General features: G+C 37.1%; 2 protein-coding genes across 2 annotated transcripts in view; one reads left to right on the forward strand and one right to left on the reverse strand.

Moving 5' to 3' along the window:
• Positions 1 to 4,979: 4,979 nt before the first annotated feature.
• L3MBTL3 (L3MBTL histone methyl-lysine binding protein 3) lies at positions 4,980 to 92,268 on the forward strand. Its single transcript, XM_063097048.1, has 21 exons — positions 4,980 to 5,081; positions 13,246 to 13,357; positions 13,716 to 13,790; positions 15,231 to 15,390; positions 16,458 to 16,590; positions 18,418 to 18,502; positions 20,081 to 20,172; positions 22,088 to 22,192; positions 26,561 to 26,696; positions 28,187 to 28,278; positions 30,699 to 30,850; positions 42,691 to 42,767; positions 47,355 to 47,440; positions 49,236 to 49,346; positions 54,121 to 54,235; positions 55,674 to 55,776; positions 64,460 to 64,609; positions 78,185 to 78,264; positions 86,446 to 86,615; positions 86,836 to 86,898; positions 91,922 to 92,268. Exons 1-21 carry the CDS (start codon positions 4,980 to 4,982, stop codon positions 92,063 to 92,065), a joined length of 2,343 nt encoding a protein of 780 aa, XP_062953118.1. The 3' UTR covers positions 92,066 to 92,268.
• Positions 92,269 to 102,928: 10,660 nt separating this feature from the next.
• SAMD3 (sterile alpha motif domain containing 3) overlaps positions 102,929 to 144,179 on the reverse strand; it is a 56,847-nt gene continuing 15,596 nt past the window's right edge. The window contains exons 4-10 of the mRNA XM_063098063.1: positions 139,055 to 139,240; positions 138,716 to 138,800; positions 132,330 to 132,497; positions 110,014 to 110,214; positions 104,012 to 104,183; positions 103,435 to 103,517; positions 102,929 to 103,213 (exon numbers count right to left, since the gene is read on the reverse strand). Coding sequence (XP_062954133.1) covers positions 102,929 to 103,213; positions 103,435 to 103,517; positions 104,012 to 104,183; positions 110,014 to 110,214; positions 132,330 to 132,497; positions 138,716 to 138,800; positions 139,055 to 139,240 — 1,180 coding nt within the window. The remainder of the gene's footprint in view (positions 103,214 to 103,434; positions 103,518 to 104,011; positions 104,184 to 110,013; positions 110,215 to 132,329; positions 132,498 to 138,715; positions 138,801 to 139,054; positions 139,241 to 144,179) is intronic.

Genomic DNA, 144,179 nt, shown 5'->3' on the forward strand with positions numbered 1-144,179 from the left:
GAAAACAATTTTTACAAATGTTAGCTATGTGCTTACTGACAGAGTACACTATGTAACATTACTGATGTTTTGTATAGCAAAAGCATGTTCTGAGTATTTCCTAAAACGTGATGAATATTTACTGCAGCTTTTGTATAGTGCTAGCTTTTAGATTTCTCCTTCTTTCTATTTCTTCTCCTGGACATGGGCAGGATTTTGCTGCTGTGAATTTTATACATGTTTGGTTTTTAGGTAGGAAAAGACCAAAAGTCAATTTGTGTTATATATGTTTTAATGACATTTTGTTAATAAGATGTATGCTGATGATATTTTATTAAAAGAGTACATGTTGCACTGATATGCATAAATCAAGAACTTTGGCCTTAGTAAACCGGTTTTGCCATGTTCCAAGGGGTACCATATTTGGGGGGAAAGTAGGTTTTGCCAAATTTTGAGAGGGAACAAAATTCTATAAAGGTTAGACAGTGGTTGAGGAAAAGCTTGTGGCTGGAATCAGACTGACCTGGGTTCAAGTGCGGTCTGTGCTACCAACTGTAGTTTTGGGTGAGTTATCAAACCTTTCTGCACCTCACTTTCTTCAGTGTAGACCAGAGGGATGATAGAACAGGTCTTTTTGTAAGAAAGGAAGAAATGAAATAATGTATGTAAATTGTCTGCTACTTGGAATCCTTTTCTGGAAGGTGAGATGGAATTGATACATTAAAAAGTAATGTATTGTGTTTGACACTTAGTATCTGGTGAACAAATGCTGTTGTAATTTTGGAGAATGTAATAACCAGGACAGTCACAGCTGAGAATTTCTACACTATAAAATATTTTTTCTAAGTTTCCTTAAAGTATACTTGCCAAAGAAAATAATGGAAATGGTTATGTAGAGATTTTACTAGAAAGAAAAGTAAAATTTTTCTTTTTGAAGGATTACTCAGCTTTTACCAAGTTTATCCACCAGGGGGAAATTTATTCCATCACTCTACTGTCTATCAGGAAAAAGTTGACACTTATACATCATTTAACAGGAAGTAATTTTCATTTCTGATCTTTATCTATTTAGTGAGGGAAGAATATAGTGAAAGAATTTAAGTGCACACCTTAGTTCATTTCATATTTTCACTATTTTTTACATTAATTCTTCCTAAGGCCTTTACACCCTAGTTCCTGTTTTGAGGATTAAAACTTTAATAATAGTGAAATCTGATACTTCTTCAAATTCAGACTAAAGTTTGAAATGATCAGAAATATAGGTAGACCTAATATATATCTAGTATTTGACATTTTCTCAGTTTAAAGAAAGAAAAGGAAGAAAACATTTGAAGCATCTGGTAAATTCCAACAAAAGACAGCTTTAATTCAAGAAAATAGTTTTTTTCTATTGACTATTTAAAAATGAATGTATAATGTATATGTGAGGAGACTGCACTTAAAACAATCTTGAACAAATTTTCCAAGCACCTACAAAACTGGGATGCCATATAATAAACTTCCATGTACCCTTCAGACATCTTGACAATTACTAACACATTGCCAATCTCATTTCACCACTTCACCCCCTTGATTGATTTACAGCAGATTTCTCACATTATATCATTTCATCTATCCATTTCAGTTTGTATCACCAAAATACAAGGAAGAACTCCCTCTTTAAAAGTATATATCATCATCATCCTTCTAAAACAAACAATAGGTTCTTTAGTATCATCAAATAGCCAGTTGTCATTCATACTTCCCCTCCTGTCTAATAATCTTTTTATTGCTAGCTTAAATCAGGATCTGGACAAAGATCTATGAATTGTGATATTGTGATTGGTTAATGTCTCTTAAATCTCTTTTAATCTAAATTTTAAATTTTCTCTTCCATCTATTTTTTTATTCCCATTTTATTTTTGTGAAAAAAAAAGAGGCTTTTATTCTGTCTAAAAGTGGTTTTCAGACTTTTTGGTCTCAAGTGTTCATTTCACTCTTAAAAATGCGTGAAAGCCCAAAGAGGCATTGTTTGTATGGTTTATATATGTCAATATTTACTATATTAGAAGTAGATAATTTGAACTATTTATTTTAAAACAATGATAATAAGCTCAGTCCATGATAGTATATGTAAGCATAATTTTTATGAGACATGATCATAGTTTTAAAAATTAAAAATAAATTAAGAAGTTGCATTGTTTTACATTTTGCAAATCTAATGTCTGGCTTAATAGAAGATAGCTGGATTTTTATATTTCCTTTTGCATTTCAGTCTGTTGCAGTATATTGTTTTGGTTGAAGTATATGAAGAAAATTTGGCTTACATAGATAGGGAGTTGGAAAAGGGAGGAATATTTTAATAGTCTTTCAATAATAGTGTATACATTGTTTTATACCATGCCAAACTTGACAGGTGGTAGTTTCATAAAGGTTTGTTGTAGTGTGCAATTTGAAACCTTATCAATGAACTTTTCATACTCTGTTACATTAAAACCTGTTGTTCTGTCTTGCACTTTGAATGGGTCCTTTGTCCATGCATAATTTTGTAACATCATGCATTGGTCATTTGGAAAATATTGCTTCACTTTAGTTATGCAGATCTTCCAAATGTTGACATATTCATTATGAAATATTTTTTAAAAATTACATTCACTGTTATCACCACTCATCTATCTCCTTAGAATGGTATTTAGCTGTTACAAACTTGTCAAGCTCATGGTTTTCCAAAATCCTGAGTTTTCCTTGAATGCTCAAGTTTTATTGGTAGAAACAAATACAGTATGTGACAGGCTCACTTCATTTATTTCTGACAAAATAACTGCCAAACATCCAAACCTGAATAAATGTAGCTTGTTAAATAAAAATGACATTCCATGAAAAAAGCAGCTTGTTTAGCTTGCATCTCAAACAGTTCACTAGTGCTTTTCCTTGAGACACCACGGTACTTTGGCATGTCGAAGTACTTCCCATTTTATCACACAGAATATTAAAAAGATGTATAATTCAATATCAATACTTAATAAAATTGATTATTTTCACTTCATCAAGGGTGGTGCTTAGTGAAAGTAGTGTTTGTTTACTGTGAGTGCATGGCGATAAGCAGTACAGAGACCACTACTACGCTGGGTGCTGCTGCTTGAGCAATCTTACCCAGTGTTGCTTTTGTACCATCAGTGCAAATGTCAACACAGAGAAGAAGGCAAATAATGTGTTAGTATTTTTATGAAAATAATTGACTTTTTGGACCTTTTGTAAAGGTCTCAGGGACCCTCACCAAAAAATGCGCATTCTTGGAAATGCTGCTAAAGAGCTTCTGACAGTCAGAATTACATTCCTTATGTCTTCATGGTGTGATTTAACCTGCTCCTTTTTTTGCTGGTGTTTCCTATAAATAAACTGGTAAGATTAGATTTGGTTTTGTTTTTTCCTGGCAAGACTGCTTCATAGAAGGTATTGGATTTGCATTCTTAGTTGCCATTGATGGTTGTTGCCTAGAGCCATTAATTAACTAAGGGTTGCAGATGGTAATATTTTATCATTAGTTTTTCTTCTATTAGCTGGAATTCTTTCTAAAAGGAAACTTCCTCTCACTAACAGTTTGATTATCCTGAGATACAGTTTGCATGGAAAGGGAGGATAAATTCTTGTTTCCTTCTTCAAATAATTATTTGGTTGTCTTGTATTCTCAAAAGGTGATGAATGAGGTGTTCTTGGTTTGTTTGTTTGCTTTGAATATCATTATGAACTCATGGACTTAAACTTATTTGATATGTTTTAATTCACTGCAGCTGGTAAGGATACTACATTGCATTTGGCCAGCAGGATCTTATTCAGGTTGGCTGCCGAGTTCTTTGGATATGACCTCTGTTGTCTGTGATAGCTTCTTGCTTTCTTGTTTGACAAGATGTTCCAGGCTCATCTTGGATTTTTTTTTTTTTTTTTGCCATTGAGTAGACGTCTGCTGCTTCTCTGGGGAGACTTGGGAGAAATGGTATTTTGGCACCACGATCTGAGCACTAGGCTGCTCATTACAAATTGGTGATTGTTTCCAGATTTTTCTGAGTGGGCAAAACCAGGAAATATGCATATTTTCAAAAATAAAATACATCATGAATTCATACTGATACTTTCATTCAAATTTAAGACCCATCCCTCTTTCATTGGTTGTGTGTGATACCAACATACTTATTTGTTTTATCCCACATTACACAGACAACTGTCTTAGAACAACAATATCAGTTCTACCATCAGTGATGTGATTAGGGAAAACAGTTTGTTTTGCAATTTAAAAGAAGGGAAATTAAAAGCATTATTGCAGTTTAGCTACCCAAATTGGTTATCTTAACAGAGCCTTATTATTGGTATTTGCTGTACATTTGGGGACTGTTTTTCTATTTCCCAGATCAATAAATTGGGAGATATTTCAACTGAATCAAATAAACCAATTTACTGAAAGAATCAATCACACCATGCATTTGTTGTATTGACAGAACAAACACTTAATTGATAAATTTAGTGTAGATGACAGTCAGTAATGGATTGAATTTTCCTGTCCTTTTTCATTATCAAAATGACCTCTTTTTAAATAACATTTTATATTAATTTTATCCTTTATCTATACCTACTCTCTTTTTTTATTGTCTTAAAACAAGAAATATTACTTAAAGGACAAAGAATTCTATTCTAATGGCATCATGACTTTTTGTTTCAAGTAAATATGCATGAATCAATGAATTTCTTTGAAAGAATGGCAGAAGTTTACCATGACACTTTTCAATTTAGAAATTTTTATTAATTTTTTTCTCCTATAATTTTCCAGGGATTACCCTGGGAAAAAAATGTTAATGATATATTTCTTGAGGCGGTTGTTTTTATATCTAGGTATATGGGATATTTTGATCAAGTAAATTATGAAATTAAGGGAAACTAATGTAATGTCCACTAAATTAAAAACTGATTTCTGTGTGGAATATTTAATGCTATGCCTTTTTTGCTCCTTCCAGGTTAAAAAATAAATCATGACTGAATCTGCCTCTAGCACAAGTGGTCAAGAGTTTGACGTATTTAGTGTAATGGACTGGAAAGATGGTGTAGGTACATTACCAGGAAGTGACTTAAAGGTAAACTATCTTTATTACATACAATATGTGTATGTGTGCATCTACGTGTGTGTTTATTTTAAAATTGAATATATTTGTGCAATAAGAATTAAAAACATTAAGCATGGTGCTGTAGGTTTTATATAGTGCTTAGACCTCTGCAGTAAACTTGCCAAACAATTTGAAATGGTGGTGGATTGGCAGAAACCTTGTCACTTGGGTTAGGAGACTAAGGAATATTTCTGCAGTATTTGCTTATTTTGTAGAAATTGATTTATAGCTTCAAGGAGGATTGTCTCAGTTTTGACTCTATCATGATGGCCAATAAGGCAGAAATAGTAGACTTAGAAGATCCTAGTGTCTTAGATTTTGTAGTAATGGACATTGTAACAAACTTTGAGTGAATAACTACATTCAACATTCCTTGTGTCCTAGTATTCTCATTTTAAAACTGGATAATGTTAAAATATTGGATAAACAGGACTATTTACCTCCATTAAATTATTTATACTGTAAATATGGATTTTTGTGTAATTGCTTGTTCAAAAGTAGGTTCTTTCTGTAAATCAGGCTGCTTTTGTATAAATGATGATGGTCTGTAGAGAACAACGCTCCCATCTGCTCCTTTTATATGTGCTCATCCTTTTCCTTTTCCCAGCCCCCCTAAACCCTTTCTGGGACCACCTCTGCTGCCCCATGAAACATGGTTATGCAAGCTCCCATCTAGGAAGTCAACTGCCTTCACCTCTCATTTTTAGTTTGCTTTTGCTCTGATCCTATCTCTGGGACCTTGAACCTATCTATGGCACTTTAGACTTTGTTTGTACGTGGTCATTCAGGTGTTTGAACTTCTCATCTCCCTAACAGGCTGTCCCTTGGATTGCCTCTCAAATGCTTGGTGCTCTGGGCTGTCTTGAATAGAAATTCTTGCTTCTAGTGTAGGCTTTTTGGAATTGAACCCTATGTAGTGGCTGCTTGACAAGTATCCTAGCCAGGCCTGCTCTCACTCATCCTCAGTGGTGAGATTTGGACAATCTGCCTGTCCTTGGAAAAATGCTTAGATTTTATTTGGGTTAGGTTTAATTAAGTACAATGTCCCAACATCTCTGAGTTTGGCATAACAAAAATACTGCAGTGAGGTTTAGTAAAATCTGGAGAGGAGATTGGGTTTTTAGTTTTAGTTCTGTATGACCTTGAACAAGTCAGCTAATCTCACTGGGTCAAGTTTCCTCTGCAGTAATACACGGAATTAAATGAATGCTAAAGATTTTACTGGCTTGGGCCGGCCCGTGGCTCACTCGGGAGAGTGCGGTGCTGATAACACCAAGGCCACGGGTTCGGATCCTTTAAAAAAAAAAAAAAGATTTTACTGGCTGTAACATTCTCCAGATGTTCATCTGGATAAGATATGATGGACATATTTGTAGAGAGCTGAAAATTTTTGAGAAAGAAAAACTTTCTTAGACTCTGATAATGTCAACTACATATTAGCTATCTGAGCTTTGTCAAATTGTTTAAATTTTCAAAGTTTTGGAATCTTTTTCTGTAAAAGTGGGGATATTAGAATGTTCTAAGAGGTTATGAGGATTGAAAAAAACTATGTATATATAAAACACTTAACAAATTATATCTTTTCTGGCTTTGCAAAATATTATGTAACTTTTTTGTGTGTTACTCCCTTATTTTTCTTGTACATTTTTATCCATTTTCAATGGCTTTTTTTTGTTAATGTCAAGTGAATAAAGGAATTTGTAACTTTTGTTCAATTAGCTTTTGACAAAGTTTTCATCTTTCAGAAATCTGGATTGCTTTAAGGTTTTCTAAGTAATGAATTTTAGAAATTAACGTATTACTTTTATTAAGATAATCAGGTAATTAAGCCATTTAAGTGGGTATTATAATCTGGGTTACTTAACATGACTTTTAGACTCATCTAATTACCTATGTAATTGTTACATATCCAGTTCTCTTCATGTGCTCTAGACAGTTTGATACCTCAGTTTGTTTTTTTTTTTTTTTTTTTTTTTTTGGCAGCTGACTGGTAAAGGGGATACTTCTTTTTAAACAATAATTTAAAAAATGTTTTTTACTTTATAACCGTTTTTATCGAAGGAGGGTTAGAGACTAGCCAGTTGATTACGTTGTTAATTCACTTGCTCCTTATTTAAAACCCAAGTTGCTTAGCAGATCTAGTTGAGAAATTGATTTTTCACAAAATTAGGATATTTGAAAGAACTTTGAATAAATCATGAAATTTACTCTCTCAATCATGCTTTGCCTATTTTACACTACCAAGGCTTCTGTTTTTTTAATGGATATAGGCATGTGGATTTCCTAATAGTGTGGTAGCCTAAGACAGCTAGCTGAAGTTAATTTAGCTAATAGTCTGCTAATACCTAGAAGTCAATTTCTTATTATGGGAACAGGTTTTTATATACCTCAATTTTTGCTGTTTTGAAAGAACTTTTCTCTGTTAAAGCCTCATAATTGCTCTCCAATCAAATTATGCACTTTTCTGCTTAAAATCCTTTAGTGGTTGCCTGTGTCTGTCATGGCAAAGTTCAAGCCCCTTAAGTTTACCATAAGAGTGTTTTATTTGTGATCTGCCTCCTACTGTTTTCTCCGACCACTTATCTTTTTACTCCTCAGTGCCACTCTGAGGCCCAAATCTCTACCCACTTTTCTTTTTTTTTTTTTTTTTAATTTTATTTTGTCGATATACATTGTGGCTGATTATTGCTCCCCATCACCAAAACCTCCCTCCCTTCTCCCTCCCCCCCTCCCCCCCAACAATGTCCTTTCTGTTTGCTTGTTGTATCAACTTCAAATAATTGTGGTTGTTATATCTTCTTCCCCCCCCCCGGTTTTTTTTTGTGTGTGTGTGTGTGTGAATTTATATATTAATTTTTAGCTCCCACCAATAAGTGAGAACATGTGGTATTTCTCTTTCTGTGCCTGACTTGTTTCACTTAATATAATTCTCTCAAGGTCCATCCATGTTGTTGCAAATGGCAGTATTTCATTCGTTTTTATAGCTGAGTAGTATTCCATTGTGTAGATGTACCACATTTTCCGTATCCACTCATCTGATGATGGGCATTTGGGCTGGTTCCAACTCTTGGCTATTGTAAAGAGTGCTGCGATAAACATTGGGAAACAGGTATACCTTCGACTTGATGATTTCCATTCCTCTGGGTATATTCCCAACAGTGGGATAGCTGGGTCGTATGGTAGATCTATCTGCAATTGTTTGAGGAACCTCCATACCATTTTCCATAGAGGCTGCACCATTTTGCAGTCCCACCAACAATGTATGAGAGTTCCTTTTTCTCCGCAGCCTCGCCAGCATTTATCGTTCACAGTCTTTTGGATTTTAGCCATCCTAACTGGAGTTAGATGGTATCTCAATGTGGTTTTGATTTGCATTTCCCGGATGCAGAGTGATGTTGAGCATTTTTTCATATGTCTGTTAGCCATTTGGATATCTTCTTTAGAGAAATGCCTATTTAGCTCTTTTGCCCATTTTTTAATTGGGTTGCTTGTTTTCTTCTTGTACAGTTGTTTGAGTTCCTTATATATTCTGGATATTAATCCTTTGTCAGATATATATTTTGCAAATATTTTCTCCCATTCTGTTGGTTGTCTTTTAACTCTGTTAATTGTTTCTTTTGCTGTGCAGAAGCTTTTTAGTTTGATATAATCCCATTTGTTTATTTTTCCTTTGGTTGCCCGTGCTTTTGGGGTCTCTACCCACTTTTCTACCCAGCCCAAATCACTAGTTGAAGACATCATACTTCTTTATTTTTACTGTGCCCTATTGCTGGAATCCTCTTCTCCTTTCCACAGAGCACAAACATCATCTTTGGCTGCAGTAGTGGAAGAACAGAGAACTTATTCTCCAGTGAGCACTTACCTGCTTCTTTTTATTTAGAATACTGCTGGCATTCTTGGAAATACTGTAGTCATTAACAAGATAGTTTTGCCTAAGCAAGCTTTGGGAACTTTACCATTGCCTCGTTTTTTCTTGTAAAATGCAAATCAGTATTTGTAGATAAATGTCTCAGGGCTGGCCTTAAGAACAGGCAGGTGACTGAGTGGTAGTGGAAAGATTCGTGGTGTAGGGCTCCCTGTGCTGAAGCAGAGTCTCTACCTGAACTTGTAATGATGTCTGAAATTTATGCCCAGAGAATTATTCCTCTGGGTCACAAGGATTTAGTCTTTCAGAATCCCTTAGTAAAATGCAGATACACTCCCAAGAATGATTGCATTATCTAGTAAAAATAATTGCCACTTAGCTGAGAGCAAGACCCTGCAGCAGTGAGGCAGAAACCCAATAGTAAAATTCATTGCACTCTTAATGTACAGTGTTGCCTTTTCTTGATTAGTGTCCAGAACAGTTTAGTTACCAAACATCTTTGTGCTTAAGACACAATGGTAAGTCGGATTGAAATTTCAGCACTGAAAGTAATAACTTCAGCAGTGTCTTTTAATGATCTATTAAAAACAAGCAAAAATGAGCAAAAGATCCTTTGCCTCAACACATAATAATAAAGAGGAGAATTGAATCAATTAAAGGTAGTCCAAGCCAAGCCAAACAAACAAAACCTTTGCAGATCCTTATATATTTCAGATGTAATTGTTTTCTGATTGACGTGGATGTATCCACGCACAGAAAAAGTTACAGTGTCTGCTGATACATTGGGTTTGCATTAATAAGTCTCTTTTGTAAAATTTATAATTTTGATATTCCTGGTTGTAGAATAGAGCCACTTGACACATTTTATACTGCTTTTGGCTCTAGATGTTAAAAGAACTAATAATTTAAAAATGAATAATAAAGTGGTGAAGTTTTCATCATTCCGAAGTCATTCATAAAAACATTACTAATTTCAGAACCTGAGTGTTTTATCAGGGAGAAAATGTTAGAAGTGTATCAGTCTTTCTGGAATTCTATCTGTGCGACTTTAGTAATGTTAGCAGCACCTAACAACCCAAGTTGTTTAACATATTCTGCAATAATAATATCATGGAAGACACAGTAAATCCATATTGAGAAGCCAGAAAAAATTTTGATCCCTATATCTTTTTGCGTAGGATAGGATACTTTAAAAATGTTTGAGGATTTTAATTTTTGAGAAAAGTATCTTTGGTTAGAGCAGATGTTCTTTACTTTTCAGGGGTATAGTATACTTTTTAGAATATATGAAACCTATGAATCCTATCACCAGAAAAATATATATGAGTGTAGTGCATATACCATAATTTTACACATACTTATATATCATGGGATTTATCAACCCTCAAAGTCCATCTGAGTATCTCTGGTTTGGTAGAGTTAACTGTGTCTCTAAGTGACATTGCATCTCTACTTTGTACTTAGGCCAGAGGTCAGTTACTGGCAATTAATATCAGGAGGAGGAAAATATGACTGAGATTAAAGGTTGTATTGTGGGAATATTACCTTTTAACTTTTAAAAGTATTTGAACCTAAAGCTTCCAGGTTTTACAGTTCTAAATTTGTACTAGAAGGTTCCAGTCAGTGGTATTCTCTTTCTCAGTATTTGAATGCAGGGTGGTTTGCAGTTTACCAGTAAATTTGGAAACTTAAGCCACAGGAAACTTGCTGTTTAATGAAAATGTTTGATGCTATTTCTCATGTTTTGTATTTGTCAGGTAAGTATAAGTTAACATTAGTAACATCTAATAAAAGTAAAATTACTTACCTGAAGTGCATTATTGAGTTTGTGCCTATTTTTTAAATTTTAATTGAGAATTGATTTTCTGTCACATTCTTTAATATCATTAATTAATAATTGTCATGATAGCTTGTTTTTTCTACTCTTGCCCAGTAGATGGTACTGTCAGCCTTATTTTGAAACATTCTGTTTCCTGAGTTGATCATTAAAAATAATAGGTTTTTTAGTTTGAATTCTTTTTCTGAAAAGTAAAGTTATTTTTAGCTCTTTTCTGTTTGAGTAGAGGGAAAAAAAACACAAACTCTTGTTTTTCCTGTACTCTTACCCAGCAACAAAACAGAAGACTGACTTCTGTGACCAAATGAGTGGGGTTTTTCACTGCACATCAAGCAAGCAAGCAGTTCTGCAGCAGACACCAGCAGATTGTCTTCTAATTCAGTTCAAGTCTGACACTGTCTAACTGGAGGGTAGGGTCATATTCTACAGTGAGGCTCAATCCCACAAGGCTGCTCCCTACTTCAGATGGCAGATGCAGGCTACAGGGTTTTTACCTGTGTTTCTGTCTGACTACCTATAAATCAGGGTTCCCAAAGCCCCCTCTTTGGGTTTGATTAATTTGCTGACTGGCTCACAGAACTCAGGGAAACACTTATGCTTATTAGTTAATATAAAGGATATTACAAAGGATACAAATGAAGAGATACACAGAGCGAGGTATAGGGGAAGGGGCATGGAGCTTCCACAGCCTGGCACACGACCCTCCAGGAACCTCCACGTGTTCAGCTGTCTGGAAGCTTTGTGAGCCCTGTGCTCTTAGGTTTTTATAGAGGCTTCATTACATAGACATGACTGAAACATGGACAACTGTGTAGAAATGTGGAGGATCTAACACTAACAGACTGGGTGGGGAAACCCAGCAAGGCCTGTTTGTTCAGATTCTTCTTGGCCCCTCTGTGCAGCATTCCTTCCTCCCAGGTATGGGGTAGGATCCCTTCTCGAATGGGGGCCTTATGACCCATAATCAGATAACATAGGTCAAAGGATTTCTTTATGGACAGCTCCAAGACAGAAAGGTGGGGCAAGGTTAGAACAAGCCAAGAACCATGGATGAAAGTCAAAATATACACATCATAATGTCTAATTAACTTTTACTACCTCTTAGCCTGACTTTTGAGATGTTACAGTAAGTATACCACACACACATTACCTGGGAGTTTGTATCTGGAATGTGTAGTAGGGAGAAACATTCTTATGTTCCTTAACTATTTCAACTCATTTAGTCTAGATAGCATTAAATAATTGTGGACTATGTATGTAGAAAATTGCTTAAGGTAATGTTTTCACCTGGTGGAGAGAATAATGATTGGTACTTTTTGCTTAAGATTTCACTGACTTATAGTCGGAATGTAATTTGGTGAAATGAATAGTTCTATTGGTGTTTTGACCAAGTAGATTTTTTAGATTGGAGGGCCTTGCTTAATTAAGTACTACATATTTTCATCCTCATATATATTTCAGTGAAAGATCTAAAAAGTTTTATTATCCTTTTGAATTTTGAGCTCTCCAGCTCATTATCACCTGTCAAAATGAGTGGATCTCCAGTATCATTTGTTTTATGGAAAAACAGAAGGAACAAGGAAAATTTTTTGAAATTCATAAATGTGAGAGTAAACCTAGCTGTTTCAGAAAGAACAGGGCCCCCTCACACAAGTAATGGTTAAGCCATCAGCATACACACAGTATAACCAGGCTGCTCCAGAACCATATTCTGTTTGAAGCTTGCCATGAGGTGAGGGGAAATTTTCAATATTTGGAATGGGATTGTTCATGCAATCTAAATGTCCTTACGTTTTTAGTGATAAAATGGGCTTTTAGCTAATAGACTTATTCAGCTCTCTCAGATAGGACTAGAGATGTAGATAGTGGGGAGTTCTGCAGAGTAGTGAAAGGAGGAGGAGTGTGTGCTGGGGGTCACATGGCTCATGCTTCCGTCTTCCACATTCCCATCTTTTGATATAGGAAGGATGTATGGGGCATTATTTCTTGGATAGGGATATTTCTTCTCTCTGAAGTAGGTGAGCTTTGGTAAGACAAGTTGATACCTGGAAAATGAGTAATTTTCCTTTTACTGACTTTGATTGTTAAATAAGTAATATTATGAAATAAAAAAGTCAGGAAAGAAATTAAGTGTCTTTGAAATGACAATACAAGGGAAATACAAGTGAGCTGGTGACTCTGTAGATAGACAGTGCAAGGTTGTTTATGTCCTTCAGTGGTACTTTGTTGTTTTCGATTCTCCTTCCTCAGATTTCAAAATTAGTAAAATAAAAAGGACTTAACGTTGGTAGAAGGCCTATCATGAAGTAATTGTTTAAATTAACTTTTAACACATAGTTAATTTGCTTAAAGACTGTATGTGTCAGTCATTAAATAATTACCATCCTGAGCACTTTTATAAGTTTTGCCTCTTTTTGCTGTGTTATTGCTAGTTTCGGGTAAATGAGTTTGGAGCTCTGGAAGTTATTACAGATGAGAGTGAGATGGAAAATGTTAAAAAAGCAACTGCTACCACCACTTGGATGGTGCCAACTGCTCAAGAAGGTAAGAAACAGTCTTCTGCATTTTCTCCCCCCCCCCCTTTTTTTTGAAAGATTTGAAATAATATCTAAGGTTTTATAATAGGCTGGAACTATGAAAGTCCTGGGTGATTTTTCTTAGGTGTAAATTTCTATAACAAAAGTGATAGGAACCAGTGTTTATATTTTAAAATAACTATAAATTTTCTTCTTTTCTAATGCCAGATCTGTAATAGCGCAAGGTTAGTTGGAAATTATCAAATAAATCCATGTTGTAGCCTACATAGGCAATTTAGCCAAAAGCCTGCCACTTTTTTTCTCATCTACTCCAATGGTTGTAACTAACACCTATATGCTGATGACTCCTAAATCTATATCTCCAGCCCCGACCTCTCCCCCGAGCTCCAGGCCCGTATTTCCACCTGCCTACTGGACATCTCCACCCGGATGTCCCACAGGTACCTCAAACTCCACATGTCTGAAATGCAATTCATTTTCTATTTCTCTCTACCCTCCCCCACAACCTGCTCTTTCTTCCGTAACCCATATTTCAGTTGTCCGTAGCACCATTCACCCAGTGGACAAGCAAGTAATATAGGAGTCATCCTAAATTTGTTCTTTCCATCCCCATATCCTGTTACTTAATCCTCTTGATTTTTATTTCCTAAATATGTCTCAGATCTGGCCTTTTCTGCCTATTATCACTGCCACTGCCTTAATTTAGGCACTTATCCAGGCCCTTATCCACTGTCACCTAAGCTATTGCAGAAATCACTCTGCTTCTGATTTCCCCCCTTTCCAATTTATCCTGCACTGAAGTCAGAGGAACCTATGTAGATTGCTTATCTGTCAGTTCACTGATTTCTCATTGCTTCCTTAGCAAAGCATACAAAGACCTGGGTGACCTACACCCACCTGTTTGCTTTGTCTCCTCACTCTGTTTCCTGCTGTGTGTGTTGTGTTCCAGCAGTGCAGCAGCACAGAGTTGCATGTAATTCTCCCACTATTTCATGTGGCTTCGTGCTTCCTTGCCTTTTCTCATGCTGTTTTTTTCTGGCTTGAATGCCATTTCTTTCTTTGTCCAGTTGGTAAATTCCTCTTTGGCCTTCAAAACCCTGTTGAGGCTTTATATCACAGAATCCTTCCCAGACCTCACCCCAGGCTGAATGAGTCACTTCTTCTATACTACTTCTGGAACTTGTTCCTGCTTCTGTTATTGCATGTATCACATTTTACTGTAAATGTTGGTTTTCTTTCCTTTCTTCTCTTCTGGACTGTGAGCTGTCTTGGGCAAGGTCTGTACTGTCATTAGCAGTGTCTAGTGTAAATTGGTGCCTAATAAAAGTTTGCTGAATGAATGATTATCCTAACGATTCAGGCAAAAGGAAATGTGAGTTCCTAAATGATTTGGATAATTATAATTCAGGCGATCTGCTACATTGAAAATAAAATAGAGATTTTGATTTAGTCAATTAAATAAAACAGAATCATTCATCTTAAAGTTATAAACATGAAATAACATAGATGTCCCTTTTAAAGTTTTTTTTAAAGATACACCTATAGAATAGGATTCTATAGAGCAACAGTTAATGTCTTCTGGATTTAGTGACTAATGAAATTTTCTTTATTTGACTTTGAACTCTATAGAAGAAGCCTTGCACAAGCTTTTGTTTATCCTTTCTGCGGAATTTTTTTTGTTATATAAAGGATCTGAGTGATTTTCTGCAAAGCCCATCCTCCTTTCCTTTGCAAACTCCATAGTTTGATCATTCATTCATTCAACAAACATTATTCTTTTATTGTGTTACTAACAAAATTATTAGAAGAATAAGCCTAAATGTATTTTGGAATGTCTTCTGTCATGGTTTTAATATTTTTTCCTTCTCTTCATCTTCTAGTCTTTTCAGAGAAGTCTGGGATGCCTTTCAGGTTGAAGGATCCAGTGCAAGTAGAAGGGCTTCAATTCTGTGAGAACTGTTGTCAGTATGGCAACGTAGATGAGTGTCTTTCTGGAGGAAACTATTGCAGCCAGAATTGTGCTCGGCATACCAAAGACAAGTAGGTTTTTGCCCTGTTCCATCTATAGAATGGGTTTTAGAGTCCAAGGTCTAAAACCTGGGACTGGTAATACAGAGGTTTTGTGTTCTCTGATATCTGTCACCCTTCTGTGTCTTTTTTCCAGAGAACTTTCCTTTAGATACACATGGACCCTGACCCCTTTATTGGACCTAGTGACTTCTGGTCTGAGTCATACTGCTAATGTTCTGCCTGTGTTACAACCTGTCTCTGTCTTCAGCCTTATGTCTACATTAATTAGCAATTTTGTTTCTATTTTGGGAGTTCTTAGGTAACACAGCTAAAACTCCTCACATATGGAATAAAATTCCCACTGACTGGTAATCACCTGAATGAAAATGGCTATAGTGGATAGTGTAGTGAGTCACGTTACTGGTGATCTCAGGGCACAGACTGAGGATTAAAGACCGGGACAGCAGCTGTGACTGGCAGTGGAGTATGACCTTCCCTTTGGGGACTGTCTGACAAAGTTCAGCTTATCACCAAGAACGTGTATTTCTTGGATATAATTGTATACCACAAATAAAGTGACTTGATATTTATGTTTTGGTGGACCAAGTTTCTCACAAATTTTAACCAGCACAGGCTTGACAGTTGTCTGTTTTTGTTGGCCAACTGATGTTTTATAAAGTTACACTTGGCCTTTTTCAGTTGGATTTGTCATTCTTAATCACTAAATCCTTGCTTTAGAATTGCCCTGAAGACAAATATCTCGAAATAATAGATTCTTTTATTAGTATGGATAACAGATGTGGAAGAAAAATAATTATAAACTTATTAGAACATATTACACATGTATTCCTGGTCCCCTTTTGAAATTGACATGTAAGGTAATTTTCACTTTCTACCTTGACAGATGTCACACATAATAGTGGTTTTAAGTATTCCTTATATATGATATTCTAATGCCTGTGAATTTCTCGTGGTGGTTAAATATTTTTTCTTTGGAGGGTGACTTTTCTAAAAATAATTTTTGCATTGATGATCAACATGTAGGTGTTTCATAGGTCTTGTTTCCTGTCACTATTTTGGGTTTATAAATACAACAGAGATCAAAAGGAAGAAAGGGACATAGGAGAAGACAACGAGGAGGAAGATCCTAAGTGTAGTCGGAAGAAAAAACCAAAATTATCTCTGAAAGCTGACCCCAAGGAGGATGGAGAAGAGAGAGATGATGAAATGGTTAGTATCTCTTATGTGACCTCCAAGGAGTACAGGGATGAGTCTTAAGTGGGTAGCATCATGGTGACAAACACTGCTCTGGAACCAGAAACTTAAGTTCAAATGCTGCTTCCAGGACTATCTGTGTTACTGTCGTCAAGTTACCTAGCCACTCTGTGCCTTGTGTCTTCTTCTCCAAATGGGAATAGTAAATAGTAGTACCATACCTCAGTGAAGAAGTGGAATGTCCTGGAATTTATTGCTGGGGTGAGAGGCAACAGGAAACCCTTCAGTTTTGTTGATTAATCTTAAGTTCCTCTTAACAGCAAAATGCCAATCCCATTTTGGTAAATTGCAGACAGATCTGAGTTTTATGAGATCTCATAAAACTTACATGAGTAGGTAGAAAATGGCACATAAATATCAGGTATATTTGGGGAAAATAGCATGCAAAATATGCTATTTAAAAGACAAATATCTTATGTATGTATTAATGGTTCTATATGAAGAGAACTGTGAGGTCTTGAAGCATTTCCCTTAAGATTAATATTGAGCAACTGTTATTTGCTAGTCACTATTCTAGGAGCTGGGAATACAGGGATGAATAAGACAGAGAGGACAGGATCTCTTCTCAGAGACACTGAATTCTTGTTAAGGGGACATATAATAAACACACAAAATGAGCAGGAGAAATATCAACAAAATGAGCAGGAGAAATATCAACTAGTGGTGAGTGCTATGTTGAGAATTAAAATAGGGCATTAGGACTGGCTGACTACTTTAAGTTCTGTTGTCAGGGAGGCCTCCCAAAGAAGGTAACCTGAACTGTGTGATCTGAGTAATGAGTAGCAGCCTGCTGTATGGTTAAGAATGAGAGCCCTCTGGGCAGCAGAACTTGCAGGGGAAAGTCCCGAAGGTAGAGCATGGGTAGCAGGTTCTGTTTGAGGAAATAGAAAAGGCAATAGAAGTGTGCATCGTGAGTTAGGGGAGAGTAGCTTAAGATACAGCTGAAGAGGAATGTGTAGGCCAGTCATCTAGGGCTTTCTGGTAAACCAGATATAATGGGTTTTTACTGTATTCTGAGTGTAATGGGAATCCATTGGAAAATTGAAGTCTGGGAAATGCTTCGATATGATTTGTGTTTTAAAATGACTGCTGTAACTTCGATATATGTGAGCAAGAGTGGAATCAGGGAAATCAGTCAGGAGTTTATTGCAGTAGAAGTCAATGGATTTGGGATCGATGTTAGAAGTAGGGTTGTTAGGATGTGTGAGGGAAAGAGGGGAATCAGCAGTAACTCTTAGATTTTTGGCCTCAACAACTGACTGGACAACAGGTCACTTACTGAGAATGGTGAGGCGAGAGTGAAGTAGAAAGTTGAGTCCTTTGGCCATCGTGAGTTTGAGATGCTTATTAGACATTCAAGTGAAGATCCCAACTTGGCAGTAGGAGTCGAGAGAGCTAGAGATACAGACTGGGAGTATTTGGCATATAGATGACCTTTAAAACCCAGGGAAAGTGACTAGATAGAGAAGAGAAGACTGCAGTGGAGGAGTGAGGAAAACCAGAACCAAGTGCTCGTGGAGCTGAGAGAAGGTGCTGAAGGAGGAGGGAGCAGTATCTGTTCTCTTCCAGAGTGTCATTCTTGGAAATGGTTTTATTTTGTAATGACCTCAGGCCAAAAGCAACACAGTGCTCAAACGAACCATATTCTTTCCTCCCTTAAAAGTTATGAAGTGAAATTGAAGAAAAAAACAACCACAGGAATTGCTTCTGACAGCTTTCTAACTTTTCATTGGTGCCAATTTTATGAACTTTTAAAGTAATCATTTCCCCTTCTTCTTGTAGGAGAACAAACAAGATGGAAGAATCCTGAGGGGTTCACAGAGGACCCGAAGGAAAAGACGAGGGGACTCAGCTGTACTTAAGCAGGGTGAGCTGACAGAAGCAAAGTTCTGCTTGTAACTGTATGAAATTGAGAAGATTTCACAAACAGGTAGAAATTGTAGTCATAATTGTAATGCACACTGTGGCAGTTAAAGTATTGCTTTGGGTTTTTCTTTGATCCAATTTTCTCAATAAAAATTAGGGTCTTGAGGAGGTAGATAAGCAGAAAAACTTGGAAATTAGTAACTTTCCAGTAATTTCAGGGGTAAGCATGAGAACATTTTCCTTGATTTATTATTTATTTTTCTATCAGATAGGTGGTTCTTGCTTCTGCATCTTTACTGAAACTCTGTTCTTGTTCATTTCCCAAGATTTTAGGTTTTTAATGTTCTCGCTGAAAAGTGCAGCTTCCTAACGTAGTACCTTTTTTTTCTTTCATTGTTCCTTGGGCAGCATTTTATTGTCATAAAGTATACAGCCCTTAGACCCTTCTCTTTAATATTTGTCTGGATGAACTTGTCCCCTTATTTGGCACGGACCTTGGGTCATCTCCATAGAGGCCTCAGCGTTCTCCACTAAGTTTTATCCCTTTGGCCTTTCACATCTACCTGGCCAGTCCCTCATTTTAGGTCACTCTGCCTTGCATGGCCCAGCTCCCAGCCTACACAGTCATATTGTCCCTACAAATGAGCACCACGGCCCCAGTGCTGCTCCCCAGTGCCTGGATGCATTTCTCACATGTTTTTCTGTGAATTCCTCAAAAGAGTTGGAAACATTTCCACGTGCCTCAAGCGCAGAGCTAACTTTTATGTCTTTCAGAGATGACCTTCTATTTTACATCACTGAGATTAAAGGGAGTAACATTCCTCAGTTACTCTTCACTATGTCTCAAAATGTCTTATTTCTTCCGTGTTTCTTTCCCTTCCCCTTCATTTCTACTCTGTATGAAATTCCAGGCCTCTGTATCTTTCAGTCACTTTTTATTTTCCTTAAGTATTCAGATTTTTATTTCTCTTTAGGGGCTCTACCTCTGCCTGTTCCAGTCTCGTCTTCAAAATACCTTTCTCCCAGCTTTGCTTCCCATTAAGCTATGATGCTCTTTCCTTCATTTCCAGTATTTGTCAAAGTCATTCAAATAAAATTGACATTAACTGCCTCCATATTTTGTTCACATATATTTTTTGTACTTAAAGCTCTGACTCTCAGTACAATGATTTCTTTTTCTCCCTCTGCAAGATTAACAGCCATTCCCTAACTACACAATGCATTGTCCTTTTCTCAGTCCTCAACTTTTTGAACTCTTAGGAAAAATTTTTTGAGCATCCTGCTTCCAGAAGCTCTCACCTTCTGTTAGCTTCTATGGTACTGTGCTGTCTTGGTTTCCTGCTGTGTCTTCATTATATCTTCTGCTTCTTTCTTCTACCCTCATAACTGGGATATATACCACAATTCACTCATTAGCTCTCATTTCTTTAGAATAGAAGCCAGGAAAAAGAGACTGAGAAATACCAGCCATGGAGAAGAGCCAGGCACAGTAGTGGTCAGAGAAGTGACAGTTCACCAAAGGTACCATTGATTTCTTAGATTTGGAAACTCTGTCATTTTAGTCTCATTTGCTTTTCAGGCTTGCCCCCTAAAGGAAAGAAAGCTTGGTGCTGGGCATCCTATCTGGAGGAGGAGAAAGCTGTGGCAGTGCCCGCAAAGCTGTTCAAGGAGGTATGGGCCCTTCTAGAAACACTGTTTATAAGGGCAGAAGAGCTGGAATAGTGATCTGAGTTAGGATTGTTGTTTCCACTGTCTGTTCAGGAACTGAAACTTGGGATTATTTCTCAGACCTACTGCTTTTCATGTGTGTGTTTATGTGCAGGGGCACCTCTCAGGGCAGTGATATCAGTGTGTGCACACTCGTGGGCACACACAATCTTTTCTCTCAACCTCTGCTGGTTTTTCACTCATGAATTTTTGCAGGGATACTGATACTACTACTGAAAAACTAGAAGGTGAAGAAAAACTGGCATGAAATTTCATATTAACACCATGGCTTTGGGAGAATGAAAATGCTTACTGAGATTTACAGACGATCACAACAAAACATCTAAAAATGTGTTACCATATTAGCTATAATAAAAAAGATTTTATCATACATGATTTAAAATCAGTTAAAAATATAGATATCAGATGTAGTTCTAAGTAGGAGAGGCTGCCTCTGGACTAAAACATGGGATGGTGCCCTTATACGTAAAGGGACAGATAGTGTATATTTTAGGCTCTGCAAGACATCTGATATCTCTTGCAACAGCTCAGCTGGTAGCATGAAGCAGCTATAGACAATATGAAAACGAATGGGCATGGCTATATTCCAATAAAACTTTATTTGCAAAAAACAGTAATGGGCTAGATTCGACCCACAGACTAATTTGCCAACCCTTGGCTTAAATTATTTAAGTATATTTAATTATGTATGTAATAAATCTGCCATAGATATCTTTTTATATGTGTATGAACATAGAGAGTTTTAAAAAAGTGATGAATACTAAATGTTAGCATGATTACATCTACTTAAGAATATTTAGTTTAAACATAATAGTAATTATATATGAGCTTGTTTTGCGCAATTATTTTCTGTTACGTTGTTCCTTTATGATACAGTTTCTTCACATTTAAAAAAAAAGTTTAAATACAGCAAATTACGTGAATTATTGATACATTCACATGATTCAAAATGTAAAAGTACCAAAAAAATAGAAAGTATGTCCCTCATGGCCCTGTTCCCCTAAGCACCACATTTGCCTCTCCTGAAGTGACCACTGTTACCAGTTTTTATATTCCTTCCTGGAAAATTATATGTACATATGAACAATGTACTCATATACACACAAGTCCTCCCCTCCTTGTCTTAAACCAAGTTGCAATATATGCCACATACTTTTTGGACTTTGGTTTTTTGTTTAACTTGACACTTTTGAGATTATCCCATCTTAGTTCATTAATCCTTTCATCATTCGTTTATACTCATGCATACTATTTCATCTTATGTCTATTGCATAATAATTTAAGTTGCTCCCTGTTGATTGACACACATATAGTCATATATATTTTTAAATCTTTTGCTGTATGCTTTAATGAATAACTTTATACACCTGTCCTATTGCACATGTGTGAATATCTGTTGGGCAGTTTTCTAGGATTGGAATTGCTGAGTCAAAGAGAATGTTCATTTTTTTAAATAGATATTATAAAATTAGCAATTTTCATTCCTACTAGTGACGTATGCATGTATCTGATTTCTTCAAGTTTTACTAACACAAGTTTTATCAAACTATTTGATCTTTACCAACCTGATAGGTGAAATATATCAGTGTAATTTTAGTTTGTATGACTTTTATGGGTGAGGTTGAGCATCTTTTCAAATATATAAAAGAAAAAGATTATAAAACATTAAATTTTCTTTCCTGTGAGCTGTTTGTATCCTTTGTCCATTTTTTCATTGCTTTATTCATTGATATTTTTCATTTGGAGTTTTAGGAGTTATGTATTTTGTTAATAGTCTATTTTAAAAATGGTAATTATTCACATTTTTAACTAGGCCTTTGGGATAAGATACTAAACCTGCTGTCATTTTGCTTTTTAGTATCAGTCCTTTCCATATAACAAAAATGGATTCAAAGTTGGAATGAAATTAGAAGGTGTGGACCCAGAACATCAGTCTGTGTACTGTGTCCTCACTGTGGCTGAGGTAAGCTTGGCCTCATCTTTATTTTTTAAATAAAAAGATAATTATGGGGTTTTAATAATGAGAAAAACTGCCATTGGTTACGTGCTTGCTTACTGCTAGGCACGGTGCTTAGTGTTTTGTGTATGTTATCTCATCTAATGTTTATAGGAATTCTGTGCAGGCCATGTTTTTTTCATCCCTGTCAATAGATGAGGGAACTGAGGCTCAGAGAGGTGATGTGATATATACAAGGCCACACAGCTTCAAGTGGTAGAACCAGGATTTGAACCCAGGGCTGTCTGACTCCATAGGCTTTGCCATACTGTGTTCCTTATCATAAGGGACAGACCAACAGATATTTATATATTTTCAGTATTTTGAGGTATCTCTGAAATTTTTCAGGAAAAAATGACCAAATCAATTATATATACCTCAGTCCAGTATATTACTGAGAAAACTTTCTTTTTTAAATTTTTTCTCCTGTGCCAGCCTCCTCGCTCCCTCCCCTGAACCGGGGGTATGTATCTTTTAAAAATTTCCCTCCCCCAAGTTAGATGGTCTTGTGTGCTAGTTTTAGATATTATGGTATTCTTTTAGTGGCTTAGTGAATTTGTAAGAGGCTTGACTTCTGCAGAACACAGTAACATGTGATAGCAAGATGATGACAATCACAGTAAATAATAAAATACTCTTACGTAGAGCCATGGTGCTAATCGACGTGCTTTCCCTCTCAGCTCATATTAGTTCTCAAAACAATCTTTTGAGATAGAGCTCATTCTCCCCACTTTTCAGATGAGAAAATTCAGGTATGGAGAGCTAAAGTAACTTGCAGCTTATGGTAATGTAACATGTAGTGAAAGGAAGCAGCTAGGATTCTTTACTCTTTATATCAGAAAACTGGTGCGGAACTTTTATTCAGGTTTTTTTTTTTTAATGTTTTTTACTTAAAATTTTTTTTTATTGAAACACAATTGATTATACATATTTGTGGGGTACAGAGTTGAATATTAATACCTCTTTTCAGGTTTTTATGTAGAGTATGGGAATCCTGACACTCTTACATTTAATCAGACATTGTATGTTTCTCCCTCCTGGACTCTGGAGTCTTTGCGAGACTGCTTTGAGATGGAAGGAGAGAGTCAGAGTTCCTAGGCGGATAATTGTACTTTGTCTTTTGGAGTGGATAAGATTGCCCAGGGAGAAGACAAGGCATGGGTTGCTAACCCTGAAGAATACCAGCGTATGAGGACTGGCTCAAAAGAAAGAGCTAAGGAAACTGAAAAGGAGTGACTAGAGACAGAGAAGGAAATCAGGACAGTGGGGACTGCCGTAGAAACCAGGGAAAGTGGATAGTTTAAGGAGGGATGGAGCGGCTATATCAAATGTTCTCAAGTAAGATGAGTTCATTGTGTCCTGGACCAGGGCAATTTAAGTAGAGCATTTGGGGACAGAATTGAATTTTATGAAAGCATTGTGAGGAAGTAGATTTAGTAAATACAGACTGCTCTAAGAAGTTTAGCTGTAAAAGAGAAAAGGACTTTTTATGGTATGTGTGTTTTTCAACTCTTGGTTTTTGAAGGAGATTTATTTTACTTTGAGTAGTTTCTTTATTATGAAAGTGATATTTCTTCTGCAAATAGAGATAGTTTGACTTTCTCCTTTCTGATTTGCATGCCCTTTATTGCTTTCTCTTGCCTTATTGCATAGGCTATAACTTCTAGTACTATGTTGAATAAAAGTAGGGAAAGTGGGCACTCTTGTCTTGTTCCAGATCTTAGAGGAAAAGCCTCCAATTTTTGTCCATTTAGTATGGTATTAGCTGTGGGTTTGTCATATGTGGCCTTTACTGTGTTGAGGTACGTACCTTCTATACCTAACATGTTGAGTGTTTTCATTATGAAGCAGTGTTGTGTTTGATCAAATGTTTTTTTTGCGTCTATTGAAATGACCGTGTTTTCTTTCCTTTATTCTGTTGATGTGATGTATCACTCTTATTGATTTGTGTATGTTGAACCATCCTTGTATCCCTGGGATGAATCCCACTTGATCATGTTATATGATCTTTTTAATATGTTACTGGATTCTGTTTGCTAGTATTTTGTCAAGGATCTTTGTCTTTGTTCGTTAGGGATATTGGTCTGTAATTTTCTTTTTTTGGTTTGTCTTTTTCTGGTTTAGATATGGGGTTAATATTGGTCTGGTGGAATGAGTTTGGAAGTGTTTCCTTCTCTTCAATTTTTGTTTTTTTGATGACATGATCCTATATGTAGAAAACCCCAGACTCCACCCCCCCAAAATTACTAGAATTGATAAATGCATTCAGTAAAGTGGCAGGATATAAAATTAACACACAGAAATCAAGAGCCTTTCTAAATGCCAACAAAGAAATAGCCAAAGAAGAAATCAAGAGAGTAATGCTGTTCACAGTAGCTCCAAAAAAATGAGATACCTAGTAGTAAATTTAGGAGGTGAAAGACTTCTACCATGAAAACTATAAAACACTGGTGAAAAAAATTAAGAGGACGCAAATAAGTGGAAAGATAACCCATCTTCTTGAGTTAGAACGATTAGCATCATCAAAATGTCCATATTACCCAAAGTAGTATACACATGCAATGCAATCCCTGTCAAAATACCAATGACATTCTTCACAGAAATAGTAAAAAAATCTTAAAATTTGTATAGAACCACAAAAGACCTGTATAGCTAAAGCAGTCTTGAACAAAAAGAGCGAAGTTGGTGGCATCAGACTTCCTGACTTCAAAATATACTGTAAAGCTATAGTAATGAAAATAATATGGTACTGGTATGAAAACAGACAAATTGACCAAAGGAATAGAATAGAGAGCCCTGAAATAAACCCATGCACTTAGAGCCAACTGATTTTTGACAAAGGTGCCAAAAATATACATTGGGGAAAGGATGGCCTCTTCAACAATTGGTTCTGGGAAAAGTGGATATCCACATGCAGAAGATTGAAAGTAGACCCTTTTTCCCTCACCATACACAAAAATCAACCCAAAGTGGATTAAAGATCTAAATTTAAGACTCCAAACTATAGAACTACTAGGAGAAAATATAGGGGAGATGCTACATGAAATGGGAGTGGGCATCATTTTTTGAGTTAAACTACAAAGGCACAGGTGACTAAAGCAAAAATAAATAAATAGGACTACCGCAGACTAAAAAGTTTCTGCACAGCAAAGGGACACTGTCAACAAAGTGAAGAGACAGCCTATAGAATGGGAGAACGTATTTGCCAATTACACATCAGACAACTCAACTCAATAGCAGAAAAACAAATAACCCAATTAAAATATGGGCAAAAGACCTGAACAGACATTTCTCAAAAGAAGATATGCAAATGGCCAAAAAGCACATGAAAAAATGCTCAAAATCACTAATCATCAGAGAAATGCAAGTTAAAACCGCAGTGAGATATCACCTCATTCTAGTTAAAATGGCTGTTATGAACAAGAAAGAAAATAACAAATGCTGATAAGATGGGGAGGAAAAGGAACTTGCCTACATTGCTGGTGTGAGTGTAAATTGCACAGCCACTGGGGAAAACAGTATGGAGGTTCTTCTTCAGAGAAAACTAAAAGTAGATCCACCCTAAGACCCAGGTATCTCACTACTGGGTATATATATACCCAAAGGAAATGAGATAAGTATGTCAAAAAGATACCTGCACTCCCACTGAGCGGCTGAACCTTCTCTCTAAGAGCCCAGGGCAGAGCATGACTCAGCTCAGATCCCATAAACCCATTTGACCTTTTAACTCAGAATGTCCCCAAGTAGGACCTTGTAGGCAGGTGTGCAGCCACACCATGTGTTCCATAGAATGAGTTCTTACTAGCATTCCAGGGAGTCTGTCTCTTCTAAGTATGAACTGGGAGAGGCCTTTCTTTCTTTCTGCTAACCCAGCTACTGGTATAGAAAGAAGCATCTGTTGACTTCTCTCTGTGTCTGCACCATCTGTGGTCTTCAGCATTCAGCATAGGGCAGAGCACCTACCCTGGGGCCACACTGGAGCTGGGTGCGGTGTTCTGGTGTGGCTGCATCTCTGTTGGCTCACCTTGGTGACACATGCTGGTACAATAATAGGGAATGGAGAGAGGACCTGTATTTGTGGGAAAATCACTCTTCAATGTGTATCTGTTTGCTCCTAATGTTATGGCTGTTGCCGTAACAGTTCATCTCAGCTTTTTCCAGTATAATAGCCTTTGCCTTTAGATTTTTAAATTTTGCTTAGTGGTTGTTGTTGCTGTTAATGAGAGTGGTTTGATTAACATAGGCTATATTGTACCTGATGTCTATATTAGTTTATTTTTTTGTATATGAATATTCTGTTTTTTTTAACTACTCAACCTGCTTCACCTATTTCAGGTTTGTGGATACCGGATAAAACTTCACTTTGATGGATATTCTGATTGTTATGACTTCTGGGTAAATGCAGATGCTCTGGATATTCACCCAGTTGGCTGGTGTGAGAAAACCGGTCATAAACTCCATCCTCCAAAAGGTATTGTCACTTTTTGTTTTGTATTTTAAATTTAGTCAAAAGTAATTTTTTTACATGCTAATTTGGAATTTTTAAGAATTCAGGCTCTATGATAATTCAGATGGGCCCAAATTCAAACTGTTTCTTCATGACAAAAAATAAATTTATTAAAGTGAAAGAAATGAGTAGAATCCAACCTAAGAGAATAAACTGTGTCCATGTGCTTATTTGCATATAAATAACATTTGCATGTTACTTAACTTTGACTACAAACAACTTTTTCCTACAAATTTCTACTTTATGCACACACATCCTTAAAAAAGCTGATTTGAAAAATTAGTTTTAACTAGTTTATACAACTAATTTTTTTTATTGATATTTCATATATAGAAAATCCTGAGAAATTATGCATTGAGCTTATAGACCTTAATATTTAGTAGATTGGAAGAGAAGATGTAACACTAAAAATTGTCTTAGGTGGGAATTGAACTAATAGCAATTACTTTTCTTATGATCGCGTGCCTGTTTCATGTTTACCTAAAGGTCCAAGAATAGCAGATATCATCTTTTTCAGTTCATCTCTAATGTGTTTTATATTTTATTTCCTTCTTTTTCAACTGTTATATTCATTATTATTTTCTTGATGCCAAAAATTCAGGTTACTAGTTTGGTATTTTGGGCCTATCTCAGGGCAATTGTTTCTTTACCAAGGGCTGTTCACCTCTTGGTTTTAAGTGAAAATCAGTGACAGTTGACATGTTCAAATAGCTGAAGAAATAAACAAAAACTCATAGACAAGATGAGGGCAGAAAAGGAAATCTGTGAGTCTTTTTATAAATTGACTTCTTATATATGGTAAATTATTAGCTATTCTTTTCATGCTGCCTTCTGGACTTTAATGAAAGTAAAAGAGCACATTAGCAGATAAAATAAAATGCTAAATTTTCTTTTTTAAGGTAACGAAATTGTGAAAATTAAGGCAAGAACATTTCCCTTATTGTAATTTGCCAACATCCTTATTTCATAAACCTTGACTTGTCATTCTTGTGGTGATAAGCCAAAAAGATATTGCCTGTTTTGTTACTATTTTTCCAACTTCCCACTTGTTCCTATAAGTTAGTCTCCCAAAATAGAACAGGTGAAGGAAAAATAAAGAAGTTGACTACTCCAGTTCACTAGTCTATACTGCTGAGGAATTCTACCTAAATACTGATAGATATAGCCTGGTAATAAAAAGTACACCTGACTATAATAGGAATTTCCTTCCTTACTCCTTTTTTTATATCTATTACCATTCCATTAGAATTGAAAACATAATAAAATTTGTTGAAAATAAACACCACCTGTGTCTAAAAATCCATAGTCATGAATTATGCGTTAAATTTTGATATAAAAAAAAGTTTGATAGTTTGATTTTGGCATGTTAGAGTTATACATAAAAGTGGGACTGGAAAACTAAGTGTATAATATTTTGATATTTTATTAATTCTGTTCATATGTGCTCACTCTAGGATATAAAGAAGAAGAATTTAATTGGCAGAACTATCTTAAGACATGCAAAGCCCAAGCTGCTCCTAAGTCATTATTTGAAAATCAGAATATAGTAAGTACATCCAAAATACTTTTTCTTTCAAAGTAAGTGATTTTTGAGTGTCTCATAGGAAAAATTAAAAGTGATAACAAGGAACTGTAATAAATTTGATTGCCTTGGTAAACAGAGTACTCTTAATTAAACTTTAAATTTAGCTTAAAATCTTCATGGATAACTATTTCATAGCCATATTATGGTTGTCTTTTTTTTTAATGGTAGAAGGCAATATAGTACAAAATCCAGGTGTTATTTACAGTGAAGGTGCATAAAAAATAAAATTGACTGAGATATTTTATTATTGTCATCACTTATTTAGGAGTGCTGTTCAAATGCATTCACATAGTGAGATGAATGTAGCCCTGTTTCAATTGACATGCAGGAAGTCACTAGAGACCGTGACTACCTTCATCCAGTGATTCTTTGTATTATAGCAGAAGCAAAGTCCAGATACATGTGTATTGTCTACTTCTTGACCTGTATTCCCACATGTTCCTCTGTTGGCATCTTTGAGGGGGTCCAGTACATTACACTCTTCCTTTCCCAAGTTCTGGTCTAATAGGAGCAAGTAGGTGGAAAACCAAACTGTATGTTTATAACTGATAAGGGCTAAGTCAAAGGTCATACATGAACTATATCTGCTGATAAACGAGCTTCTAGTTTCTGAGCCCTAGAATTAAAGAGATGTATCAGTCCTTCCTGCCCCATCTCCCAAGCTCAGGGAGCAATGGACCCTCCAGGATCAGAGTGGAAACTATGCACCCTGCAGCCCAGCTTCCTCTCAAGGGTATAACCAGTTCCTCCTTTCCAGATTCACCAGTCATGTCACAGTGAGTGAGAGGGTGGAGGGAGGCAGTAATGTTTCACTAACAGGGTTCACTCCAAATGGAAGGTAAATATCAGGAGTGGGGAAAAACCTCACCCACTCTGAAAACCCTTCTCATGGGAAATGATATTATCCAGTTAGTTTGAGGGCATCAGTCTACTGGCTGAAACATTCCCTGATTAAATTGAACATAAACCAGGCTGAATTAGAAAACTGAAGAAGAGAGAGAGTTTAGGTAACTAATAGACATAATGAGCAAAGTTATTGTTTTAAAATACTTAATTTAGAGGATAGCATAATTGCAGAAATGTAAATACTGCATTGTTAGTAGGTATTCTTTGTCAAGTCTTACCCCCGGGAGGAAGGTCAGTTAGGTGGAAAACTCGGCAGCCTGCTGTCTCTTTTCAGTTTCCTAATCCCTGTCTGTTTCTCTGACGATGACTTCAGTCAGGGATTTGATTAATTGCCCTGAACTGTCTTCTTAAATTTTGTGTGTTGCAAATATACAACTTAATCTTGGGATAGGTATTTGGTATCTAAGAGGCAAATAATTTTTCTATTTTCAGATTTCTCTATCTCAGAATACTCTGAACTGTGATGAATAATTTCAGAATTTAAATGTAAGATTTCTGTGGAGCATTAGTGCCTGCTACTTCAATTCAGACAGGATTTACTCTAACATTTTCAGATATATAGCTGTCTACATTTTTGCAATGATAGCTGTATAATTACATTAAAGTAAGAGATAATGTCTATTTAGCTTAAAGTAGTTAGAATAATATCTGTATACTTCAGTCTGAACAGAAGAGTTTTTTTTAGAGGGGCAGAAATGTGTTATGATTGGCGTAATTGATTTGCAAGTACACTGCTCTGAGATAAGGATATTTTTCCTCACAAAAGATTGTAAGAGATGTTTATAGATTACTGTACCTCAAGCCTCAACTCTTATTGAATATTTATTGCTTTCCTCCTGTGTCCGACGGGGCTGATAATCTGTGGATTTCCTTAAATTACCAACTATTTTGAATGGCTGTATGTATTAACAGCCAGTTTTTTGCTGCTGTTGTGAATAAAAAGTTATCAGTAGTGTTAAGTAACAGTTGTAATAATTTGCAGCCTTTATATATGAAGATGACCTACTTTCAGTAGAGTACTCTTTTGAGAGATCTTTTCAGCAGCAGGAGTGAATTTGTACTGACTCATGCACATTTTTAACTTGATTAAGTGCATATTTTGCATGAAATAATTTTCATTGTGAAGTGTGTAATCAAGGAAAAGGACAAAATGTGCAGTACATGGTGAATAAAATTTGCTTAACCAGTGTAGTCTTCTAATGTACAATAACACATGTTAAAATTATTTAAAACATTGTGAGGTTGTGGATGTTTTATTTTTGAGGCACAGGTAGCTAATTGGTGTGGCAGTAGGGCATTTTTTTTCTTGCTGCTTGTTGGAAAGCAACCCTTGCTGTGAAACTGGCACTTGATTTTTAAATTACATGAATACAGTGATGGATGTGGGGCCTTCGAGCAGGAGGTGCAGGAAGTATGCAGGTCTTGCTGTTGTTAAGTGTGTGCTTATCTCTAATTAAATCTGTACGTTTCCATAGACAGTGATCCCATCAGGCTTTCGAGTTGGTATGAAGCTTGAGGCTGTAGACAAAAAGAATCCTGCATTCATCTGTGTTGCTACGGTAACAGATATGGTGGACAATCGTTTCCTGGTACATTTTGACAACTGGGATGAGAGCTATGACTATTGGTGAGGCATTTTCCATTGGTGTGTGCTTTTTAAAATTTAATGTTTATCCAAGTAAAACAGGTACATGGTTTAAAAACAATAATAATGCAAAGCTTATAACAAAAAATAACAGTGCTCTGCCTTCTCCTTTCCTATTTCAGATTTTTAACTTTTTACCTATGCCATCTGGCCTATGTTTCTAAATAACATCCTTTAATTCTACTCCATGATATATATTTTAGTTGACTTCCTATCATGGAAGTACTGTTTACACACCCCACATTCCCAACATATGCTCGTACATTTTTTAATCTCTCTTTCATATTTTCATGCCTAGTAGCTAATCTAACCATTTGTAATAGCTGAATACAAATATATTAATAGAGGAATATTATTTTAAATTCTTGCGGTTTTTAGATATACTGCATAAAGTAGTAAGAGTAATGTATTATTAAATTATATAATTATAAAATAATTATAATAAAACCAACATATTTTGATTAAGCAGTTGAACTAAAGATTTTTCATACCTAATTCATTTTCCTTCATCACTACAATTTGGTTGCCTTGTGAAAGGCATTTCTGAAAAGTTTAGTTCCTTCTAGAGAACATTTGAAATGAGAACATTTTAGAGAAGTGACATATCTTTATAAAATATGGCTAGTGTTATAGTATCAGGTGATATTAATTTATATACATATTGCTAAATTTCAGGGAAACTTGTTTCTTGACCTTACAAAATGCATATATTTATTCAGTGGACCCATCAATAATTTCCATTACTCTTCAAATTGGATTCTTACAGACTCGTGAGTTTTATATGCATTGTGTTAAAAAGGAAAAACATTGAAATGCATTTGCTATTCAGATTTTAGAAATGCTCTCTACTATATGTTACATATGCTTTTTACAGAATTTTTTAAAAATGAAAACAAGTACTTCTGTGATTATATTACACAAGAGTCAAGTACTTTTGAATATTTTGGTTTGTTTTCCTCAGCTTTTTATTGGAAAGCATAATTTTTCCTCAGGGGATGTCTTCATATTCAGTTTGTAATACAGATTTTTATTGAAATATAGACAATGTCAAGCAAATACAAAAGTAGAATAATACAGTGACTCTCCTGCAGCCTTTACTCAGCACCAACAATTATCAGCTTGTACCCAGTACTGTTTCTTCTATTTCTCCTCAAATAATTCCAGCTCTAGGATTGTTTTGAAGCCAATTCCAGATATTGTAGTGTTTCATTTGTGAATATTTTGGTATGTATCTTCTAAAGATAGGGATTCTTTATTTGTGTATATATATATATATATATATATATATAATTTTACTAACATATTTAAACATCTCTCCCAATTGTCTTAGTGGGCTTTTTTTTTTTTTTAAGTTGCATGGTTTTAGGTGTAAAAAGTTACACACTTTGTGATTGCTTTGATGTTCATCTTGATTGCTTTTAATTTACAGATCCCTATTCCTCGCTATCTTTTTCTTCTCCTTTTACTGAAGACAGCAGGTTATCTGTCCTGTCGAGTCTCCCAGTGTGGATTTGCTGATTGAATCCTTGTCATATATACCATGTTCTTCTGTTCCTCATATTTCCTATAAAGTTGTTTTTAAAGTTCTGATTCATGTGGGGAAAATGGTTTTTTAAAGCCGTTGCCTGGTTTAAGCAAAATGGGTGGGTGTTAATTTTTTTGGTTTCATAAGTATGACAGCTTTTAAAGGTATAAGTTGCTTATTTGACATAAGATGTATTGCCTTTGAAAACATTCTTCTGGAAAAAAGTAATGGGGATGTATTAGTCCATTTTTCTATTGCTGTAGCAGAATACCTGAGACTGGGTAATTTATAAAGAAAATGGGTTCATCTGGCTCACAGTTCTGGGACAGCTGCAATCGGTGTGGGCCTCAGGCTGCTTCTATTCATGGCAGAGAGCAGCAGGCCAGCTGGTGGGTGCAGGATCACATGGTGAGAGGAAGCAAAAGAGAAAGGGGAGGTGCCAGGATCCTTTTAACCACCTTCTCTTGTGGGAACTCACTCACTACCCAGCCCCCACAGGGCATTGATCTATGTATGAAAGGTCTGCCCTCATGACCCAAACACCTCCCAACACTTCCATTGTGGAGATCAGATTTCAACATGAGCTTTGGGGGACAACATATCCAAACTATATCATGGGAAAAATTTGTCACATTTCATTTTTCTTTGATGCTGAATGCCTAGCTAGGGAACAACAGGAAGGATCCTGAATTCTTTTTTAGAAAGAACAAAGGAAATAATTGAACTCTTTTAACTCTGATTTTATACTTTTATGAGCACAAACTATTTTGGGGATGGAATGTACTTTAAGGATTATCGTACTTATGTTGACATGAAATCATATTTTGTTAACTGTCAGAAAACGATAACAGTGTGTTCTCTTCTTCGACATACAATTAAGGCACATTACAGATTGCTTAAGTGCCCTGGAATTTTTCTAGTTTTACTATATATTTTATTCTTTGATCTCTGAATTTTGGAATGGTTTTTATCTGCATCAATTACTTAGGTATGCAATGAGGTTACAGATTGGATTGCATTTCCCTATTTAAAATAATTTGGAAATGAGATTTTTTTTTTTTCTTTGAATTTGATAGTGATTCTAAATCTCTTTTCACATAACTGGAAATTTGAAAACATATTTGTGTATGTCTGTATACATTTGTGATACTACATGTTTAGTTGCACTAAAACATTTCTTCTTTCCAAAGAGGAACATGGTAAAAATTTATGTGGGATTGAAAAAGTTTTTTATTCAAAGGAAATGGTATATGTTAGAATAAAAATTGCTTTACCACTGGGTTTCCTCTGTATTTTTGTTACTGATAGTTGGTAGCTATTTAATTCTGTCCCCTTGACAGTCATTAGACTTAGGAATAAATACAGAATATTGCACAAGAAAGGACTTCTAAGATACAGGAAAGAAAGCAAAGGTCTTTTTTCCTCATCTTCCCATTGCCTGAGGGTTGGGTTCTGGGACAGAACACATAATGACCGCAGTCACCTCCTCTTCTCCCTTAGGCACTGGGAAGAAATCTCCCTTTTAAGAAATGTTATTTTCATGTGACCTTGTCTTTTGGGATCCAGGAAGGCATGACAACAAGATTTAGCCCATTGTATAATAGAAAGGCCTAAATGAATGAGGTTGCAGCTTCAGCCATCATTGATTCCATTTCAGTGGGGTATCCCAATGATTCAGGGCAAAAACCAGCAACAAACGGATCTGTGACAAAAAGAAGCGTTACATTAGTGAGTTAGAACAAACATGGGCCTGGGTTCTTTTCCTGACTCTCTCTAAATGTACTGCATATTTTTTTTAGAGGTGGGATCTCTTTTACACTTACAAATGGAGAGTAATAATAATTTTATGTCTCTTCCTAAAATGCTGTTGAAAAATTTGTGACATTTTGTTAGTTTTTTAGAGCAGTGTCAAAGTTAACAGGTTTGTCATCAGTTGGCTAAATTTGGGAAGCAGTGGTTGATGGTGCTGATGGGAGGGTACAGAGACAAAGGGGACGTGGGTACTTCTGAACTTCAGCATCAGGGGCTTATGGTCTGAGGAAGGAGAGAAACACAAACACCATTGTCTTGGCTGCAGTAGTAGTGGTTAGTGCTTAATTATTAGAACCAGCAACTTGGCATCTATGGAGGGAGGGACTGACTCAAATTCACTGGAGGATGCTTAGGGAAGGCTTCCTGCAGGGCAGGGGATTTAAGTGGACTGTGAAAGACCATAGGAATTGGTAATTAGGTGTCTTGTTGGAATATTCTTGGCAAAGGAAAGGACTTTCTTGTGTTTTGGTCTAGGGGTAGAATGTGTTTAGGGAACGGCAGCCAGTTTATTCAGTAAATTACTTAACTTTCTAAGCTTTAGTTGCCCCCTTTGCAAAAGGGATTAATAATAATACCCATCTCATCAGGTATCATGAGGATCAAAATAAGAGTTTTAAGAGCAGGAACCAATTTGTAAAAAGGTTGAAGATCCGTAAGGGATATCAAGCAGAGAAGTTAGATGATGGTGAAGACAAAGGAGGATTATTGCTTGAAGGGGAGTCAACTTCTAAGGAGAGTTCCCTGCACAGTGAGCATTTTGAGTTTGGGTTTTAGGTGAAGGAAAGGAAGCCACTGTGGAGAGAGAGAGTGGAGATCTCTGAGACTGGGTTATTGGTGACACTAGGTTTCGTGCAAGGTGCTCATCTTGGGAAGGAATGAGCTTTTTTCTCTCTTAGCCTGGAGAAAAAAAAGAAAGAAAAGGAAAATTTAACACAAGGTCGATGAGATGACATCACTTTTATCTTTTCTAAGTAGTCACTGTGTTAGTGAAAGATTTTAAGCTTGAAGCACATTAATAATATTTAAAATAGCTACTGTGGGGAATGGGATCGGACGTAAATTAGGGATGACTCAGCCTGAATAGGTTTGGTAACTACTAGTAAAATGCAGAGTGATGGAGGCTCTGAAGAGTTAGCACGTGGTGGGAAGCAGGAGAGGAGGGTTCTGGTTAATAAATGGGCAGAGTCATCATGCTCTGGGTTTAGGGAGTGCGAGAGGCCAAGTGTCCTGTATTTCTTCAAAGCATATAAACCATTATTGCTTGAAATGAAGAGACTTTGATGTTTTCCTTAAGTAAGTGTCTAGAAATGTTCTTGTTTGACTCTCTGCCTAGATCTGCAGAGCACGGCATATGTGCATTAGTTTTGTTTAGCTTTCTGCTGTGTGTAATAAAACCAGGATCTCTTTCTTTTCTACCCAAGGGCTCAGGGAAATTGCTTAACCTCTTTGTATTTCCATAAAATGAGGATCTTCATGTCTGCTCACTTTATCCTTATATCATATACATGGATTTTTTCATGAGTTATTTTTTTGGTTTTTGACCCTTTCAAGATCTACCAGTCTAGATCTGATTGGATCTTAGCAGCCTTCATGAGTAATTTCTACATACATGTGAAGTAGACTTTTAAAAAAATTTTTGAAATGGACTTCTTTCGTAATATACATCAAAACATAAAGGAAGAAATAGAGAGATACAGCGATCAATAATTTGCTAAACTTTTCGCTATTAGTTTTTCTTCATTGTGTTTCTTTTTGGTTACATTTCTGCTTTTGAACACTAGATGGGACTAGGAGATGACTTGTTTTACAATAGTAACAGAAAGAATTTCACAGTCTTCCAACTTTTGAATGAAGTGTTGTTTGCTTATAAGAGAGCTTCAATAAAATAGATAAAAATAGGGGTATTTTTGTCTTCTCTATTGAGATGGCTTTCCTATTTATTTTAAATGATGACTTTCCTCAGTATTTAGGTATTATTAAAATCTTATATAAGATTCAGGTAATACAAGAATGAGCGGCCATAATATGCCACAGAATTTTTCTTAATTGCAATAAAGTCAAAAGAGTTAGTAATGTTTAGTGTTCTTACTTTAAAATAATTACCATGAGTCTGGTAGATAATTATAAAAAATACTCTATAATTGTATTAGATTGGGAAGAGAAAAAATTAGACAAATATCATATATTTGTTATTTTTTCTTTTTTAATGAAGCCATATATGAATTAACACTCTCCCCTAAAATAAAGGTAATGCATCATTAATAATGATCCATAACTGAAATGATTCTTTAGGGGAAGATTAGGATAGCTGGAAAGAGAGCTCCATAGTCTTGCTTATACAGTTTATGACAGTGTGCATCTTAAGGGATTGTGTATCTTTTATGGAAATGTATATATTTGTGTCTTTTATGAAAACATGTATTGTAAGAAATGTAGTGATTGCCATATGAATTTGGCATTGACCTAGCAGTGCTTGTTTTTCTAAAATAATGACACATACACACATAACCCTAATATATAAAGAAAAATAATAATTTGGGGGAGAAGAGGATATGCGATAACACATGAAGAAAGGAAGAAACTTTAAAGTTAAAGTTATTTTCTACTGAAGTAGAAAATAAGTAATTATTTTATTAATAAATAGTTAAATAAATATTTATTAATAAATAAGTGAATATTTATTAATAAATATTTTCTACTGAAGTAAGTTATGAGAAAAATTAGCATTTAACTGTGTATTACTGTTCAGGGATGTGGCTTTAGAAAGGCTGGTTTGGAAAATGGTGAATGTATGCTAATTTCATTCACTTAAAGCATTTCTTAGAAAGTTCTTTGTTTTTCACTGCTCATAAAACTTTTTATTCATTAGCAACTCCAACCAGTGTTGCCTTCCTGGCCTCCTTCCTTCTAGTTTCCCGTACATAGGGCTATGTTCAGATTTCCTGATCTCAGGGTCGACTCAACAGGCCTGGTTTATAGAGCAACACTGGACTCCTTGGCATCCTTCACAGCACCATTTCCCAAACTGCTCTACACAACAGTGGTGTTTCACGTGATGTTAATGTTAACACCAAAGAGTATTTTATGATTAATTTTCTTTAGCAAATAGTAGGTGAAACAATTCAAGACTGGTTTGTTTATAGTGTAACTTCACATTGTTTAATATGCTCATGTTGTGTCTGTAAATTTCTAAGAAGGAGATGTGGTATACTGTCTTTTCCTGGGATGTTTTGACTATAGGGCCCTGATTTTTATTTTATTTTTTTTTAACTTCAGAATACCTATTATTTTTGAGAACAAAGATGGAGAAATGTTCTAACAACTTTTTTCCCGTAAGGTTTTAATTGTGATGTGTCTCTATGTGTCCATATATTCTGTAATACTATTTTAACTACTCTCTTGTAAGTATAGCCTCCAATTCTTTATATTGTATTTACTGACACAATCCCAACTGTGGTTGAATCCAGCTTTCTGCCTACTCTGTGCCTGATCCTGAGCAGTTGAATATAGCTGGAGGGAGACGCACAGCATGCCGGCCAGTCTGGCTTCACATTCATGACCGCTAACCTCAAGTGGGCCCTTAGTCCTTCCTCATTCTTATCTGTTCTTTCCAACACTCTTCTTTGTTCACTCAGACTTCTCACACTCTCTTTCCTATCTTCACGCTCAGTTGTTGACTGTGCTTCCTTTTTCATTGGAAAAAAACCAGAAAGGACTTCCCCATGCTCACACCTCTTGCGTCTACCCACTTTCTTGAACTCCACCCATAGCTTGCACCTTCTTCTCTGTGACTGTGGGTGACATGCTGGCTCCTGCCCAAGGGGCCCTGCTCTCATGTACAAGATTCTGTGCCCTCTCACCGATTGATTCAGTTCTCTTTTCTGCATCCATAGACCACCCTCTCTATTGAATTATTCTTACCAGTGCACACACAGGAGAAGGGATTTTTGTTTGTTTTAATACCTGTTGTATTACTAGCACCTAGAACAGTGCCCTGATCGTGGTAGTTGCTCCATATATATTTCTTGAATAAATAAGGTATTTTATTTTTAAATACTGATGAAAGTCATTACTTCTGAAGTAATTTTAAACTTAAAAGAAGTAGTAAATAGTACAGAATTTATTCCTTAGGTTTATTCTCTTCTTCTGAAAGTTCAACACATTGTTGTGTTGTAAAGAGAGAGAATAAACCTAAGGTTACTAGAGATGGGGAGGAGGGTGGGTGGAGGTTTGGGGAGGGATAGGTTGGGTAAAGGGCATAAAGAAAAATCATGATTTGTAATAATGAATATGCTAATAATAATACAAAAATAGTACAGAGATTTTCTATATATGCCTCACCCAGCTACCCCTAATTTCCTAACAAAAAATAAAATAAAACTTCTCTTTTGCTCATTGTCTCATTCCTCTGTGTCCTTCTGTAACAAAACTTCTTAAACATGTTTTCTGTATAGCTGTCTCCATCTCCTTTCCTTCTATTCTCTCTTAAACCTGCTCTGTTCAGGCTTTTGCCCTTCTCTATCCCCAGCTACTCCAAAACAGCTCTTGTCAAGATGACCTTTAGATTGATAAATCCAAAGATCAATTCGTGTTTCTTCTCCTCTTTAATCTACCTGCAGCACTTGCCCCAGATGATTTCTTCCTTCTGTCTTTCACCTACCTTACTAGACAGTACCATTTGCCTCCTACCTTCTGTTCTCTTTCTGTACTTGCTCTCTGGATGGTCTCATCTCTGTTCCTAGTGTTAAATATCATCTCAAATGCTCACGACTCCCAAATCAGTATTGTTAGCCTTGATCATCTTCTTGAACTCCAGATGTTTACACTTATTATCTATCTGATATCTTTAGCTGCTTATCAAACATGTCTTTACCACTCGGAATGGCAGACTGTGCTTGTAGTCTTCCCCATTTCAGAAAATGGCAGCTACATTTTTTAATTGTCCATGTCCCTGACCTTGTAATGTCTTCACTTGTTCATTCTACTCACACCCAATATCAAATCTACCAGCAAATCCTTTTGGTTCTACCTTTAAAGTATATATCAAAAACATGAGCACTTCTTATCGTCGCTACCTGCACTCTGGTCCAGGCCCCCATCATCGACTCTTGCAGCAGCCTCTAATAGCATCTTCTCTTCTCCCCACGTGGATTGCCTGCATAGCAGAGTAATTAATACTTTAGAACATAAATCAGACTGTGCTACTCTGCCTAAAACCTCCTAAAACCTCTAAAGCGATGTTCTAGTTCACTCTGAGTAAATCCCAAGACCTTTGTATGACTTATAGGCCCTTCCTTTGTGATGTTTCCAGCTGACCTCTGCTTCCCTTTGTCTGTTCCTTCCTGTTCCTGACAAAGTCCTCCTAGGCTCCCACCTCGTAACATTTGTACTTGCTGTCCCCTCCGCCTGGAGTGGTTTCCCTTCATGTGTTTGAGCGGTCGGTCCTCTCCCTCTTCAGTTCCTCAGATCTTGGCTCAGATGTTGCTGTATGTGAGGGGCGTCCTTCCTAAGCTGTATGAAACAGTGCTTTGCATGCTTGTGCTCCACACCATTACCTCATGTGTCGGCATAATATTGTGCCACCAGAGTATACATTTCATTTGTTTATTTTTTTCCTGTCTCTTCCCGCTACACTGTAAGTGCCATGAAAGCAGGAACATTGTATATGCTTTATTTGCTGTTATCTCTGCAAGATCTGTCCCAGTGCCTGGGACATAACAAGCACTTCATTTTTTTCTTTTTTTGAGTCCACATAAACAGCACTGGTGTCTTAGTCAGCTCGGGCTGCTGTAATAAAATACAGTAGACTGATGGCTTAAACAACAGACATTCATTTCTCACAGTTCTGCGGGTTGGGAAGTTTAAGACCAAAGTGCCAGCAGATTCAGTTCCCAGTGAGGACCTTCTTCCTTCTTGCTGAGTCCTCACGTGGTGGAGAGAGCGAGTGAGCTCTTGTCTCTCTTTCTCTTCTATTTTTTTTTTAATAGATACATTTTATTTTTATTTATTTATTTATTTTTAGATACAAAAATGAATATTGAGAATAAGTACAGAAATTGCATAAATTAAAAACTTTTATGGTTTTTAAATTTTATTTATTTTTATTTATTGAATCAAAATTGATTATACATATTTTGGGGGTTCAACATTGAGATATGTGAATCAAATCAATATTAGTAGCATATATATTGTTACAAATTGTAATTATTCTTTATGCCCCTTGTCCAATCTCTCCCCATCTCCCTCTCCCTCCCCCCTCCTCCAATTACCCTAAGTTTCTTCTCTCCTTCTGAAAGAATAATGGTTACTCTGTTATCTTGTTGCCTAGATGATCTGTCCAGTCCTGAGAGGTGTGATCAGGTCCCCCAATACTATCGTAGAGCAGATGCTTCTCTGTCACTCTGAAATGGACTTTGTGGAGAGAGACCTCCTCTTCTTTTCTTTATCTCTGCTGGTGACTCTACGTGTATCAATGCACTCCAGTGGTTAGTGGACCATCTGCGTGGTGGTTATGACTTCTAGCTGCCTCTGTGGAAGCCGTGGTTATTGTGGTGGCTGGGATGGGCCACCCACATGGAGGCAATATTTTTGGCATCCTCCTTGGCACTGGTGGTGTGCCTGGTTGTGGAGTGTGTCTGGTCCCCATCTCCATTCCTCAGGTCCCCAGGCGGGCCCCGAGGTGCTGGCGTGGTATGTCTGGTTGTGGGAGGGGGGTCTGGTCCCCTTCTCCATGCCTTGGGTCCCCAGGTGGTCCCTGAGGCACAGGTGTGGTGTGCCTGGTTGTGGGGTGGCGGGGTCCAGTCCCCTTCTCCATGCCTTAGGTCCCTGGGTGGGCCCCAAGGCGCTGGTGTGGTGTGCCTGGTTGTGGGGGGGGGGGGTCCGGTCCCTGGCTCCAATCCCCCAGTTGCCAGGCAGGCTCCAAGGTGCTGGTTGTGTGCCTGGGCTGGAACTAATTTTGGCCTGTGCTTACTTCTAAAATGGGGGAACTTCCTGTGGGAACCAGTACTTGAGCTCTGTGGTTGAACTAAATTGCTGCTTTGTTGCTGTTTCCCTAGGGAAGGCTTTTTGTGCAGCTCAGGGTTCAGTGGTTGACCTTATAGGTACTTCCGGCCCTCCAGAGACCTGGTGGATCTGGCTTGTGTAGAAACTCTGATCTAGGCCTAAGTTTTTTTTATCAAACTGCACCCCATGCAATTCTATATTCCTAACCAGCCTCCTGTGAGTGGTCCTGCGCTGATTTGGGGGTGGATTTGCTGTCCTTGCTGTGTCCCAGTGTTCTCCTGGTGGGCCCATCTCCCCCACTGCCTGTGCTCCAAACACTTCCCATGGGACGGACCATGTGCTGGTACCTTGCGATGAGTCTCTGGCCTCTGAGTGGCTCCTTTTTCCTTTTGTGTCTCCTCATTCCTGTGTGGGTCCACGGGAACCCTATTAGTGGTCTTGTTGGCCTGGGGGCCACCAAGGCCCTCTTCTCCCCTGCTGCCGCCAAGCAACTTCATCCAAAAGTCACAGCTGTGGCTTTCGCCAGCTCCTGCTCCATGCGCTCAGCAGATCCACCCTTGAAACGGCCAGGGCTTGAAATGGTCCAAGTGTTTTTTTCTTTCTCTCACCATGGCTTCCCCTGCCTTTGTGCACTCCGTAGATCTCTACTGCTCTTCCCCTGAGCTCTAGCAGACCCAGCTTGGCTGTTGTTGCTTTTTACTAGTTGTAAATTGGTTGATTTGTGGGTGAGAGTGACGTTAGGAATCGTCTTTCGCCATCTTGACCAGAACTCTAGCACTCCATATTTTAATGAATGAGTGAGCAAATGAATGGGTTTATACGTGATACATGTTGAAATGAGGAATACACAGAACAAGTGTGGTTGGGAGCAAGGAATCAGGTGTACAAATACACATGCTGATAAAGAGGCTTTGGAAAATATATGCTTGGCTGTAGTAAAGGTGACAGAGAGGAGAAGAAACAGGTGACAAAAAGGAAAAAGTACCTTGTCTTAATATCTGGTCTCTGCCATTCTAACGGACAATAGAAATAGCATGCTGGCTCTTTTGAGTGTGATTGGGCTTCCTGCCTATGCACATTTGTCCTTAAGAGATGCTGAAATAAGTTTAGCTTGCCTGTGTGTATGCAGTCTAAGTTTATTTTTCCAAATGATTTTTATGAATGGAAATTCTGAATTTTAATGACGTTCTCTTTGTACTTTTTCTATATTTGAAGTTACAGAATGTAACAAAATTTGTGGTGGAATAAAACAGCATGATGTCAAATCCTTGTATTATCTAACAAAAACTACTTGGTATTGATATATTGGAAGAGTAAAAGATCCTTCGGTTTAGTCATTTCTTTCAAATTAGATAGATTGTAATAAATAAAACTCGGTGTAAGATGTTCACAATATCTAATTAACCTTCTCTTTTAACTTTTACTAGTATTTGTGAATTTATCCTGATAATTACAGTTTTTTTAAAATTTGTATAACCTACAGGTGTGAAGCATCTAGTCCACACATTCATCCGGTTGGTTGGTGTAAAGAACATAGAAGAACTCTTATTACTCCACCAGGTTTGTGTTTATTATATGTCTAATATTGTTCATGTACTTCAGGAGTCAGAAAACTTTCTGTAAAGGGCCAGATAGTAGATTTTTAAGCTTTACAGGCAGTGCAGCCTCTGTCACAACTATTCAACTGAGTTGTAGTGCAAAAGCAGCCACAGATAATATGTAAACAAATGAGCATGGTTGTGATGCAGTAACACCTTATTTACAAAAACAGGCAGCTGACCTGCAGGCGTTCATGTACTGACCCTGAAGTACTTTCAAGTATATTAAGCAGTGGCTTAGTCTATAAAAAAGTCTCAAATTTTGTCTTTTCTGGAAAAATAAGATGTTCTGTTTTAAAAGATCCTTCATTTCTCAACTTGAAATTCATTTCCAGACTTTATGTTAGCATGCAGTTAAATATATTTTCTAACCATACAAGTGAATTATCTAAGGCTTGGATGAGTGCAGAAAAATGGATATGGGGGACAGCATTTGCAGATGGAGCATGGACCACATATGTCAGGATCAGTTCTGGCAGAACACGACATTCACCGTTCACATTTAAGTGAGAAGTTGAGGCTTTAGTTTAGAACTCACACATTTGCTTTTCCTTTTTCTATTGTGATTCCTTGTTCCAAAATAGGTTTTGTATCTTTGTACTAGTGATACCTCTTTGTTCTCTGAAGTTCTTAGGTACTTTAGCTGTCTGCCTCTGGCCGTAGAGGCCTTCCCAGCTTACTCACTTTCTCCGACAGGGACTAGTGTAACTGCTGGTAAATAGTGTCCTTGTTTTATGTTATTTTGAGTTTATTTTCATGTACTGGAGAACAGATTCTATGGTTTCATCATAATCAAGACAGTGTATTTTTGAGTGTATCACTAATTAAGATGCCATGGCCACTACTGATATGAAAGGCAGAGTGGCAGCTAATTTAAAGTGTCCCTGGGCAGCAGGTGGTTGCTGTGCATGTCAGTGACAAAGACCACCTTTATCACAGGGAAAGGACAGTCCTTGGTTTACGAGGAGCTGTTTCATGGATGTAGCCTGCAGTGTGTGGGCAGCAATGACTTAGCTTAGAGCTTCAAACAGTTGTCTTATTTCATTTTAACCACTGGTTTCATATTAGGCTTGTCCCCATTCCTTGAGACAGTGTCTCAAAATGTCTGAACATTATTCACTTAGGAGACCAGCCATTCCTGTGACGGTCAAGCCATGTGCCTTTCACATCCTGAGTTTTCTTATATGTTAAAGGGAGGAAAGCCTCTGCTCTGACTCACTTATGGTGCTGTTCTGAAGATGAAAGAGCATTGACACACATCATAAAGTATTGAAGCAAGCAAGGTAGTAGTGATTTCATGGCCCAAATGTGGTGTATCTGGGAGATTTCTTGTGTTCAGCCCTCCTTTGTCCCATGGCTTACAAAATATAAGTGGCTGGTGACTATGTAATTGCCTTTGCCACTGTCACCATCTAAACTGCTGTGAGAATTCTTTTAGGTTTCCTAATTTGATACCAATCATTTTTTTCCCACACCATCATTTTTGGTCATAATCAGAGATCTGGTAAATAGCAATGAACCAGTGAACAAACAAGAAGTTCCTGGTTATATATACCCTGGGAAGGGGTGGTGTAAGGCATTATTGCTGACTTGTTATGTGTGGCAGATGACCAAGGCATCTGTCTTCTTTCATCGACTTTTATAACTTAGTAGAAAAGAAAAAATACAGCTTTTTGACAAGTTAAAAAAAAAATACAAACACATTTCGTACATTAAGAAAAACCATAGACATGCATGCATACACACATCAGTTTTATTTAGTATAATGTTTTGATTTAACTTACTTAAAGTGCTCAAGATGTTTCTTAAAAACATGTTGTAAAAGGTATACCCAGAAGTATGTTTGTGTATATGCTTTTTAAATGTTTTATTTTGAAACAGTTTCAAATGTACAGAAAACTTAGAAGAATAGGACAGAACTCATCTATACGCTTGACCCAGAGACCAATTCACATTTGTCCTTTGTACATTGATGTTATTGATAGCAAAGGGATCAGGTATTGGCTTGTTGTGGGATCTCTCTAGTCTCCTTCAGTTAGGCTTTCTTTGACTTTTATGTCCTTAAAGTGTTTGAAGGTTACAGATTAGTCATTTTGTAGAATGTTACTTAATTTGAGTACGATTGGTATTTCCTCCTGATCAGATGCATATTATGCATTTTTGGCAGAAATATCACAGAAACAATGCTCTGTTCTCGTTGCATCCTCTCAGGTGGTGCATGATACCAATCTGTCTCTTTACAGGCTCATTTTTTTACCATTAATTGATCAAGATAGTGTTTACCAGGTTTCTCCATTAATGAAGTTATTTTTTCTCTGTAATTAATAAGTGTTTTTCAGAGAGATCCTTTTTTTTTTTTTTTTAAGTACTCAACATGGCATTTTATTTCTCTGTGGAACTTAGAATCCCAGAATAATAAAGACTTCATGGACTGAACTTAAACTGGTTTATTGGCTACATCACAGACTGTCTTCTTTATTGATCTTATCTAAAAAAATATTGAGATATTCTATAGAATTTCAGTGCAATTCTAATTGGAATGCCGAAGTCTTTCCCAATAGTTCGATCCTTAACTCTTTTTTAAACTTATCAATAGCTGACTCCTGATGTGTTGTGAAAGAGAAAGTAATAGATGTAAAATTCTAAAGGGAGTGACTCTGAGCATTGCTGAGAAATTGGCATCTAGAAGTTATATATGAAGCTGCTTATCCATTGATGGCGAGAAGGGCCTCTGACGAGGCTGACTGCTCATGTGCTATGTGCATAGCTGTGTCTAACCTGAAAGTGAAAGTGTAGAATAAAGACAACTTGTGACGATACTATAATTCCATGCTGAAGAAGCATTGGAATGGCATTTCTTGATAGTGAATCTTGACCAAAAAAAAAAAAAAAAAAAGACTAGTAAGGTTATGTTATACCCCTCAATGAATGGTGTCCACTTGTTTTCACAGTGCCAGTTTACCTATATCCTCAAATAGACTGTGAGCTCCTTAGGAGAAGAAACCATATTTGTTGCGTCATTTTCATAAGTGTCTAGCACAGTGTAGTACATTACATGGAAAGAACTTAATAAATTTTCTAGTAAAGTTAAAACCTGGAGTTTGAAGGGAAATATCTCCTATCTCCAGTGTCCTTAATTAGTATTAGCATCTGTTGATGTTTCTAGTATGAATTAATTTTTATTCTAACAGTTGCTAACTAATCATTTTTCTTATTCCATCATTCCTTGTATGTAATTAGTTGATATTCTCCTGCAAAGAATAGCTTTCTCATCCTTACATTTATTCATTCACCTAGTGTATTTATATCAGTATAGACCCATAAATAACTATTTTTATCAGTGAATTATAATCCATTAGTAGTGTTATTTTCATGTCCAGATTTTCTTAGATTTTAGCTAGTGGGAGCCCCTGTAAGTGGATTTCTACATCTTTTTTACATATTCTTAGCATTTTTTGAGAACTTCTTACTTTCTGGCACCGCTAGGCTTATCTTGTACTTTCGCAGGCTCAACCCTACAGTCCGCCATTTCTCCAAGGATCCATGGCTCCTTTAATAGACAGTGATATATAGAAAGTTAGGTCTGGACACTAGGTGTGCTTATTGCTACTGGGATGTTGCTGCTTCCAGGCCTCTCCATGGACATAGTTAGGAAATATATGTATGTGGATGCATGTGAAAATTTATATTTGTGTCTATTTCTGTATTTATTTATATATATTGAAAACCATGAATTATACCATTAGCTCCAATTCAAATCCAACACCCTGGGCTTTGTTCTGGTTTTCCTCTTTGCATATTTATAGCTCTCTTCTCAGTCAGTGAGAAACCTGCCTTCCACAGTCTTCAATATATTTACTTATTTTCTCAGTTCACTTTATATAGCTGGGCCACCGTTAATTCCTGCTTGTGCCTATTTAGTTGGTTTTGGGCTCTGGAGGACACGAAAGGGGGCAGAAGGGAGGAAAGGATAGCTATTTTTTACATGTTCTTTTATTAGTGTTCCATGATTTGTGTGTTTGTTTGAGCTAATGAAATGAAGATATATCTGTAATATTTCACCTATTAGTATATATGTCTGCTGCATTCTTTTTAATAAATGTTTTCTATTGAATATGTTCTTTACATTTTTTGAACATTTCTGTATTGAAGCTTATTTAACTTGTTTTTACATTTTCATATTTACATACAATTTTGCATTGTCTCTGTACACATAATGTATTTTCCTAGATTAGTAGAAAAAAATTGATAGATTAAAAGGTATTTGCAGTATGTGTGTCTTGAGTGTAAGACTGTCCTTACATATATATAAATTATATACATGTATAAAATTTTCATTTTAAAATAGAGAAATCATGATCAAAATAAAAACAATTTCATTATTACAAATAGTTCTGAATGTGTGACTAATTTAAAGTTACATGTATAGGAACATAATTTCCTATATTATAGTGATAATAATGACTCATAATTTTTGTAGGACAGCTTGTTATTCTTACTGTCATTTTGGTTAAACATCACAAGATTTGCATTTTTCTTTCTTCCTTAGGTTATCCAAATGTGAAACATTTTTCTTGGGATAAATACTTAGAAGAAACCAATTCTTTGCCTGCTCCTGCAAGAGCTTTCAAAGTGGTAAGATAATACATTTTACACTATTTGAATGAGAAGAAAACAGAAGGCCAAATATGATACTGTATTTTTGAATTTTATAATTTTGAAAGTCAGAATTATTACTGCGACTTTTGTTGTTGGCATCTAAAAAGTACTTTCATTTTGGACTTTATAGTTTTACTTGAGACTGTATGGGGAAAGTTGTCAAAATCTTACAGAAAACTTCTGTTTTTCTAAATAGATATTCTGAAAGACCAAAACAGAACAGGAAAGTGTTTTCTAATGAAAATTATACTTGATAATTCTTTTAGATCTTTTTATCACAAAAACAGATGCTGTTTTTGATTTTATAGCTACAAATCAGAATGTTTAATTACCAAACTGCATGACCATCTGCTTTTATTATAGTATCTTTCTAACCTATGGTCATTGACTCTTGTGTATAACTTACTAAGGTTCAAAGTAAACCTCATTTCTGTGCAAGGGAAGAATAAGAAACAAAACATATTATAATTTATATTTTCCCATGAATTTAAAGGAAAAGAAAGACATATTAAATACTTTTTAAATGGAAGCATGATTAGCCTATCATAAATATTTTTCTTTATATAATCCTTTTATGTATAAATTGCCAAGATTTTTAATGATAGAATTAATTAGTAGGTATGGGCTCAAATAAAGAAGAAAAGAACATGAAAAATTTTTAAGAGCAAAACCATATTACATGAAGAGAAGCTATATCAAAGAATGTGTACAATTCCATCTGATAGTAATTTTTTTTACAGATGATAGTAATCCATCTGATAGGATTTTTTAAATTTATTATTTTTTTTTTTTGGCATCTGGCTGGTATGGGGATCTGAACCCTTGACCTTGGCATTATAAATTCAGGATTTAAAAAAGGATAATTTTTAGAGTAATGACATATTTATGAATTTTTATCTGTCTTCTCTAACTTTAACTTAATCTAACACAAAGCAGAGCTTTGCTTTAAACTGGATAAAATTACATTAGGATCAGTCTACAAATCTAGTGTCATATCAGTGAAAAAACTAAGATTTCTATAGTTTGGCCTTTTAGGTGCCTTGCAATGATTGTTCTGTATTCTTTACATAACTTTCGCACTTAATTTTCAAAGCAACACTTTTATTACATCCACTTTATAGGAGGGGACCCAAAGCTCAGAAAATTTAAGTAATTTATCTTAACACCATACCAAACCATTACCTTCCCTTCCTCTTCTGTAAGTTTTTCAGAGGTTTATGGGTTTCTGCCAAGTATTAAAGTGTAGGCAGCTGTAAGTCCCCCTTTCTCATTCTTGGTCCTATACGAGTGGTCCCATCTGGTATGTTTTGACTGCTAGTTTCTTTTTTAAAGATATCTTCTGCTTTTTGTCTTCATAACCACTTCTAATCTTGGTATCTTGTCTCAGCCACTTTAATATTCCTTTCTCTTTTTAAAAATAAATTTTCTGCCTATTGATTTTTGCTAAGATACCTCTAACTAATGAGAACAATTTCTTGCCTTCTCTATGGCTGATCAAATAACTACAATGTTTTGAATTTCATCTTGAGATCTTTGCTTTAGCCTTTCTTATTTGCTCTGAAGCTAGGTACTCAGGCTGTTTCTCTTGCTTGCGTGTAATTGTGGGGGTTGTATTTTTGTTAGGGAGGGTGAGGTCCAGAGACACTTTGGGAACTTGAGAGTTTGAAAGCCAAGTTCTTTAAATAGGTCATCTATTTCTTATTCTTTTTTGTAAATTGAGTCACCTTCTCTTCCTCTAAATCTCACTGTATAAAATTTCCTGTTACGGCAGAAACCTCCACATGGATTCCAGAAAAAAATGAAGCTCGAAGTCGTAGACAAAAGAAGCCCCATGTTTATCAGAGTAGCAACTGTTGCAGACACAGATGATCACCGAATAAAAGTAAGAGTTCTCAGTTGTGGTTTGGTTTTGTTATTGTTGTTGTTTTGTGTCTTGGGTGCAAACTTTGGTAGATATTTAACTTGTGAAGTCCTGTAATTCAATCAGTAAAAATCCTAGGAATATGCAAAGTGAGGGGCTGTGCATCTTTGTAAGTCAGCATTCATCCCAGCTTTTCCTTTAAGCCACAGAAGATGTTTTCTCTTTAATGATGAGTGACTTTTAATATTCTGAGTGTTTATTTGGAGAAAGAAAGTAGATACAACACACTAGGGTAATATTCTATTCAGAAGAGAACATAATACTTCATTCTCTGATAGTATGCTTGTTTTTAAAAAAGTAAAGGTTAGTGTTTTTTTTGTGTGGGGTGTGTTAAATGTAGTCTTTTCAGAAGAATATGGTGTCTTTTAACATAAGACATGTAAAGATGAATAATTTTATAAATAAAATCAGGTTTGAATTCGAGTAAGATTAGTAAAAGTCAAATATCTCAGATGGTAGGTCAGCGTTTAAGAAGATAGGTTCAGTTTGTTATGTTCAAGCGTGACAAAGTGGGGTATGGTGGGAACTCCAGCTGAGGAGCCAGAAAGCCTTGCCTGGGTTTCTGGCTTCAGCATTAACTTCACTCTCAAACCAAAGCAATACCTGTTCTACTTACTCTGTAGGATTGTTTAGAGTTTCTATTAGGAATAATAATAGCTATAATAACAGCAAGAGATTAGATATATATGACAGTTTACAGGGTGACCGTGTTCTCACGTTATTTGACATTTGTGGTATTTGCACTATGGAAGTATGTTATTACCATGATTTTATTGAAGAGGCAGAGACTCAGAAAGATTAAATGGATTACTTCGTTAATTACTGGCAGTGGCAAAACTAAGTCTAAGTCCTAAGCTGTAGGAAGGAGTCTAAATGTGTACTCTTTAAAAAAAAAAATCACATTCTAAGCTATCTCTAATGAGATAATACATAAAAAAAAATTATAAAATAACACGAAAAACTGTACAAATGGGGGATTTCTACTGCATGGAAATTTTAACATTTTATTCACTATTATTAAGATTAAATAATCATATACTGTTTTAGAAAATTTTATAAATAATACAAGGCCTCTTAACTTTTCTTAAAATGCATTCTATCCTTAATTGTACTTGGTAGTAATGTAGATCATAAAGTAATCAAAGTATTTTAGAAATAGAAGTATTTTTTAAAATAATCTAGGCTAGAAATCAAAGAAATGTAGAATTAAGCACAATATGATTTTTATAAATCAAATTACTTCAGAATTGAAAAAAAATACCTGTTTTGGTTTGGGTGTATGAAAAGTTTATTCTCACATGTAGCTGGTAGGAATGTGAAATCTTAGGATATTGTTTATGCTTTAATTCAAGAGTGTTAGTCATTTACGTTAAGAGAATAAACAAAAGAAATTATGCAAAGGTGAAAACTCCATGGAAAATACCAGCAGTGCTGTGTATAGTATTTCACATTAGGAATAACCACAGTAGCAGAGGGTCAAATTAATTACTGTGTATCTACATGGTGTTAAAATTAAATATTTTAGGAGACTATTTCCAAGGGGCAAGCGAATAATTCAGGTTTAATATTATGTAAGGTATTTGCTATTGTTTTTTTAAAACAACAGATGTGTAAGCAGTTCTAGAAAGAAACATACCAAAGTAATGACAGTGTGTCTCTCAGGGTGCTGGGACTACAAATGATTAGGATTTTCTTTTTTAATTGTTTGCTTTCAGGAATGCATATTACTTTCATAATTAAAAAAACTTAGATTACTCTGCTTTTACGTGCGAGAAAATTTTGGCTCAGAGGTCTAATACTCTAAAGCAGGTGGTTCACTTAGTTAATGGGAAAAGTTTAGACTTGAATCCAGCTCTTTCCTTCAAGCTGAATTCTCTTTCTAGTACAATATCCTAGTCAATCATTAACACCCCAAAAAGAGCTGACTATGAGATGTACATTTGACAGTCTTCTTTTCATAATTACTGGAATGAATTTCACAGCCAAAGGTGAACCACTGATCAAATATCTGTGTGGATATGAAGTCCTCAAAAGGTCAGTAAATAGGTGACCATGACCCAGTGTCAGAATTTATCGAGGCTTCTGAGAATATTAAAACCTTCCTCCAACAGTAAGAATTTTTCTGATAATATGGGAAGTGATGTAGCAAGAAAGCTCATTTTTCTTTTTCAGGAAGGAAGAAGAGGAAGAGGAAAATATAGATTAAGTTATTAGTGTAGCTTAATATTTTAAGTTTCTCAGGGATAAAATCAACTCTTAAGTTAAATAAAATTAACTTTTTAAGTTACATAATATGTAACATTTTACACCATGAACTATTATGGTAAAAAATTTTAAAAACTTTTGTGTATTTTATCAGATGCCATTCAAGAAAAATGACCAGAATATTTTTGCTCTCATCTTTTATGTATTTGGTGACAGTTAGAACATAATAGAGTCTTGCCTCCTCCCGCCCCACTCCCCAGAGGCAAGAACTTTTGGCTCTTTTGGTTATTGCTATGACATTTTATCTCAGATTTTCTGAAATATGACTTATAGTCTGCTCTTTCTCAATTCATCAATTTTAGATATGGTTTATTTTCTTCTTGTTATGATAGTTCACGATTTAGATCTTGCCATTCTTCCCTTTCTGTTATCCTTTTAGAAGTCATTTCATGCTGGTTGTGTGTTTTTACTTTTTTCACTCTTCCATGTTTTCATTATGAATATCTTGTTCACTGGTGACCAAAGTAGTCCTTTTCTTAAGACTTTTTGTTTTTCATGGAGTCAGTAATTTCTTTGCAGTTTGTTTTTTAATTTTCTATTTTCTTATTAGATTTTTATAAATGCTTCAATAAAAATCTGATGAGTCATTAAGTCAAAAGCTCAAGTGTATCTTTTAACATTCTGTCTTTTTTCCCTTGAACTCTTTTTCCCATAGCTCAACAGTCACCTATTCAGGCTGGGTGAATATACTCTAAACCTGGTACCGAGCTTTTATCCTGAGACTTCTCTTGGCTGACAGACTACGTTGTATTTCTTTTTACTGGATCATGTACTTTGTTTTTCTTAGTATATTCGCTTATCTTGCTAAAACACATTTTTTCATATCTCTTATAGGGTTTTGATTCTAGGATTAATTGATTTTTAAGAAAGTGAATTCATTGCAAAGGACATTGTTTTGAGCCCATATATTTGTACCTTTAATAACTGCATATTATTCCATCATATAAATATATAATAATTTATTTAACCAGTCTCCTGGTGGTGGATACTTGTTAACTTCTAGCTGTTTTCTACTACAGACAATGAGTTAATGAGATTAAGTCAAAGATAATGTATTTTAAGTGTTGATTGTTAGTGCCAAATAGCTTGCCAGAAATCTCTCAACAGTTAACACTCCTATCGATAATCTATGAGAATGCCCGTTTATTCTCACACTTACCAGCTGTATGAATCACCAAAATGTGCACTTTTTTGGCAGACTGATAGGAGGAGAATTACATCTCGTGATTTTAATGTAGTTTTTAGTTATAAGTGTAATTTATAGTCTCTTTATATATTTGACCATTTATATTTATTTTCTCGATAATAAACCATTTGTATCTATTTTTCATTTTTCTATCAGGTTTTTCATCTTTCTTATATTGATACATGATGTTTTTATAAATTAAGGTAGAGTGCCTTTGCCACATGTGTAGCAGATGTGTTTTTCAGGTTTCTTGTGGCTTTTCCATCTTGCTTGTGGTAATATTTGTCACTCTGAAGTTTTAAGTTTTTATGCAATCAATTTGATCAGTCTTTTCTTTTATGGCTTTTGAGTTTGATGTCTTATCTACAAAGGCTGTTCCACCTATAATACAAATAAGTTCACTCATGCATTCTTCTGGAATGTTTATTGTTCAGTTTTTAATGGTTGAATTTTTTTATTCATCTGGCATCTATTGTTGTGAGGAATGGAGAGATTCATAGACTTTAAAAAAGAAATCTAACTGGCAAACTTGATTTAAAAGTAAAATATGTAAAGCATTTCAGTATATCCCTTTTATCTTAAAAGATAAAAGGTATGTAATACCTAAAAGATATGTAGTTGATTGGTAGAGACTTTTCCTGAAAGATCAACTGTCCTTTCACGTGGTGACCAATAAACATGATAGCACTGACCACTTATAACACAGCTTTGAGAGATATTGTACTTACTTAAAAGAAAAACTGATATTTAAAAATGCATTTGGAGTTGAAGATTATTTTGTAAATTGGATGTGTTTCTCGTAGGGCACACAAATTTTTTTTTAAAGGTCTTTTTCAGCGTAATTTTAGGAGACTTGACATTTACATGAAAGGTCCTTCTCTTCTGCCTCTTCTCTACCTCCCTTCCCTGATTTTCTTAATTATTTCAGTGATATTTGTTGGCCATTTGATGTAGATCATATGAAGATGTTATAAGACAGTCCCTGTATTCAAGTTACTCATAGTGATGAAAGATATACATAATATGTCTGTAGAACTATTGCCCAAAGAGTGCCTTTGGCAAGGCATTTGTTGATGGTTAGATAATATGTTGAAGGTAGTTCAAAACTGCCTTTCATCTCGTACTGCAAGTGAAGTATTTTAAATAATTGAAATGATTTATTGGGTATTAAATTCACTATAAAAGTCAGAACAGAATGAAAATGTTTATGCTGTGGGCAGAACTTTTATTATAGGAATTTTTGTAACTGTTAATTTGTACTGTCAATTTCCTTTCATTATCCAGGTTCACTTTGATGGCTGGAATAGTTGCTATGATTACTGGGTAGATGCAGATTCTCCTGATATTCACCCCATGGGCTGGTGTTCCAAAACCGGACATCCTCTTCAGCCTCCTTTGAGTAAGAGACACAGGATAAATTGATACATTTCCATTTTCTTATGTAGTGTGCTTAATATTTTTTTATCTCCTTCCCTTCTCTTTCTCCTTTTCTCTGTACTGTATTTTTCTTCTCTATGCAATCCTTTTCCTCTTACTACATTTTTAATTATTATAGACAGAAATATAAAAGAAAAAAATTTAATGCCCCCAAAGTAAAGTATAGATATTCTTTTCCTTTTATTTAGAAGTAAACATCACCTTTTAAAATTAGTTCTGAATTTTAAGAAGACAATTTGTCAGACTATCAGAATTTAATATATCGTTATCAGTATCCTAGTAGTGATGTTATACTATAGCTTCGCAAAATGTTACCATTGGGAGAAACTGGACAAAGTGTAAAAGAGATCTCCCTCTGTATTATTACTTAAAACTGCAATGTGAATCTATAATTATCTCAATAAAAATTTCATTTAAACTTAATTTTTAACAACGGTGCATGGAGAACTTAACATACCATGACCTGCATCAATTTTGGAGGAAAATATACACATTGTAGGAAAAAAATATGTAGGAAATACAATACAGTAAATTATTGTCAGATTTTTTAAAAAATTAGTGTGCTTTCCCTATCCGGTAACTTGACTTCTGATGCTGCATACAAAGGCACAAAATACATGTAGGTGATATTGATTGCAACATGTCTAAAATAACAAAACTCGGAAACAAATACTGGTTAAATAGGTTACAATGTACTATACTATAGATATGAGTACTCAGGAACAGTCATAAAGAATATTAATATCGTGACGGAAAGATTTGTAAGACAAGAAGTTAAAAACCAAAGAATATTTCAGACAGTACACATCTATGTTGTACCTTTTATGTGGCAAAATAAAACAAAACCAAACACTTGATAGATGTGTATTTACAAATGTAGCTGAGTGCTTAGAACAATATCCAGGAAAGTGCACGGTTAACTTCAACACTCGGGGTGAGGGAGGGTCTGGAATGCAGAAGAAGAGCATGGAGGGGTCTAGAACTGTTACTCTGTGTTCTGTCAAAGTGTTTGAACTTTTCATGGTATCTGAGTATTCATGTTAATTATTTACTTGGTAAAACTTGTTTATAATCTTCTCATTACCTGTAATTAGGTATCCCTGGAATTTGTGACATTTTGAAAGAGGGTTAGATCAAAGTTTATCATTTCACTATTGAAGAAAGATTAATAAATAGTATGAACAAAGTCATAGGGAAAAACCTTTAAAAGTAGAGGCTTTTAAGATATTTTTGACTTTTATCAGTCTACTTTTTCTGATTATGTGTCAGTTCAAAATTGGATTTTTAGAGATTTTTTTTCTTTCCTATTCTGATCCCAGACATTTGACTCCTACAGCTGTTTGTTTAACTTTTAACCCCTTCTTTCTTTCTTTCTTTCTTTTTTTTTTGCTTTTACATAGGCCCCTTAGAATTAATGGAAGTTTCAGAACACAGTGGATGCTCAACCCCAGGCTGTAAAGGGATTGGCCATTTTAAGAGAGCGAGGCACTTGGGCCCTCACAGGTATGTGGTAGCTGCCACTCGTGAGGATTTCTTACATGGTCACGTAGAGGTATCTGCCCTATATATGTATAAGATAATGATTTCCATGTATACTGAATATATGTGAACTAATTTTAAATTCAGGTCCATATGAAATGTGGTTGCCATGGCAATCATGTAAAAAATGAAGAGTTTATCTATAGTTAAATCTTCCTGGGAGAAAATGAATTCATGATTTAAAATAGATTTATTGTAGCTATTTGGCTTTTCCTGGCAACTTGCCTAGTTTTACATATACTTAGCTTCTGAAATAGTTATCTTGAGTTGACCATTAATAATGAGAAGAGAGAAAAGGCCCTGTTGAAATAATTTGATAGATTATTATATGATGGGGCGACTTGACAATTTGAACAATGAGAGATGAGATTATTGTAGATTAGCAGCAAAGATCACAAAAAGCACAATACAAATAGTCAAGTGTGAGAATACATTGGTCAGAAGAGAGTTTTTCAATATTTTTCTCTTACCCCTAAGGAACTTATAGAAGAAACCAATTTATACATTTAAAATATGATGTATTGTTTAGGTGACTTGGGGGTCTTTTAGATATTTAAAAATATTACTGGAATAATAAGAAATTCCTGTGATTTAACTGGGACTTTTAAGGGACAAAAGCATCACCTCTTTAGGTATATTTTAAAATAGTTTACTAATATAATGTTCGAACTGCATGTTAATTGGATTGCTCACTAAGAAAAATGATTCTTTGTTTATATCCAGTTTGTACAGTTTATGAATCTAGGTCTTTAAGAATTTTGAAGATTGTGTTACCTGTTTCTCTAAGAGTTAATAGAAATTGCAAAGTTGGTGTAATTATTTTTATCTGGATAATTTCTTATGTCTTTCATCTCTGCAACCTGAAATCACTCTTATCTTCCTTTTGCAGCACCCCTCCCTAGTTTTCTATGAGGTTCCATATGTTCCAGAGTAAAAAGTCTGAACATAGACAGGCTGATGATTCCATTTGCAAATGTCCATTTAAAAATCCTTTTTGTTGCCTGTATGATTAATTTAAACTGAGTTTAAAATACTACATCTTAGAAGTTATTAAATATTGCCTAGGGAAGTCAGCTGGATTATTTTTCAGACATCATGTAACTAAATGCCAGAAATAGTTTACGCACATGCTAAAGTTTCCATTATCCATTAAGAAATTCTTTTATTCAGTCAATATTTTTGAGCAGCAGTTCTTTCAGTAAGAACAACTAACATTTATTGAGCATTTATTTGCTCTGTTAGATATTGCTCTAATTGCTTTGCAAATATTGGATAATCTTCAAAACAACCCTATAATGTATAAACTTATTTCCCCCCAATTTTTTGATGAGGCCACTGTAGCACTGGAGAGGTTTAATAGCTTGCCTTACTCAACAGCTGGTGAGGAGGGAGCCCAGGACAGCTGGGGTCTGTGCTCTTGACCACTCCCTCTAACAGTCTTGCAAGGCACCACTTCCTGAATCAGTCACAGACCCAGCCTTCAAAGGACTCATGAACTAATGGAACTATAAAAGCTATACATAATTTAATTAAAAATATGAGATACAAGATAATAACTAATATTGACTCTTTGGCACATGAACCTTTCTACTCTACAATCCCAAGATCTTCACTGAACTAAAGGCAAATTGCTCAATTGTGAAGGAACAGAACAGACAATTTTTTAAATGGGCCAATACTGACAGCATGTTGTTGGAGTGTAGTTGAAGATTTAAAAGGTTTTGTGGTCTTCAGGGAGGAAAACCCACTTTACAGCAATGTCCACAGTCTCTTTAGGACTGCTTTAGGGTCTGAGTGGAGAGCTTTGCCTTCGTAGCAAGGTCTGTGGTGACAGACCTGTCACCTCCATTCATCAGACCTCCTTTCTCCTAGTGTGCAGGTGACCTCTGTGGGCCCCTCAGCTGGACCACTCCCATTTCATCGAGTTTCAATGGTTATCTCTGGGGCATTTCTTCATAGATACGGTGTTGTGCTTGTTGAGGGAGAAATTATGGGGATTCATGGAAGATTTTATGGAGAAATGTAAAGAAACTCAGTGTAATTGGAACCATAATACAGAATTACTCATTTTCTTGGAAGGAGAGGCAGAACTACACCTTGTGGCTTAAAAGACAAGTATCAGTAAAGAAGCTGTGTTCATTTCCTGGCCTTATATAGGGCATAACTAGCAGATTATGAGCCTTGGGCAGAGTTGTTGGTTGGCTCTGGGTGGAGGGATACGATTCACAGAACTAGTGGGAGATTCCAGCTTCTGCTCAAGTGCTGTCTTCCCTTTTCCTCCGCCTCTGAACTGTGTTTTCTTAGACTCCCTGTCTATACTGTCCTATTTACAATACGCAAAGCTGTTTTTCTGGCAGGATATTAATCCTTAACAGGCACAGCCTGTTTTCCATTTCATCAGTAGACTTGTGGAATAGCCTGCTGCATCATGGATATTCTATGAAAGGCTCATTTCACTGGCACTTATTTTTGTCCTTGCTAAGAATGCTGTGTTTAGAAAAACATAATGAGAGAATTCTCTTTGGACTAATTTACTGAGAAGCCACATAAATCAAAACATGCATTCTTTGCTTAGATAATGAAAGTTGCTCTTTTAGCAAGAATAATCCATTTTATGAATATATAAGCAAAAGACTGTTTTGACTAGCATTTTTTGTTACCTTCTCTGAAGATTACAATAGTTGAATTTGACCTAAGTGTTAAAACAGAACATGTGTCTCAACAATGAAGTTTGAGAATGTGCCATTATTATTTTTAATGTTGAAATATAAATGATCAGAGAAGGAGTTGGACGTAGATATGGTCTTCTCATCTCTAGGGATATTCAGAAGCCAGATTGCTTAATTCTCACTCTCTAACAAGGGAGCATTAATATTGGCTATGTCACAGTGTTGCACTTTGTGAGTTCATTCATTTGGTCTCCTGAGAGATCAAAGAAGGGAGGAGATTAAAGGAAAACTAAAGTTAGATAAAAGTAGATATTCTACATGTCTAATGCCTTCAGAAGTAAATATTTTATATGTAAGATTTGATCGTGGAGAAATTAAACAAAAAAAGAAAAAACAGTATTTCTGACAACCTATAGAGGTTATTTATGAAGACTATGGATTGTTTTAAAAAATTGTAACTCTGGATGCACACCTGCAAGCTGTAACCGTCATATTAATTCAGCATCCATCCATCCATCCATTGAACAAACCCTTGTTGAGTACCTGCTTTATGCCACATATGGGGTTAGGTGAAGGGCTGTGCAGATGAAATGGCTCCTACTTCTAAGGAGACCAGTCTGGTGGAAACGGATTCTCAGAAAAGCACAAATGGAGTAATGCTCAGAGAGAAGCATCAGCTTTTTCAGAGGGAAACAGAGTCTTTCCTGGGAAAAGCAGCCTTCTTAGAGGGAGCCAGTGGGGCAAGGATTTGTAAGTTTAGCTGTTGTGGAATAATTTGCTAATAGAACAAGCTGCACCCTAATAAAGTCCATACAGGAGAGAACAGTGTAATCCTCTGTGAATCTCTCCCCTGCTCTCTGAGGAATTGCACAATGGTAAAGAGTTGTATGCATATATATGCAAAACAGTAAAGAGTTGTATGCATATATATGCATGCGTATACCCATGAGAGTACACACACGTGTGTGATGAGCCACACTTTACTAAGGGTTTGTCACTAGAAACTTAGTACATGAAAAACTGGAAATGGTTATAAGCCTGATGAGAACTCACTCCTTCCAGACGTTTAATCAGCATTGGTGAGTTTATAAGTTCATATGCAGTTTTAAAAGTTATAAGTTTGTATTTATATGTAACAGAAGAAATATTGAACAGAATATGCAACATCACCAATATGATCATATCATATATGTCTTTGCTCTTTTAAGTGGCAGACACAAGAGTGATCCCAACTCCTTGAAAGCATGATTACCTATGAATTTCACCATAGTTCTTATTTTAAGGTGTAATGGGTGAGATGCTTTTTTTTTATGGAAGTGGATATGATAGTGAAACACTTGGCCTCTGTTTGTAGATTGGCTTGCCTTTAAAGTTATCAGATAAGAATTATTTTACAAATCTCTATGACATTGAGCCAATACTTAGCCTTTCTATGCCAATGTTCTCATTTGTAAAATAGCACCTGCTTCATGGGAGTGGTGTGATAAATAAAGGAGTTAATTTATATGAAGTTCTTGGAACGGTGCCTGTCACATAGTAAGCATGAAGTACATATTAGCTCTATGAGGTAGACAGGGCAGGCAGCAGCACCTGCCTGGGAGAGGGTGCTCTCCGATTGATTTCATTGTCATGGATTAGGAATAAGGAAATCCTTCAGTACTGCAATCTACTGTTTACCCATATAGTGCAGCATTTAAGAGACAGCCAGGGTTCACAATCTGAGTCTACTGAGAATTTACTGAGCAACAACAACCACGTTCCCTTTTTTCAGCCTCAATTTCTACGTCTGTAGAAGAGTGTTATAAGAGGAACTACTTCTCAGGGTTGTGAGAATTAAATGAGGTCACGTAAGTAAAGCATGTAGCCTGGGCAAAGCACTCAACCCTTGGTCATTTTTGTTATCATCCTCATTCTACAAATGAAAAGACAGAGTCCCAGACATGCTACTCCTCATTGAGTGGAGGATAGAACAGCAGAGCAAGTTTAAACAAAGACCCCCTAACTCCCATGAGAGCGTGGCCTCGCACTTGAGCACACCTTGCGTTTTGTGGCATCCCCTCTCTCATCACCTCCCACTGCAGGAACCAGCTGGCTGTCCTCTTTATCCCAGAGTAGGTGTAAGAATGGGAGGTGTGGGACCCCTTTTGACGTTTCTCAGGGTTCAAAAGAAGAGAAGGGGTTAGCAGCTCACCATGGGGTTCTCCTGGTAGATCGTCTTTACTTACTCATTAGGAAGTGGCTGCTTTGGGGACTGTGATTATCTTTCCTCCTTTAGGTTGAGAGTTTGAAATGTTTCTCTGGCCCTGGCAGTTTCTTTCCTAAGAAAAAAGAGATATTTAGACAGTAAGTCTCATTGTGGCCAGCAGCCTTGCCTGTCTCTGAGCTTTCCAAGTTAACATATGGTAATCTAGAGAGACATTCTTCCTTCATTTTATTCAACAAGTGGGGGGAAGGTGCTGCCCTCCTAGAATACAAATTGTCTGAAGTGTAGTTGTACCTCTAGTGTCTAGTTGGGGACCCTGCCCATTGAGAGTCCTGCAAGTCTTCCCAGTGTTGAGGTGGATGAGATTAGGAACAGGACCTGTCCACTTTCGTCGTAATCAATAAAATTCCAGGGTACATGTACATACAGTTATTCAGTTATTGTAAAGCCAGGTGTTTAATGATGAGTAAAACATAACAATGGTTGTGATGTTCTAGGAATACCCTTTGTCAAAAGAAACCCAGAAATTGTCTTTGGATTTTTTTTTTTTTTTTTTTTTTGCTGTCACAAAATTCAAGTAGATAAATTTGCAATAAAAATACACAATGTGAGGAACAAAGGGTAGAGTGGAGTCTAAGATGAGTAAGAGCTGAGGCCAGGTTAATATATTTCCTTTGTCAAAAATAGAATCAGGAGCAGCAGGAGGAGCTAGGTGTGTTTTTTAGTTTTGGGGGTGAGGGGTAATATTCATTAACAATGATAAATTTGGTTTTAAACATGCTTATGAGGTGACCCTAGGACATCTGAGTAGAAACACTTAGCAGACTTTTGTTTTTCACCTGAGATCAAGGTCAGTGTCAGGCAGGGTCCCACATCCCTTACTGGAATGGGGCCTCTTTCTTTCTCAGGCCTTTGTCAGAAGACCCAGCATGCCAAGTGACATGCTGCTGCCTGTGCTTTCTGTCTTGAGGGTGATGTGAAGGCGGTTCCTCCATGGGACTGAGGAACAGGTCAGGCCTGTAGGTGGCCAAGGGCCTGAGAGCAGCACACGGGCTGCCTCCCCGCAGCCTCTCCTGAGCGGCTGTTCCTGGGGGGTGCTCATGGCACCCTGTGCCCTGCCCAGGCCTGATTCCCCAGCCTTCCTGTTGAGCTGTCAGCTGCCCCTTCAGTAAGTTCGTTTCTGCTCAAGTTAGGCAGAATTGGTTTTGGCCCCTTGTCTCCATGAACTCTGCTTAGTACCAGTATCCCATAAAGGATCCCGTGAAGCATTCAAAGGACTGGTGTTCAAAAGAGACATCTTGGTTAGAGATGGATTTTCCTTCACATTGTTACTGTATGAATAAAAAGAGATCACATAGGATGCCTGTTCTCAGTGTGATGAATAAAATAGGGGCTCATTTTGCTACTTCATCGCTATGGGACCCTGGACAAGCAACAGCTCTACTTGTATGTCTAATAAGCATTCCACAAATCCTGATATTGCCCCAAATCTGCTTCTCCCTTGTCATTCTTGTCTCAAAAAAAAAAAAAAAAAAGAAAAAAAAGAAAACATGGCATCTGTGTAACCACTCAGTTCTTCAAGCTGAAAACCCAACAGCCATTCCTCAACCCTTCCTTTATATCATCCCCCATCTCCCATTGTCCACAGGATCTCCTTGGATCACAGAAGGGGAGTGTCCTCTTTACTTACCCTTACAACCACACACGTCCAAGTCACCATTATATCTTTACTCTTAAATAACTTTTCTTTATCCGATTCTTTCCCCTCAAAATTTTCTCTCCACAGAGCATCCCTAGTGATCTTTTTAAATGATAAATCAAACCCTATCATTCCCTTATTTGAAGATCCTCCAGGGGTTTCAAATCCAGCCTAAACAAAAAATACACACTCCTGAGGTGGCCTCCCGGGCCACACCTGCTTTTCCTACTGCAGCCCGCTCTTCTGGCCCTCGCCCTCCAGCAGCCTCGCCTGCCTGTCCCTCAGACGTGCGGGCTGCATTGTTTGTGCTGCTCCTCCCGTTTCCTAGAATGCTCTTCCTCTAAGAGTTGACTGAGCGGTCTCCTTCCTGACCTCAGCTCACCTCAACTGCTCCTTGTCAAGGAGGCCCACCCTTACCTGCCCATCATAGCACCCTCAGACCCTCTCTTATGTCCCACTGTCTTATTTTCTTCATGGCGTTTATTTCCATGGGACGTTATCTAACTTTTTGTTTGTGAAATTGTGTGTTGCCAACTCTGTGTCCCTGGTCTTTTATTTTCTCCTTGTATTTCCAATGCCTCAAAAGGTAATTAGCACATAATAGATACTCAATAGATACTTTTTAAAAAATGAATGAAATAAAAGCAGAAGTTACTTAACCATCTTAAGCCTTAGTTTTTCATGTGAAACTCCTTCCTCATAGGGTGCTGGGAACATTAAGTAAAATATTATATGTAGAGTACTTTGCACAGTGCTTGATATATAGTAAGTTCTTCCTAAGTGTTACTGGTTATTGTTTTTGTTATTGTTGGGTTAATATTATGTTAATTTATTTTAACACATGATCAGGTGTTATTTACTTTCTTCTCTTGCTTACATACCAGTGTAGAGTAGCATGAAGTTAAAGAAAATAAGGGTTGTATTTTTGCTTATGAGATATCTGTGATAAATTTTATAAGCCGCCATTAGAATCACCTGGGGGCATGTTCAAACTGTTCCCTCCTCCCAATAGGGTGTATCAGATTCTGTTGGTGGAGGGTAGGTATGCACTATTTAAAATTTTTCCCTATGTGATTATCAACATTCTCACTGTCACCTAAACTGAAGAAAAAAATATGAGACACAAATATAATTTACCTAAGGCACAAACCATTTCTAGATTTAAGAAGGCTTCCTAAAAACAGAGGGGAAAGCTAGGCAGTTATTTGGAGAGGCCAGTGAATATTGGGGGCCTAAGATGCAGAGGTTGCCCAGTTGTTCTGGAGACTGAACGCTGAGGCCCAGGAACAGGAGTGTAGAAACTAGTGCTGAGTTAACAATTGGTGACCTCGATTTTCTTTGCTTGAATAACCAGAATGATCCCCAAATGAGACCTGAGACACTAACAAGTAGGTCCAGGTGGAAGGGAAATGACCTAGATAGGTCACTGTCCAAGTTGGCCTCTGGTCCTTTATTATATTAGGGACAGGGTTAGCTGCAGATCGATAGGTGTATTTCCTAGGACATCAGGTGTAGGTCCAGACTTGGAGACAGGATTATTCTGGGGAGAACAAACTTCCTTCCTTTGGAGGGCAATACCTGTTACAAAGGAAATTAAATAGCATGTGACTGCCCTGGGCCTGGAGGATCCCTTTAGGAAGCAGATCTGCTCCATTCATCAATCAGTCTCTCTCTCCCACCTCTATCATCACCCTTCCTATGATGTCTTAAGCATTTCTTTCTTTGGGCCGATTGATCCCAGAGATATGCACTGGCCCTGCCCTTGGACAATACAGAGGGAATCTTTCAGTGACCATTGCTCAGTTCCAAAGATTGCAGCAGATTGCTTCTTAAAATTTAATGCAAACACATGTATTCCTTTCAGAATATACTTAAATTATGTTTTAAAGGTAAAATATTTCATATTTCACGGTATATGTTTAATCATACACATACAGATATAGTATTTCAATATATATTTATATAACATATTCATTTAAATTTCAGAATTTTATATTGTGTAGGCTGGTATTTTAATTGGAAGGAGTAAGTCTGTTATAATGGAAATATTCTGTTCTTTTTCTTTTAATCTATTAGTGCTGCCAACTGTCCCTATGCAGAAATCAATTTAAATAAAGACCGCATTTTCCCAGATCGCTTAAGTGGTGAGATGCCTCCAGCCAGTCCATCATTTCCAAGAAATAAAAGGACAGACACAAATGAAAGCTCTTCATCTCCTGAAATCAGGTAATTAAAGTGAAAATATTAGCATTGTTTAGAAGAACTCTCATTGAAAGAGGTTTTTTATCTTAGATATTTTGTGTTCTGTGGCAATGTTTTCTTGTAGGTTGTTGAAAATGCACCAGATTTAATGTGAACTGATGGTAGGGATCAGTACTTGGACTTTAAAAAAAAAATAGAGGGTTTATAAAAGCATGTTCAAATCAGGCAGGATTTCCTTTTACTTGTTCATCTTTTATATGAACTTGTGTGATATTAGAGGTTTGGAAATTCCAGTCATTTTACTGAATACCAGTTCATGTTTCTGCATGAACTGACCAATACTTATATGGAGCCAACCTTTATTTTTTATTTATTTTATTTATTTATTTATTTATTTTATTTTATTTTGTCGGAGCCAACCTTTATAAAAAAGCTGGTGAGCCAGCCTGTGGCTCACTCAGGAGAGTGTGGTGCTGATACACCAAGGCCATGGGTTTGGATCCCTATATAGGGATGGTCAGTTGGCTTACTTGGGAGAGCGTGGTGCTGACAACACCAAGTCAAGGGTTAAGATCCCCTTACCGGTCATCTTTTAAAAAAAAAAGAAAGGTGGCATACTCCTTGTGAAGAATGGGTATTATTTCTTTTTTGTGTTCATTATATGCCAAGTACTTGCATATACATTATTTCATTATTAATATGTCAATCACATTATAAACACATTTAGTTTTGATTTCAAGTGTAGAGTTGAGTTGGAATGATGTAACTGCAGTGGATTATTAAGTAAAGAACTGAGTTTGTTTGATATATCTTTAAGTAAGTATTCCATTCCCTTTTATTAGCTAAGGATACTATGAAAAGAAAGAGCAGGTCAGTAGAAAGATGCTCCTTAATGCTTAGTTTTGAGTGCTTTCTTTTATGAAATACTTTGAAACCTAAGGCAGCATAGTTCTTTATTTAATATTTTATAATTGCCATTATTCTGGATGAACCAGGTGGACATTTGAGTTAATAAATATGATTCTAAATAAATTTACACAATGTTATTGGAGTAATGGCATTTAAAAGTGTCATTATCCTTACAGAAAAGCAGTTTTGCCCTACATATGGGATAGGGGGAAACTACAGCTTCAATTATTAACAGTGATGATTTTTTTAAATCTTTAAAACCATGACTAATATAACATAAATTCATTTACCAAATCCCAGCACCCTAAAATGAAGGTCAGTTGAAAAATTTAAGACAAATAAAAGCTACCAGTTCACACAGTAATAATTACATATACAGTCTTTATTGACTCAGAAGGTGGTAAGGATAACTATAGTGTAGATTTCAAAAGTCGAGATATTGTTTAAAATACCAACAGAATGCTCAGAAGGGCTGGCAGTTGCCTCTCGTAGACTTCTCAGTAACTCTCTGGGCACCTGGGATGGATACCTAGAGCCAGAGTCTCCTTACAACAGAAAGGTGGCCGGTTTGGATGACTTCTTGGGCTCCTTTTTAACTCTAAATCCATATGAGTCACTTTTATAGTGGGTCTAACCAGTGTTCTGTCCTGGATCCTCATATCATCATCCATGATTAAGGAGACGATCTCAGACATTTTAAGTTTTCTATAATGACCCTTTGTACATGTTTCATACCTAAATATTTTTTAAATTACATATATTTTCATATACTATCTTTTGAGTTAATTCTGATTTGCCCTTACTTTTACTTTTTTTCACTTTTTTTCACTTTTTTGTAGGTTTTCTGCTAAAATGAGTGGGCTTGAAAGTACCCATCCTTTCTCTAGGCTTTCAGCCAAAGCCTTTACTCACTGAGACCCCGGATTGACTATCAATTAGGATTGTTAACTACAGTGTCTGCAATAAAATGAAATGGGTGCTCCTCCCACATATCACTATATGTATGCAAAACAGTACTGTAGTTTGTTAGTTGAGCCTCCCCTGCTACCTGTTCTCCTTTTTCTTACCCTGGGAGTCTAGCAGGAAATGAAAAAGTTTGAAGTAGCCCATGAGCTAGTGATCTGCTGAAATGTCTCCACTCAGAAGGTGTTGGTGGTGGGAGATTTGGTTACTATTGAGGTATAGAACTCAGGGTCTTAGAACTCTTCTCCCATTTCCTCCCCATTCTGGAAGTGCCCCATCTTCTATCCTGACTCCCATTTTCCCAAGAGGTCAAAGAGGCTTTCTACCTTCTCACTGATCTCTTCTTATAAACCTTAGCTTCGAGCATAACCCAAGGCTGGAAATGATGTCTTTAAGGGGTAAACAGATCTTCCTCTGCTCTTTTCCTAGTGGTTTTCCTTTTTTTTTTTTTTTTTTTTTTTTTCAGGAAAACACTGAGCATGATACATAACTAGCAATATTATGTTTTGAATTGTATGTATGTGTGTGTTTTAATAATTTCAAAGTGTCTAATTTGATTATCATGAAAATAGTCAGAGATGTCACTTTCTAACTTGTGAGGAGAATACTGACAGCAGCAGCAGCTACCTGCCTCTGGCCTGAGATCAGCCAGGAGTGACCAGCCAGGAGTAGTGGTAGAACTCAAGTTGTAATAGTTGAAATAGGTAGGAAGTAGTTAATAGGCACAAAATACAAAAGAGCTTCAACTTAGACTTTCAAGCTATTTACAGACTTCTGCATTCCTTCTTATTTCTTTCTACATAACCAAGAAGCAATAATTCATCTCCACCTGGGGTAAATCAACAGTATACCAAAGGTTGAAGCATAAAAAGATTATAAGAATTCTGAGCTTTCTGCTTAATTTAAAAGAATTTAATCTTTTAAAACCTGGAGGTTTTATTCATTAAAACTTTTATAATTCCTGGCAGAAAAAGTAAAACTAAACAATATAAATTATTACCGATATATTCAAAAAACATTTAATAAGCATTTTCTGAGGTGCTCTACTAGCTATTATATGAGCATGGATATTGTTTCTTCTAGATATTTTTCTCAAATGTTATTTTCCTGAGTAAATGCTGTCATCGATATAAACCTTTGTCTGTTTAGTACTGTCCTAGTTATAGTTTAAGATACATAAACCAAGAATGCTAAAACTTTGTATGCAGAAAGTTGATGCAGCTAAGTTTTCTTAGGTTTTTTTCCTCCATCCAACTTTAACACTTTGCTTTATGCAATCCTTCTCCAAGCATGGCCATCTAATTTCTTAATGTAGCTCTTAAGATTAGTTATTTCTCTGCTGTTGCCCAAAGGAGCTAATGAATAAGTAGGTTAGGCTCAGCACTGCAAGAGCACACTTTAGTGTTTTCTTTTCCTCCATGAAGGAGCAGCACAATGTCGCGATTAGGACCATGGGACTCTTCTTGGATTCAAATCTTGGCCTCTCTACTTGCTATGTATGTGACCTTGGATGAATTATTCGGTAGCTCTTTGCTTTGAATCTCATAGTTTATGAAGATTGTATGAGATGAAAAGTGTATTCTTAGAGTAGTGACTAATAAGTAATAAACCTTCAATAAATGTTAGTTTTTATTAATACTGTTGAAATAGGAATACTCATAGGTTACTTATTTGTTTCATAAATTTTTATTCCCTAGAAGCAGAAGACTAGCTGGCCCATTTCTTTGATTTTCCTGGGTTCAAGTCTGAATAGATTGTCTAAACAAGATGATTTTTATAACATAAAATTACTTGGTGTTCTTTTCCCATAATCATTGCTCACCTGGATGTAATTTGTTACCTAGGTTTTAATGCATTTTCTTTGCATCATTCTTAATAGTTTACTGAGATTTGTTTGCCAGACTTTACTGGGTTTTTAAAAAATGTACTTGGGCACACAAGAGACAGTTTTCACCTCCTGTAGCAAATCCTGAGATAAGGATTTGTTAGCATGTGATTTGCTTGGGAGGTGAGGAAAACATCCATAGGGGAGGGTGGAAGTGAAACAGGGAAGGGAAGGCAGCTGGAAAAAGCTTATTTGTCACACTGGTTTCCACCAAGGACAGCGGGAACACTAACCTGCTGGGCAGACACTGGGAGTCTGTGTAAACTACTCATCTCAGAGTTAGCCTGTCGGGTCCGCCGCCGGCCGACCCGAACAGCCCTAGCCTCGTTTCTTTCGGTGGGCGAGCGCGAATGGGCCCAGGATACCTCTTTCCCTCCTTTGGAAGGAGACGGGGGAAGAGAGCCGTGAAGAGAGGTGAGCACACCGCCAGCCCCAAACCAGCCTGGTTAAAGGACACTCAGACGTGGTGGGGGTTCTGTCAAGCAGTTCCGTTTATCAGCACACAAGCACTTGCTTTTTTTTTTTTTTTTTTTGTCTTTTTGTGACCAGTAAGGGGATCACAACCCTTGGCTTGGTGTCACCCACACCGCGCTCAGCCAGTGAGCTCACCAGCCATTTCTATACAGGATCCGCGCTCCCAAGTGCTGCACTCTCCCGAGTGCGCCACGGGGCTGGCCCCAAGCACTTGCTTTTAAAGGCAAATCGGGAAGGCAGGTTTTTTACATCCTCCAATCAGCTTAAGGGTCCTGTCTCAATGCCTATCTATTGCAATCACGCAGTGTTCACGAGTGCAGCCAATTAAGGGATAAGGCAAGGTTCCCACAAACACTCCCACCCTACTTCCTCCTGGTGCTGTCTTAGGCTGCCACGTTAATCCACTTGTAATGTCACTTAAGGTGGTGTTAGTTTTTAAAGCCCGACATTAACCCACTGTAGGGATCACAGGGCTGAGGGAGCTGAACTCCTTAAACGCTGATTCCCTTCAAGCACGCAGTGAAGCTGTCACGTTAACTCCTCAGCACATCTGCCCTGCTGCACAGCAGGCAAAGCAGCCAGAGCCCAGGGAGGTCCTGCTGGAAGAACTGCTGGTGAGACAGGTAGACATCACATCAGCGTGTGCTGAAGTGGTGGTGGGTGGCCAGCAGACATGCGTGGGTGCTGACAGCGGCTGCTTCACTATCCCATTACCCATTCCAAATGCCAGACAGTCCCGAGAATGAGTGATGTGCTGGCTTTGCTTTTGATCCAGGAGCTGATATTATAGGACTAAAATAAATTAGCAATGCGAGGAACATGTTTGTCCTTTTCATACCATAACATGTTTTTTAAGGGCTGCCTCCTTTGGATAGGCCCAAGGGCGACTAATGTTCTATAGCAATAGTTCCCAAACTTGGCTTTGTATCACATCCCCTAGGTCCTCTTTAAAATTCAGACTTGAGGTCCTGTCTGAGCCCACCAGAATCTTCCAGGCTAGAGCCTTAGAGTCAGCATTTAAAAAATTCATTTGAGAGTATATTTCCTTTTTTTTTTACTTTTATTTTGTCGATATACATTGTGGTTGATTATTGTTGTCCCTTACCAAAACCTCCCTCCCTCCGCCCTCTCCCCCCCCCCAACAATGTCCTTTCTGTTTGCTTGTCGTATCAACTTCAAGTAATTGTGGTTGTTATATCTTCTTCCCCCCACCCCCCCTGGTTTTTTTTTTTGTGAGTGTGTGTGTGTGAATTTATATATTAATTTTTAGCTCCCACCAATAAGTGAGAACATGTGGTATTTCTCTTTCTGTGCCTGACTCGTTTCACTTAATATAATTCTCTCAAGGTCCATCCATGTTGTTGCAAATGGCAGTATTTCATTCGTTTTTATAGCTGAGTAGTATTCCATTGTGTAGATGTACCACATTTTCCGTATCCACTCATCCGATGATGGGCATTCCAACTCTTGGCTATTGTAAAGAGTGCTGCGATGAACATTGGGGAACAGGTATACCTTCGACTTGATGATTTCCATTCCTCTGGGTGTATTCCCAGCAGTGGGATATCTGGGTCGTATGGTAGATCTATCTGCAGTTGTTTGAGGAACCTCCATACCATTTTCCATAGAGGCTGCACCATTTTGCAGTCCCACCAACAATGTATGAGAGTTCCTTTTTCTCCGCAACCTCACCAGCATTTATCGTTCAGAGTCTTTAGGATTTTAGCCATCCTAACTGGGGTTAGATGGTATCTCAATGTGGTTTTGATTTGCATTTCCCGGATGCTGAGTGCTGTTGAGCATTTTTTCATATGTCTGTTGGCCATTTGTATATCTTCCTTAGAGAAATGCCTACTTAGCTCTTTTGCCCATTTTTTAATTGGGTTGCTTGTTTTCTTCTTGTAAAGTTGTTTGAGTTCCTTATATATTCTGGATATTAAACCTTTGTCAGATGTATATTTTGCAAATATTTTCTCCCACTGGAAAGAACTATCCAGACATTTATATGGAATAATAAAAGACCACGCGTAGCCAAAGCAATGCTGAGCAAAAAAAATAAAGCTGGAGGCATAACACTACCCGACTTTAAGCTATACTACAAAGCTATAATAACCAAAACAGTATAGTACTGGCATAAAAACAGACACACTGATCAATGGAATAGAATAGAGAATCGAGAAATCAGCCCACACACTTACTGCCATCTGATCTTTGACAAAGGCACCAAGCCTATTGACTGGGGAAGGGACTGCCTCTTCAGCAAATGGTGCTGGGATAACTGGATATCCATATGCAGAAGAATGAAACTAGACCCCTACCTCTCACCATATACTAAAATCAACTCAAAATGGATTAAGGATTTAAATATACACCCTGAAACAATAAAACTTCTTAAAGAAAACATAGGAGAAACACTTCAGGAAATAGGACTGGACACAGACTTCATGAATACGACCCCAAAAGCACAGGCAACCAAAGGAAAAATAAACAAATGGGATTATATCAAACTAAAAAGCTTCTGCACAGCAAAAGAAATAATTAACAGAGTTAAAAGATATTTCCTTGTTTAAACCTTCTAATGACTTCCCATTACTATTAGAATTAAGACCCTAATTCTTAACATGGCCTACAGTGTCCTGTGTCATCTGGCCCCTGCCTGAGTTTTCATGTTTATCTCTGCCAGGCTCTTTCTTTTCAACTTAATGCTTCAGCCACCGTAGTCTTCAAACATCTAATCCTCCAGACTGTGGATGGGAGCCAAGTTCCTTAGTATATGCTTTCACGTCACACGCTTGATGTTTTTGTATAAATACTTCTTCATAGTCTGTGTACTTTGCTTAATAATGAGCTCTATAAAGGTAAGAGGCTGTGTCCTGTCTTATTCTCTGAGTTACACTCAGCACTGAGCATACCACCTTGCTTGTGGTAAAGGATGCAGGGATGACCTTGAATCAGCTGTCAGTTGTCAGAGGAGACATACTAGTCATACAGCCTATGAGGCAGTAGCTGTCTAACCTTCTTTTTTGTCAGTTAAAACTGCTACATTTTCAACTCAGATTGCCACCCTGGATATCTGAGTGATTATTAATTGGTGAAATAAGTTCCCCACATACATACCTGCACTCTTTTATTACTTCAGGTTGTGTTTCCTAAACTGTTTCACTTCCTGGCCTACGTGGGAAACGATACCACAGAAGTGACAACATTTACATGGCACATCAAGGGAATGGATGAGGCTGCCTCCTGGTGACCAGAGATGGGCACGGAGGGCGGTGGGGATCCATATCCCAGAGCACATGTACCCTAGGATTCAGGGCATGCTTGCTGGAGAGCTCTGCCCTACACCAAGGTGGCCCCACCTTGAATCCTTTTGCAGGTGTGCTGAACGCTTGCATCTGTTTTCCTGCACAGACTTGTTAAGCGGGTATGAGGAATTCCCAGTGGCTGTCTAGGTAGAAATATGAGTTATCTGTTCATTCAGTGGCAGCATGAGGAGTGTCCGTGTTTGCTTAGTGCTTTCTTCTCTGGATGGCAGCAGCTCCCCTCTGTCCTCACAGCTCCTGGCAGCAAGATGGCGAGGCAGGGGCTCTCCCAGGGAGTGGAGTGGGTTTTTCTGGGTACTGGTAATTTTAAGTGTCTGTATGTCTACATCTGAGTAAAAGGGTATGTGTATTTCTCTATATGTCTTAATAAAACTGTCGCAAGCTTGGATTTGCATCAGAATTATCTAGATGCCTCTTTAAAATGTGGCTTTGAGGCACCACTTCCACAGATACTGATTCCAGAAGTGGAAGGTGTATCAAGGAATCTTCATTTTTAACAAGTACTCCTAGGGGACAGATGCATATGATCTGTAAACCAGACTTTGGGAATCACTAGTGAATGTAGACATCCTGCTCTGGAGTAATAATTCACCATGTGTTATCGGTGGGGAGACATCAGACATCCATCCCACATAGTCTTATTCTCATGAAATCTTCCCTGCAGCTGCTTGTAATTGTGTTCTTAGGTGCTATCTCTATTAAAAATCACTTAATGTTTTAAGCTCCCATGTTGCTTAAATCTGCTTTGACACAACCACAGAAACACAATAAAGCATCTTTAAAATGCCTGCCAAATGCTTGTATTACCTTGCAAGGCAAATGCCCACTGCTAAACTAATCTAATGAAAAAATTCAGTCTGTTCAGTTCATTATAGGCCATTAAAATGACTTCTCCAGTTGTAAGACCAGTGTTTCCGCTATGAGAGTTACATAGAGCAGTTTCAGGAATTGCAGCCATCGATCTGATTTATGTTTTTAGCATGGATCCAATTTTGCCAGACACACCAAATGCCAGTTTGTACCCTATTAAACAGATGGGAAAACAAGCTAACATAAAATGTGAAACTATACGCATATATAAATCTATTTACTTTGCAAAATGATCACATCAAGTAGAATAAAGTTAAATTAGAGCCAAAAGTTCTAAAAGATTACAGAAGTTAATCAGTAATCTTCAGAAATTTGGTTTTGCCTCCTAAGGTTTTCTGGACCTCAGGGCTTGGTGTTGAAGACTGGAGAAAGTCATTTCAATGACTAGGCCTTCCCCAGCTGTTGTAAAGCTTCTTCTCCCTTCTTGTTGGTGGGCTTCTAGGTATGAATTAGGAGCTATGGAAGCTTTCAAATATTCCAGCTCTTGGGAATCTTAGTCAAATCTGTGGGTTCGGATGTGTGAACCAGAGAAGAGCTCAATTTTAGTTAAAACACTCACAGTTCTGATGCCAACTGCTTTGACACCTGGGCAACCATTCAAAGTGTAAGGAAAAGATGACTATGTTACTGTTTTTTTCCTGTGATGTTGTTGGGATGATATCGTAACAGGATCTTATTTTATCTCCTTAAGTATCACCAATTCCTGACTCAGGAGGCTCTTTAGGTAGAGTAGAAAGGCGGTGACATCTGTTCTCTTTTCTACAATAACAGCAACAAAAGTAATGCAGGATACATCATCTTTATTTCCCAAATCTCACCTTATTGGTTAGGGCTTTTTATTTCTTGAGAGGATTGATTAATTAATTGCTGAATGAATTTTTCTGGAGGGTTTTTCCTTGGTCTCTTGATCATATCCACTGTATTAACTCATTGTATTCCTTTTATTATATTCTTTTATTAGCATAGGTTCCTTATGCCAAATTATAGTTTAATAGGCTTATTAGTCAAAATGTTTTTAGTCATTAGAAAAATAGTAAACCATGTTTACTTCTCTTGGGCCATATTTATGAAAACACAATTAAGTAAAACTATTGCTACTGTATCATCTCAAAAGGAATTTAATTTTTAAAACTCTTTATTCAAATGTTAACCATAGACATTAAAGTTTTAGTCCCGCTGGCTTTATTTGCCATCTTTTCTGAATCCCTTTGAAGGTGGTGACCTTTTTGTCTTGAAGCTGTTCAAGTACATCCTCCTCTACATTTGCAGGAGGCATTTTGGAGGCAGTTCAAATATTCTTTTAAAGTTCCTATAAAGTGTAACCCCTGAGATTCTCGTTCTCTGATCTTTTACCTGTGAGTGACAACCCAGAAATTTTTTAAAAAAAGAAGAAATGCTGGAGGCATGCAAAGAGACATTCTGTTGACACTCAAAACAGAGAAACCTATGCTTTTTTACAGCTTTCCCTAGCATTCACTGTGTCATCACTTGTTACTTGGGGATACAGGTCTTTTTCAGCCCTGATGAGGACCCTGTGAGACTAGAATAAGCTATTTTGGGAAGAGAATGGTGGGGTTATTTTAAGCCAAGCCATACTAAAGAATGGACATTTTGCACTTGAGCTATGGTGAGATAACCATGTACCTGATGTTGGGCTGACCATAGCTTTTAAGTCCCAGCCTCCCAACCTGTATGGCGCATATTTCTACCCACATTTCGTATCCTACTGCCTCATTTCATACTAGATGTAGAGAGGTGGCTGAAATCAATAAATCTCTCAATTGAGGCAAAATAATTTATTGTTTTGTATTTTTTTCAATATTGTTTTTAATAGACTGGTGCTGGTCGAAACATAATTTGTTAGGGATTATTTTTAAATGAAAGGTAAACAAGCTTGAAGAAATACAGCCATATGCATTCAAATGCTATCCTGTTACTATGCATTTACTCTTCTAATGTTTATTTCACTAATATTTACCACAAAGCATAATTAGAGTAATACAGTAAGACATTTAAAACATGGCACATAATTATAGAGAAAAAGAGAATGTTGACTCATGAAGAATATGTTTTTCCATGTGAGTGGATGCACTGTCTTAATTAAAAGTCAAAAGAGTGTTCTTAGTACGATATCGCTATGATTGTATTTCAGTTCAAGCTAAAGAAATGTTGAAATGATTCTTGAAAATTCTAAAATCCCTGGAGAAATTGCTGTATTCCATGCACTTTTCTGCATGCTTTAACCTATATTAGCTCATTTAATCCTCATAATGCCTTATGTGGCGTACATGCTATTATTATATCCCACTCTACCAGCGTAGAGGTTCCAGACCACACAGCTGGTCAGTAGAAGACCTGGGTTATAACCCAGGCAGTCTGGCTGCAGTCTGTGCTTGGACCTATTGCTCTAAAAGCTGTTCTAATACTTGAAGAAAACAACTTACTTAAAGTAAACAGATATCAATAGATAATTTTGTCCTAAAATATAAGTAATTTGTAAATAGCAATAGCTACCATGTCTCAGGCTCTGCCTCTGTGCTAAGCACTAAAGTACATTGTTCTTTTCAGTTCTCAGTATGCCATGTGAAGTAAAGTATTTATTAAGCTTGTTTTACAGATAATGCAGTTGAGAATTAGGAAAGTTAAGCAACTTGCTGATGTTCATGTAAAACTATTAAGCAGTAGAGCTGAAATTTGAACCAGGTCTGTTCACTTCCAAAGACCCTACGTGTACCTACTCTTCCTGGGCTGCTTCCTCCGCGTTAGGATTTGCATACCCTTGCCTAAACAGCTCGTTCCCTCTTCCTAAATGAAATAAATGTTGATCAAGGAGAGCAGATCAAGAAGTTTTTATGTTGAGCAACATTGTAATAAAATATTTCTGATTATCGTTTTAAAAGATCTGTCAAGAAATATATCTTGTACTGTGTCCCCTCTGAGTGAATAGTAATATTAGCCCAGAGTTGTGACATTCTGATATAATCATATTTTTTCTGTAATTAAAAGTCTGTGTAGCTAGAATAACATTTTGCTTAGGAAGTTGAAATTCTAGTCCAGGATTTCAATTTTTCATAGGGAAATAAATCCATCACGGTATATATTCGACAAGAATTAATGTAATGAAATTCCTAACCATATAGGAGAAAGAAATAATGGTTGCCCAATTGGGAAAACAATTTTTATTTTAGGTAAAATGCAAAATAAATAAGAATATAGAGTCAGATTCTAAATTTCTGGCCTTATCAATGAAAGACAATTTGGAAATAAGATTATGGTACAAGAAGGCCTGTTCCCTTTAACTTCATATCACAAGGGTACATACTTTATTTTGGAAAAACACAAGTGTAAAAATCAAAGAATAATTGAATCTAATTTTGGATTTTGGTGTCAGGAAGACCAGGTGCTATACTTTCCCTGTGAACTTGGACTTAACTTCTTTACATTTCAGTGGATATAATAATAGCACCTTCCTCAGCTTCCTCTAAGAAGTATTATGAAATATCGGACATGTCAACAACTCAGCCAGTGCTCGGTTCATACTATGTTAAAGATGTTAACTTTACTTATTAATACTAATGACTTCCACATGTCTGGATGTGCTCGATTAGGATTCTTCTCGCTTCAGTGGTTCTATTCACCCATCTATTCATAACGCCTGTTGTAATAAATTGTGCAGACTGATCCCCTCTCCCACCTCCCACTCTCTAGCTAAAGGAAACAGCACATAGAACCACAAGAGGCTTAGCCACTTTCAATTTTGAGGAATTTTCAGATTCAATACATTAATCTGAAATAAAACATTCAATAAACATTTCTTGTGGAGTCCTTCATTTGAATTGTGTTTAGTAAAGATAAATATCCATGTTTATATACTCCCAGGTTTATGTGGATCCAATTTAATGAAATGTCATGAGTTAAAATTGAGAAAGTGAAAACTGAACGTGCTTCTATAATGAAGCAACATAAATAATATGAGAGCACATAGCTTTCATTTTGCTTCTCTTTTGGGATGGATTATGGCAGATCTGGGCATGAACAAACTTTGGGGTCAAAGTTTTTATTTTTCTATATCTGTTCCCTCCTAGAAAGTGGTGGTCGTCTTACATTTGACTCTGGGAAATGCCAGTTTTATAGGCACCCACAAACAACTTTTTTCATTGGCCATAATACTTGGTTAGAATTGGTGGATTCAAAAAATATTATTTTCAATTTAATATAAAACAAGTTTGGAAGTTTCTGTAAGTAAATTTTGGTATAGTAAGCTGATTTTAACATGTTGTAATTACCAAGTATAACTTCAGCATTGTTATTACAGAGAAGACAAAATTTTTTATCAACACCTCAACTAATGTCCTTTCTCCAATTATCAGTGATATTCTTGTATTTGTTTTTACTATACCTCCCTGCCCCCACTTTATAAGTAGCCATTTAATTGGTTTATCTTGAAAAAAAAAATTTTATTGCATAATAACCATGATTTCTTCCCCATTTTCCAATGAGCAAGTATTCTTCAGCAGTTGTGACAAGTTGCTTTTAGTATGAACTAAGCCAAGGAGCTCAAGTTCAAATGAAATTTCACCTTTGCTGTTGAAAATTATCTTTCTAAATATAGTGACTATTAACTTATTGCATTCTTACTATATTGGTATCATTTAGTTATACAATTATAATTTCAGATGGAGAACTTTTATATTTTGTTGGGATACTTTGTTTCAAATGTATATTCCTTGTTCTTAAAACTTAACAAAAGTATGGTCTGAGTCTTTAAGAAACTCAGGTATACTGGTAAAGGTAACAACACTTGTGAAACAATAGAACATCATAAATACAGAGTATTATAAGGTACTGCAGTGTGTAGGCCAGATATATCCTAGACAGTCAGAGAATATTGCAAAGTGGAGTTTATTTTGAACCCTGAAAATGGAATACATTGGGTTGAAAAAAAAAATTTAGCAGCATTTTGTAGCTTTTGGCATACAAGACCTCTACATGTTTTTTTAGATTAATTTTTTTAATTGAAATATAGTTGCTTGTACATATTTGTGGGGTACAGAATCGAATATCAATACCTGTGTGCAATATGTGATACTCAAATCAGGATAATTAGTATGCAGTTCTGAACCATTTTTCTAAATGCTTCTCTTACAAAATATTGAAACACCTATTTTTCTTCAGAGACCAGCATGCCGATGATGTCAAAGAAGACTTCGAAGAGAGAACAGAAAGTGAAATGAGGACATCACATGAAGCCAGAGGTAACGATAATTGTCTTATATTATTGGTGGATATTACTATTAATATTCAGCAATCAAAAATCTAACTCAATATAGCAGTCATTTTTATGTTAAAGATAAACTTCATTTGGTTGGCTTTTTCCACATCTAAAGCAATAAAAGTTTATTCAGTATAAGTATAATATGTAGTTCATAATAATACAGGTTCATCTGTAGCCTGTATTGATAATCTCTTTGACATGTCAGTACAGTGTTGTACATAAAGTTTGGTAAAACATTCTCTTTTGTCCTTGTCATACATTTTCTTTAGTATTATTGGTGTCATTTGCTTCATATGTTTAAAACTCAGTTCAAAAATGTGTTTTGAAATCCAAATAGAATATATTCTTAATCTAATACCACGAAATGAAAAGAAAATGACTTGAACAAATGTTTTAAATTGTATTGGAAAAAATAATTTGTCTTATATCTTTGTTAAAAGATATAGTGATGGTTTAATTAGGAAGTGATGTCGTAATGACTGTTAGTCATAATAATAGATTGTATTTATAATTCACATAAAACCATATAATTATTATTTATTTTTATAAGAAAATGCCAGTGTCCAATTATGATTTTAATGATTGTCTCTGGAGTGTTTGCTTTTCTTGTGCATTTTTTAAATTTAGATTATCATCTAAGATTTGAGAATGACACCTAATGACTGTTTTCCTTCAGTGACCTATTCCATACATGATGCTTTGATTTCCATATCTGATTTTCATAAAGCAGTAGTTTATGATTAATTTAAAACTTATATTCAGCGCTGTCTTCAACATGTTTTATGGTGTTCAGTATAGCACCATCTACAAATCCTACAAATGGCCAGGGTATGAATCTCTGCTGTGCCACCTACTGGCTATGTGATGATGGGCATGTCATTGAACAACTCTGTGTTCTGTTTATTTATCCTGAAGGATGATGATAGTCCAAATCCCTCATAAGGTTGTAATGAGGATTAAGTGCAATAACATTTGTAACTTGCTTAGAGGAGTGCTATGTATTTTAATCAAATACTTGCACGTAGTAAGTGCCTTGCAGGTATTTGATTAAAATGTTTCTAATCATTTAAAAAGGAAGAAAAAATATTTAATAAGAAGGTGTTGTTATCAGGTTGCATTGAGTTCTTCGACAAAGACTTCAGCCTTTCTTTGTGAGTGGTGGTTTATGGGAGAGGTTAAGAGCATGGCCTTCATTCAAGTCTCTTCCACCACTTACTAGCTGTCGGCTGGCTCTGGGCAAAGTATGTAATCTGTCTGTGCCTCAGTTTCCTCTTGTGTCAAATTGATGTATATAATAGTACCCACATCATTGGATTATCCTGAGGATTAAATGCATCAGTAGCTGAAGTATTCGCTACTAAGAGAAATAGTAGTTGTATGAGAGGTATTGAAAAAGTTAATGGAAAGATTCATGTTATCTTTTAATTCTATTTTTCCATGAACTTTTTAGAGATCCTCATAAGTGTCTACTGTATGGAACTATCTGATTATTGAAAGTTCACATAGATTTGTAAAATCTTCTCTCTGAACATTTTGAGGGAGCAATAATTTGATAACATTTTCAGTATCTTTATTTGCTGAGCCGAGTTTGATAATTTTTTTTTGAAAATTATCTACTTAATGGAGATTTTCAAATTTACTAACATATGGTATACATGGCATTTTCTCTCTTTTTTTGGTAATTTTGTGTTCTAATTTTGTGTACTTTTTTCTGTTTTTCTTGATTTGAATTGCCTGTGGGTTTTTTTGTTTGTCTGTTTTTTTCAAAGAAACATTTCTAGGATTTATGTATAATTCTTAATTTTGTGGTGTTCCGAATAATTTATTTTTATTTATTTATTTTTTTACCTGTGAAATCTATTTTTCAATGTGCATATTTTACTTATTGTCTTTTCATTAGTGAAAAGGAGCCTCATAAAGTAAGTTGTTTTGAGAATTGGCCTATAATTTTCTCCGTTACTTTCTCATCTAGTTTTAGCCTCCTAAAATGAGTTTGATAACTTTCTTTCTTTTCACATTTTTGAAACATTTTGAATAAAACTTTTATAAAATTAATTTTGTCTGGAGCGAAACCATGTTATGAATGTCAGCTTTCATTTAGCATCTTTCTTCACCTTAGATTTCTTTTATCTTTTTGAAAAGTTTTTTCCAAAGCTATTTTGTAGGGAAGATGTTTGGATTTTACTTTCTCAACTTAATATGTAGTAGTTTATTGGTTACCTTCACCTGAACCTCAGGGACCTTCAATCCCAATTCAAGTCTTATGGTATCTGAGGACTCGCATCCCTTGGTGACACTGGGGATGTCTCAGATTCCAGTCAGTGGGTGTCCTCCTGCCTCCCAGTTCTTAATAGAGCTATGACTCATTGTCTTTGATTGGGCCCCCTGGAAACAGATGCTGAGAGTGTTGTGTGCAGGAGGTTTGTTGGTGAATATTCTTGGGAATATCATCAATGAAAAAGTGAGAGAAGCAGAATTGGGAAGAATGAGAAGTTGAGCTCTGATGTAGTTACAGTGGAGGCCTTAGCCAATCCAGCAGGTTGCTTCCAAGTTATCCCAAATCCAGGCAAGGGAATCAGGCCTCTCCATCTCTGAATTGACCAGTCCTAAGATGTTGGCTGGGAGGGGAACACATCCTTGGGCAAGGAAGCTCCCTTTGGCTTAGGGTGGTTTCTGCAGAGGGAAGCAGCTGAGCCGTCAGCATTCAGCAGGCAAGAAAAAGAATGCCTCAGTTTGAAAGGTGATTTGAATGGCTTCCCACAGTATCCACTATACCCAGCCTGTTGTTGGGTCTGTTTTTCCATTAAGAAAAATAAAACAAAACATTAAAGAACCAAGAAAACCCCCAAAATATCCTTTTATACATGTGAGATTAGATCAGCCCAACTCAGTCCAGTCTTTTGGTTTTGAAAAATGAACCTGGCTCTTAAATTCAGGCTTCCTTCATGATTTTTGCCTAGGAAGTCATGAGCCTTCTTAATGGTTTAGATTGAGATCTTACTTAGATCTAAAAAGCTTCCTTTAGTTATAGTTTTGATTATTACTTCTCTCTAATTTTCTCTTTCTTAACTGGTATTATCTATTATTCTTGGGTTAGAGCTAAGGGACCATATTCAGAATATTTAACAGCTAGTTTGGCAGCCAACGTTACACAGGGCAGTTGAAACAGACAGTGGTCTTAGTGCTGGCGCAGTATCCTGGAGGCTGCCTGCTGTACCAGGAGTTATCCTTAGGTGCTGGATATTGGGGAAGTCCTACAAGGGCCCAGCTGCATGGTGGCAAGGTGACTATTACCAACCAGTATGGAAGAAATTTAATATTTTAACAGCTTATGCATTTTGTTATGGTCTAGACATGTTTTTCAAGTTGAAATTGCTCACTCAACCTCTTACTCTGTCAAGTCTACAACAGCAGTGTTTTTTGTTTTCCTGTAATTTCCTACATGAGCTTGTTCTCTTTGCATGACCTCTTTTTGTAGAAGATATGCCCCCTTGTGCCTTACTAAAATCATAAAACTCTTTGTGTCAGTAAATCGATACTCCTCTTCTGATATTTCGTAGAACTTTTTATCAGAGGCACCATGATGATTGTTTTCTCTTTTACCATTTTTGAGTCCAGAGAAGTTTCTCCAGGTCCTTTGTGAAGAACACTTACTGCTTTACACTCCTATTTGGGTCCCGGCTGAATTCCTCTTTCAAATCTAAGGCCAGGTAGATGTATTTCATTCCAGGCCCACTCTCTTGAGCCTAGTAGGTGCTCACCAGTGTTCATTGACAATTCCATTCCCCCGGGGGGTGGGGGGAGGTTCTCTTCTAAATCTAGCCTGGCCGGTGGGCGGGGGAGGGGGGAGGGGAGATAAAGAGGATGGGGGGAGAGCCCCTTGCAGTGCGGACAGTATCTATAATAGGAGACACCAAGAAGAAGCCACCCTAAATTTCTTTACCATGCCAACAGGATTTAAGACTCAGTAGGTCCATGAGGACTATTTTGTTTGCAGTCTTGGAGCAAATTGATTAAAAAAAAAAAAAAAAAAACTTCTCCCAAAAAGGAGGTCCCCTTCGTTTCTTCAGTTAATTCAGTTTAATTGAGTATAGTATGTGTAATTATGAGCTTTTTCGAATGCTTGCCATTCTACTGAATTTGACCTTTGGGGACTTTTACTGAATATAATCTGTTGCTTTCTTTTTTTCTTCTTCTTCTTTTTTTTTTTTTTTTTGCTTCTGTCTCCTCGACCTGAGAGGATAAGTAGCTTATTCCCACCATTGTGAAAGACCCATTAATGAAGGATTCTATAAATGGCCTTCAAATTTAAATTCTTGTATTCCTGGGAAACGTACGGTTTTGTTTTCACCTGCAAGCATCCTTTCTCATGGGTAGTTCATGTATAGAAAGAGTTGAATTTGATTTTGTGATGTGCCAGATTTTCACTGAAAAATCAGGCTTGTTCTTTACCTTGAAGATCCCCTGTCTTACATGCCTGAATTAAGTAGCTTGAAAATTAATTTTATCTCTATTTCTTGAGAATATCAGAGCAGGGGACATTTATAATTATACATGCCTAGAAGCCTTTTCAGTGAAAGAATTTTAGTGTCTCCCTTTCTTTTGTTGAGAATGCTCTTTCTTCCCTGTTTCTCCATCCCTCGTTTCCTCTGATTACACCAGAAATAAGTATCCCTAATGCTCATACAACATGAAAGTCATTCAAACAATTTCTAGACAAAGTGAAAAGTTTCCAATTGGTAATGTATTACCTTTGCAAGGATTAGTGAGATCTAGACCTGGAAATCCCCCCAGTCAGTCCTCTGTCCAGTAGTGCAGAATTGAATAGAACCAAACAGCTGTGAAAGCACCCAACCTGAAACCACGAAACCAAACAGGGCAGGTGAGAAAAGAGTTTGACCAGTTACTTTTGGTAAATTTTCATTTCAGGGAATCAAAAAATATAGAAAACTCCTTAAAAGTATTATTTTTTCTGCAGGTAGATTGTTTGAGAGGAGGTGGTAAGAAAGAGGTCCCTAGTAAAGTGATGACAGAAATGTCCTCCAGAACAAAAGGCTGTGTTTTCCAAATCATATTGTGCACATTCAAACTTACTCTTCTCTGCTCTTGCTGCTGAGCCAGCTCCTAGAGCCAAAGTCTATTTGCTTTTATCAGTATAAAAACTTGGAGTCACTCTTCCATGCAATCAGAGATTCAAATACAAATTTACTCCAATGAAGTTGCTTTCTTTATCCCTTTTGGATTGACATCAGAGGAGATGGCATGTTCTGTGGCTGATAACACCAGTTTTCCCATTTGTCAGAAAATAACACTGGGCCTCAGGGCATCAGCCAGCACAGATCAAGGATCAGCTAAAGGAAGGAGAATCTTAAAGTGAAAGATGCGAAGTTGGTATCGGGATGGAGTGGTATGTGTGTCTAGGCCTACTTATAGTACTAGCTTCAAAGACATACAAAAGCTGCTGCAAATATATAAGAGCTTTAGGATTTTTAGTCACTTCTTTAGAATGGCTCAGTTATTTTTCTAAGGAATAACATAGGAGCATTAGAAATGAACTGTGAGTAATACAACGTTTAGCAGGAAATAGAAATGAAAATAGAATGTAGCTACAATGATGGAATGAACAGTGCCAAGTGTTAATAGAGCATAAATAGCTAGAGGATAAAGAGTGTGGTTTTGGAAAAGATTTATTATGTGCCAAGCAATCAGAATACAAGTTCTAAAGTAAGTCCTTTTGTTTTACTTTAGTGTGGAATTGGAAATCTTACCATTTCATATAAACCTATCTGGTAAAATATGTACAAATGTTGTTTTTCAAATAATTGCTAAATTCTTGGGAATATCTGAGATTAAAAGAATGTTTTTAATTTACTCCATAAGAGATTAGATATTATGAAGATGTCAGCTTCTCACCATAATTTATCTATAGTCAGTGAAAACCTAATCTAAATCTTAGCATTTTTTAAATAAGCTGATTCTAAAATTTATGTGGAAATGCAAAAGCAATCTTGAAGAAGACCTTCATCATAGACATCAATACACTTATAAAGTGATAGTAATTAAAACTGTGGATTGGAGTACAAAGATCAGTGGGGCAATGTAGAGGATGTGGAAACACACATTTATATTTATGGTAAAACTGGCACTTGGTGGGGAAAGGATGGTCTTTTCTATAAATCGTGTTTGGGCAATTAGAACTCCATGTAGAAAAAAAACACAAATATTGATCCTTACCTCATACAAACACAAAAAATGAATTTCAGGTAGATTATAGATGTAAACATGAAAGGAAAACAGAGGAGACTATCTTCATGATCTTGGGATAAGCAAAGATTTCTTCAGTAGACATAAAGCATTAGCATAAAATAAAAAATCAATAAATTAAACATTATTACAATTACTTCTGTTTTTCAAAAGACCCTAGTAGGAGAGTAAAAAGGAAGACACAGTGTGGGAGGAGATATTTGTAATAACACGTTTCCAACAAAGGACTCCTGCCAGAAGTATATGTAGATAACATCTATAAATCGGTAAGAAAAAGGCAAGACAATCCAGTAGAAAAATGGACATAAAACATGAATAAGCACCTCACAAAAAAGCTTTCTCTATGGACAATAAATAGGAAAAGGTTATCAACTTTATTAGTCATTAAATGCGATTATAACCACAATGTGATACCACTGTGCACCCAACATAATGGTTACAATGAAAAATACAGACAACACCAAGCATTGGTGAGGATGCGCAGCAAGTGGAGCTCTCAGATGCTGTTGGTGGGTGTATACTGTACAACTGTTTTGGAAAACTGGCAGAATTTGCTGAAGTTTAATGTACACAAATGCTGTGACCTCAAAGTTTCACTCTTTTGTATGTGTGGAACTGAAATGCATATATACTTGTACACTCAAAGAAAGATATGTATAAGAATGTTCATAATAGCACTGTTAGTCATAGCCAAAAATTGAAAACACCTGCCCATCAGCTCCAAATTGATTATAGAGTATTCATAACCATGAAAAACCAAACAGCAAAGAGAAAGTGAACTGCAACTACAGCAGCAATGTGGATGAACCTCACAAACACGCTGTTGAGAGAAATAAGCCAGACACCAGAGTTTCTACTTAAATACAATTCAAAAACAGGGTAAATAAATCAGTGCTGTTAGTAGTCAGGGAAGTGGCGTCTTTGATGAGTAGAGTGCAGTCGGAAGGGAGTGCTGGCCATGTTCTGTTTTGTGATCCAGGTGTTGGTAATGTGAAAAGTGCCCCTTTCTGGAAATCTTATTCTTCAAGAAAAAAAGCTTACTTTAAAATATTTTTAGAGATACCAAAGCCTAAACCAAGTAGCTATTCGGCAAGGATTTGTGATGAAATTGAAATATCACTGTAGCTGAGCTGGTGCGATGGGAGAGTAAATGTGAGGGAGGTGCTCTGAGTAAGTAGTTTCCAGAAAAGGTTTCTGTTCTAAAGGATCATAAGGAGGTAATTATTGACAAACTGTACTGTAAGTCAAGAGCCCGAAGGATAAAATCATTTGCTAGGGAATGGCCACTTTAGCAATAAACTGAGTTTGGATTCAGAAGATCTAGTGCATAAATAGAATATTCTGTAGTTTGAATTGTGATCTGCACAAATAAAGAATAACAAAAGCATTTGCCTTTCTGCTGTTTTATTTTTATTGAAATAATTTTATATCCCTCCTTTAAAAAATTAAGTTATCTATTTAAAAAGTCAGTATAATTAGTAACTAAAAATTGAAAGAGCAAACCAAACCTGAGACAAAAGGAGAGAACAGGTACAGTAACTATATGGTAAACACAGTTGCTGGACTTGAGCATCCGATTTGGCTGTTACCTTTACAACATCCAAAGCAGAAAGGGGAACAAATAAAATTTCCTAAGATGAGAGCTATTTTCCTTGCCACTAAAATTCACATTTCTTATCTAAAGCATAATAGAGGCAACACTGAACAGCATAATGAAGTATATTTTTAATAACAGGTGCAGTAGCAAACATGCAAGTTGAATTTACAGATTGTTTCTTATAGGAGCCAATGCTTTAACTACCTCCACCCTCCAATCTCATTATCTGGGGGAGACGCATGGCATTTGGGGCTTTTTTGCCACTTTTCGGAGTAATTTTCCATTTGTTTCAATTGACAGGTGCCCGGGAAGAACCAGCTGTACAGCAGGCACAACGTCGGTCGGCTGTTTTTCTGTCCTTTAAGTCCCCAATTCCATGTCTGCCCTTGCGCTGGGAGCAGCAAAGCAAACTTCTTCCAACTGTTGCTGGAATCCCTGCCAGTAAAGTTTCCAAATGGAGCACAGATGAGGTATATTTTATTTTCTTTGTCTGTCAGGCACTGGATACAGAAGTACTGGCAAAGGAGTGGTAGACTTATTGAGTGTATGTAGGGTTTAGTCTTTTTTTTCTGATAGAAAATAAATTTTTCTGAGCAAAACACCTAAAACAAATAGATTGAATGTTTTGAACCTGTAGCATTTAGATTCTGACTTTATTTTAAACTGGGAATTTTGATGTTATTTTGACAGGTATCAGAATTCATACAGAGCTTACCTGGGTGTGAAGAACATGGAAAAGTATTTAAAGATGAAGTAAGTGTTCCACTAAATTGCAGTCTGTTACTTAATGGGATCAAACCACTGAAATGCATTGAATGGTGAAATGTGTTGAATTGGCAGAGTCAGGAAGAGATGGGTTATGTTGAAATTGCAAATTGATATATAATTTGCCTAACAAGCAGTATTAATCAGGTGTATAAAAATGTCATTGTATGAGATGAGATGCAAAGGAATGTTTGTAAGTACTGTTTTCTGATGTTCCTCAGTAGTAATGCTTGACTCGTTATTTAAAAAATCCACCAAACATAATGGCATGCATTTATATAGTTTATAGCACAGAAGGAAAATAAAGAAAGGAATAAGCAACATTTTATTTTTTAACAAAGTAAATTAGTTTGCATTATTTTATTTTCAAACATGATTCTAACACCACCAAGATTAACTCCATTGGATGCTTATAGGAAATAATATTATCATTTTTGCTAAAGACAGTCCCTATATTTTATACAATTCTCAGTAATGTTTATCATAACAAATATTTATCACAGTCTGTTTTTGGAAGATTATTTTACTAGTTGTTTTCAACTGCCTGTCCAAAACATCAATAATAAGGCATGATTAATAATGATATCACTGACATTGAGCATTATAATAAAAAGGAATTGAGTTTCTAACTACACTAGAAGTAATGTTATTAGAGGACAGCAGGAGACCCTTTTCACTAGAGACCTTTAAAAATAAGTCACTTGCCTGTCATCTCCTCCTAGCAGAGCAGTCAATTATCACTCTGATTTTGTCTCTGTACAATGCTGCCAGAAGGCAGAAAGTATACTAAGTAATCTCAGAAGGCTTTCTCCACCATCAGCTGCCTACGGTTACATGCATATGTACCTTGTTTGCCCCTATGTGTAAACCTCAAATGTTAAGAATACCACACTGTCAATTTAATTGCAGGAGGTAAGGACAGCGAAGAATCCAGCTAATGGTCGTCAGTCTCATTACACTATTAGATATAATTTGTGCTTTAGATGGATGCCTGTTAAAATGCACCCTTTCTCTAATATGTTTTCTTATTACAGAAATATTTTATTTTCTTCCTAGCTGATCTTTAATATTCAGTTATTCAGATTTTGAGGTTCTTTCCCTAACTCTGAAGTGTCTTTGTGGATTACTTTTAATTAATTTTCTATTCCTGTACAGACTTAGATTCACACACAGAGCTGTTGCTCTTTCTTTCTTTGAAAGATTCATGTAGTCATTACCTTTGAAAATGTTACAACATTTTTGAAAATAAATTTATAGTACATCGTACATCTATTTTACAAATTTTATAAATTCTATTTTTGATTCTCTTGATATCTAGATAATCCATATTGGTTTGCTCTGTTATTCAGTGTAAGAAGATTCAAGTTCAAATTCAAAATGAAACAGTATTTCTCTGAATAATTTTTTTCTTCATGGCATGTTGTCATTGGAGATGCTCTTTAGGGACCAAGTATCCTGAAAACCAGATTCTTCTTTGGAGGAGCGGGACAGTTAACATTCTCTGTCCATGTGTGTTATTTATTCATGTATTCATTCACTCCTTTATTCATTCATCTTGTGAACATTTGTTAAGTTTCTACTCTTTATAAGACTGGTGAGAAGAATGATTCAAAAATAGTGAAACACAGTCCTTACTCTTAAGTGTCTCACAGGGTCGTCAAGTATTGGTTTTGAGCTCCTAGAAGTAAACCATAATACAAGTCTAACTAAAGTCTTGTAGTCATTTCTAACAGGAAAAGTACAAGGTGTTAAGGATAGGCTGTTATTGAAACCATCCTTGACTTCTCTCTTACGCAGTCCACATCTAATCTGTTGAAAATCCTATAGGGTGTGTTTGAAAAACATACAAAGATTCTGACTCTCCCTACCTCTATCACTACCACCCTGGTCTGAGCCACCATCATCTCTCACGTGGACTAATGCAATCACCTCCTAACTGGTGTCCCTGCTTCTGTTTTTGCTCCTCCGCAATCTATTCCCAGCACATCCAGGGTGCTCCTGCTTAACATAAGTCAGATCACACCACTCCTCTGTTCACTTGATTCTAGTAGCTTTATCTCTCAATCAGAGTAAAAGCCAAAGTCCTTACAAGGTCCCACAGTCTGACACCTTGTTACCCATCTCGCCTCCTGGATTCTTTGTTTATGCTGTCCCTTGCTGACACTGTTCCACATGCTGGCCTCCTTGCTATTTTCAGATTGTCCAGGTGTGATCTGGCTTTTTCCTCTGCCTGGAATGCTCTTCCTCTGACGTTCATCTGGCGCTCTCCCTCTGCCATCTTTTCAATTAGTCCTGCACTGACATCCACTTGAAATTGCTGCTGCTGCCAGACATGCATCCCTGCCCCTACGGCCCACTCATCTCTTCAACCAGCTCTTTTTTCATAACACTAATCACCTTCTAACTTATGAATTACTTTGTTTATTTATTATGTTTACTGCTTATAGTCTGTCTCCCACTACTAGAATATAAGCTCCACAAAGATTTTTTGTTTGCTTGCTTGCTTGTTTTTGTTTTATCTGTTTTATTCTGTTCTGTATGCCCAGGCCCAAGAATAATGTTTGCAATATAATAGATGTTTAGTGTGTTTTTGTTGAGTAAATATACTGGTACCTTTACAGTCTGAGAAAGATTCATTCAGACCAAGAGTGTGTCACTACAATTTGTAGAGTTAGAGCTCTAGAAAGAAGCAAGAGTGTACAGAGGAAAGAGCAGTGAAATGGAAGGCAGGAGCTCCTGGGTTCCAAATCCCTAGTGTTGGGCCATTAGCAAAACACTTATTCTCTGGAGTTAGACCAGTGTATGTGCATTTCAAAAGCAAACAAAGTAAGCCTAGAAATACATTGCAGTGATCACTGTTGTTCTTAGAATGTACTTCCTTAAATTAAGTTTACTTCCTTCCAATCAAGGCTTATCTTTATGACCACACATCAGAGCAACCTGTGTGTAATATCTGACCTTGGCACTAGCCTCAAGATTTTTTTCTTTCTAATGTAACCTTATAAATTATAATCTACCAAAATTTACCCTCCTCATCCCACTCTTAACTTCAGATTGTAGCCTGTCAGTTCCCTGGATGTTCCTTTTCATGAGTCATTTATCATGTTACACTCTTACATAATCTCAGGAGCCCCATGGCTCTGCTGCAAGCCTTTAGGAGGGTCAAAGGTTATAATAAACCAATCTTTGTAGTGAGCTCTTTGGGAAACCCGTATGTTGGTTGACATTTTCATAAATGACTTAAAAGACTTCTATTGGACTATCCATTCTATTAAGGTCTGCTTTGATTGAGTTAAGTGTTAGTAGATCTGCCTTTCTTCCTGGACTTGCTTTGTAACAGGGCTGGCATAGCACAAGCAAATGACACCAGAGCAGTCGTTTCCAAATAACAGTAGAGCATTTCTCATACCTCCCACTTAACTGTGCCACAACTTGAAGATTAACATCTTTCCTCATAGTTTCACATCAGGATGTTTTCTTACTGAAATTAGCGAACTTTTTCCTACACAATTGTTACTCAGAGTTGTGTAAGATGACTCTAGTTCTTACTAATGAAGTATATAGGCAATTTAGATTTACAGGTTTTCTGTGTTTAGAGGAGAGAAGAAAATCTTAAGAAACAGCTACTTAATTATATCAGCCTTTATTTAGTGAACTCTTTGCAGAATTTAGAGCGGTATTAGTTTGCTGGGTCTCCCATAACAAAGTACCACAAGTTAGTGGCTTAAGTGGCAGAAATTTACTGTTTCACAGTTCTGGAGTCTGAAGTCTGAAGAAGGCTGGAAGTCAAGGTGTCGGCAGGGTTGCTTCCTCCCGAGGGCTGTGAGGAAAGAACCTGTTCCAGGCCTATCTCCTTGACCTGTGCATGGAGTTCTCTCTTTGTCTTCACATCGTCTTCCCTCTGTGTGTGCCTGTCTCTGTGTCCAAATTCCCCCTTGTTATGAGGATACCAGTCATTGGATTAGGGGTTCACCCTATTCCAGAATGACCTCATCTTAACTAATCACATCTGCATCAACTCTATTTCCAAATAAGGTCACATTCTGACATTCTAAGGTACTGGGGGTTAAGTCGTCAACATACGAATTTGGGGGGAGGGCACACAGTTCATCCTGTGACATTGCTGTCAAGGTTTCTAATGTATTCTGAGGCAGAGAACAAAAGTGCGTTTTAGTTTTTGTTGCAGAGTGGGAGAACTGAAAGAAAAGTGAGTTAATTTTTTTTTTTATGGTAGTGGAACTACCTGAGAGTTGAAAGTCATACAGAGACTTTGTTCCTTGGCTCTGCCCACAAAACTGGACGTTATCTTCGTAGTGTTGTATCTTTGAACCTCAAAGTACTCCACTCTCTAGAAGCATAGGCTTTTTGTCTTAAAACAGGCTCAGTGAGAGGAAGGGTCTTTCTCATGGTTTCCCAAGTAGTAGAAACAGCTGCCTAGAACAATGCTCAACCCGTCTCATGTTCTTTTAATTACACTGTTAATTGCCCTTGTTAGTAACTGCTTTTGTTCTGTATGTTAAGACTAATTATCTTTCTGATTTTTTTCCTTCATGGTGGAAGGCTAATTTAAAAAAAAAAAATTGTTAGCATGTATCTAATATGTTTGCCTGACCTCTTTTGTTTATGTCCATAAACATTTATATACCTATTATCTTCTGTCATTTAAAAACCTACCATGTTATAAACTGGATTTGGGGCACCCCAGATTTTTCCATATTCCTTTTGACTCAGTACCTACTTCAGAGTGATTACAGGAAGTTATGGGCACGTTCCATTTTCCTTGTGGGCTGAATTTTTGGATGAAGGTTTTACTTTGCCTCCCAGTACACATTTGGTGTGTTGTTGTAGAAGGGAAAGGTCCGTGTATCAGGAAATATTGTTACACACGTGAACTGCTATGTGTGCCTTTTTAGTGTTGCTGGTTAGGAGACAGATGATAATTTAACCTTGAATATTCCCCACAACATTACATCTGATTAATCTACATTCTTTTGTTTTCTCACAATTTTAGCAAATTGATGGAGAAGCTTTTCTACTTATGACCCAAACGGACATTGTTAAAATTATGAGCATTAAGCTGGGCCCTGCTCTCAAAATTTTCAATTCTATTCTGATGTTCAAAGCTGCAGAGAAGAATTCTCACAATGAACTTTGAATGTGATGAATTCTGAATACCATCAGCTTTCTGTTTTAAAGCTCATGTTTTACTCAAAGCACAAGGACGGGTATAACTCCTATGCCAGAAGTCTCCAAAACTCAAAAGAGCAACACTATCGGATTATTTATATTCGTCAAGAGACAATATATATGAATTCTTATGAAAGTGCTTGAGCTTTTAACCAGGTACTGTCTAACAACAGTCATCTTTTGGTTCTGTTCACTGAGCTAAATTTATCTTTGTAAATCTTTTTGAGGCGGGGGGTGGGGGGAAACGGGGACTTCATTAATTATTTATGGATAAGGGGGGGCAGAGTAAGAACTTTTGGCATTTTGTAAACATTGTTGAATTCTCTTTCATGTATACTGTTTCTTTTTCAATACTTTCAGAAACCTTTTTATATAATCAAATTTCAACTTAAACCAAATTAGTCAAAACCTGGCTAAATTTAGCCAGTGACTGTTATCTGTATTGTTAATTTTGTGCCATATTTTGAATTGCAACATTATGCCAAGTATAACTTTGCAAGTCATGATATTGCCTAACTGCTTGTCATAATTTGTTGAGGCTGAATAGTTGTAAAAATTACTTTCTTTTGGATCAGTGTTTTTACTTTTGCACGTATTATGAAATGTTAAACAAATTACTTTTCACCAGCATCTTTATTATAATTACCAAAAACATGTATATAAAAGAATGGAATTGAAAAATAAAATATATAAACATAAATAAATTAGGTACTGTGTTGTGGCATTGATCTCATACATCGTGGTGCCGTATCAGAGGAATATGCAGTTACATTTGGGGGGATGTTTGTAAGGATCTTGGGCTATTTATGAGACTATCTTGAGCTTTTCTCTAATTGCCATTGAAGAAGCTGTGGTGTTCTACAGAGACCAAGGGCTCACTGTCAAGAGAAACACTAATCCATAAACAGCTCCATCTCAGGTCTTCTTCATGGTTGGCTGAAGGAGAGATTATATAGATTTTACTGAAAAGGCAAGGTGTGAAGGAGCAGCACCAGTCAATGCATAATTCTAAGTGCTCACACATTAGGGAAGTGATTTCCCAAAGCAATTATTCAAGAACCTCCATTTTTGAAAGGATTCCTTTTTCTGTTGAACACTTTGCCTCAATAAATAAGCATAGAGATGCACTTTAAATGACAACCCTTGATTATCTATAAACTAATAGCTGGTAGTGTTTCTTTTGCAAGAATGCATTTCTAAGGCAAAACGTAAAATATTTTGTCAGTCTTTTGATGTAATTTCTAATTCCAGGACTGGACATATATTCAAGGATTATTTTTAAAATAGAAAGTAAGTTTGGGTGGTTTCAAGATGGCGGCGGCTGCGGCGGCTGGCGCGGAGTAGCTGAGGTGGAAAAGGCGGCCACTGGGACTCAGGCAGCCGGGAAACTTGTGGACCTTCCTCTGGCCATCTCTTAAGGGAGGACTGCTGCTGCTGGCCGGTCGTGGGGGCTCAACGCCACATTGCCCCCGGCAGGAGAGGCTGCCTCATTTACAGGCAACAGCTTTGAAGTGTGGAGCAGGAAAAGAACTGATTCTTAGCTGCAAAAGTGAGTCTTGAAACAGGGAACACGGCGCCAGGGCTGCTGTGGATGCAGCCAGGATCCCGGAGGCTGGGGCCGCACTGAAGGCGGCCAGCTGCCCTATTCAGGATTCGAGGTTTCAGACCGGCATTAAAGAAGATTCCTGGGAGCGCCCGAGCGGTGCCGCGACTGAACAGCCCGAGGCGGCAGCGCCGAGAACACAGAAGGCAACAAACCAGAGACAGAGCGGGCGCCCGACCTGGCACAGCACTGTGAGTGATCCCTGGCACAGCTCTGTTCGGGGGGTGGTTGCCCACGCGGCTCCCCGACTGCACCACCAGGCCACTGACTGCCCCGGTGCTGCCTCCATTTTCCCAGGTGCGGGCAGCTCCGCCCTGCTCGGCCATCACTGAGCCCATTTGCTTGGCCTGGCGTGGGGCTTTCCGGACCCTGCGAGCCGGCTTCCTCTCCCACTCCCTCCACGGTTCTCTGGCAGGGCTGGGGGTGTGGGGCGTCCCGACCAGTTTTGGGAGGGCTAGGAAGTACGGGCGGGCCGACTGTCACTCCACCACACCCTGGACTCCGGCCCCGGTAAACTTCCTGTTACTGGGAGGCAGATACCATCTCTGCGACCACCAGTTTGGAAAAAAGCCTAACGAATTTCTGGTTGGGAATAGTGTGGTAGGAGAGTTCCCAGGTCCGCTTGAACCTGCCGGAGAGCAGGCTGCAGGCGGGCACTAGACTCGGTTTATACCGGGGGGATACAAAGGTGAACAAGACCCGAGAAAGATCTACACAGTGTTACAAAGGCACCCAGAGAGACCGGTCGTCTGTGCCTAGCAGAAACCTGGTAGACTTCCTGGGCGAGGCGGTGCTGAGCAGGGTCTTGAAGGCCCAGCTGATAGACGAGGGGTGCAGAAGACACGCCCCAACCCAGCACAGTGTGCACAGAGGGGGGAGACGTGCGGCCAGGGAGGCGGAGACTCGACAGAAACCACACACCCGGTGGGGTCGCCACTGCACGATCTAACAGCCTGGGCCAGAGCACACGGAACGGGGAGAAGTCCTGTACAGAAAGTGAAAGCTCAACAGAGATCACACACCCTGTGGTACGTGATCCACCAGCCCAGCAGAGTACAAGCTGACCAGAAAGGTGGATCCCCGGAGAAGCCCAAGACCCGAGGCAACCACACACACAAGACACTAGAGGCCAACTGAGCAGTCACGGCGGGAGCCATACCAAATTGGCAACAACAGCAACATCCTAGTTAGTCATTAGTCTTAAACCGGTGGACTGTGAAACCCCCTGCCACAATGAGTAAACACCAAAAAAAAGACACCAGAAATACAAAAAATCAAGAAAGTACACCACCAAAAGTTAATAAATCTCATACTCTAGATCCTATAGAACAAGAAGCCCTTGAAATAACTGACAAGGAATTTCGAGTGATAATTCTAAAGAAACTGAATGAGATACAAGAAAACTCAGCTAGACATCATGATGAAATGAGGAAAAGTATACAGGATCTGAAAGAGGAAATATACAAGGAAATCAATGTCCTGAAAAAAAATGTAGCAGAACTTGCTGAACTGAAGAAGTTATTCAGCGAAATAAAAAACACAACGGAGAGTTTAACCAGCAGGCTTGTCGAAGTTGAAGAGAGAACCTCTGAACTTGAAGATGGGCTGTTTGAAATAACACAAGCAGACAAAAAGAAAGAAAAAAGAATCAAGAACATGGAAGAAAATCTGAGAGAGATATCAGACAACCTCAAGCGCTCAAATATCCGAGTCATGGGTATTCCAGAAGGGGAGGAAAATGGAGATTCCATTGAAAACATATTCAACAAAATAGTGGCAGAAAACTTCCCAGGTATAGGAAAAATCACAGATCTTCAGATCCAGGAAGCTCAACGATCTCCAAACGTATTCAACCCAAAAAGGCCTTCTCCAAGACATGTCATAGTCAAATTGGCAAAACTCAGAGACAAAGAGAGAATCTTAAAAGCTGCAAGAGAGAAGCGTCAAATCACCTATAAGAGAGCCCCAATCAGGTTAACATCAGACTTTTCATCACAAACCCTAAAAGCTAGAAAGGAATGGGATGATATTTTCAAAATACTAAAAGACAAAGATTGCCAACCAAGAATACTCTACCCTGCAAGGCTATCCTTCCGAAATGAGGGGCAAATAGTATATTTCTCAGACAAACAAAAACTGCGGGAGTTCACTACCACAAGACCACCCTTACAAGAAATCCTCAAGGGAGTACTGGGTTTGGTTCCTGAAAAATAACTACCACTGCCATAAAAACCTAAGAAAAATCTAAACCCGCTAGTACAATAAAAATGGCATTCATGAAGAGAAAACAAGCTAACAAAAACACTATCTACAACCTAAGGAACCAACAAACAAAGAAACCAAACAGTAAATCAGAAAGCAAGGAACAAAAGACACCTAAGACAACCAAACAACCAATAAAATGCTAAGAATAAATCAACACCTTTCAATAACAACTCTTAATGTTAAAGGCTTAAATTCCCCAATTAAAAGACACAGACTGGCTGACTGGATCAAAAAGCAGGACCCAACTATATGCTGCCTACAAGAGACCCACCTCACCCATAAAGATTCACACAGACTAAGAGTGAAAGGATGGAAAAAGATTTACCATGCAAACAGAAAAGAAAAACGAGCTGGAGTGGCTATTCTTATATCTGACAAAATAGACTTTAAACTAAAAACCATAAAAAGAGACAATGAGGGACACTACTTAATGATAAAAGGACTGATCCATCAAGAAGACATAACAATCATAAATATGTACGCACCCAATGTTGGAGCAGCCAGATTTATAAAACAAACTCTATTAGACCTAAAGAAGGAAATAGACACTAATACCATAATAGCAGGGGACCTGAACACTCCACTGTCAATATTAGACAGATCATCTAGGCAAAGAATCAGTAGAGAAACACAAGATCTAAACAAGACTCTAGACCAATTGGAATTGGCAGATATCTACAGAACATTCCACCCAACAACCTCAGAATATTCATTCTTCTCATCAGCACATGGATCATTCTCCAAGATAGATCACATATTAGGTCACAAATCAAGTCTCAATAAATTCAAAAAAATTGGAATTATCCCATGTATCTTCTCAGACCACAATGGATTAAAACTAGAAATTAATAACAAGCGAAACTCTGGAAACTATACAAACACATGGAAATTAAACAGCATTCTACTTAATGACATATGGGTCCAAGAAGAAATCAAGCAGGAAATCAAAAAGTTTATTGAAACTAATGAAAACAATGATACATCATACCAAAACCTGTGGGATACTGCAAAAGCAGTATTGAGGGGAAAATTTATTGCATTAAATGCTCACTTCAGAAGAATGGAAAGATGGCAAGTGAACAACCTAACACTTCACCTTAAATAACTAGAAAAACAAGAACAATCCAATCCTAAAGTTAGCAGACGGAGAGAAATCATTAAGATCAGAGCAGAACTGAATGAAATTGAAAACCAAAAAACAATTCAAAAGATCAACGAATCAAAAAGTTGGTTTTTTGAAAAGATAAATAAAATTGACAAACCATTAGCATGGCTAACAAAAAAAAGAAGAGAGAAGACTCAAATAACAAAAATTAGAAATGAAAAAGGCGATATTACAACTGATTCATCTGAAATACAAGGAATCATTCGAGACTACTATAAACAACTATACGCCAACAAATTTGAAAATCTGGAGGAAATGGATAAATTTCTGGACACACACAAGCTCCCAAAATTGAACCGTGAAGACGTAGAAAATTTGAACAGACCAATAACAATAAAGGAGATTGAAGCTGTTATCAGAAGGCTCCCAACAAAGAAAAGCCCAGGACCAGATGGATACACAGCAGAATTTTACCAAACATTCAAAGAGGAATTGACACCGATTCTTTACAAACTATTCCAAAAGATTGAAACGGACGCAAATCTCCCAAACTCATTCTATGAAGCAAACATCATCCTGATACCAAAACCAGGTAAAGATATAACCAAAAAAGAAAACTACAGGCCGATATCCTTGATGAATATAGATGCAAAAATCCTCACTAAAATACTAGCAAACAGAATACAGCAACACATACGAAAAATTATTCATCACGATCAAGTGGGATTCATCCCAGGGATGCAAGGTTGGTTCAACATACGCAAATCAATAAATGTGATACACCATATTAATAAACTCAAACACAAGGACCATATGATCATCTCTATAGATGCTGAAAAAGCATTTGATAAAGTTCAGCACTCATTCATGACAAAGACCCTCTATAAGTTAGGTATAGAGGGAAAGTATCTCAACATAATTAAAGCCATATATGACAGACCCACTGCCAATATCATCCTGAATGGGGAAAAGCTGAAAGCTTTTCCTTTAAGAACAGGCACTAGACAAGGATGCCCTCTCTCACCACTCCTATTCAACATAGTGTTGGAAGTACTAGCCAGAGCAATCAGAGAAGAGAAGGAAATAAAGGGCATCCAGATTGGAAAAGATGAAGTCAAACTGTCCCTGTTTGCAGATGACATGATCCTATATATCGAACAGCCTAAAACCTCTACAAAAAAACTCTTGGAATTGATAAATGATTTCAGCACAGTAGCAGGATACAAAATCAACACACAAAAATCAGTAGCATTTCTTTTCTCCAATAGTGAACATGCAGAAAGAGAAGTCAAGAAAGCCTGCCCATTTACAATAGCCACCAAAAAAATAAAATACTTAGGAATTGAGTTAACCAAGGAGGTGAAAAATCTCTATAATGAGAACTACAAACCACTGCTGAGAGAAATTAGAGAGGATACAAGAAGATGGAAAGATATTCCATGCTCTTGGATTGGAAGAATCAACATAGTGAAAATGTCCATACTACCCAAAGTGATATACAAATTCAATGCAATCCCCATCAAAATTCCAAAGACATTTTTCTCAGAAATGGAAAGAACTATTCAGACATTTATATGGAACAATAAAAGACCACGAATAGCCAAAGCAATGCTCAGCAAAAAAAATAAAGCTGGAGGCATAACACTACCTGACTTTAAGCTATACTACAAAGCTATAATAACCAAAACAGTATGGTACTGGCATAAAAACAGACACACTGACCAATGGAATAGAATAGAGAATCCAGAAATCAACCCACACACTTACTACCATCTGATCTTTGACAAAGGCACCAAGCCTATTCACTGGGGAAGGGACTGCCTCTTCAGCAAGTGGTGCTGGGATAACTGGATATCGATATGCAGGAGAATGAAACTAGATCCATACCTCTCACCGTATACTAAAATCAACTCAAAATGGATTAAGGATTTAAATATACACCCTGAGACAATAAAACTTCTTAAAGAAAACATAGGGGAAACACTTCAGGAAATAGGACTGGGCACAGACTTCATGAATACGACCCCAAAAGCACGGGCAACCAAAGGAAAAATAAACAAATGGGATTATATCAAACTAAAAAGCTTCTGCACAGCAAAAGAAACAATTAAAAGAGTTAAAAGACAACCAACAGAGTGGGAGAAAATATTTGCAAAATATACATCTGACAAAGGATTAATATCCAGAATATATAAGGAACTCAAACAACTTTACAAGAAGAAAACAAGCAACCCAATTAAAAAATGGGCAAAAGAGCTAAGTAGGCATTTCTCTAAGGAAGATATCCAAATGGCCAGCAGACATATGAAAAAATGCTCAACATCACTCAGCATCCGGGAAATGCAAATCAAAACCACATTGAGATACCATCTAACCCCAGTTAGGATGGCTAAAATCCAAAAGACTATGAACGATAAATGTTGGCGAGGCTGCGGAGAAAAAGGAACTCTCATACATTGTTGGTGGGACTGCAAAATGGTGCAGCCTCTATGGAAAATGGTATGGAGGTTCCTTAAACAATTGCAGATAGATCTACCATACGACCCAGCCATCCCACTGTTGGGAATATACCCAGAGGAATGGAAATCATCAAGTCGAAGGTATACCTGTTCCCCAATGTTTATCGCAGCACTCTTTACAATAGCCAAGAGTTGGAACCAGCCCAAATGCCCATCATCAGATGAGTGGATACGGAAAATGTGGTACATCTACACAATGGAATACTACTCAGCTATAAAAACGAATGAAATACTGCCATTTGCAACAACATGGATGGACCTCGAGAGAATTATATTAAGTGAAACAAGTCAGGCACAGAAAGAGAAATACCACATGTTCTCACTTATTGGTGGGAGCTAAAAATTAATATATAAATTCACACACACACATACACACATACACACACAAACCGGGGGGGGGGGGGAAGAAGATATAACAACCACAATTATTTGAAGTTGATACAACAAACAAACAGAAAGGACATGGTTGGGGGGGAGGGGGGGAGGGAGAAGGGAGGGAGGTTTTGGTGATGGGGAGCATTAATCAGCTACAATGTATATTGACAAAATAAAATTAAAAAATAAAAAATAAAAAATAAAAAATTTAAAAATAAAATAAAATAAAATAAAATAAAAAAAAAAAGAAAACTAAAATTAAAAAAATTCATCCACAATGTCATCACAGCAATAAAATAACCTGTTTTCATAAAAAAAAAAAAAAAAAAAAAAAAAAAAAAGAAAGTAAGTTTGTAGCATGCTGTCTGAATTCTGGGGAAAGTTCCACCTCTTTCCTTAGTTGCTCTAATTATTTCTGATGTAGAACTTCCTTTGATGTCCCCTGTTGGAGGTCTATTAGCAGTCCTTTGCATTTGTCATAATTCAAGGTAAAACAGGGTCAGTGACATCTGCAGTGTCCCCTTCATTCCTTTGCATGAATCTGCTTAAATAAGATTTTGTTGGCTTTTTTTTCTTTTTTATGTTTTGTTCATAATTTGTACATTCAAGTTGCACTTGTTATATCTGGTTTGAATGCAATAAAATTTTAATTGCAGAAACCTTTTTACACATGTATGATTTTTAAGAAAGCTTGTCAACTAGGAGAGTGAAATAAGAACAGGAACAACATCAAGCACATGGCATTAGGTGGCTATATAATGAATCTGTAGGATTCAGAATTATGTGTCACCCTATGTCCCAAGAGGATGTGGCAAGCAACAAAAACATTCAAAAATTATATTATGTCAAGTAGGATTCATCCCCATTAGGAATATATTGTTTTAAAGCATATATTGTAACTAAAGAGACTTTTAAATCTACTCATTATACACAGCATGTTGTTATAGTTAGAGGCAAGGTATTAAGCATCCTTAGGGTGGCACAGGATTTGGTGCCAAGAAGGAGAAAACTGTTTCACCATTCCATGCCTGGAATATAGTGTAAGTTTGTCAGAGGAAATAGGGAGTAATGATGGCAGGGACATGATGAAATGGGAGAAGCAGGCTTGGAGAAGACAAGAGGGAAGAATGGGAAATGATGCACTTTGATAGGACCTTCCCATCTAAAGGCATTTTTAAAAAATTAAAATTACTGTGCAAGCTAAATGAAACTGTCTGCAGGTTGATATTTTTCCCCAGACCCACTGTGCAACGTGTAGACACAGTGGACCCAGCCCCTAGAGAAAATAGGGTATGTTATTCAAGCAATATTTACCAAGTGGCAGGACCATGCTGAGCACTGGACCTAGATAGATACGTCATTAAAAAACACAACAAAACGGATGTGAATCTGCCCTCCAGGTCAGTTCATGTCTTTGTCATGTTTGGAGCCAAACTTCATTGCAATTTCCCCACAGCTCCACCCCATCACCCTAAGAGAGGCTGTCACTCAACTACAACCGTAGAGATTGTGCACCTTAGGAGTACGGAAAGGAGCCCTAAAGGACTTGGTAAATTCATTTCAGAGAAGGGGACTAAGATAGATGGTGGATCTAAGAAAAAGGAGGGGTAGAGGTAATTTGGGGAAATAAAGGAAAGTTTGTAAGGAACTAAATGTACATTCTAATGACAGGGAAGAAATGGAGACTATAACATAGTGATGAATTTATGCAAATTGTTATTTACTCTGCCTGTCCATTCTGGTGTATGTAGTTAGCGAATAGTCATTGTAGAAGTGGACAGCCAATCTTTTCATTTCTTTTTATCCTACTGACTTCAGCATTTTAATGAAAGTCCTTAAAGAGAGAAAGGTATCTAGCAGGCTCTTGTTTATTTCAATGGTAGAATAAATATTTTGCAGTATTTCCAAAGATATGTATTGTAAAGATATTTCTTCAGTAATTTATATAAACCTCTTTCTTCTTAAACTTTTTAAAATTTCATTTGATGAAGTAACCCAAGAAATGCTTATCCTGTTGTGATGGAGGTATTAATACACCTAAATTTCTTTTTTGTCCCCAAAATGACCTGTTCGTCTTTCAAAATGAGTAAATAACGTGGCTATTTTGATAACATCAATGGACACATTAAAACCATAGTTTTAAAGTTTTTCCTTGTGAATTAGTTGGAAAAGAGTGAGATTGCACTGAGCCCTTTCAACCCAAAAAGTACTTGTGCAGCCATTGTTAGGAACAGAACAGACAGAATGAGAACATGGGCCTTGGGGGAGAAGCCAGTTGGACATGTAGGATGAGTCTCTGTGTCTCAAGGGAGGGGAGCAAGAGAAGAACATAGGCCACAGATCTCACAACCTGTGCCAGCAAGATCAGCCAGCAACGAGGAGACCTCAGGAATGCAGCAGCCCGCATTCTCAACAAGTGATTGAAAAAAACCAAAGCACCTGCAGCCAGGCAGGTCCCTCGGGAGAAAGAGGAACTGGGTAGTATGTGCCTCTTCTTGAAATGTTCAAGTTAGAAATATTTCCAAGCAATGTTCAGAGCAAAGAGGCAACCCAAAGGCCACAAATGTGCAGCCCCTGGACATTAAATCTTTCAAAAGATTACGTGATTTTGCACTGCATTACGTGCAAAAGCTCATACCCTAATCTGAAGGCTTTGAGTAAATCGGAAGTATAGGGTCTTTTAAAAACTAAGGCACCCTTGAAAGTACAGCTTTGATCTTGGGATTTCTAAGAACTCAAATCAAAATAAGTAAAGAGCTCTTTAATTAAGTAGTATTTTATTACAGAATTCCCCAAAGAACTTAAGCATCTAAGTGTAAAGATAGAAGGCATTGAAATTCATTAGCATTTTTGATACAAGATGATTTCTAATACTTATCTCTACTACAACCCTAAATCAAAACAATTTTTTATAAAGTTTCAGCTGTCCCAGTGCTAAATCCTGATGCAATACTTGGCATGCTATTAAGAGACCGGGTGTTGAAATTCTAATTCCTTTTCCTTTTCTTTCAAAGAAGGAAAACAGGGACTGTGCATATCAAAAATCAGCATCTCTAGGAAGTTGAGAGTTTGGGACAATCTTCTTGGACACTCGATCCCAAATACATGAAAGGCGGCTACTAGAGCAGCCAAGGCTGTAACACAGTCGTCCACCTTTGTGAGCCTCTCTTTTTCTAAATATAAAGAAAATTCGCAGACATCAATGTTGAAAGGGTTTTTAACTTGTAACACTGGCGTGAACACTTGCACCTGAAAAAAAGAATGGAGTCATACTCCATGATCTAAAGTAGCTAAATAATAACACACACCTGAACTTAACCATAATACTACAATACAAGAGCTTGTGGCAGTTTAGTGTGTTTGTAAATATGACAAAACATACTTCAAAATAGACCACCATCGTGCTTTTCAATAAATTATCATATGAAGATGTAAAATGTCAAATCAATGGCCATTAACAAACTGCATACCTTCTCATTCATAACGACAAAAAGGCTGGGATCGTCCCCAAAAACATCAGGGAGGAGTAAACATGTGGCTGTCATCTTCATATCTGTCAAAGCAAACATGTTTACAAAAATAAGCTTTTAGCAATTATTTTAAGCACAGCTAGTATTAAACTATCTGGATTTTTTTGTTGTTATATTCTACAGAGAATAAACTAACCTTAGATCAGTATTTCACAATCTTGTTTAACCAACATCCCCTTCTAATAAAACATTCAAAATCCCATTTCTGCCTTCCAGATCACTGCCAGAAGACAAGAGTTCTGTACTCTCCTGATCAGCCAGGATCATTTTATCATGCTTTCCCTTGTGATTTGTATTATAAAATTAACAGGCTACTAGTTCCCCTAATATAATTTTATAATATTGCGTGTACTTTTTAAATCTATATCTCTATTCTAACCCCATTTGAGAAATCTTTTCTTTCTCATTAGATGTTTCACTGAATTTTACTTATATTACCAAAATAGAGCTTTTCTAAATATCCTGAATTATACAAATAAACTGAGACCAGATCACTCCACCCTCCAGGCTTACTAACATTTCAACATGTCTTCATCTGTATACTGTTTCATTTTTTCTTGCAATGCAATATTGATTGGATTGCCCACCACTGAAAAAGAAGTCAGTATATTTTCTGAATAGGATTCCAAAATATATCTTGTTTTCTTATAAATGTCTGTTCTTGTAAGAAGTTGGAATTCTCTGAACATCTGATAAAAGAAAACAGTAGATACATCAGATCACAAGAAAAGCTAATATAGAATGTAAGGAAGTAAATAATTCTTTAGAATTATATTAAGCTTTCAATGTTAGTTTAAAATGCATATTAGATAGTTTAGAAGCTTTTGTAGAGAAGTAAAGACGTAGATGGGGGAGAAGACAAGATAAATAGTGGATGTGGCAAAATTCTGAACCCACAGAATTAAAACTTTGGATGCGGACTCAACTACACGAAGATTCCCAAATACAGGGGCGTTTCAAAAAGTTCATGGACTCACTTATAATATGTGGGAGCTAATAAAAATAAATATACAAACAAGCAGGGGCAGGGAGGATGACACAACAAGCACAACAATTCCTTGAACTTGTTAAGACAAGTGAACAGATATGAAGTTGATGGGGAGGGGGAAAGGAAGGGGGAAAAGGAGGGATTTGTAAAGGGACATGAAAATCAACTACATTGTATATCAATAAAATAAAAGTAAAAAATGGTTAAACTTGTAAAATTTATGTATATTTCAGTATAATTAAAAAAGATTTAAAATTTTTTCTAAAAAATAAATAAATAAAATTTGTTAACTGACAGGAAAAAAAAAGTTTGTGGAAAAATAAAAGATAATACCAGTCTTCACGTGAACTTTTTGAAGTACCCTCATATATTGTATGCATGTGTTGGCTGTTCGGGTTACCCAGCTAAGACTCTAGGATCTTAGATTTCTTAGGAAAACAACAGTTATGTTTTGGCAGTGTCAAACAAGATGCAAAAGAAGAAAATGATTAGATTTTAGGAAACAAGCCTTGAAAAATACCTAACTATAGTATCCTAGAGGAAGAGGGGAGTGCTTTAGAGACTCTCTAAGAACAGACAGAGGTAAACAGTAAAAAACAGCCTTAAGTGCAAGAGATTTGACTACAGGATCTATCTTCAAGTTCACAAAGCAAAACCAGTTTACTTTTATGGAAGCCCCTTTACTCAAAAACCACCTTTTCTACCACTGCCTGAATTCTACCCCTTAGAGATTTCCACCACCACTGCCCCCTCCCCCCACTTTTTTTGACAGAGTGGCATTATCAGATTACTACTAGAATGAGTTAATTTAATTATTGGTTTCCCTGAAACTGTAGAGAACAGTTACATACTACCCACTGGGCCTCATTCTTCCTTGAGTAATACTGATTAGATCATAAGTTACCCAAAGATTTGGTACAAAAGTTATGTTGTCAGAAAGCTGGAATGCACCTTCTCATAAAGACGTGATGGCTGTGTTATCTGTCGACCACTAATCTGCATTAATACCCTTCAAAAATGGCTCTCTCAGCAGGGAGACATGAAGTGCAGATGCTGAATATGAAAACTCATCTTCCTGGGCCCATAGCCTGGGAATTTTTTTTTTTTAACTTTTTATTTTGAAATAATTTCAAGTTTACATTAAAGTTTCAGAAACAGTAAACAGAGCTAAAAAACCAACTTTCGCCAGTTTCTGATTCACTTGGAAGTAAACTGTAGACATAATGTCCCATTGCCCCTTAATTCTTCATTGTGTATTTCCTAAGTACAAGGACACTCAAAATCAGGAAAATCTAATCCATAGTCCCCAAATTTGCCAGTTGTTCCAATCCTGTGCTTTATAGGTACAGAATTTAATCCAGGGTCACATGTGAGATCGAGATGCCATGTATCTTTAGTCTCCATCCTGGAATGGTTTCTTAGTGTCCTTGACATTTTTGAAAGGTAGACGTCAATTACGTTGTAGAACCTCCCTCAATCTAGTTTTGTAGGATGTTTCTTCATGACTTATGCATGTTTGTTTTGTTTTTTGGGGTTTTTTTTTTTTTTTTTTTTTTTTTGCAAAATGCTGGCACTTTCCACTGCATCAGAAGCACAAATCAGTAATTGATCCTAATATTGGTGATATTAACTTTTCTCACTTGTTTAAGATGGAATCTGCCAGGTTTCTCTGCCGTAAGTTTAATTAATATATGTTGTAAGTATTTTATGGGGAGATACCTTGAGTTTATGTAAATATGTTGTTGCTCATGTGACATTCATTCACCAGATTTAGCATCCATTGATGATTCTTGCCTGAATCAAGTATTACCATGATGGTTGCCAAACAGCAATTTTTTTTAGTTCCATTCTTTCCAGATTTATTAGTCGGCTTTCTACTTCAGGATAGAGTTTTCTCTTCTTCCACATTTATTTATTCATTTATTTATATCACTACAGACTAATAAATTCCCATTTTACTCAAATGGTTACAAATCTGATCCTTTCATTATTTATATTAATCTCAAATTATCCTGATTTGGCCAGTGGGAGCCACTTCAAGCTGACTCATGTGCCCTCCTGACCTATCTTATTAGTCTGTGAGCACTTTTTAAATTTCTGACATTACAAAATATTTCAGGCTCATCTTGACTTTTTTTTTTTTTTTTTTTTTTGCTACAGCCCTATAGTCAGCCATTTCTCCAAGAGCCCTGGAGAATGGCATTTAGAAACTAAGATTTCAGTCCTAGGTGTGCTCCTTGCTACAGAGATGTTACTGCTGTGGGCTTTCTCATAGAACAAAGCTAGGAAATATATATATGAATATTCATAAGCCCACACATACATGCATCAACCTATAAACATCTATAACTTTGTATATCTCTATGTAAACATTAAAAACCATGAGTTCACATTGATACTTTCAATTTCAACCCAATACCTCATGATTTGATTCTGTTGATCTATCTTCAAGTTCACAGACCCTTTCTTTGGATTTTCCAATATGCTGTTAAGTCTATCCAGTGACATTTTCATTTCAGATAAATGTTTTTTCAGTTCTGAATTTCAATTTGATTCTTTTTTAAAAAATACTCCATTTGTCTGCTGAGATTCATGGTGATACGTGAAATTCATGGTCTTACCATGTTCCCCACAATCCTGAAGCAGCTGGCTTAATAGAACAAAGGAATGGCCTTTTGAAGACTCAGTCACTGCACCAGCCAGGTGGTAATACCTTACAGGGTTGTATAAGCTCTGAATCAGCATCCAGTATGTGGTGCTGTTTCCTCCATAGCCAGGATTCACGGGTCCAGGGATCAAGTGGTGGAAGCCAGAGTGACACCACTCACTGTTACCCCTAGGGATGCACTAGTAGGGAGACTAGATTAAGTTGTGTTCCCAAGAGTGTTAAATTTTTTTCTGGCAGGCAATTAAATTGCTGGTCAATCCACTGGTCCTGACAGACTTGATTTTATCATTAGTTTAGGCAGCTCTGTTTTGGTTTTTGTCCTTAGTCTTACGGGATGGTGCTGGCTCTGGCTTAGGGCATGGTTCTCACTCATGAGGCATGGACTTTCTGGAGTCTCAGATGGATGACCAAGCTGCTCAGCAAGGTCTCTCTCTACTCTGGGCCAGAGTTCTTATTATCAACCCTGTGTGACATACCAGCTCTCAGTCCTGTGGCAGCCTCTCTCTTTAAGGCATTATGGAGATTCATGTCATGCAGCCAAGCTCTCTGCCGAGGACCTCAGGGAATCCCTATGTAGACTTAAGCCCACCTGCCCTTTCCTCCAGTACCCTGTCCTGCAAATACCATCTGCTTCATCATTCGCAAACTCCAGTCTCTGTTCACTTCAATGAGACTACCATATTCTGCTTGGCTTCCACCTTTCTAGAGAGTAACCCTGGAGCAGAAAGCTGAGGCTCATCTGATGTGTTTTCTTTTACCAAGGATCATAGTCCTGCCAATGTCTATTATCTAATGCCTGAAAGCAGTTGCCTCACATATATATATATATATATATATATATTCCCCCCCCCAGCTTTATCCACGTTAATGGTGGGAAGATTAGTCAAGTTCCAGTTATTCCATTATGGCCCAAAACAAAACTCAACTTTTTATTTTCGTTTTTTTTTTTTTGAGACTTTATTAGGTGGTGATTGTTAGGTACTTCACTTAAGTTTTAAAAGATGATTGTTGGCATACTTTCTCAGGAAGATGAACTCAAGAAGTGTTAACGGGTAGGACCACTTCCCACACCAGGTGCTTCTCTTCCAACACACCTGTATCCACAAGCTGCCTAAACTCCAAGTGTTTTCACCATGGCAATAGTAATAAGTGCTGGGGGTGGTTCGGGGTAGGGGCAAATGTCCTGCTGTAGGGATTGTTAACTGGGTAAGTGTTAGTGAGGTCAAACATGCTTTCACTTTAGGAAGCACAACAAGAGTTTTATAAATTGTAAATCTTAGCTGCTCAGGGCTGACTTAGGGAGATACTTCATGGAGAACCCCAAGATGTTTTATCTTTTTGTTTAAAACAAGAAGTACAAAACTAAAACAATAAGTATATAACTCTATTCAGTAAGTAAAATCATCAACAAAAAAACATACTCCAATCCATATTTTGGATATAAAGGGTGAAATACCTGATAGAACCGGGAGGGGGCGAGATACAGATGCCACAGTGAGAGACAAAGGCTCGGAGATGACAGCCTTTGGTCTGAAATCTCTGTTCTTCACTCAGGCCATGATGGACCTCAGATTTACCGTCATCCTCAGTTCTTTGAAATGCCACTTGACCATAGGTCATTTGTTTTAATCACTAAACCTAAGGCTGCGACATCAGTGACCACAGCAGCTTTACCCACCATCCACTAATTCATTTAGCATTCAAAAAATCAATACTGCATTTCTGTGCCACACATTTCTATGGGACTTTGGGAGCTACTGATATTTAAAACATGCTCCTTACATTTAAAGAGTTTACAGATTATCCACGTGACAAGTTTTTGCTTTAAAACTATATTTTGTAGGTATGTCAATCTGGCATTAACTTTTTTCTTTTTTAAATTTATTTTTATTTATTTATTTTTTTAACTTCTCAATATATGTTGTAGTTGATTTTTGTGTCCCTTTACCTGTTCCTCTTTTCCCCCTACAACTCTCCCCGCCACCACATTATAGCTGTTCACTTGTCTTAACAAGTTCAAGGAATTGTGGCATTAACTTTTTTAATAGCCACAGGCTACTGGCTATTACTATTCCTAGCAACCAAAAGATTAATAGAAACAAGGACAAACCAAGGTAAGGCTGCTAAAAGGATTAGATAAATTAACCCATGTAAAGTACTGAGAACATGCTTGTCACATAGTAAGCACTCATGTTTACTACGGACATTATTATTAAAATACTACACGCAAATTCTCACTTCACTTTTTTTGGAAGAAGAAAAATTTGTAAGGTGTTCCATTTTCAGTTTGGTTGATTGCATCCACAGAATTCTTCCATGAAATATGTTCTTGGCTAAAAACTTTGATGCATCTTTCATTATATACCACATCTAAAATTACACTAAAATTGTGATAAGACATTTAACTGGCCACCTTAAGTAAACTAAATGGAAGTGTATTGATTTACCAATTACACTTCATATATTTTAAGATGACTTTATGAAATTATTTGAGATCATAAAGGAAATAGAGTTTGAATAACGTTGCACACTAGCAGCTCCTTCATAAACTATCTTGTCTAAAAGCATGCAAAGGGAAAATATTCCACACTGTCAAAATACACCTCAGTAGTGGTTCCCCACCCTCCTCAATATGTGCAATGTCACGGAACTCTTTAATTCTGAAGGCAACCAGTGCCTGTTATCCAAATATGCTTCCTGAAATTCTTACCAAATGGTCCTAGTTGTAGGCCCTTGGGCCTCACACCCTACTGAGATTGTCACCCACTGTCTTCCTACCTTGTGCCTTTACCACTCAAGAGGAAAGAGCAAAAAATCAATTTGGACACAATAATCAGAGAGTATTACAAGTGAACAAAGATACCTGATAAGGGCACATCAAGAAAGGAAACATTTTAAGAATGTCCTTCAGAGGTGTTCTGCTGCCAATCATCTTTCTTCTTATTTCCAAAGTCTGGCTCATCCTCCTGTCAATTTCATTCCAGTCCTTTTCTGTTTTCACATATTCTTGCTGGAGCCAGTTAATATGGTCATCTACCTCAGAATATAAACAAACAGCTTCTTCCTGCAAAATATTTTCAAAATAGCGATGAATTCCAGGTTTCAAGTGGCATTTTACTACTTCATGAAAACTTGAATTACAGACTGTTATTACACACTCTCAATAATACACTCCTAAGGTGAGCTTTGCCCTGTGTAATTATACCTGGCCTTGAACATGGTTAACAAATAGTCTTTAATGAAAACAAATTATATAGTTAATTACTTACCATGGAATTATAATCTGTTCTCTTGACAGATCTAAAAAAGTTACTTTAATTCCTACATTATCCTTTTATATAGAAACCTAGACTATCCAGAAGGTTCACACTTTCCAGGAATGTTGTTTATTTCTATGCATTTAAATTTTAGAAGACAAAATGTTAAGAAGAGATAAAAAAAACTTTTAAATTAAGGTTTTGTTTTCTTTTTAAATGCCTTTTTATAGCTGCAGTACCATGCCATCTAATCCAAATATAAAATAACGGTGGGTATTTTGTGATGCCAAATCATCAAACTGTCAATTTTATTCACTATACATTTGGGTACATTGGGTGGGGAGGGGGTGGCTATGAAATACCTCACATACCATTGTTGAAAATCTAAGACAATCAACTCTGAAGAAACAAGAAAAAAATATCTTTCTAGAAAAATTGAGGACACTTGGCTAAATTGCACTTGAATGAAAGTTGACCAACTGTCTAGATGACCAGACTGTGAACAGATGTTACTTTTAAAAGATGAAAATGATAAGCCTAAAATGCTCTTACATCAAGGCTTTTACAAGCACATTAGGAAAGCTTCACGTAGACCCATTTTCTGTGAACACAGGATGACTAGCAAGACATAGATCAAGTGAACAAACTCCTAAGAAAAGTATAATTTATCGAAACAGATTAGAAAGAAATTCTTATAATCTTACATAAGTTTAAGAGATAAAAGTCTTTCCACAAATAAAATATCAAGACCTGAGGGTTGTATAGACAAATGCTACCTAACTTTCAAAACAGAAAGTGTCCCAAATTTATGCAAATTTTTACAGGGAATTTTTTTTAAAAAGAAAAAGGAATACTCTCCAACCCATTCTGCGAAGCCTCTATGACACTGATCCCCTAACCTGGAAGAACAGCATAAGAGAGGAAGAGTGCAGGTCACTCTCCCTCATTGCAACGTTGCAAATATTAGAAACAAGGAAAAACTAATGGGTTTACCCCAGAAATGCAATTGTGGTTTGACATTAGTAAGGGAACTATAGTACACTAAAGGGAAATATGATTGATTTACCCATCACAGTTCACATTCTATCATACTGAAATCTCAATTTGGGGGCCACTGTTATGGAAAGATTTGGGGCAGAAAAGAAGTAGGTATTGAGAAATGTGGTGTACTATACTAACAGTTTTATGATTTACTTGGATCATCTAAATATGTGTAAATATTGTATACTGCATTAACCAATTAAAGATGAAAAAACATGATTATTTCAAATAATGCAGAAAAAGCATTTTACAAAATTCAACATCCCTCTATGACAAAAGAAAAAAAAAAAACTTTTGTCAAAATAAGAATACAAATTTTGAAAACCTATAAAGTTATTTACCAAAAACCTAGAGTTAACAAAATTTTTAACAGTGAAATTTTTTAAAAAAATTCTTTTATAAATCCGAATCAAGACAAAGATGCCATACTACACTCTTATTTAGCCTTGTACTGGAGATCCTAGCCAGAGTAGTATGATAAGAAAGAGAAAATAAAGTTAAATATTGGAAAGAAATAAACAAAGTTGTCATGATTCATAGATGATATGATTGTTTAAGAGAAAATGCAAAATGATGCAGACAGAATTTATTATAATTGAGAGAATTTTTCAGAGCAACTAAACACAAAATATACAAAATTATACTAACAAACAGAAAATTAATTTTTTTTACAATTGCAAAAATCCTATCAGGTAATTAGGAATAAAACTAACAAAAGATGTGTAAGATGTTCATGGAAAAAATTATAAAATTATTGGAAAATATTAATAAGACTTAAATAAATGGATAGGTCAACCATGTTCACAGTTAGAAAGGTTCAATATCATGAAAAAGTCACATTTTTCTCCAAATGGAGCTATAGATTCAACAATACTTTTATCAAAATCCAAAATCTGTCAGAAACCAAAAATGTTTTTTATTCAGAAGTTAACTGATTATAAAATGTATATGAAAAATTAAAAAGATCAAGAATAATTAAGGCACTCCTAAGCAATAATAATATGGGGGTGATGGGAAAGTATGGAGCCATTTTACAGCTATGTAAGTATGGAAAGTTGATATTTATACAAGGATAGATAACTTTACTAGTAGAACACAGCAGAGTTTCTAAACACAGAGCCATGGAAACAACAGATAGAAATCACAAATACGTGAACAAGAGAAGGATTATTTTATAAAAGGTGCTGAAATTGTTTCCTATTTTTTCATAAGGGAAAAAAATTCCACATGGTTTAGAAACTTAAATGTTAGAGGCAAAATTTTAAAAAATTAAAAAAAAAATTTTAGAATATTTCTTATCACTTCAAGGTAGGAAAGGATTATCTAAATGCACTAATCATAAGAGAAAAGATGGATAAATCTAACTACATTGAAATTACAAATATGTCTTTGTCAGAAGTTACCTGAAAAGAAAAAGGCAAGGCACAAACTGGGAGAAGATGTTTACAATAGATATAATTGGTAATGGAGAAGCATACAAAATATACAAAGATTCTTACAAATAAATAAGAAAATGGCAACTTCATAGAAAAATAGGCAAAAGTCATGAACAGTCATTTTACAGAGGAGGAAACATAAATATTTCATAAAAGTGAAAAGATGATCAACCTCATAAATAATTACAATGAACATTAAATCCAAACAAGATACCATTTTATTCCCAGTAGATTAGGGTGGGGAGAAATACGATAATAGCAAGTGCTGCTCAGGGAGCTTAACTGACTACAGTCATCTAGGAAAACAATTTGGCACTGACTTATAGAGCTGAATATTTGCATACCCCACAAGTCAGCAATTCCACTCCTAAGTGTAAATCCTTGAAAAAACCTTGTACATATGCACCAAGACATGTATGAGAATGATCACAGCAGCATGGTTCATAACAGCCAAAACTGGAAATAAAGCAAATGTCTGTTAACAGGACAATAGCCCAATAAACTGTGGTTCTCTGTCACAACAGATTATTAAGCCAACGAGAAAGTGAATAAACTGTACAACTGAATTTAACAGTCTGGATGAATCCCAGAGACATTACATTGAGTGAAAAAAAGATAAGTCATCAAAGATGACCTATAGTTTTCATATCATTTTCAACCTCGAAAACAATTAAAAATAAAGTGTATTCTTGGAAATCTATGCATAGATGACAAAATCATTTATTTAAATAACAGGGGAATGATAAGAATAAAATTCATAGTAGTGGTAATTTCTAGAGGCCAGTGATGTTGAAAATGTGGGCAATGGGAAAGAGGAGGAAAACACAGGCACACACAATGGTACAGGCACTGGTCCCATTCTAAAGCTGAATGGGGGGCTCCCAGTTTCACTTTGTCTCATAAATTACATATATGCTATATATGTATATATATGCATGTATATACTTTCACTGTCTCGAATGTATAGAATGACAATTTTCTTAACTTTAAAAAAAGTGAATATTTTTAAAGTAAAGGAAAAAGTGATTTAACTATGTCAACAGCTTTTCCACTGCCGAAATAATAGTGGAAGTTCTATAATTGCTGACATCGACAATTAGGGGCTGCTATACATATGATGTACTGCTTCCCCCCAAACCCCCACCCAATCGTGAAAGTAAAGTTTCTAGGGGGCTTCTACCTGATCAGACTGATGGCACTAACACAATATTGTTAGGTTGTATTCTAGACTGAGGTGACCTTCATTACTGGAAAGCTGCATCAGAATTTAAAGTTCTCACCCTTTTAATGATTTATATTGTGTGAGATTTATATATTGTTAGATATACTTATATTGTTAGAGCTTGGAAGGAACTTAGACATTGTCTGGTCCATGCCTCTCACTTTACTGATGAGCAGATTAGAACCCTCAAAGGGGAAGTGACTTTCCCGAGCACAAAGATGGCCAGGTGTGAGGGATTCCTGTTAGTGGAGCCCCCACTTCTCTAAGGAAGTGGATGCCTTGTTCTGACCGTCTGATTTCATTGGCAGTGCACATTGAAATGAAGGAACTAGTGGATGAGAAATTTGTGAATCCTACAGCATAGCAGCTGCTGCAGAGTCAGCTGCTCAGTGTCTGTCTCAGTAGGCAAAGACAGTGCATGGACTTGCTGAAGAAGGAATTAAAGGAAGAAGGCATGAAGCAGGGAAGAGGTCACTCCTGGCCAAGGAACGCCAATGAAGGACACACTGAAGAGTAGTGTCAGAGCCACCTGTGAACATTGTGACTTCAAAAGAATCATCATAAATTAACCAGAACATTAACTTGAGTTGGATCCAACCAAACTGGATTAAGAATTTACACTACGCCTCCTTTACCACAGCAGTTCTGGCAACATAGAGTGGTTTCTCTACTCCAACACCAGCGAGACCTATAGCTCCTAGAGAGTTGGGAGGAATAGGAGAGCTCAGCTCTAGCCAACTTTTAGTCTAAGCTGACAGCTGGAACAGAAATAAGGAGGAGATTTCCAAGTTAGATGTTAACAGAAGATTAAGACTGCTTTTGAAGTAGTAAGACACACATGGTTAAAAATGTAGTTATAATTTTTTTCCCTCCTAGACATGAATAAATGCTCACTATGACTTTTATTAAGCATAATTTTGTTCTACATCCTAAAATCTAAGTACATTTGCAAAGAAAGTATCTTGCTATGAAAATTTAATAATTCTTATAAAAATCTACTTTAAATCTACTTTAACCTATAATTAAAGGTTCTGGCACAAAAGACTCCATATAGCTAAAGTAAACTTGAACACAAAGAACAAAGTTGGAGGCATAATACTCCCTGACTTCAAAATATACTATACAAAGTTTTAGTGGCCAAAACAGCATGGTACTGGCATAAAAACAAAATAGAGAGCCCCCAAATAAAAATACACATTTACAGCTAACTGATTTTCAGCAAAGGTGCCAAAAATACACAATGAGGAATGAACTGCCTCTTCAACAAATGGTGCTGGGAAGATTGAAACTAGACCCCTATTTCTCACCATATGCAAAAATCAACCCAAACGGGTCAAAAACCTAAGACCCAAAGCTATGAAACTACTAGAAGAAAACATAAGAGAAGTTGCTGCACGATATGGGAGTGGGCAGTGCTTTTTTGAGTGAGACTACAACGGCACAGGCAACTAAAGCAAAAATACGCAAAAGCTTCTGCAGAGCAAATGACACCATGAACAAACTGAACAGACAACCTACAGAATGGGAGAAAGTGTTTGCAAACTACATGTCAGACAAGCGGCTAATATCCAAAATATGTAAGGAACTCAAACAACTCAACAGCAAAAAACCAAATAATCTAATTTAAAAATGGGTAAAGGACCTGAACAGACATTTCTCAAAAGAAGACATACAAATGGCCAACAGGCACATGAAATAATGCTCAAAATCACTAATTATCAAGGAAATGCAAATTAAAATCATAATGTGATATCATCTCACTCCAGTTAGAATGGCTATTATCACCAAGACAGAAAGTAACAAATGTTGGCTAGGATGGGAGAAAAAAGAACTCTCCTACATTGCTGGTGGGAGTGTAAATTGATACAGCTAGTGGGGAAAACAGTATGGAGGTTCCTCGGAGAACTAGAAATGGATCTACCCTAAGACCCAGCTATCTCACTACTGGATATATACACAAAGGAAATGAAATCAATGTATCAAAAAGACACCTGCACTCCCATGTTCACCACAGCACTGTTCACAACAGCCAAGAGATGAAATCAACCTAGATGTCCACCAACAGATGAATGGTTAAAAAACTGTGGTATATACACCATGGAATACTACTCGGCTATTTAAAAAATGACATCCTATAATTTGTAGCAACATGGTTGGAACTGGAAACCATCATGTTTAAGTGAAATAAGTCAGACACAAAAAAGACAAATATTTCATGATCTCACTCACATGAGGAATCTGAAAAAAAACGTGGTTCTCATAGAAGTAGAAAGTGGAATACTGGTCAGCAGAGGTGGGGCAGGGAGAGAGGAAGAAAAGTGGTGGACAAAACTATGCTGTCTACCTTACCTGAACTATTGTGGATACACGTGTGTATTGAAACGACATACTGTATCCCACAAATGTGTACAAGAGAATGTTAAAAAAGAAAGAAGAGAAAAGAAAGGTTCTCTACGTAAGATTTGGGGACCATAGCTTCCAAACATCAGCAAATAACTGGTCACGCTCCCTGCTAACTGCTGTGTTCTCTGTCATTTTAATATTCGCTCATTGCTCTAAGGGTATGTTTTTCTGAGCCGTCCACTTTGGTAGCCAGTAACCACATGTGGCTTCTGAACACTTGAAATGTAGCTAGTCCAAATCGATAGAAACACTGGATTTCAAAGACTTAATGTGCAAAAAAGAACATAAAATACGTCATTAACAATTTTTTAATAATGATTACAGGTTGAAATTATAATATTGTGGATATTTTGGGTTAAATAAAATATACTACTAACATCAATTTCACCTGCTTCTTTTTACTTCTTTTAATGTGACTACTAGAAAATTAAAAATTACATATGTGGTTCATATATTTCTATTGGAATGTGCTGTGTTAGATGCTAGGAGTTTCCTCCTACCAAATTCTAATCATTCTCACTTTCAATTCTATTGTCATCAAGTTGTCTTTGGAAATGATGTTTCCCCTGTGGAATGTGATCAGTCTCTTAGTTTAGCATTCAGGCATGAGTCTCAGTCAATCAGCAGGCAAAGTTTCACCCATGCAATGCTGCCCCATGTTTCCAAGTGCACAGCTGACTTATAAAACTTCCCAGTATTAGTAAATTTGCCACCTGCTGAGGGCAGCAATTGAATTCTATCCAGAATGCAATTAACTTTCAACATTTTTCTTCAACTTTTACTGTCTTGTTCGGTTTTGCACCATGAGAAAAACATTGGTAGAAAAAGCTATAAAAATGATTAGTCATTTATATAACAAATCATCATGTGTCAGGTACAGTAAAAAAGAAAAAAAAAGTAAATGCCATAAGAGAAATCCAAAGGAACTTAGTAAATATTTTTAGCATTTGACTCTTCAGGCAGTTTTTGCACAACTTTCAATTCCATTTTATTTCTAAGCAAGAGAAAGCTAACACATAAAGCTACTTCATGGCTTTCAATGCTATGGGGCCTATAAATACCCAATAAGTAGGAAACAAAGATGTTTTAAGAGAAAAATGAATTTTAAGTATAGTTTTAATTTAACCCCTGGTTATTAGTTGATTTATTTTTTTAGCAAATATTTGGAAGGACACCCTCAAAGTATTTACTAAATTCCTGTGTCTCTGTCCTAGTTATCATGTAGGTTAAAATGAGAGGCACAAGTTAACTCCTCCAAAGAAACAGCCATCACATCCCAGCATATGTTCAATAGGATATTTCACATTGGAATGGGGAAAAATATTATGTTTTTCCTCCTCTTGTTTTATATTTTGAGAAATGTCATTAACACTAAGGTCACAATGAAGATAATCTATTCCTAGTACTGAAGGCCTGGAAAGAATCTCCAAATGAATTGGGAGAAAATAAAATGAAAACTAGGTATTTTTACATAAAGCAAAATAAATTTTCCCTAAATTTTAAGTGTTTTTATGATAACATATGGCGATATCTCATAGATCTCCCCACCTGAGATCAAATACAAGGATACAGACTGTGAAATTCCTGGGGAGGATAGCAGGGTCAGCCAGATCCTCAAAAATGCCTCCATCACTCATGAAGTCAGCACAGGGGCAGGAGAATCACAGAGAATTGGATTCAAAGCCTAACATACTGTGCTTGGAGTCCCTGGCATCACTTGGGATAGGCAAGATTATGCTGTTGTACCTCCAACCCCCAGACTTTACAGCAATGAAAGTTTGTCACTTGTGGCATATCCATCTTGGGGCCCTGCTCCTCATCCTCCCTACACAAAGACATGGCTCCAACATCCAGAATGCTGCCAGTCATTGCTGAAAAAGAAAGAGGGATGAAGGGAATTGCATACTGGATCTTCAATGCGCATGTCACTCCTGCTCACATTTCAGGGGTCAAAGCCAGTCTCATGTCCACAGCTAACTTCAAGGGAGTGGAGAAGTACAATCCTGCTGATTGTTCAGAGGAAAAGAACTGATTAAACTGGTGAGCAGAGGTAACATTCAAACTCGTAACTCTGGGTTTCTTGTTATATGAGAACATAGCTTTTCTTATAGTTTTGGCCAGTTTGAGATACAGTTTTCTGTTAGTTCAAGCCAAAACCATATTAACTGATACATCAGAACATCCAATTCTCAAACTAGAGAATGGTTTTCTAAATGACAACCCTTCAACAATGAAAGAGAAATTAAGACACTCCCAGACAGACAAAAACAGAATGGCCAGTAGCAGACCTTCTCTACCAGAAATACCAAAGCTAGTTCCTCCAGCTGAAGTGAGAGAATATTAGACAGTAACTCAAATCCAAACAGAAATATAAACAGCACTAGTAAAGGTCATTACATAGTTAAATATGAGACAGTATAAAATATATTTTATGTTTATAACTTTTTCTTTCCCTCATCTTATTTAAAGTACAATGGCATGAAGCAATAATTATAAATCTGTGTTGATGGGCATATACTGTATAAAAATGTAGTTTTGTGTGACAATGATTGCACAAAAGGTGGGGAAGAGTTATAGGGAAGCAAAATTTTTTATATGTTATAGTAATTAAACTGGTATCAGTCCAAACTAGATTATTATACATTAAGATGATGTCAATTTTCATCCCCAAGATAAACACTAAGAAAATAACTCAAAAAATATAGTAAAAGAAGCAAGGGAAAATAAAATGGTACAATAGAAAATATCTACTTAATATTTAAAAGGGCCATAACAAAGGAATAAAGTAATAAATTTTAAAAAGATGACATATAGAAAACACATAGCAAAATAGCAGATATACATCTTACCTTATCAGTAATTACATTAAGTAATTGGCAGATTGGATTTTAAAAATGATCCAACTATAGACTGTCTACAAGAGACATAATTTAGATTCAAAGACATAAATAGGTTGAAAGTAAAAAGATGGAAAAAGATATTGCACACAAGCAGTAACCAAATGAGAGATGGAGTAGCTATCCTGATAACAGATAAAATGAACTTTAAGACAAAAATTGTTCTTGGATATAAAGGAGGATATTTTATTTTATTTTATTTTATTTTGTCCGTTTTTGTGACCACGCTCAACCAGTGAGCGAACCAGCCATCCCTATATAGGATCCGAACCCGCGGCAGGAGCACTGCTGCGTTCCCAGCGCCTCACTCTCCCGAGTGAGCCACGGGGTCGGCCCAAGGAGGATATTTTATAATGTGAAGAGGGTCACATCAGGAAGATATAACAATTATAAACTTACATATACCTAACAACAGAGCCCTAAAACTCATGAGGCAAAAACAGACAGAACTGAAGAAATAGACAATTCAGCAATGATAGTTGCTGAATCCCACTTCAATAATGAATATCCCTACTAGACGGATGATAAAGACAAGAAACTAGAAAACTTGAACAGCTGCTGTTCCTGGAGAAGACAGCATAGATTGTGGAAACTTGTAATCAGAAATAATGAATGCACCATAAAATGAAGACCTCTTAGCAGATGAAATCAGAAGGAATTTTGAAGAAATTAATTGATAGGATTAAATTACTTACTTAAAACTCTTAAAGCGAAAAACAAAACCAACCAACCAAACAAAAATAAATGTAGATTAAACTGACAAAGGTAAAATTATCTATACATCCAAAGATACCATTAAAAGCTTCCAAATTGAGGGGGTTTTCAAGATGGCGGCGGCTGCGGCGGCTGGCGCGGAGTAGCTGAGGTGAAAAAGGTGGCCACTGGGCCTCAGGCAGCCCGGAAACTTATGGACCTTCCTCTCGCCATCTCTTAAGGGAGGACTGCTGCTGCTGACCGGTCATGGGGGGTGACCACCACTTTGCCCCCCGGCAGGAGAGGCTGCCTCATTTACAGGCAACAGCTTTAAAGTGTGGAGCAGGAAAAGAACTGTTTCTTAGCTGCAAAAGCGAGTCTCGAAACAGGGAACACAGCGCCAGCGCTGCTGTGGATGCAGCCAGGATCCCGGAGGCCGGGACCGCGCTGAAGGCGGCCAGCTGCCCTATTCAGGATTCGAGGTTTCAGGCTGGCATTAAAGAAGATTCCTGGGAGCGCCCGAGCGGCGCCGCGACTGAACAGCCCGAGGCGGCAGCGGCCGAGAACTGGGAAAGGCGGCAAACCAGAGACAGAGAGCGAGCACCCGACCTGGCACAGCACTGTGAGTGATCCCTGGCATAGCTCTGTTTGGGGGGTGCATGCCCACGCGGCTCCCACCTGCACCACCAGGCCACTCACCTACCAGTGCTGCCTCCATTTTCCCAGGTGCGGGCAGCTCCGCCCTGCTCGGCCATCACTGAGCCCTCCCACTTGCTTGGCCTGGCGCCGGGCTTTCCGGAGCCTGCGGACCGGCCTCGGCTCCAACTCCCTCCGCGGTTCTCTGGCGGGGCTGGTGGCAGGGGTGTCCCGGGCCGGTGTCGGGAGGGCAAGGTAGTACCCGTCACGCCACCATACCCTGGACACCGGCCCCAGGTAAACTCCCTGTTACTGGGAGGCAGACACCATCTCTGCGGCCACCAGTTTGGTAAAAAGCCTAACGAATTTCTGGTTGGGAATAGTGTGGTAGGAGAGCTCCCAGGTCCGCTTGAACCGGCCGGAGACCAGGCTGCAGGTGGGCGCTAGACTCGGTTTATACTGGGGGGATACAAAGGTGAACAAGACCCGAGAAAGATCTACATAGTGCTACAAAGGCACCCAGAGAGACCGGTCGTCTGTGCCCAGCAGAAACCTGGTAGACTTCCTGGGCGAGGCGGTGCCGAGCAGGGTCTTGAAGGCCCAGCTGATAGACGAGGGGTGCAGAAGACACGCCCCAGCCCAGCACAGTGCGCACAGAGTGGGGAGACGTGCGGCCAGGGAGGCGGAGACTCGACAGAAACCACACACCCGGTGGGGTCCCCACTGCACGATCTAACAGCCTGGGCCAGAGCACACGGAACAGGGAGAAGTCCTGCACGGGAAGTGAAAGCTCAACAGAGATCACACACCCTGTGGTACGTGATCCACCAGCCCAGCAGAGTCCAAGCTGACCAGAAAGGTGGATCCCCGGAGAAGCCCAATACCCGAGGCAACCACACACACAAGGCACTAGAGGCCAACTGAGCAGTCACGGAGGGAGCCATACCAAATTGGCAACCACAGCAACATCCTAGTTAGTCATTAGTCTTAAACCGGTGAACTGTGAAACCCCCGGCCACAATGAATAAACACCAAAAAAAAGATACCAGAAATACAAAAAATCAAGAAAGTACACCACCAAAAGTTAATAAATCTCAAACTCTAGATCCTATAGAACAAGAAGCCCTTGAAATGACTGACAAGGAATTTCGAGTGATAATTATAAGGAAACTGAATGAGTACAAGAAAACTCAGCTAGACATCATGATGAAATGAGGAAAAGTATACAGGATCTGAAAGAGGAAATGTACAAGGAAATCAATGTCCTGAAAAAAAACGTAGCAGAACTTGCTGAACTGAAGAAGTTATTCAACAAAATAAAAAACACAACGGAGAGTTTAACCAGCAGGCTTGTCGAAGTTGAAGAGAGAACCTCTGAACTTGAAGATGGGCTGTTTGAAATAACACAAGCAGACAAAAAGAAAGAAAAAAGAATCAAGGACATTGAAGAAAATCTGAGAGAGATATCAGACAACCATAAGCGATCAAATATCCGAGTAATGGGTATTCCAGAAGGGGAGGAAAATGGAGATTCCATTGAAAACATATTCAACAAAATAGTGACGGAAAACTTCCCAGGTATAGGAAAAGTCACAGATCTTCAGATCCAGGAAGCTCAACGATCTCCAAATGTATTCAACCCAAAAAGGCCTTCTCCAAGACATGTCATAGTCAAATTGGCAAAACTCAGAGATAAAGAGAGAATCTTAAAAGCTGCAAGAGAGAAGCGTCAAATCACCTATAAGGGAGCCCCAATCAGGTTAACATCAGACTTTTCATCACAAACCCTAAAAGCTAGAAAGGAATGGGATGATATTTTCAAAATACTAAAAGACAAAGATTGCCAGCCAAGAATACTCTACCCTGCAAGGCTATCCTTCCGAAATGAGGGGCAAATAGTATATTTCTCAGACAAACAAAAACTACGGGAGTTCACTACCACAAGACCACCCTTACAAGAAATCCTCAAGGGAGTACTGGGTTTGGTTCCTGAAAAATAACTACCACTGCCATAAAAACCTAAGAAAAATCTAAACCCGCTAGTATAATAAAAATGGCATTCATGAAGAGAAAACAAGCTAACAAAAACACTATCTACAACCTAAGGAACCAACAAACACAGAAAACAAACGGTAAATCAGAAAGCAAGGAACAAAAGACACCTAAGACAACCAAACAACCAATAAAATGCTAGGAATAAATCAACACCTTTCAATAACAACTCTTAATGTAAAAGGCTTAAATTTCCCAATTAAAAGACACAGACTGGCTGACTGGATCAAAAAGCAGGACCCAACTATATGCTGCCTACAAGAGACCCACCTCACCCATAAAGATTCACATAGACTAAGAGTGAAAGGATGGAAAAAGATTTACCATGCAAACAGAAAAGAAAAACGAGCTGGAGTAGCTATTCTTATATCTGACAAAATAGACTTTAAACTAAAAACCATAAAAAGAGACAATGAGGGACACTACTTAATGATAAAAGGACTGATCCATCAAGAAGACATAACAATCATAAATATGTATGCACCCAATGTTGGAGCAGCCAGATTTATAAAACAAACTCTATTAGACCTAAAGAAGGAAATAGACACTAATACCATAATAGCAGGGGACCTGAACACCCCACTATCAATATTAGACAGATCATCTAGGCAAAGAATCAGTAGAGAAACACAAGATCTAAACAATACTCTAGACAAATTGGAATTGGCAGATATCTACAGAACATTCCACCCAACAACCTCAGAATATTCATTCTTCTCAGCAGCACATGGATCATTCTCCAGGATAGATCACATATTAGGTCACAAATCAAGTCTCAATAAATTCAAAAAAATTGGAATTATCCCATGTATCTTCTCAGACCACAATGGATTAAAACTAGAAATTAATAACAAACGAAACTCTGGAAAATATACAAACACATGGAAATTAAACAGCATTCTACTTAATGACATATGGGTCCAAGAAGAAATCAAGCAGGAAATCAAAAAATTTATTGAAACTAATGAAAACAATGATACATCATACCAAAACCTGTGGGATACTGCAAAAGCAGTATTGAGGGGAAAATTTATCGCATTAAACGCTCACTTCAGAAGAATAGAAAGATGGCAAGTGAACAACCTAACACTTCACCTTAAAGAACTAGAAAAACAAGAACAATCCAAACCTAAAGTTAGCAGACGGAAAGAAATCATTAAGATCAGAGCAGAACTGAATGAAATTGAAAACCAAAAAACAATTCAAAAGATCAACAAATCAAAAAGTTGGTTTTTTGAAAAGATAAATAAAATGGACAAACCATTAGCATGGCTAACAAAAAAAAGAAGAGAGAAGACTCAAATAACCAAAATTAGAAATGAAAAAGGCGATATTACAACTGATTCCTCTGAAATACAAGGAATCATTCGAGACTACTATAAACAACTATACGCCAACAAATTTGAAAATCTGGAGGAAATGGATAAATTTCTGGACACACACAAGCTCCCAAAACTGAACCATGAAGACGTAGAAAATTTGAACAGACCAATAACAATAAAGGAGATTGAAGCTGTTATCAGTAGGCTCCCAACAAAGAAAAGCCCAGGACCAGATGGATTCACAGCAGAATTTTACCAAACATTCAAAGAGGAATTGACACCGATTCTTTACAAACTATTCCAAAAGATTGAAACGGACGCAAATCTCCCAAACTCATTCTATGAAGCAAACATCATCCTGATACCAAAACCAGGTAAAGATATAACCAAAAAAGAAAACTGCAGGCCAATATCCTTGATGAATATAGATGCAAAAATCCTCACTAAATTACTAGCAAACAGAATACAGCAACACATACGTAAAATTATTCATCACGATCAAGTGGGATTCATCCCAGGGATGCAAGGTTGGTTCAACATACGCAAATCAATAAATGTGATACACCATATTAATAAACTCAAACACAAGGACCATATGATCATCTCTATAGATGCTGAAAAAGCATTTGATAAAGTTCAGCACTCATTCATGACAAAAACCCTCTATAAGTTAGGTATAGAGGGAAAGTATCTCAACATAATTAAAGCCATATATGCCAAACCCACAGCCAATATCATCCTGAATGGGGAAAAGCTGAAAGCTTTTCCTTTAAGAACAGGAACTAGACAAGGATGCCCACTCTCACCACTCTTATTCAACATAGTGTTGGAAGTACTAGCCAGAGCAATCAGAGAAGAGAAGGAAATAAAGGGCATCCAGATTGGAAAAGATGAAGTCAAACTGTCCCTGTTTGCAGATGACATGATCCTATATATCGAACAGCCTAAAACCTCTACAAAAAAACTGTTGGAATTGATAAATGATTTCAGCACAGTAGCAGGATACAAAATCAACACACAAAAATCAGTAGCATTTCTTTTCTCCAATAGTGAACATGCAGAAAGAGAAGTCAAGAAAGCCTGCCCATTTACAATAGCCACCAAAAAAATAAAATACTTAGGAATTGAGTTAACCAAGGAGGTGAAAAGTCTCTATAATGAGAACTATAAACCACTGCTGAGAGAAATTAGAGAGGATACAAGAAGATGGAAAGATATCCCATGCTCTTGGATTGGAAGAATCAACATAGTGAAAATGTCCATACTACCCAAAGTGATATACAAATTCAATGCAATCCCCATCAAAATTCCAAAGACATTTTTCTCAGAAATGGAAAAAACTATCCAGACATTTATATGGAACAATAAAAGACCACGCATAGCCAAAGCAATGCTGAGCAAAAAAAATAAAGCTGGAGGCATAACACTACCTGACTTTAAGCTATACTACAAAGCTATAATAACCAAAACAGTATGGTACTGGCATAAAAACAGACACACTGACCAATGGAATAGAATAGAGAATCCAGAAATCAACCCACACACTTACTGTCAGCTGATCTTTGACAAAGGCACCAAGCCTATTCAGTGGCGAAGGGACTGCCTCTTCAGCAAATGGTGCTGGGATAACTGGATATCCATATGCAGGAGAATGAAACTAGATCCATACCTCTCGCCGTATACTAAAATCAACGCAAAATGGATTAAGGATTTAAATATATACCCTGAAACAATAAAACTTCTTAAAGAAAACATAGGAGAAACACTTCAGGAAATAGGACTGGGCACAGACTTCATGAATACGACCCCAAAAGCACGGGCAACCAAAGGAAAAATAAACAAATGGGATTATATCAAACTAAAAAGCTTCTGCACAGCAAAAGAAACAATTAAAAGAGTTAAAAGACAACCAACAGAGTGGGAGAAAATATTTGCTAAATATATATCTGACAAAGGATTAATATCCAGAATATATAAGGAACTCAAACAACTGTACAAGAAGAAAACAAGAAACCCGATTAAAAAATGGGCAAAAGAGCTAAGTAGGCATTTCTCTAAGGAAGATATACAAATGGCCAACAGACATATGAAAAAATGCTCAACATCACTCAGCATCCGGGAAATGCAAATCAAAACCACATTGAGATACCATCTAACCCCAGTTAGGATGGCTAAAATCCAAAAGACTGAACGATAAATGCTGGCGAGGCTGCGGAGAAAAAGGAACTCTCATACATTGTTGGTGGGACTGCAAAATGGTGCAGCCTCTATGGAAAATGGTATGGAGGTTCCTCAAACAATTGCAGATAGATCTACCATACGACCCAGCTATCCCACTGTTGGGTATATACCCAGAGGAATGGAAATCATCAAGTCGAAGGTATACCTGTTTCCCAATGTTTATCACAGCACTCTTTACAATAGCCAAGAGTTGGAACCAGCCCAAATGCCCATCATCGGATGAGTGGATACGGAAAATGTGGTACATCTACACAATGGAATACTACTCAGCTATAAAAACGAATGAAATACTGCCATTTGCAACAACATGGATGGACCTTGAGAGAATTATATTAAGTGAAACAAGTCAGGCACAGAAAGAGAAATACCACATGTTCTCACTTATTGGTGGGAGCTAAAAATTAATATATAAATTCACACACACACACACACACACACAAACGGTGGGGGGGAAGAAGATATAACAACCCCAATTATTTGAAGTTGATACGACAAGCAAACAGAAAGGACATTGTTGGGGGGGAGGGGGGAGGGAGAAGGGAGGGAGGTTGTGGTGATGGGGAGCAATAATCAGCCACAATGTATATCGACAAAATAAAAAAAATAAATAAAAATAAATAAAAAGATAAAAATAAAAGCTTCCAAATTGAGAAAACTTCATTGCAGCTAGAAAAAAACATAGAAAAAGAGATGCACAAGCTCCAGCTGAAACTTCAAAGTCCTTCTTGAACTGCTTCAAGAAAACACAATTATTTTCACCAAATATCCAATTTAGAGAATAAATGAAGACAGAGGAGAATATTTTCATAGTAGATTAAGGTGTCAGCCATGAATGTAAAGAGATGAACACCTGTAAAATTTTTCAGAAAATTTTTCAAGCCACATTTTTTCAGAAAATTTTGAAAAAAATCCCTGGCTATTATCAAAGTCAACTTACTTCCCATGAATGAAATTTTATGATAATAGGTGGGAGCTCTGCCAGCTGAAAGGTACTGCAGTATCTTAAGTAAAGAAAATGCATGCATTCATCAAAAAAGTATTAAGGAAGCAATTAAGCGTTTCAAAAAGTATGTTTACAACTTGATCCTTCAAATGGGGAGTTTGTCAGAGAACCAAGAGAACCACCAAGGAATTCTCTGGATGAAGAGATCCCCAAGAAAGGATGCACATCAGTCTATGACAGTGTGGGGATCCAAGGTCCAGTGCCCCATGGAAACCAGATGCCACCACCCCCATCCCAGGGTCAGGACAACAGAAGCAGGATCTCTCCATCAGGCCCTCTCCATCCTGTCATAGCAGGTCCTCACAAGAGCAAGACAGAGCTTGTCCTGGTACTCCTTGTACTGACATATGCTCAGAACCTTCTTTCAGCCCAGTACTCCCACTTGTATGCAGCACCCCTAGACCAGGTTGTAGTTCTCCTGTAAGAAGCAGATGCTAAAAGTGGTGCTAGGGGTAAGTTCATGAGAAGAGGTCTCTGCCCTTCCCTTTATTCTGAAAATGAGGATGAACCTACCCAGAATCCTCTCTACTGAGGGACTTCCCTGATGCAGGACATCCTCCGCTGGCAATAAAAAATGTCTACACTAGGCACTAGTGATACTAAGTAATAAAAACTAGGTAGCAAAATCCAACATGGAAAGGCATAAGAATAGACTAATAAGCCAATGGAATAAGAGAGAGTGTCCAGAAAACACCCAAGTCTATTTGGGAACTTAGGAGACAGTAAAAGTGGCACCATAAACCAATGAAAAGGATGGATCGCTTAGTAATTGGCTTTAAGAAAGGGGCTTACTACATAGAGATCCCTATTTAATAGTATACACAAAGGTGGACTCCAGGTAATTTAAAGACCTAAACATAGAAGCTAAAATTATAAACTTAAGAAAGAGTAGAAGAGTATCTTTTTGACTTAGAGCATGGGAAAAACTGCTTCCTACAAATTAACTGGAAAAAAATGCCAACCCATTAAAAGTGGGCAATGGATACAATTAGAGAAGTAATTTTCTAGAAGAAACTCAAAAGGCTAACAAACATATGAAGAGACCTTCAGACTCATGAGTTACCCAGGAAAACGCAAATTACAATGAGAATGAGATTACACTTTATATCTATTAGACTTGGCAAAATGTCAAAGACCGGATAATGCCATGGGTTGGTGGGAATACGGGGTCTGCACAGCTGTGGGAGTCAGAGTAGCAAAGTCCTTCCAGAGAGAAATGGGGCAAATGAAGTACATGCGTGACTTGTGCCCCATCAGTTTGTCTCCTGGATGTACAAGCCAAAGAAAGAACTCAGCTCCATAACCAGACGTTATCGTGCTGTTCTCTGCAGCACAATTTGTAGTGGGGCAGAATAGGACTTGAGGTAAGGAGTATTCTTCAGTGGTTAAAATCAATGGACCAGAAATACACATGGCAACATGAATGAATTGTAACAAGAATGTCAGAAAAGTGAAACACAAATGAGGTATAGAATACCATTTACATTAAATCAAATATATGTGAACCCAAAACAACAGTATACATTTTGGAACACTTACAAACAAAAAATATACATATGAAATGTTTTAGAATTGTTGCCACAGGCAGAGGATGGAGAAAGGCAGTTAGGAATGGGGATAAAAAGGAATAAAAACAAGAGAATGGCCTCGCACAGGGCAACAAGGATAATGTGTCAGGAAATGAGGAGTTTGATTTGCTGAACTTTGACTAACCCCTGAGGTTTTTTTACAAGAAATGCTACAGTATAAATTACAATCCAGTATACTGCCATGCAGTTCCATACAATTCCTATATGCTTTTAAAACCAGTGTTTTCATCCTTTAAACAAGATGACAACAACTTACAAAATTACTCAGTTAAGTCTACTGCTTTGAGAATCTAATTATATCTCTGTTTATAAATACACAATGAAATATAGTAAAAGACAATTGAGAAAAGGAAACAGATTTATCGATTCATGGGACCACAAAGTATTTGGACCTGCAACTAAAAGCCAGATGCATAATTGATAGCATAGCTGCAACATTGACTGCATGATCACATGAGGGGTCTTTGAAAAGTACAGAAAAGGATTGTATTGTTTTTTAATTCAATTTTTTTTCCATGAACTTTTTGAAATACTCTTGTACAGTCAGAAACCTGAGGTCTTGAGGTTGGAAAGGCGTTTTAGAACATTGCAAAATAGCCAGCATTTTGTGGGACTGCTCTGGGAACATAGCCTGAGATTCTGGCCAATATAGCTGTCCATACAACATGGTGGTTAGTCTTTTCAGCTGTGGACTATGAGGAAATCCAGGTAAACTGACTCACAGGTGGTGCTTTGGTGTTGCTGATGCTTCAAGTTTTGTAGCTAAAGATACCATAGTTTAAACAGAGCTAAACTGTCATGAGACTGTGGTAGGCAGAGGGTTAGGGATAAAAGATCTGTGGCCTCTGCTCAGACCCGTACAAGTTCTGTAGCAGTTTGGGTTGTTTGCAGAAGCCCAAGTGACAGTACTAAGAAACCCACCCTCTTTCATGGAGACATTTATTTTTAATTTTTTGGTAAATTCTATCCAACTGCCAAAAGAAAAACAATAGAAACAAAACAGAACAAAACAAATGAAAATCTCCTCCCCTCCCTCATCTCTTCCCAAGATCTTCCAGTTTAGCCACATCCACTTCCAGGCCTTTGAGTACATGGCCAGACTTCTGCTTCTTGGCTGCATCAACGCTTTACATCTCAGCAGCACAGAAAATAATTTTTTTCCATATTATGGAAATATTGTGTTCAGTCAAGAAATTTTAAAAGATGTGAGTTACTTAAGCATGTCTTAACCCAAACATCTTTAATATTCAGCAATCTTAAAGACATTGAAAAAGAGCTATCAGAAGAAGTTTAATATGGAGATTGGAAATAATTTAGGCAATCAGTCTGAAGGATAAAATTCCATGAGATAAATTCAATGTATGGGAGTCTCCCCACACCCTACTCTTCTTAGTGTTTTTACATTTGCTTAATCACCATGGAGAGTACAAAATACAGAAACACGTTGTTTCTGTAATATTGTAGTATAAATGTTTTCCCCATACTTTAAAGCTTTTGGCTTTACAGAACACAAGATCATGAAGCTACTGTCTTTAAAGAATCAGCTATTTGCAGCTCCATTTGTAAGAGGGAGAATAGTAAATTCTTACCAATTAGATTTGTTTGCCAGTGAAAATGTTGTCTTTCAGATGTGAACAATGACCACTCTGTAATCTCTTTTTTAGCCCTAGATGGCAGGAAGATCAAATTAAATTCTATTGCAACTGAATTCCTAACCCTGGAACATTCAATTACCTGTTATTTTTGTAGCAAAGGCCCGCAAGTGGGCCTTAGCAGGATTCATCTTATGATTCAAGCATGTCTGGGGGACTGTCTGGAAAGAGCCACGAAGGGTGTAGGTCCATGAAGAGTTAAGGTGTTTTGGAAAGAAACAGAAAGTGTGAGTGTACAAACTGGTTCAAAGATGATGCGTTGACAAAAGAGAGGAGCTTTGATTAGCCTTGTGACCTTTGATCCCATGGGCTTACCCTTGAGTTCTAGTGCTGGGGACAATTACTTAGTGTCCAATTTTACCATTCATCAATTCCAATGAATTTTGGTGGGACATGCACTATAGAAAAACAGAGAAAACTGAATTGTAATATTTTAATTCATTTATAAAGGAACTTCATTTTTAGTGTACTGAAAAATGATTTTTTTTAGAAAATCATTTTATGCATAATGCAATTATGTTCTTTCACAAAGTGACATTTAAGAATACAAAAGTTATTTTAAAATAAATATAATTCTATCTCTATCACAATTTTAGTTTATAATTGGAATTTTACAAAGTTTCTAAAAAGTTACATCACTAGATTTAGGGCACCTTATCTTTTTGTCAAAGAGCAGATGTAGAATTGTATTATCTAAACTGACCTATCACTTGAAAATCTCATTGAAAACTATAATAACATATTTAAACTATACACCTTCATCCAAAATTTTGCATTAAACATGATGCTGGGATGAATGGCTTACAAAATATGATAAAAATATTCCTGTTCCCTGGAGCTTAAAACTAGTACTAATCAAATTGAGGTGAACAAAAGTTTGCTCTATTAACAGCAAATAGATACAGCAGATAAAAAAGAAAATATTCCCTAATGTAAACATGTTTGTGGTGAAGAATTAAGATTTACATATTCATGTTGGATTAAGGTGGAAATAGAATTGGAAGGACATGAGATTTAGCTTCTATTATTGGTAGTTTGCACATCCATCCTTTCAATCTACTTTATTAGTAGAGTTCAATCTATCTTATTAGCAGGGGAAATTTTTGTTTCTAAAGGTCTCTGGGGCTGTGAGGTAGTTAAAGAATATTTATAGGATCTCAGATAATTAGGAGCCATCTGGCCTCTGCATTACTGAGGGAGGAATCTTCCCTGGCCTGCCTGGCCTCCCTAGCCTGAAGCCCCCTCAGCCATTTCTGGGTTGGGGTGGGAAGCCTCCTGGACCAGCAGGTAGGACAAGGCCAGTGTGGACTTTTGTACATACGCATGAGATTACTTCTTCCCTGACACTGGAGGCTACCTACCCCCTGCAATGTGAGTATTAAAGCTTTCTGTAGCAACAAGAGCATGAAGAACCTGAGATGCATTTTAGGATGAGAAGAAGAGAAATTATTCAAGGATCCAGATATTAAGGGTATTTCCAGGTTCTTTGAAGGTTGTGAAAAAATAAACATGAGATGTTCAGTAACTCTCTCGCCTCAAATTGTTTTTGGAAGCCCTCTTTTGGAAATATCATTCATGTTATCAGCCATGCAAAGCACAGATTTTTCTTGGCTCCTAACCACACCTTAAATTTTAAAAAGCCATCTTTTTTGGTTTTAATGATTTCAAATGCTATTATTTACTGTCAATCAATCGATCAATCAAGTTGTCAGAACGTTTTGAGATTCAATCTTACTTTTATCTGGACAATTTTAATTTCACCGCATCTTATGTCAGCAAGAGATTTCCTTGTCTGGCCTCTTCGGTGTCCAAATTTACACTTATTTCTCATCACTTGTTCATCATCTTCTATGGGTCTTCGAACATATTTAAAGCGATCTTTGAGGGCTCGTTTCCATAAAAACTGCATAAAATAATAAAATAGGCCAGTTAAACTTCAAGGAGATTGGAACAATCCTATATAAACAATAAGATATTTGTCTATCACCCTGAGCTTGAAATTACTTTCACATCACAGTAATGGAAATAACATTTTTTCTTCCATTTATCCTCACAACATCTTGCGACATTGCTATAAAAATCATAATCCCTGAATTATATTTAAGAAAACAGACAAATGAAAATATTCTCCCAACATTATATAGTTATTGAGTAAACATACTGGCTCTTGAACCTAGATTTTTTAATTCCCAAAAGTGAATACTTTTCACTACACTCTGCTGTCTGCACAACACATTCACTTTTCTAGTGGGTTCTACAAAAGAAGTAACACTGGCTTATGTATGTACGGATTGATGCATTTTCTTTAAAAAAAAATTGTCATCCAGTTAAATTCACTTTGGTGAAAACTATTGGCATTCACTCCTCAAATATTTGTGAAGCATCTACTATTTCAAACACAAAGACCAGCTTTTGCCCTGGGAGGCAGGAGGGCACAGGCAGATCTGGCTTTCAGTCTAGCAGAGGCATGAGTCATTTCAAAATAGAGTGAAAAATGTTATAATAGAGGAAGAGACAGCATTATCTTACATTGTGTTAGGAGATCACAGAAGCTTTCCTGTAGGAGGTACACCTGAGCCAAGGCCCAGGTCTTAGGTTATCTATTTAAGGGAAATGGAGATAGCACTGGGGAATGCAGAGGGTTAACTATTTAAGGGAAGTGGAGATAGCACCAGGGAATGCTGGGTGGGTGGGTGGAAGGATGAAAGTTCCAGGTGTATGAAGCAGCATGTGCAATGGAGGACAGGGAGAGACAGTGCCATTTGGAGAACTGCCAAAAGCTGCACCTGGCTGGAGCACAGAGCTCAAGATGCAGGAATGATAGAAGATGGGGTAGAAAATAAGGTGGGAGAGAAAAGCCAGTTCAACCCTGAAGGGCCATGGTGACCCTGTGAAGACGCTTCACGGTAATCCTGAACCGGATCTTCTCAAACCCCTCTCTGTTGAAGGCTGCACAGAATCTCACAGGGGACTTTGCCTTTGGTCCCTCCTCTAAAGTAATGTGTCTCAAACTTTAGCCTGAATCGCAGTCCCTGGAGGACTCGTTAGAGCAAGGTTGCTGGGTCCCAGCCTCAGAGTCTCTGATTCATAGGTCAGGGGAAGGGCTGAGAATCTGCATTTCTTACAAGTTCCCAGGTGATGCTGATAAAACTAGTCCACGCTGGCTCCTAGGTCTGAGAGTAGCCCAAATGTCTGTACTTTTTAAAGCTTTATATATAATTTGGCTGCAGAGCCAGGTTAGGAAGTACTCCTACGCCATGTTGAGTCAGGAGAGTGGAGGTCAGATTTGAAATCTGGAAGAATCTGTCCGGCATGTGGAGTGTTTGGGAGACCATAGACATGGACAACAGCTGAGGAGCACACCTGGGGAGCACATCTGGGCTTCATCCTCAACACGCCAACACTCCCTTCCACTCCTGCGCCTTTTGTTTCGGCCTGGAAAGCTCAACCCCTCTCATCCCCCACCAGCTGGTATCTAGTTAACTCCTGCTTTGCCTCCAGATCCCACCTCAGCATCGCTGCTTCATGGAAGCCCCTGGTAACCTCCCCAATAGCTCATTTCCCCTGGTTATCACCTCTCCCCTTTCCTTGTATGCACTTATCACACTGGTCATTTACCCTCATCTATGAGATGCTTTTTCTTTTTTCCTCTTCCCTTCATTTCCTTACTTTTCTTTCTCTCCCTTTCTCCTTCCTTTCTTTCCTTCCTCTAGGCTATAGGCACATAAAAACAGTGTCTGCTTTGCTCACCAAACGCAGGTGATCATCACATATTGGAAAACTCTAAATGTCTGTTGCCTTGTGTCAGTCCTCTACAACGCACAGGGATCCAGGTGTTGATGCAACACACCAGAAGCAAGACTCTGAGTCTTGGCCTTGCTTGGTAAGTAACTTGCTACATGAGCAGTGGCCCATCACTTCTTGAAGCCTGAGCCTCAGGCTGCTTCTCAGACACTCAACTTCCTTGCAGTGCCATGTGCTCGAATAGAGCCCATAGTGGGTGTGGAGAAAGAAAAGACCCTTGGCAGTCAAACAAGCCCATATTTCCTTCCCAGTGCCAGCCACTAGAGAGGGTGGTAAGTCACCTTACTTGGCTTTGGGCATGTTTTCTGAACTCTATTTCCTCACAGGCAAATGGGAATGCCACTGAGATAACATTAGTCAAGTATTTGGCACTTAGATTTCGCCATTCCTGGTTACATGGCTTATAATTCCCAATAAGAGTATTCCCAGTCCTTGAGACAGCACTGTGGCCTAAGCTTGGAAGACTCAGGATCTAATACATACTAACTTGAGTATTAGCCAAGTAACATTCAACAAGTAACCCCCAGTGGCCTTAGTTCTTCACCTGTAAACTGGAACAATAAGATCTGTCCTGTCAATTGCACTGGGTTTTTGGGAGACTCGTGGAAGATATTTGTAAACTAAAGTGCTATTCATAAAACCCTTTGACAGCCCTGGAGGAGGCCTGCGGGTTGAGGGTTGGGGGATGGTATGTATGAGTCAGAGATGTTTCGTCACCACCCACAGGCTTGCAGGCCAGGACTCTGCCTTCACTGTTTTACAACAGCACAGAAATAAAGGATGGCTTCTATTTTTCCCAGCACTGAAATATGAACTGGGTGCAAATACATTCTTTCCTCATGTTTCCTACAGCTCTGAAGGGCCTCTAAACCTGCTAACCCTGGTGGGAGGTATTATAGCAATCAACTGCAAAGATATTTTTAAATTGCCAATTTCTTCTTCCTAGCCTCTCCCATCTCTCCTTACTAATTGTTTGATAGGAACTGAACAAGGACAAATCAAATACAATCTCCCACATGAACATTCAGTCAATGAGTATTTACTGAGCATCTGCTATATATGCCTGACACTGTGACTTCCTTACAAAGATGCCTCCTGTGGACAATCTCAGTAGAAAATATTGTGTTATGGAGTAATTATCCCCCTTCTCCATACGTGTCTTGCTAGAGGGATGTAGAAAGTTTCACATGGATACAGCTGTCTTCCAATCACTCCGAAATAAAAAGTAGCCCTGGAATTAGGGGCCTCCTGTTGTGACATATGACACAGTCCATGGCATCACCAGCGGATCTGTGCCCAGAATTTTAAGCCCAAATGTAATCATTAGGAATCATTTGAACAAACGCAGAATGTGGACCATCTCATACGGCAACTGGACTAGACCTGTCCAAAAAGCAAATAACAACCAAATGCAATGTACAATCCCTGATTAAATTTTACAGCAAAAATTTTTGAATAATGGGAAAAATGGGAATATGGATTGTATATTATATTATGCAATCAATGTTAAACAATGCAATCATTGTTATTAGGTATTAAAATGGTACTGTGTTTATACAAGTATAGGAGATTGTCCTATCCTTATGAAATACATACTGAGGTTATTTAGGGATGACATCTGCAACTTGCTTTCAAATGCTCTGCCAAAACAAGTGAAGTAATGTGAGAGAAGAAAAATATGGCAAAATATTAATACCTGGGGAATCTAGATCAGTGATTCTCAACCAGCAAAGTGATGTTGCCCCCTCCTCCTCTCAGGAGATGTCTGGTTGTTACAATTGGGGTGAAGTGGGAGCCAGCGATGCTGCCAAATGTCCTACCATGGACAGGACAGCCCCCATTGCAAAGAATTATCCAGCCTCAGATGTACATAGTACAGTGATGGAGAAATCTTGATCTAGGTGAAGGTTTTATGGGTATCACCTTAGCATTATTTCAATTTTGTGCAGATTTGAAATTTTTCAAAATAAAAAGTTGAAAATAAAATGAATACTGAAAATAACCAAGTGTGCTCACTCTTTAACTCTTTCTTTCACACACACATATACAGTCACATATACACATATACACAAACTGATGTTTTCAGAAATTTAGGAACACAGACATGCTTGCAGAGAGAATTTGGGTAAACACCTATCCATGCACAAGAGTTTCCCCTTCCACTCTGCGTGTGCAAACATGGGCCATAACCTGCTGCAATTCTGCATGTCTCTTTAGTTAATGCTGCTGGAAAGAGACGTGGGTAAAACGCACACAAGAGCAAAGTCAACATTATTTCTTTGTATGTGTCTCACTTTGAGAACCATGAAACTGAGGGTCAGATGTAATTAAATAGATATGTACTTGCTTAAACATATGCAAGGATTACCTGGAAGAAATCTTTTTAATAACATTGGTTACTTCTGGGGAGGAATATTACATGGCTGGAGGACAGGGGTGGGAGGGAGACTGTTCTAATTTATACCCTTTGGTAGCTTTTGAATTTTGAGCTATGTGAATGTATAACTTATTCAAACAGTAAATATAAATTATTGTCTTAAAAACACAACTAGTTCTATACATGACAAAACAAATTAGTTGGCAGACATCATATCCTGAGTGTAGAAGAAATTCTGAGAATCGGTTTTGTCAGCCACACTGACATGGTTGTCAATGTTGGAACCCCAGGTTTGTTTGTTGTTGTTTTTATTGCTTTGTTTTGTGTTGTTTTAGAGCAGATTTGGTTTATTTTGTAGCACGCTCTATATGTAGCAGCATGTTTTAGAAAGGATGTCTTCCTAGAAGCAAAGATACCTGAATTCTAGTCTTGGCTTCAATAGTTAATACTTCCAGACACAGGATACAACATCTTTCCTGAGTCTGAGTGTTAAAAAAAGAATCGTTAAGGTCCTCTCCCATTCAGAAAATTCTGTGATTCTATCCATATATAATAAATCTTTTTATGAAAATACAAAAGGCAGGAAGGAGAGAAGGAAGGAAGAAAAAAAGGAAGGAAGGAAACAGAGGCCTTCAATGTTTCTACATTCACAGACATTGGCATTTATCCTTTGTTGTTCAAATTGGAACTAATTGATTAAATCCTACTTCTTCAAGAAAGCACAGCAAAAATATTTTCTCATAGATATCTGAGATGGTGAGGGACAAAATGACATCTATCTGATTTAGATGGTATGACTACCAGTGTATGCATATGGCATATAGAGATACAAAAAATAAGACAGTACAAGTATGTCTTTATGTACACATAGTTACAGTTCCCAATAACTGTTCCTTAAATCATATAGTTCCAGTGTCCTAAGCACTCAATTTTTTATTACCATCTTAATTATTTTTAGGTGTACATTCAATAGTGTCAAGTATATTCACATTGTTGTGCAATGAAGACCCTCGTCTTTTAAACCCAGGAGGTAGGTAGGTCCAAAAGCAAAGTTTGTACTGGAACCCTGAAAGTAGCAGTTCTCAACCCTGGCTGTACATTAGAATCATTTTGGGAATTTTAAAAAATGCTAATGCCAGGGCCCCATCTTCAAATCAATCAAATCAGAATCTCTGGGGATCTTAATGTGTAGCCAGAGTTTGGAACAGCTTAGGATCTGGTTTTTTTGTTTGTTTGTTTGTTTGTTTTGACCAGTAAGGGGATCGCAACCCTTGGCACGGTGTTGTCTGCACCACGCTCAGCCAGTGAGCGCACCGGCCATTAGGATCTGTTTTGATGAGGACAGCAGAGATGTGAGAGGGCCAGGATAGCTGAGACCTCAAACTTCTCCACCAGGTCTAATCAGAAGGCAAGAAACACTTGCTGGTGACAGCTCTGATGAAGCTGCAGTCACATCCAGCTCTTATTATGTATGACATCTCCTAAAGACCTCCCTAGAGACTCAGTGTTACATATGAACTTCCAAACAGCTTTGAGAGAGGGACAGAAACACCATGACAGAGAGAGATAAAGAAGACAAAGGAATGCAGGGCAAAGAGGGACAGAGAAGCTATCACAGAGGAGAGACAGAGAGAGAGAGAGGAGAGAGAGCACAAAGCAAACAAAGAAGGAGGGACTGACGGAAAGAGGCAAAAAGACAGAGACAGAACCAAGGAAACAAAAAATCATGGAGAGACCAAGCAGAGATAAAGAGAGAAATAGACAAAGAGAAACAGACAAACCTGGATAGATAGACACGGAGAGAGCGAGTGTGTGTGAGAGAGAGAGAGAGAGAGAGAGAGGTTAAGGAAAGGGAGTAAAGCAAAAAATTACTGGACAACACATGGCTCCTATTTTCAGATGGGCTGAGATTAACAAGCTGGTGCCCTGCGATCACTTACAAAGCCACAGCCATCCTCGTCCAGGAAAGGGTGGGCCTGCAACAGGGAGTTGACCACATCGTTGTACTGCTGGGTGGTGGGATACCTGTTCACCGCAACGAAGAGGACATATTTCACTTCACGCAATCCACATTCTTTTCTTTAAGATGAGTCTACATTACACTTGCTTTTCTTCAACTCTTTCTATATAACAAAATATACATTTAAGTTTTGGGCGTTGTTGAACATATCACCAATATGTCATACAAAATCTGAAGCAAGTTGATTCCAAATGAATTCTACTCTACTCTGAAAATAGACCCTCTCCCAAAACAGCAAGTCTGCCCTGTTATTACTCACAGTGAACCTTCCAGATACTTAGTCATGTCAGCCTGGAGAAACTCAATGATCTTTATCCTCATACTGTGATCAGGACACTTCTGCTCTGCTAACATGCATTTGACATCATAGGGAAACTCTGGTAAAACATAGGACTTGGTCCATTGTAAGGCTTTATTCCTTGCTAGAATATGTTTCATATTTTTTCTGTGAAATAAGAACACACAAAGAGTGAAATTCTATTCCAAATACATGCAACGTATCAATTCTCTACACCCTGAGAACTTATGATATAACATTTTTCGCAGGGTCTAAATATATGGAAGTCATCAAGCTGTCTTCCATCCACTCATCTATCCAAAAATGTTTGAAGCCTCATTAGGTGCCTCTGTTTTCTTCCCTTTGAACTCACATCAAAACTTGTAGTTTTGGAAAAAAATGTCATAATAATATAAACTTTAAAATAAAGCCTGAAGTTGGAAAGAATATTAATCAATACATCTTGAAGAGGTAACATATATTGCATAGCTCAAAACTGAATAAGATATCTAACAAAAAGAAAATAAGTTGCAATTCACAAAAGCAAATGAGGTGTACAATGAGGTTATGTCTTAGTACCTTATTAGGAAAACTCTTTCTAATTAATTTATTCTGCTGCTGTTTACAGTGATATATGAGATATGCCTAATTTAGTTGGCCTTTGGCTATTTTAATAAGGTAAAATTAGTTTCTAAATTAAAAAATAAGTATCAGATATTCTGATTCCATTCAGGTGAAGTTCCTGTAAAAGACATAAACTGTAGCTACAGAAAGCAGATCAGTGGTCGCCTAGGGCTGTGGGTAGCCAAAGTGGATTGCCACAATAATTGCACAACTACATACATTTGATAAAATTAACTGAGCTGTACACTTTAAATGGGTGAATTTTATGTTATGTAAATTATACATCAATAAGGCTGTTTACAAAATTAAGTATAAGATGCACTTTAAAACCTTAAGGTTAGTGACTGATCATTGAATTGTAAAAAGAAGAATCTGTAGTAAAATTTCCAAGCAACAGTTAATCAAAGGCACTAGGTAGCTTTCAATCCATTTCACTGATAGGGTTGATTGGGATGGAAATGAAGGAATAGAGGCAAGCCAATAGAAATAACAGAAAAAGTTCCTAAATTAGCCAAAATAAGTTAATTTCCTGACAACCATGGAATTCTTAGTGGTCCAAACAAAATTCAGATGAGTTTTAAAAGGCCAGGCTTCGTTTAGCATTTTAGGTCATTCCTTATAGGAATGCATGGACTATAATGGAATACAGGGAATAAAGGAAACAGAAGAAAGCACTCTCATCTCTTTTTTTGATAAACTCCCTTTTCTTTTTTCTCTCTTTGGCAGTTACTGTATCAGTGGTGAAAATATGTCCTGGCTAAAATAAATATATTGATAGTATAATACTTAATTCAATATAGCAACAGGCATTTTCTAGATACAAATCTCTGCTTTAGCCCAAAGTATTTTCCAGTATGTTTTCTCTCTCATTTCATTTATTCATTCAACCAGTATTTATTGGGGGTCTACAAAACGTCAGTTACTCTTCTACAATCGCCATTTCCTTCCATATTCTATTACCTTGCTTCTTTCTCCCATGACCAGATAATCTCACCTTTATCTATTGAGACCAAGGGTTATAAAGTAATGGCAAGTTTTGTTGGCTGTGTTTTGTGCCTTTCCAGGGTTTTTAAAAAGTGATGTAATTGGGTGGGTATTAAGCTTGGTTTCATAGTATTTTAGCACATATCTCCTTTTCCCCAGTGAGTTCCAAGTAGATAAGTTAGCTGCACGCTCCTTTTAGGCTTTTGAGGTTGCTATCTCTTAACTTAGTACCACACCAACAGATAACTTCAATATTCCAATGTTATAAAATAGGGTTTGGCACAAAATTTGCATTCCTGTTCTAGATATTTTTAAAATATGTCTTCTCTCTTCAATGTCAGGTTAGCATGGTATTATTTCTATCAAACACCCAGAATGTAGCTAGACACATACAGAGTCTATCAAAGCCAGATGCTCTATCTTGCTCCAAATAGAGTTATTAGGCAAAATCAGAAGCATCAAATTTTCTTTTTCTTTACATTAAAACAATATAACCAAGTATTTTGGAAGTGACTAGAATCCAAGCTATACCAAGTAATACAAGTCAAAGAAGTATTACACAAGAAAAGTGACTCATCAAAAATTAAAAATACATTTTAATTTGGAAGCAGACAACTGCAGGCACAACTGTTCCCCATCTGCGAAATTATATTTGCCTTGGATCAAAAAAACTTTACTGTGCGGTTAAGATTATTCATAATGTATCTAATAAGCTAGAGTTGGACAGAGCACCAGTAGAAGTCAGCCTAAAGTAAGGACAGGGAGCAGAAAACACTCTCAAACTCAGAGGACACCAATATTTCTGTTTTCACCTCAGAGCCAGGGCTCTTCAACAAAATCAGCACAACAAAATGACCAATCTTGAAACCAAGGGATCTTAATCCTCGGTGTACAGTAACATCCACTGGAAAGCTTTTAAAACATGTTAATGCCTAAAACTGGCCCCAGTCTAACTGAATCAGAATCTACTGCTTACTAAACACTCAGTTTACATGTAGAGTTTATATTTATAATTTAAAAAAACCTTATAATACAGTTAAGCCAACACATTTGATAGTTGGCAGGATCATCTGTGAAAAGGAGAGGAAAATCCCAGAAAAGAAAGAGCTAATGAGGAGAAACTCCAAATTCTGTATATAAACTGTTCAAATTTCTGGATGATTGTGAACAACACATATGCACAGTCCAGCTAAAGATAAAAGAACAAAATGGAAATTTAAGCTGATACCCAAGAGGCAGAGTTTTTCATATGAGTCCACCCAATTAATATACAAAATTACAGCAGAGAAAAAGAAATTATTAAACAGATCCAAATAGAAATTTAGAAAAGAAAAACAGAAAACTTGAAATAAAAAAATATGTACTAGACAGGATTAACAGAAGAATGGAGATTAAAGAGAAAAGAGTCAGTGAATTTGAAGACATTAATAGAAATGATCAAATCTGAAAAACAAGAAGAGACTGAAAAAATAGAGAAGTAGCTCATTTTTTAAATTTCAGGTTTTCACTATTTATTCCCCTGTACAGCCATAAAACTTTCTCCCCTTTGATCTACTATCCAATTTTACATAAACACTGATCTCATCATGTCAGTCAGTGGAGAGCTGGGAGAGCTGGCCGATGGCTTCCTGGGCTTCTCTTTGACACATGACATAGCCCAGTGTCCCAGTAAAGTAGGCCAGTCTTTCTTGAAATGGTAACCATGCCCAAGAAGAAAAAGCAACTCAAGGTCTGGGTCCATGACCCCTGGTCTGATTGAGTGACCATGGCAAGTAACACCACTCAGTGCTGGCTATCATGAGGTCTGAACAGGTTAAGAAAGCTGTCAACAATGCTACTCAGAAGTAATACCTCTGTGATTTGCCAGCCTCTCAGATTCACACAGAGAGGCTCTTGCAAGGGCTGGATAGCCCCGTGAGGATGATGAAGTGGATGTCCAGGATGCATACCCTTAGGTAACTGTCTCCAGAGAGAAGACAAACTAGAAGAACAGAGGCCATACAGAGGCGGCAAAGAAACACATCTCATGGATATTTTGCTATTGCTAGCCTACTACGTTTATCCTTATCACACAGTAAATTTTGCCCTGATTTGAAGAACTCCTGGACTACCACATACACTGTTGCTATTTGACTAAATTTCTTCTGAAGGACCACTCACTGGTTGTCTGTCTGTCTTTACCCCTGTGACTGGAGTCTACAGAGGCAGTTGAGCTGTCCCTGGGCTCATGTGATCTGACATTTGTACTTCATGTATGAGCCATTGGCAGCCCAAATATCAAAGAATCCAGCATTTCTAGAGACTATTCCCAGTTCTGTTAATGAATTTCAAATACCATTTCAGGTACTGAAAGAGTACTGAGAACTAATGTGAAAAAGTAACTCCAAATTTTAAAGTCCCGTGGTTTAAAGACCAAGTGTATGGGAGAGCTGCAACTTCACATTCAATATGTGACGATATGGGATGTCTGCATTTGTAATTCATCGTGCACAATTTCACCCTTCTTCCAACTGTCACAGGCATGATAATCTTCCTATTTCCTGACAATGACTGATGAGAGCGATTCAGGATTCTTCTATCCCCAGCAATCAGACACTGTGCAGCGAACATGGGAGGCAGATGACTTGGGACTCACTTCACTATGTTAGTTTCTTTGACGAATAGCATCTCCAGTATCTGGTGTCCCTGAGAGTAGAGTTACTGCTTCCTATTTCTTCTTTCTTTAAATCTGCTTCCTACTTCTGAGGGCAAATCTAAGCCAGGCCCATCCTTTAATCATCATCCCTTTGGGTTCCTGGGGCTCCCCAGGAAGAGGAAAATAACTATGATTCCTCAATATATTTGGACGTAAGAATTTGCATTTGGAAGGAAAAACTTGAATCTGTTTTCTGCATTTAAACCCTGTTCCAGCTATTGAGTGTTGGGGTTATTTCATCCCCATGAAATAGATGATACAGCCTTAAGGAGAAAGCGAGCTCTTGAACCTCCAAGCCAGAGAGCTTCTGTGTTTCTTTAGGGAGGAAGCTTAAGAGTCCCAAACTATTGCTGCCTTTTTTTTTTTTTTTCCAACTGAGCTACAGTTTTCTGCTTGGTAAAAACTGTTGCTTCCAATTTAGTTAACTCTCAAATTCAAGGGAATTTTCTCATTCTCTCCTTATTTATCTCCACAAATGAAATAGGTGATAGGATTTTCAGGTCTTATGGGAAAAAATAAAATTCAATGGTGCAGAACTTTTTAACATCACAAATTTGAATTTCTCATATTTGATAATTAGGCCCATTCATAACATGGTCCAATTTTGTGCGCTATCTTATTATCAGCTACTATCCAATGTGAATTCTCAGATCCAGTCAAGGTACAAGCCTTAATAAATCTCCAACACGTGCTGTTCATGTGTCAGCAGTTGTTCTGGTCACATAGAATGCCCTCAGTTTCTCTGATTTTTCTAGACTTATCTTAAGCCTCCTCCTAAGGTCCTTGGGTGAATTCTAACACCCC

The sequence above is a fragment of the Cynocephalus volans genome, chromosome 5, assembly GCF_027409185.1.
Source record: "Cynocephalus volans isolate mCynVol1 chromosome 5, mCynVol1.pri, whole genome shotgun sequence".
NCBI classification, from domain to species: Eukaryota; Metazoa; Chordata; class Mammalia; order Dermoptera; family Cynocephalidae; genus Cynocephalus; species Cynocephalus volans.

Coding starts and splice junctions, on each gene's coding strand:
- L3MBTL3 (XM_063097048.1), top strand. CDS start 4,980: ATGACTGAATCTGCCTCTAGCACAAGTGGTCAAGAGTTTGACGTATTT. Junction 18,503..20,080: donor CTCAGCTGTACTTAAGCAGG/GTGAGCTGACAG, acceptor TTTGCTTTTCAG/GCTTGCCCCCTAAAGGAAAG. Junction 20,173..22,087: donor CCGCAAAGCTGTTCAAGGAG/GTATGGGCCCTT, acceptor TTTGCTTTTTAG/TATCAGTCCTTTCCATATAA.